The following is a 140,812-nucleotide window of genomic DNA, read 5'->3' as shown; positions in this document are numbered from 1 at the left end:
CCTCAACCCAGGTTCGAACACCCAACCTCCGGATTTATAGCCCAACGCTTTACCATTGAACCACAAAGTCGGTGTCGCAATACGAGAAAGGGGGCCCTCTAATTTACTTTTCCTCTGTTTTGTATGTGAGATTGCTTGTGTGATAGGGTTTAGCTTGAATACGTACCTACTGCTTATACATTCTCACCTGCACTTTTCCTGTTAGATTAATGCGGTAGCCGATGCTGGTTTAGAGCATGGATTTATAATTGTACTAGTTGTTTTATGTTTTTTCTTATAATTTTGTTTATAATTTATCTTTCTTTTAATGTATAATGATTCAGGGGAAGTTACGTGTGTGTTTTTTTGTTTTGTTTTTTGAAAATTCACTTTTCTTTTTTCTCTCAATTTTCTTCTTTTGTTATTAATGCACAATGCTTTATATGTTCAATATATACTTAAGTTGACCTGTAAATGGATGCGTTCTGTTGGTCAATAAACTATTATTATTATTAACTATTATTATTATTAATTTGATTTATCTTGTTTTCCATTTGTCCAGCACAACGCCAAGGTATTTCACTTCGGTCGTCGCCGGCGTAGAGTACCAGGGTGGTTTCCTTGGCGTACTCGGGCAGTCGCTGTGCTCTTACGTGACCTGCAGCCCCCCGTAGCGGACCGTCCTTATTCGAATACTTCGCAAGGTATTTGAATACTTTGAAAAGTATTCGAATACTTCGCATAGTATTTGAATACTTAACCTTCCTTTTCTTTACCAAAAATCGACTACTCCAAAATTTCTCTGGAAAACACTTTTTCTTATTAATTTTGGTGCGTAGAATCCAGATGATTCGTACTTTTTCGATTAGACTTCTCAATCAAAAGTTATGGACTAGAAACCAATTTCGAAAGAAAATTTAAAAGGGCTGTAACTTTCGATCTAGTAGCCCAATCTTGGAACTGTTTGAAATTATGGATTCTACAGCCCACATTCTATAAGAACATTTTTTCCGGGTCGATCTGGGACAATTTTTTTTTCAGGCCTCAAAAAAAGGCAGTGTATAACCTTCCTTTTTTACCAAAAATTGACTACACCAAAATTTCTCGAGAAAACACTTTTTATTATTAACTTTGGTGCGTAGAATCCAAAACAATTCGTACGTTTTCGATTAGACCTCTCAATAAAAAGTTATGGACAAAAAACAAATTTCGAAAAAAAATTCAAAGGGCTGTAACTTTTGATCTAGTAGCCCAATCTTCAAACTGTTTGAAATTATGGATTCTGCGGGCCAAATTCTATAAGAAAATGTTTTTTCCCGGTCGATCTCAGACAATTTTTTTTCCGGCCTCAAAAAAAGGCAGTACTTTTAAGTTATTCAAATATTCGAGAACAATTTAGAAATGTTTAGGGAAAGTTTCCATTGTCACAAAATCAAATATAAAAATCCGATACATCTGAATACCGAACTCGATAGTCTACGTAACTTAAAAACAATAGGGACCTTTCTTATATCCTTAAGACCATGTGTACCAATTTTCAAAGCGATCGCACGTTTCTAAACAAGTTATCATGCACACGGACAAACGGATGGTCAAAAATGGATCTGTTCCAAAATCGCTAGGATTAATTTCAGAAAGGCGTACGCATCATGTGCACGACGTACGATCGCTTTGAAAACTGGTGGATATAACTGGTATAAGAAAGGCCCTGGTAGGTACCTCCTATATAATAATATAATAATAATACGCTTTTACTCCCCTTAAATTTGTATATAACAATAGAAAAAAAAAAAGCTAACCCCATACAAAGTATAACTTGATTTTTTAAGTGGTTTTACGCCTTTTTATCTAGTATACTATTTTAAATTTTTAATGTATTTGAGTGACAAGTATTTGAATACTTTTTACAGTATTCGAATACTTTTCAAAGTATTCGAATACTTTTTATAGTATTCGAATACCTTTGATAGTATTAGAATACTTTTGAAAGTATTCCAATACCTTTGAAAGTATTCGAATACATTCTAAAGTATTTGAAAACTTATTTTTTTAAGTATTTGAATACTTTTCAATATATCTGTATCTAGTATTCGCTTGTGCTGGACGTAAAAGTATTTAGTATTCAAATACCTTTGATTTGTGTAAAGTATTTACTATTTAGTATTCAAATACTTTTTGAAAGTATTCTGCCCAGTTCTGAACTGGGTTTACAACTGGGTCACCGGGGCGCTGAGTCAGTAGACAGGGTAACAACTTAATTCGCGTGGGGTGAAATACAATTCGGGCGCAAATAGCCCCCCCCCCCCTGCTAAATTGAATTGAAACCGGGGGGGGGGGGGTGGCTAAAGTGTCAAGATGGGGGACTGCGTGCCATTTTCAATTTTTGTTTAAATGAAGAAGGGGTTCATATGATACCTCATTTTGACGGACTTTTTTCTAAAATTTAAAAAAAAAACTAATAGGGAGATACTTTTAAGAGCGCATTTGGTACTTCTCATACTAAAACTAAAATTTGAAACTTTCAACATGTCGGTTGTGAGCGAAAATTTTTTTAACGTATGTAGGATGTTTTGCCTAACCTCCTGGCGCATGTGGTGTTACAGTATATTATCTGATATTACTAAAATAATATAACACAATACTATGATATTAGCGTATATTACATTATTTATTTTAACATTGTATTACACTAAATTGGCACCAGGCGACTCCCTCTATAGCCACACTTATAAAAAAAACGTGACTCTTGGGCACAAAATACACAGATCTCTTCAGTAGGCATTTACTTTGAAGTTCAATGGCACCTTTGAGCTAGAATGTGTAATGAGTATTTGCGCGATATCTTGCAGACCGTTTTGTAAGGTGACCAAAAGCGGCGTGTTCCCTGCTTCATTTTGAATGTCAAGACTGGCTCCACTTTTCAGGAGCGTAGTTACAATGCCAACGTCCTTTTTCGCAACTGCCTCGTGGAGAGGACTATTTCCTCTATTCGTTTGAGCATCCACATTCGCACCATGCTCCAATAACAGTTTCACCATTTCCACGTTGGATTTGTAAATTGCCATGTGCAGAGGTGCAATGCCGGCATTATTCTTTGCGTTAATATCGGCTCCAGCGATGAGCAACAGACGGGTCAGATTTAGGTCGTTTAAGCGCACTGTAAGATGAAGGGGGGTATCTCCGTTAACATCTCCGATGGTTAAGTGATTTCGTTTGTCTAAAAATGAAAGTTAAAAACACTAAGAAATTGAAAATATTGCCTACCAACAGCTGCCGCAGTGCCTGTTGTGCATAAAATCGCCAAAACTACAGCTAAAACTGTCCGCATTTTTGTATTCTAAAACTGTATTAAAGTGTGACACTGTTTTGATACTTGCATTGATTGCTCATTGGTTTTTCCAGTTCAAGGGTCGAGCCATGCTACGCTTAATCGTTACTAACCATGTAAACAGTTGTGGTTACTGTAATTTTTTTCTATAAATAATTGACATGTGTAAACAATTACTGTACTACCAGTGTAAGAGAAAAACATAATTTCCTATTGTCACAGTGCGAGTGGGGTGGGTCGGTAATTCCACATTGCTCGTCTGGAATTGTTAATACTTGGAACGCAATGTTTTGTATGTATTATAGTATTGTTTATTCATAAGTAAACAAACGTATTACAAAGATTTCATTGCATGTATAGTACCTATGTGAATTCTAATCATTCGAACAAAGCAACAAGATAACCCATCATCGCGTACAAACAATCAGCAAGATCTTAAGAACACAACATTTTGTTTGCGCTTACACGTTTGTTTGTTGTTTCGATGAAATTGATGCGTAAATGGACATTTTGATCAATTTTGGGCAACATTTCGAAAGCAATCCATCTTGATGTATGCAATGGGAGTCCGTTGCCGAGTCGTGTTTGTTTTTTCCTACAAATTTTTATCCGAGTGGGGGCGGGAAAAAATAACCCTCAGGGTTAGTGCATCCCATCCAAACGTCAATCGGCTGTATCTTTCCAACTAATCCTATTAAGCAGTCTCGCGGTGTAGGAAAGAAAATGATTGCATATTTTTTCGGTGAAAGTAGCTCGATTACTACAATTTCTCTAGAAGACAAAAAAATAGTTGATCCTCATTGGTACACGACAATTTGTTTTTGGTTTTCGAAAGAGTAGCGCATTGTTAGGTCAGACAACTTCCAAATTGGACAAATGGACATTTATTGAGTAATTTCGTTGGGAAAATGGTAATACGTACTGCGCCAATGGGCGAGGACAAAACTTTGTGGTTCTCCTAATCTTTCTTTCTGGGAAAACGACGAGTGTCAAAGCTTCAAATGCTCAGGATGAGTAGTGGGTACTTACAAAGGAAACGTGGGAGATCGACGTGCCCATTGTTCTAAGTTTTGTTTCCTTTATTGGATCAACTTAATAATGATTGAATTACAATATACAGGGTGTTACATATACGTATGTAAAAAAATTGGGTGGTAGAGGGGATTAAAGCAAGCACTTTTTCTAAATATAAGGTGTTTCTTTTGGGAGCCAATCCCAGAAAAGTGGTGAAATTTGCATTTCTTCTTTAATGTTTTTCTCAGCAACGATGAGTTAGAAAGACTACAAACACAAGTCTTTGAATAGGTTTTCGAGTGTGCCCTTTACGATTTTGGGAATTTTTTTTCAAAATTCTTACCACGAGAGGGCGCGCCCCTAAAGGGGGGCGAGAAAAAAATTTTTGATTTCGACGAAATTTGGTATCTGGGGGTGTTTGAACATGAAAATCAAGAATTCGAAATTAGTTTTTGAAAATTAGAAAAAAAAATTCACTGCAATTCTTGGCCGGACAAAAAATAATGGAGAGAATTCCAAGAAATTTGTTGTGTGAATACTTGATGAATTAAGGAACAAAATCGTCGAACAGTTTTTTAAAATCACTTTTCAAACAAATGGTTATACTCATTCGGGCCTTCGGGTCATAAAGTGTTTCCCGCCTACTAGTTTTGTAACTCTTATGGTTGTTAAGAAAAAAGTTAAAAAAATTGCAAATTTTACCATATTTCTGGGAGTGGCTCCCAAACGAAACACGTTTCACCCTGGGTTTATTCGGAAAAAGTGCTTGTTTTGATCCCCTCTACCACCCAATTTTGTTTACATACTTATATGTAACACTCTGTATACTTATGTACAGATTTACAATTTTTAGCGTCGGTTTACTGAACGGTATTGCTGGCGGACGGCGTACCTTCTGGGATCGTTTGTAGCCATCGTTGTTAAATTAATGCGCCGGTAAGGAACTGCCACGTCAGCTATCGGAATCTGCAACGAGGAAAGACTGACGACTTGCGCGCGTCTCCTTATAAAGCCCCCGCGTTCTCGTTTTCACGACGGATGGCGAGCCCGCGCGATACCGCGTGACGTCACAGCCTCTACGACCAATGGCGAGCGCGCGATGTTACGTGATGCCACATACCCCCTGCTGGCGATGGAGTCGCTCTCACATGATATTGAAACAGGCTCTGCGTTGCACCTTTCTGCCAGGCCGGGTAACCCAGTGTGCCTCTGTGGCTGTCGTTGGTTTGTCTTTGGCGGGTGGAGTTAGTGGCTGGACTGTCTATAACAATAGTCAGAGTTGGCGCTGCTTTTATATCACAACCGCCTCATAAACGGCCGACTAGCACATGGTTAATAAAACAAATGCATAAGAATCTCCCCTACCAATGAAGACTTATTTAAGCTTCAAACTAAAACTGTACAGTAAAAATGTACATTAAAACTGATCATTTAAGCTACACAATGAAACAGTAATCGGAAAACTAAAGCTATAGCTGAAATTGAACACTGACGGTGTTCACTGAAGGTGAACACTGAACTTGTATACTAAATTCAGCGCTTTAAAATTTGACTACTACTTGTAACAAATTTATGTTCACAGTGTAAAATAAATACATTTTAACAGTGTAACTTTCTCGTTTATTCAATTTTATATCACTATAAATCCTTGATAGGTACGAAAGCGAAAAGACGGCTGCGGTGAAACGAATTACGTAGAATTTGTTGCTAATTTATGGCAAACTGCAAATATAATCTTGTCAAAGGTAGTACCGTATAATTACTTACCTACCAAGAGTTGTTTTTTGAAATTTGAGTTCGATTAGACGGTTTTTTGAAAAGGGATTTGTTGCCAAGTCGTAAGTTTTTTTCTGAGCGTTCGTTCTATTCATGCATATATTTTAGCCTTTTATTTTTGGGTTTATATGGTTTATGTTGAAAATTTGGTTTTGGATCAAGTTTTAAATATAAAGCGAAGCTGCTGTGCAGAAGAAATACTTACCACGTTTGGGGTTCGACGTTTTTTTGGGTTGTTGTCAAAAGGCGCCGAGGCAAGCGTTCATTTGTTGGGAGTAACCTTCCGTGAAAAACCTCTGTGGATAATCCTACCGCCATTCAATCTGGAAAATTCGAAGTTCAATTTATAACAATACACAAATCAGTTGGTATGTAGTTTTGGATTTGATTTTGATTTATTTTCATACAAATTTGTTATCTTTGTTTAAACCGTGGACAAGCACAACTTTGGGTAAAAAGTTGGTAGCTAAAATAAATTTGTTCTTTTGTTGTTTAACAGTTGATGTTGGTATATTTATTAATTTAACGTAACTAGAGAGTAGCTACTTGTCCATTGGTAATTGATGTGTTCAAACCAATTACTTACCTTCTAAATCTGCAGCGCTACCTGATGTAAGAATATGGCCAGATTGACATAAAAGCTGTGTTGTAAGTTTCATTTATATGAATTTAATTATTATCTCTGTTCACTACGTGCCAACGAAAACTTTTTTTAAATTTTGAATAAAGATCTTTGTGTTTGGGTAAATGCATGAGTTTGATTCTTTTGGTGGAATGTTTAAGTGGTCTTTTAATTACAGATAAATTATATGTACTTACCTACGACCATTGCGCCGACCTGATTAGCTGGCATATTTTACCTATTTTTTGTAAACGTTGTTTTCACGTTATATACTGCATCTATACTGTTAGTCCAGTCAAATTATCATAATACCTTGCATCAGATGTGTCATTTCTATTTTTCTTTTTAAATTGTTAGGCTGAGTATGGATGTCAAAAATCCAAGTTTTCGACATCCAAAGACCTGTGCGAGCAACGCAGCACTCGAAAATACACCATTTTTCTATTAGTTTTAGGTTTTTTTAGTTTTAGTTCTGAAGGAGAGATTTTAAAGCAATACTTTTTTAAACTAGACAAAATTTGTGACAATTCAAGCCCTTATCCGGTTCTGTAAGTCTAATAGTTTTGGAGATACATCGTTTCAAAAATTCGTAAATTCTTCAGTTTTAATCAAATTTTCCTTTTTCTCGCATGAACATTTTTATAATTTTGTTCGTTTGGGGGGGCTTTGTGGTAAGGAGTATCCATAAATCCCCACAGAAAGAGCTACAATGTTGATATCCTCTGGATCCCCAGCATCTCCCATGATAAGAAAGTTGTCATCTTCTTCTTCTTCAGCAAGATCCACTACCTGTTACATGTATTGCGAAATCTGTGAATTTTTTCCTTTTGCCTAACCTTGCTCGACCATTCAAAAGGGACACCGAATATAGAAGATCTGTGACAGTAGCAGAAGGCTTACTCACAACACTATCGTTTGAATGAATAACGCATCATATATAAACAGGGATATTTTTCCACTAAAAGACAAAAATCAATATTTAATTTGCTTTTATTATCCGCAATTTTTAGCACTTCTTCAACAACAAGTTTATTACGATGCACGACTTACGACATTTCATCGTGCATATTTTGTAAGTTTACTTTCTGCGAAGAAAAAACGCAAATTTTGATAAAACTTGTGAAACTAATAAATTTACCAATAGTTGAAGCGCCGTATCTCGGAAACTATTAGACCTGCGGAGATCGTTATGGGCTTAAATTGTCAGAAATTTCGTCTAGTTCAAAAAAGTATACGACAATAATTGCATTAAAATCGGTTCTTCAAGAGTAAAACTTACAAAAACCGAAAAATGGTAAGGAAACTGATATATTTTCAAGTGCTGTGTCGCTGGCACAGGTCTTTCAATGTCGAAAACTTGGATTTTTCACATCCATATTGATCCTAACAATTTAAAAGAAAAATTAGAGATGACATATCTGATAATAATAATAATAATAATAATAATAATCTTTATTGTCCAAACAGGTGTACAAAACCCTAGAATAGGACAAAATTATAAGTGAGAGAGTAAAAAATTAATGCAGTAACTAACTCGTAAAAAAAAAAAATAATAACTAAGTAATATAATTAAGAATGATAGGTAATGGAGTGTGAAAAATATCTACATGACTTGAAATATCATTATAGTGATAACACATTGTATAAATCGGTGAGCTTTGTCTGATATTAGTTCTACATCTTGGCAATTGAAATGTGATTTTATTCCTAGATGAGGGACGTGGTATATAAAATTTTATCGAGTTATGTAGCAAATTGCAGTCAGTTAGGTTGTGCACAAGCTTATATAGATAAGTAACAGCCATTCGCCTTCTCCTAACTACTAGCGGGACAAGATCAAAGTTTTCTAGCATAATTGCCTGATGCACGGAATGCCCATTTTTTTGTCTAATTTGACTGTACTATGTACGCTGAAGCTGAATATTGAAAATGTGCACTGAAATTAAATAGGAACACTAAAACTGTACAACAAAACTGAACATTAAAAATGTACACTAAAACTGAACACTGAAAACTGAACACTAACGCTATACCCTTAGATTGATCAATAAAAACGTAAACTGAACACTAAACCTGATGTACCTACGTACACTGATCTTGAACACCATAAGTGTGGAAAGAAACTCAATACTAAAAAATGTACACTGAACGCTGATACTGAATACTGAAACTAAAAACTGAATTTGAAGTTTAGAACTGTGGACTGTGCAAAGATTGAACTGAATCGTCCCAAGCGTTTGCGTGTTCACAGACTGACAGACCGATAGGCAGGCAGGCAGACAGACATCATCGATTCCCCCAACACTCTTAACAAAAGATCCCATTCCCTGTCCTTTTCCCCCAGAAGCACAGCATTCGAACTGATTGGTGTCACTGTGAAGTGCGACTTCGGCTGGGATAATAGAGGAAACAGATTCAAATTTGACAGCCACAGTGGCAGAGGGAGCTTGATTGGCGAGAAGACTAACAAAGTATTAGAATTTGATATAATGAGTTCCTACTGATGGCGTCAATGTGCTATGAAGAAAGCATCTGGACATCAATCGTGATGGCAATTCGAAGTCAATTCAGCCACGGTCTGCATTTTCGAGAACCCCAGCTTGGTTGAAGCAGGAGTGAGAGTGGAGCGGGTCACTGGTGACGAAGATGCATGTACTAGGGCAGCTCTGAACCGAGAAAGTCCCCATCCCATCAAGAAGATAACTGATTTGAATCATAATTTGGAAAGTGTCAACAAGCTTTATAATCTAAAGAAGAAAAATGGTTACAAGTTTTTGACTTCAGAAACAATAGAACAGATGGTACGAGATGCTTCAATTAATGCCATTAAGCAGAACAAACGGGATATCGACAATGTGATTGTGTGATTATTGTTGCAAAGCGAAAGCACATCCAACTACAAGTAAGTACATGAATCTACCAGGCACGCAGCATCTGTCCGATCAAACGTTTCGTGCTGATATGGATGGGCGTTGAGGCAGACCAGCTTGCTCCATGTGGCTCCTCGCATCACAATGAGCATTTCAACTACATATTGTGCAACGCAAGAGCACCAAAGAGCAGACATTATGGTGGAACCAGAGCATTGAAAAACAGGGTGGTTGCCGCGGTCTGCTCCAAAAATCTCGGTGTTGACTACTGTGAACGTCCTTTGAGATTGCCTAACTGTCTCCATCAGTAAGAAATTACCGCTCAATCCTGGAGCAGCGGCGGGCCAAGAAGGCTGAGTGGCACAACAAACCTAACGCGAAGAGGAGGCGGCTGCAGCTGAAATGTGAAAACAGGTGCAAGGAAGTTGCACAGGAGAAGAATGGTGGGCTCACTTATGTCAGTGGTATGGGGACAGCAATGGAGCGTGCTGTGGCAGCAAATGTAGCTAAAACTATATCTTGGTGGCTCCCAGAACTAACTGAACTTCCACCTGGAGGCCGCTTTGTCACAGTTAATCTGGAAACAACTGGTCTCTCTGCCGCTGATGACATCGTTCAACGCGTGGTGAAGAATAATTCTCTACATACACGATTCCAACCAAGAATCTTTCTGCTGCAACTGGACTAAATATTATCCGAGGGAAATTGGTCCAGATAAGCATATCGACAGTGCTCTTGAAACCTTGTCGCCTCTTCTAGCTGTTCAGCAATTTCTGGAGTTCCGGAGGCACTGTGGCAGCCACTTCACCCAGGAGGGTTGTTGAGGAATTCTGCGACCTGGTTCATGGCATGGTGGACATTTTGCTGTTCATTGACAAGGCAATGTCCGCAAAAAAGACCAGATTCCTGCCTAATTCCTCTTTGGGAATGAACGGCAGTTCTACATCAAGAATGCCCACAATGCTGTATCCGACTGCTTGTTGATTATCATTTCAAAATTGACGAGTCTTCTCTTACTGTCTCCATCCTGACTATATCTAAAAACCATTATGCGGGTCACTCCGTAATTGGGCGCAAGCCTGTTGAGGCCCCAGGACAAGAGAGGGATAATAAATAAGTAAATATCTAATTTTATGAAGAGACAAGTTTTTAACAGAAAGAAGTCACTGAACCCGAGTTGGGTGGGCTTTCAAAAGAAATGATTGGGAAGATGGCTGGAGCAGCAGTGACAGAACAGGAACCGAGAACGATTTACAAAAAGCGCATTTCCACCTGCATTCATTTCCCATTTGTAAAATGCAACTGTAAAAATCCGGCCACAAATATGAAAGATAACGTTGCACATGTGCAATCCATTTTTGACGTGCTACCTCAATTTCTGTTTATAAGAAGAATTTCATTTCAATAAAAATAAAATAAAATAAGAAAGTTGGAACTGCGCATGTCAAAAGTCGAGTGTGCACACTTTAAGTGTCAACCAGGGTTACTTGCATCATGCTCTTTTGCTTCCTTTTTGATAGTTGGTGTCTATACACATTGGCGTTAACATTGTGGAAACATTTTACGAAAATTGGCGTTACAAAAAACTGCAACCGATCTGACTCGTTTTGACGTAGATAACTCAATATATCTCGAAAGTTAATCCAATGAAAAGTACTTTGCCTTATATCATTCGCCCCTCTAAATGACGGGAATATAATATTCTATCGCGATGTTTGTGCCAAGCTGGGGCGTTTCTGCATAAGAGCCCATAAATAAATAAATAAATAAATAAATAAATAAATAAATAAATAAATAAATAAATAAATAAATAAATAAATAAATAAATAAATAAATAAATAAATAAATATATAAATAAATAAATAAATAAATAAATAAATAAATAAATAAATAAATAAATAAATAAATAAATAAATAAATAAATAAATAAATAAATAAATAAATAATAAATAAATAAATAAATAAATAAATAAATAAATAAATAAATAAATAAATAAATAAATAAATAAATAAATAAATAAATAAATAAATAAATAAATCATCTAAGTTTGGTTAGAAAACGACGGAAAATCCAAGGTGTTTATTCATTCAACTGTAGACGCCCAGGAACGAATGCCCTATCAACTACTCCCGACTTACCCCTTCCCCATATTGTTTCATTAATTAATGTTTACCTTTTTCAATATGGTGCCTAAATTAAGTGAACCATTTTTTCACAAGAGCAAGGTCGCAGAACCTTCCAGTAATCCTTAGTTCTATAGTATTCGAAAAGAATGATGGCTTGTGTAGGTTCGGCGTGGTGAGGTGAAGGCTGGATTCAGAAAGACGTCTACCCTCTACCCTTTACTTCCGCTATTCTTGATCACAAAACAGTTCCTTAGAAGTATCATTGAATTTTTTTGTTCGTTATGTACAGTACATTGACAAATACCGCCCTCTTGTAATTTTTCTGCTACTTTTCAAAGTTTAATAGATAGAATCTTAGGTCTACTTTAGTCTACCTTTAACAAACACATGAAGGTTTCAGAAAGATGTTTTGCCGATCTTACTGAAATATGTTGGTAATGGTGATGGTCTTTTTTTTCCAGGAGGAAATGACTGTTAATAAAAGACGATTTATTAGAAATCCATTTTCATAGTTACAGTAATGTTAAGACAGAAAATGAATCGCCATCTTTTGAGGATAATATAAGTTAGATAACTAAAAAAAATTTCATTCGCTCGCAATCTCACCACCGGAATTAATAAGAAGTTTGGCAATTTCTGTACTACCATACTTGGCGGCGACGTGCAATGGTATCTCACCGTTCATATTTTTCGCTTTCACATCTGCCCCATTCTCAAGCAGAAGTTTTACAATGTCATCCCGTAAGGACTGCACGGCCAGATGCAGGGCAGAATCGCCGTTCTTTCGCGTTTTGTTCACGTTGGCTCCGTTCTTCAGAAGCAGTTTGACCATCTCGACGTTACTGTTAAGCGAGCAAAGCAACGGCGTGCTGTCCTCCTTGTTAGCCACATCTACGGTTGCGCCGTTGTCGATCAGAATCTTTGCTGCGTTTGTTTTTCCGTACAAGGCAGCCAAGTGAAGAGGGGTATTGCCGTCGTCGTTCTTCATGTTGACGTTTGCGCCAAATTCGATGCAGAGTCGCGTAATGTTCTCGTTGCCACCTTTCGCGGCGTAATGAAGAGGCGTGGAACCGTACCTGTTATGGCGGTCTATCCGCACTCCGTTGTCCACCAGGAGTTTGGCGATAGCTCCGTTACCATGGGCTAGAGCGGAAAAAAGCGGCGTATCGCCGTTGATGTTTTCGACGTCGAGAGATGCTTTATGCTTTACGAGCAAGTCGACCAGCTCGGAATTGTTTGAGGCGACCGCACCAGATAAGGGAGTTTCCCCCAACTTGTTCTTCACGTTTATTGGAGCGCCACGATCAATTAGGATCTTAGCGATGTCAGCGCGACCGTTATACGCTGCAACGTGAAGAGGAGTATGCCCACTGCCGTCTTTTGCTGAAATGTTTGCACCGGCAGCAAGGAGCATCTCGATCAGAAGGGGCGATCCACTTCGCGCTGCTAGGTGAAGCGGAGTGTCGCCAAAACTGTCGATTGTATTGATGTAATTTTCGGTTGTACTCAAACCACCTTCTATAAATAAAAAATGCCCATTACATCACACTACACTAATGAAAAGTGAATTTGCACTAACCTTCGCATCTTGCAACTTGAGGACTTAGTGCAATTAGAGCAAGTACCAGCAAAACCATTGCGATCTTCTTTTCCATGATTTACTCGAGAAAGTGTGTCACTGAACACATCACGGAAGTACAATTCGATACCTACTGTAAGCAAAAATGCTTAATTTAGCAGGTTACTCACGACGACCTTAGTTTTTTATTCAAAGTTCATCATCTTTAATTGATCGTGAGGAAATTCCACGTTATGATGGTAATTATATTATTTACATTCTTTGCTGCGAATAGTGCTTGAGAAAAAAGTTGTCCCGTAATTGTGTAATTCAAAGCGTTTATTGTACGGTACCAGTTCCGGCTTGCAGTCATACGCTAACCTACGATTCTATTGGTAGTCTCCACTAGCTTTTTCCTATGCACAAGGATTTGCTGAACATCTTAGATGCATCTATTCTAGTTGTTTCCTACAAAACTGTCTCATTTGTACTTGTTCGACGTAGCAATTACCTCAGTGGCGTCTCGAAGGTGAAAAAGACTTTAAAGTTATGTTGTAGGTACGTAGGTCCCTTTTGGAGTGTGTTTAAAATGAGCCAGAATTTGATATTAGAGCATTTCCAAAATTGTAGAAAACCGAATTTTTGTGGCTATTTTGTCCGCCTGTCTGTCCGTCCGACTGACTATCTCTACGTATCGACATCTTTTCGTCGCTATTTCAAAAATTTTGGTTATGAAAAAAAAACAAATTGCAGGCGTTTCCGACTTAATCTTTTCTACACACATTCACATTTGCTTGTTGCCTGTAAATAACATCACTTGAAGTTCTGGTACTGCTTGTGAGTTAAGGTGTCCAAAATTTTGATCAATATTCCAATTTTGTAGATTGGTATTTATTGTGAGTGCCTGCCATCCTGAATTTTATCACTCTAGATTCTAGAGACCTTATAGTTCCGCTATGTTAGTTTGATCTGGCCGTTTGTCCCTCCGAGGAAGTAACTCTTGAATTTGAATAATTTAAATCTGACGTTAATTCAATGCAACATTTGATTAGTTAAAGAATGACCAATTCAAGTAGCTTTAAAAGCACCTCCAATCCATTCCCATTTGTGAAGAGTAACATTGCGAAGTCTATAAAGTACATGAAAAACGTTGTTAATTCCCGGACCTCCTCCGGTTCAGAAGGTACCTGAAGGTCTTGGATACGGAAACCTTAGACTAAAGTTGTATTTTTGGATGACATGCATAAATGGCAGTACTCGGCACCGATTGGCCACGCAACTGCGAACGAGTATTAAAGTCGAAATGTCCTGTGGTCTGTCAGCCGTAGTAAACATTCCAAAACCGACCTAAACCTAGAATTCACTAGCACCTTACGTAATTAGCAAACTTAACGTATAGTTTAATCATAATTATGCACAATGCATAATTCGATAATGTTAAAAGTAATTAAGCCGGTCTTCGGACCACGCTCCCAACGCCGGCATTTGCGCTCCCATTTCCAAGTAATTAGACCAATAAGTTTTGTGACGCAAAGAAAAGCGATATTAAATTACGTATGCTTTATATTCTATTTAATAAATATCTATTATTATTCAAATTATTCAATATAAATGAAAAGATATTACCTTATTTCTAAGATTACATTTTACATTCCACGTCTTTTTTTACTAACAAAGTTGCTTGTTTAAGTTACACATTTGTCACAACGGGTAGTAGGTAGCTACTGAACGCTTTCTTTACCAGTTAAATATCCATTTAGTTCATTCATTACTTCCTGGGATTGTAATAGATCGGGCCCAAGCACCCTTTTTTGTTTATACAAATTACGAACATTTATAGCATCAAAACTGCGTCAAATATATATCGTCCGTTTATGAGATTCATCCTAAAGGCTCGAAAATTTATTTTCAATTATAGTTCAGTGTTTTGCACCCTGTAGTCGACCTTAGCAGACTATTCGAATTTAACAGCCGTTTTGTGGTCTATACCCCGTACTGCTCACCCGGACGTGGTGTCCTAGAGCGCATCCGGGGCCTTCGGCGCGCCCTTACCCTCTCGAAGAGCGACACCGCGACACCTTCGGCACCTACCTAGTTACGCCACTGTGTAACGACATCCGGTTTTGGTTATCGACGCCCTTCATTGCGATCTCCTTCCACTCCGAAACATTCACCCTATCAACCACTCCAGATGCAGCCGCAACAGGTTGGAGAGTAGAAGAAGCCAGGGGGTTAACCATACACTGACCTGTCGGTGGTTCGCACATCGACGGAACTGTCAGGGTGGTTTTTGCGGGAGCAACTCTGGCGCGGTTTCTTTACATCTCGACAATTGCTCCAACGAGTTGAGAAACTTCCTCTGATCTCGTAAACCACCACCAACATCTTCAAACTCTCCAAGTCGCTCATAGGCACAAGTGTAATGTAAATCAAAAAGCCACAAGAGTTCCTACAAATTTAGGTATTGTTCCCCTAGTGTTCTCCTAGAACTCATCGGAAAAAGAACCCCGCTGAAGAAAATTCCGAATCACTGTTCAAAGAGGCTAAATATAGGGGAAAAATCTGGAGCGAGAGAGGTAACATTGGAAAACGCTAAACACATTTTACATCACATCTACAATATACAAAGAGTGACAAGTTCAAGTAGATTTAAAAGCACCTCCCCACCACCCAAGCGTTACATTCGGAAGTCTCCTGCATAAAGTACATGAAAAACATTGTTATTTACCCGGACCTCCTCCAGTCCAGAAGGCACATGAAGGTCTTGGATACGGTAACCTTAGGCTAAAGTTGTATTTCGAGATGAATGCAGTTAAGTATCTTTATCACTTCGGCATCTACCTCTGCAGAGGCGAAACCGTTAATTATAAAAAGGCGGATTCGTAGACAAAGAATTGAAGTTGCTAAATCAATCTAAATGAAACAATCAAATGAAAATTAATTGGTCAATCTCAAACAAATCAAAATAGGAACAACATTTACATTGATGCCAAATAAAACCAAATTCAAGAATCACTTACAACTAGTCACAAACAGCTGAATGCAACATCATTTACAACTAAGTATTTTACCTTCTTGAAATGGCTAATGGCACAAATTTACTGGATGAAAAACGCAAAGTGATGCTAAAATAGAAATTGCACCTGCATGAACGGAATAAAAGTTAATTCAAGACACCATTTTCTTCCTATACAAATACAGTCATACAGACTAACATTGTTTTAAAACTGCTGATATAATAGTACATTATATATCAAGGTAGAGAAGTCCACTATTATTGCCTGAGCACCAAGATTACATCTCGAGGCGCTTGCGCCGAGGGGTGTAAGGTGCGAAGGCAATAATAGACTTCTCTACCGTGGCAACAAATGCCGAGAAAGCCTACTTTACAAGTGGAAAAAAGGTTAATAATCATGTCATCAGACGCTAGTAGTGAAAAAAAATTATTACACTAAAAAGACCGTATTCTATCTAAATCTCCAGCGTGTCTCGATATACGCCAACGGTACTGGTTCTTTGAAATTTTGAAAGCAGACATTTGATGAACAGTTTTCAATTGCAACATATTTTTGTATTTCAAACAATGTCTTATTCGTAAAAAATCAAAGGAACAAAAAGCCACTTACTCAGAAAATTTATAAATGCTGATGCTGCAAATTATTGCGTTTCGTCATTGTTTTCATGGCTAGGTAGATTACATAAGAATGCCCCCTCGTACCTACCCCCAATATGAGCAACTACCCTCTGATTACAAGTATTAGGGGTACTAAAGGTACTTCGTTTTGTTGTATGAGAAATAATTAGGACTCATATGCTGCAACCCCAAACGCCATACAATAAAAGAAAGTAACAATAGTCGCTCGTCCTAAAAGTAGGTACAAGCACAGATATACGTATATCTGTGGTACAAGGTATTGATTTCTCCGTTTCATTGCTCTATCAATATTTTTCGTTTCTTTTCCTTTGGAAGAACTGGCACGACGCCACTGCCGTACTGCGTAAACGTCTAGTTTTTTAAACAAATTACGTAATTTAAAATATTTTAATAATACATTACCTCATACTTTTACGACAATGACATCATTTGCAAATTTTTAATTTGTACTTTGAAACAAAAACATAACTTACAGATTTCGACGTTTACTATAATGATCATCGCTCAATTCGTGTTGTTCTGAAATTGTGAACAATAGTGTAAAATTAATCGAAAATGTTAACCACAGATTGATCTAAAATAATGAAGATACGGTTACATGAGAAACGAGTGTATAATGCCATGAAAGAGTACAATTTTTGAAGATTCTTAATGTAGAAATGTGGATATTGGTCAAAGACACATTCACGATTTTAATGCCATATTGCGCATTGTGACACCGAAATAGAAAAACAATATTGTGAGTCAAGAGAGCGGGCCGAGCTCGCCTTTGGCTGCCGAGCGTTACGCGTGACGACCACAGGATATGGAGCGGCATCTGTGGCGTTACGCATGAGATGATTTTCCTTCCGTCGACAACGTACAGTGCATACCGGGCGAAAAGAAGTAGTCCCTTCAAAAATCGTAGTAATTGGACAGTCTGAACTGAAGTCGTTGCGTTTTGGTGAGTAACGTGTGACCAAGACACTGCTGAGAACCAGAAATAGCAACCTTTAAGGAAATCCCATGTTCCACCAACTACTTACCCTTTTGAGTCGTAAATAGGACATGGCATCCGGAACTAAAATCACATCAGCACCATGAGCGAACTAAACGTACGAGACATAGCAACCGATGATGTAACGGGTGGCCGCTTTGCAGTTTTAAAGATCAGTATTTTGTTTAGCATAGGGAAAATACACATATACCGCTTTACAGTAAACGTGAACGAAAGTAAAACTCAAGCTTTGACATTATTTTCTCTACTATATAATATCTTCAACATCTTTTCGAATCGTTTTTCTTGCTTTTTTTCTTGTTTCTCTCTCTTGCTGATTTTGCGTGTACCCGTTTTTATGTTTTCTGGTATATGGTTGATATCATGTGTGATGTTTGTGTTTTGCATGTTTTTGTTGCCTTCCTCTTGTTCTTTTGAGTCGAGTATGAGTCGATCACATTTTGTCGTGTTTCTCTTCTTTTAAGCTTCGCCTGACCTTTTTCATTTTTTCTGCCTTGTTCGTATTTTCCAACGTACTCTTCGTTTTCTTCTACCTGTTCTATAATAGCGTTGAAATTTCTTATAATTATATCATGATGACTCCTCCCTCGTTCCTTGCTTTCGTCTCATATATCACCCCTATCTCTTCGGCTCGGTATGTGGTTGTTCGCATATAAACCTGGATTATTTTTAGTGTTTGTTTTTCGGCCGTTTTGATAGTAATATAAGCGACTCTTAATTTAGTTGACTGAATATACTAAGAAAAACAAAAGTGCTCAAATTCCGTTTTTCTTTACACATCTTGGATGTAAAATACTGGTTGGCTTAATAAAAAGAAATAAAAAAAGGCATTGCCTATCAGTAGGGTAGGTTGGGGAGAGCTGCTACACCACCACCCCAAGGTCACCACACGTTCAAGGTCGAGGTCATGGTTACTTCAAGGTTGAGGTCATGGTTACTTCAAGGTCGAGGTCATGGTTACTTCAAGATTACCACCCATTTAAGGTTGAGGTGATTACCACTCCTCAAGTACCAGGATACATAAAACAAGTAATTTTTAACATACATATTTATTTTTTAAGAAACAGAGCTCATACTTTAAAAAATACAGATATATTAATGTCAAAATGAATATTAAAGAAACACTTTGAAGCTTTTCAATATCCACATCTTCTCCACACATCTTGAAACAATGATTACCACTGCTTGGGCGCTAGCAGCTTTATGTATCCCCTCCACTGTAATCCATCATACTTCAAGGTTAAATCCACCGCACAGTCAAGGTTAAATCAATGATTAAATCCACCACACAGTCAAGGTCTCCACACAACCAACGTTACGTGGGGGATTTGGTACTATATAATACACACAATGTAATGCATGGTAGTAGTCACCGATCATGGATAATATCAACTTTTTAAAGCAAACCGTTGATAAATTGAAGAACAATAATACAGTGCCTTTCACGGTTAGTGATGTTAATTTAGTCAATCAATCGCGTTATGAACTTAACAATAGTAAAAGTAAATGGGTGTGTGTTGGACTATCAGTGTACCGTCAATTCACACCAATGGTAAGAATCAGTGGATCCAAGACTGCAGGTGTTTCCTTTGATAAAAGTGAATGGAAATTATTCACAGACAATCAAAACCTTATTACGAATTACTTCTGCTCAACAGAAGGAAAATTGTTACCAATTAAGGTGGGATTCAAAACCATAACGTCTGAAGTGATAAACAATACCAAAGTCATAAAAATCGTTGACAACGGGGAATGTGACATTTATATGGCATTTGGTTCACTTCAACGGTTGTGGTTACTGGCGAATTTAATAACGTACCGTCTGGAAATGTTAACCACATTAGAGTTTGATAATTTTTACAATAAGATTATAAATGCCTCCGCTGAAATGACTGGAGATTACATCGATATAATGAGTATCATTACACCGTTACAGGAATTGCATGACCAGAACACTGCCGTCTTAATGGAAGTGGTACTGTTTGTCAAGGACAAACTCATGTGGGATGCTGAAATTATCAAGTCGTTAAACTAAGTGGGGGAATTGTATATATATTTTGTGCATGTTTCTGTATGAAACACTAGTTATCATGTGGTTTGCCTATAGTCAGCAGAGTTGGCCTGTTGCTTATGATGGATATTCGGCGGTGCAGAGATTACATAGGGAAATGAGGGACTTGTGTTTTGACGCTGAACACGAGCAAGTGTATGGTTTGGGAAGATGGTACAGTGATGAATATTTACATAACCTAGCGGACAAGTACACCAGTGGAGAGAGCTTGTGCCATGAGTATTTATTAATACACAAGGAAGAAGAAGGAAATGGTTTCACCATCGAAGATCAACCAAGAAACTGCTTTTCGTGCCTTCGACACCTTGTTGAGGATTTAAAATCCAAATCACTTGACAGCTTTGTGAATAACATCGAAAAATATTTACCAAGAGAAGATGTCAACGGGGGAGTGAAATTTAATGACTCTATAAACACAGTGCGGTATATGATCGTGTGGAAGTTCGCGCACCACGCAGCTCGGATGGGATTATGGGAACAACATGCAAGAGATACTGAACGTTTTAAAAGGCGAATTATTGAGTTAGACAAAGTTATATCCATTATATTAAGTAAGTAACATAGGGAAGCTATATACATTATGACCTCGAACAAGAATGGCCTCTGTAATTTCTTCTTACAATGTGCTGATATGTGATCATTAAATGTTAACACATGCCCTCTCATTGTAGATGGATCCGTATAGGTTTTTCCACCAATGTGGACTGTAGCGTCAGATGGGAACCATCTGCACGTTGCAACGATAGCTTTTTTCATTGGGAACAAGTAAATATGGTCTTTTTCCCCATGAATAGTAATTCTACGTGTGAAACTGTGTTGATAACCCATAATTATTAAAGGTAGTTCAAGCGCCATGGTCTTACGGATAAATAAATATACCTTCTCATTGTATTATACCAGAATTACGCAACTCTTCAGTTATGTAAATTATTTCATTATGATTTGCCGTGTACCCGGCAGACTTAGATCCTAATAACACCCTTAACCAATTCACTAACTTGTTTGGATCATTCCAAGGAACAAATTCTATTTTTTTATTGTTGAGCTGTAGAGTTGATAAAGTACCTCCTCGTTTCGTAGAAATGGTTAGAGCGCGCTGTCTGAGTGTTGGACCTAGATGTGATGACGAGAATTCGCTTGATGAACTTGATCCTTGCAACAGTGGTTTAATAATTTGAACATACTTTGGTTGACCGCTTGCTTGGATTTGAACTTTGGCATCATAATGTCGACGTGCTGCACTAGTGCGTATTATAATATCACGATAAGCTTTAGAATCTGCAGATTTAAATCCAATGGGATTTCTTTTAAAGAGTAGTTCGAATAATCCTGGAGTTCCCTTGTATGTGAAGCGTTCTCCCTTAGAAGACACAATCACAATATCTTCCTTAGCAAAATCTAATTCCGAATTACCCACGAAAAATTTGTTTAATGTTGGTTCATAGCGGACGCCATACTTATGGTCATACTCGTTATTCGTGTCCCTAAATATTCCCTCTACATATATCTTTGGAAAACCGTGGTATTGATCGAGAAATTCTTCAAATGCAGGATTCGTTCCTACGTGGGACAATTCCTCGCGCAAGTCGTCAAGTGTCGGTACATCAATATCGTCTTCTGGAGTGGGATCGCAATATTCGCTATCTTCTAAAATGCTAGGTTCATGCAAAACACTGGGTTCATTGATAGAAAAAAGGTTTCTTGACACCTTTTGGGGAGTGGAAGTTCTCGGAGTTTGTTGGGAAAATATTGGTGATTGACGTTTGACACTTGGTAGTTCTGTTTTGACGGTATCTAACTTAGTAACTGTCAATAGTTGTTTTAGCGGTTGGGTAATGGCACAGATCTACCTTAGACCATATAGTACATGGACTGCTAATTGTAACTAAAATATAGTCAAGGACATCGCCTGGGTATGTGAGTTTCAGGGTAAACGAGTCTGTCCGAAGTTGTCCGATTAGGCACGATTTGAGGCTGTCAACCTATAAATTAAGAAACGTCAATTAATTAATCGCCTAGATATGGCAAAAAAAAGCAAACCTGTTCTTATTTGTGGACGTATAGAACATAATTAAGAATGTTTAAAGCTTCCCGTACTTCGCGGTTAACATAAAAGCTACTCTTTACGCGATCCGAGTGGTGTTCATACGACTTTAGTTTACCCTGAGATTCACATACCCACGACTACAGTGCCCTCTATCCGTGACCACCCATTTTGTATTGAAAGCATAGGGCTAATAGCAGTCCATGTACTATATGGTCTAAGAGATCTACACATACACAGATTGCTAACCTTATGCATTTTTTTGGGAAACAAATTGAGGTATACTTAAAAGCGCCCTCTATTGTGGAGCAGTACAAACATGTACCGTTTAAAACTGTAATATGACGCTTATGGATTTATGCATTAGATGTCGCTGTAAAAAATGTAAAGCGGTAAAGTGTGCATAATTCGAATTCGTTATTCGTTATTAATTATGGCTCAGCGTACCTCCTATCATACCATATCACTGTAATAATACGAATATTAAGGAATTCGAATTGTGCAAACTTTAGCGCTTTAATTTTGTTTCAGCGACATCTAACGCATAAATCCATAAGCGTCATATTACAGTTTTAAACGATACATGTTTGTACTTCTCCACAATAGAGGGCGCTTTTAAGTATACCTAAATTTGTTTCCAAAAAAATGCATAAGGTTAGCAATCTGTGTATGTGTAGATCTGTGGTAATGGGTTTAAACGGGGCCTACGATACTTACAGGCCGGAGCGCTCGAAAAAGTCACGTGACGTTAGGAGTCATGAAATACATTACGGCTTATGGAAAATTCGTGCGCGGCTCCACTATTTATTTTTTTACTCCGGGTCCGTTCAACATAGAGCCACGAAATTTCAATGAGAGCTTCTCAATAGTACACACAATCAAATTATGGTGTTCGTTAATTTTTAATAACACTAAAAATAATTAATTTTTAGGTTTAAAGTATTGAAGATAAAACGATGTTAGTAAATCCGCGTTTTTCTATCTTTACATCATCATATTATTTCTTTTCCTAGGAACTATATCATTATAATCCTTTCGGTGTCTTAAACTAGAATGATATGCGCCTCCAATTATGTGTATATAATGCCTTATCTGGTATTAGTATAGTTTTAACGGGCCCTACAAAATCGCGCATTTATTATCCGCGGAGAGAAAAATTCACCATGCGAGAAACTTTTTTGTTATTGCTATAATGTAACACATATATCGAATGAATTGTGGCCAAAGGACACAAAAATGTTCTTCAGAAAGAATTTTTAAGAAATGGTCTCTTGTTTCCATTTTTTCAGCAGCTGAAGTAAATAGCGCGATTTCAAGAATAAGTGAACGCGCAAAAGAATTGTGTTTCAAATAATTGGTAGTAATCGATTTTCAAATTGTGTTTGTAAGATTCAAATTTACATTAAACTTATAAAATTAAAGATATTATCAGTCAAAAGTATGGAGTATATCTTATATCTTCGTTAATATGAATTTTGCAGTACATAAAGTATTTTAGTTATACCTACTCGTGTGAAAGTAAAATGGGAAATTTGTCTTGTCCGCCTATGAGGCCTGGTAAGTATCGTAGGCTTTCATCTTCATTCTATGAATAAATAAAAATAACCCTTTGAATAAGGAAGTTTTTAAAAATTACTTTTTCTATCCAACTTAAAGCAGTTTTAGTACAAAGTACATGATGATATGTCAGAGACACCTACTAGAATTAATTAATATTTGATTAGAGATGAGATGGCATTGATAAATAAAGTTTTTGACGTGACAGAAACGATTATTTTAATAAAGGTCTGTATAAATTAGAATAGAAGAATTTTAAGAGTTTTAGACTTTTATTCTACAACCGAACCGTGTAATTAACGTACGACGGATAGTTTTGCGTTAATCATTGAACATTTGGCGACCGTGACAGGACAGGCTTTTTCCCCTGGAATAATTGTTTTCGATTGTTGTCTGCGGTAAAAAACGTGTACAGTTGGTTCAGGTGTACATTGACAATCATGGATCAATCCAAAAGGCATCGTAGAGTACTTCGTACCACCTTCACTAAATCGGCGAAAGAATTAGAAGACTTTCTATCGGCGCCGGAAGGAAAGGCACGTTTAATCTCTGTATCGCTGGGTATTTTGAAACAGAAATATGATGATTTAAGAAGAATTGACAGCGATATATACCAGTCCCTATTGGAAAGTGATGGAAGTGAAGCAGAATTGTTGGCAGAGATGGATGGTAGTGAAGTTTACATTAGGAAATTCACTGACTTGAACGCACAAGCCGAGGATTTGTTACAGAAGCCGCGAGGCGAACTAGATGAAGAGGTAAACTCCGTAGCCTCGGAAAGTAATGTAGGAGGCAGATCAGGTAGGCGCAAATTTAAGTTACCTACTCTAGAGCTTAAGAAGTTTGACGGGAGTATTAGAAATTGGTTGCCCTTCTGGTCCCACAACGATCCGGATATACATTTAAATGACAAAGTGGAATATCTGGTGCAAAGTACTTTGGTGGGTAGCAGGGCAAGGCAATTAGTTGATAGTTTTCCTGCCACTGGGGACAACTATGCTAAAATAGTGGACTGTTTAATTTCGAGATTCGGGCGGGACGATTTGCACATAGAAGTATACGTACGGGAGTTGCTAAAATTAGTGATCAATAATACTTCTTCGGACAATAAAGTAGATCTTTCTTTGTTGTACGATAATCTAGAAGCTCAATTACGCGCGTTACAAACTCTTGGTATAAAGTCCGATAAATATGCTGCAATGTTGTTTCCGTTAGTAGAGTCGTATTTACCGTCAGAACTATTAAGAGTTTGGCAGCGTATACCCGATGTAGGTGCTTCTGTACATGCGGATGGCGTTTCCACTAGGTATAGAAAACCGACTTAAAAATCTTATGGAGTTTTTGAAAAAGGAAGTTGATAATGAACAGCATATTTCTTTAGCGGTGGAAGGTTTTGATTTAAGTGGTGTGACTAAGAGAGATGTTAAACGACCTAGTCAAAAATCTCGCACAACAGTAGAAAATTTTCCTACCGCGATGGATCTGATAAATTCAGAAATAACATCCAAATGTCTTTTTTGCCAAAATTCACACGACAGTACCAACTGCTTTAAGGCTCAAAAGTTAAGCTACGAGCAAAGAAGAGAGATTTTGGTTCAAAAAGGGGCCTGCTTTCGTTGCTTAAAATTGGGTCATCAAGCTAGGAAATGCCGAGGACATTTGAGTTGTATAATCTGTTGTAAATCTCATGTACCTTTAATGTGTCCGGCGCTGTCAATTAATAAGACAAAACCGGAAAATTTAGAGCGAAAGCAGATTAAAGATGAAACGTCAACTAAAGTAGATCAAACGCTTGGGAACAATTTAAATACGGGTACCCAGGTTTTTTTGCAGACGCTGCTTGTAAAAATGACTCATTTGGGTAAAACGAGATACGGGCGTGCATTGATAGATACTGGTTCGTAGAAATCATATATTTTGAAAGCGACAGCTAAACTTTTGGGATATCAGTCAAAAAGAAAAATTAGACTCATTCATGGTCTGTTCGGTGGAAGTGAGTTAACACAAAATCATGATTGCTATGATGTTAAATTAAATCACGATAGTTACTTATAGTTGTACTTTCGAGGCTCTAGACCAGAATGTTATTTGCAATAGTGTATCTTCTATATTTGATGGTCCTTGGATGGAAGAGCTGCGTAAATTAAATATTAAAATATCAGACGCGTGTGATTCTAATCCCATAGAATTGTTGATAGGATCTGATATCGCGGGTAAACTTTACACCGGGAAAAGACATATTTTGAACTGTGGCCTGGTAGCAGTAGAGACCCTACTAGGGTGGACTTTAATGGGAAAAGTACCAATCGAAAAGCCTAACACTTTCTCTATGACCTTCTCTCTCTCTCTTTGTCAATAATGCATCTATTACTAACCTCTGGGAGCTCGATGTACTAGGGATCAATGATCCAATAGAAAGGAAAACTAGCGATGAAACAGCATTAGCGGCAAAAGAACTTTTTCTGGAGACTATTTCTGTTGACACAGATGGACGTTATGAAGTCAGGTTGCCATGGTTAGAGGGACATCCAGCGCTGCCTAGCAATTATTACATGGCGAAGAGGAGATTGGATAACACAATGAAGAAAATCATTAAGGATGGTTATTTCGAGGCGTATGATCAAGTATTTAAAGACTGGCTAACTGACAACATTATTGAAGAGGTGTTAGAGGATCAAGTGAACAAGTCGGCCCATTATCTACGGCCAGTGATTAAACCTAACAGCACAACGACAAAGATACGACCGGTTTTCGATGCGTCCGCCAGAGAAAAGGATAACCCTTCATTAAACCAATGTCTAGAAAAGGGGGTTAATTTAATTGAACTAATTCCGGCTATTTTGTTAAGGTTTAGACAGCAAAGACTTGGTGTAATTTCCGACATCAGTAAAGCTTTTCTACAGATCAGTATACATTCGGAGGACAGAGATTTTCTTAGATTCTTATGGTGTGATAAGGAGAACAACCTCAAAGTGTTTCGTCATCGACGGGTGGTGTTTGGAATTACTAGTAGTCCTTTCTTGTTGGGAGCTTCGTTAGAATATCATCAAAATTTGTGAAGGAATATGACTCGAAATACGCTTTTGCCAAAGAAACTGCTAAGAAATTATCAAACAGCTTTTACGTAGATAACTGCGTTACTAGTGTTTCTAATGAGAGAGAATTGGAAACCTTTATCAAAGAAGCCATTATTATAATGGCGGAGGGCAAATTCGATCTCAGAGGGTGGGAGTATACTCACCAAGTCCAGGAGGATGTCTCTAACGCTTACGCGGTGGTTCTGGGTGTAGAGTGGGACAAGTTTAATGATACTTTATCTATAAACCACGGTGACGAAGACATCAAATCGCTCTTAAGCAAACCGGTAACTAGAAGATTGATGCTGTCACAAGCACAACGGGTGTTTGATCCTATAGGTTATAGTTGTCCAGTTACATTGCTCCCGAAGTTGTGGTTACAGAAAACATGGGAAAAACAAATGAGGTGGGACGATAAAGTTGACGATGAACTGGAAACTCGTTTTCGTATCTGGGTACAAGAACTTTCTTATTTATACGCCATAAAGATTCCTAGGTGGATATACGCTGGTACTGAGGAGGCAGAACATTGGACGCTTCATACATTTTGCGATGCCAGCAAGGAAGCTTTCTCTGCTGTAGTATTTTTGAGAGGAATTCGGATGTGTGTTTGTATGTACATCTCTTAGCGGCTAAGTCAAGGGTAGCTCCATTAAAAAATTTGTCGATACCTCGTCTGGAGTTGATGGCCGCAGTAATTGGTGTTAGATTATATACTACTGTCAAGGAAAGCTTACACATGGAGATGGAACCTTTTTTCTGGAGTGACTCGACAACCGTATTGTCATGGGTGAGGAGACCCGAAGAGTGGTCTACATTTGTCTGGAACCGCGTGTCAGAAATACGAAAATTGTCTTGCAGTGAAAACTGGCACCACGTCCCTGGTAAATTGAATCCTGCTGACCTTCCTTCACGAGGTTGTTCAGCCAAACAGTTACTTGAGTCAAAATGGTGGGAGGGACCACAATGGCTTTATCAAGATGTATCTATTGATCCTCAATCAGACCTAGATTACAATGAACAGGAGATCAATCAAGAGAGGAAGAAAAAATTGGTTACGACACTGATTAATGACGAGCAACCAAAGATGTCATCAAGTGATTGGCATTTCGATTATATTTCTCATTATCAAAAAACCCTCCGTATGTGTGCATGGATATTACGATGCATTTACAATTTAAGAAATAAAGATCGACTCAAAGGTAACTTGAGTTCTGAGGAAATTGAACGAGCCGAAATATTTGTCCTCCGAGTTGTGCAAAAGGAGTCTTTTTCCAATAATAACGATAAGAGACTATGTGGCATGGACATTTATAAAGACAAAAACGATCTAATTCGGTTGAAATCACGAATTAGTAATCGAAGCGATTGTAAAAATTTTCTATTTCCCATAGTTTTGCCAGCAAGGCATTTTTTGGTTAATCAGCTTATATTCCAAGAGCATTTAAGATCATGTCATAATGGAGGACAGGGACTTATGAGTCAGTTACGTCAAAGGTATTGGATTCTAGGAGGACGACGAACTATAAAATCAGCAATTTCACGTTGTGTAGTGTGCAGGAGACAAAATGCCAAACCTTTTGTTGTGAGGACACCTCCTTTGCCAGTTGATCGTGTTCGGGATGCTAACGCGTTTGAAGTAACGGGTGTGGACTTAGCGGGGCCTTTATATCTGAAAACTGGAGAAAAGGTTTGGGTATGCCTCTTCACGTGTGCCGTATATCGTGCTGTACATCTTGAAATTTGTACTGCATTATCGGTGGTTAGTTTCATGCAGGCTTTAAGACGGTTTATTGCCCGACGGGGTCGTCCGAAGACTATATATAGTGACAATGGGACTAATTTTGTAGGCACTGAAAATGCTTTTTCGCGAGTAAACTTTGAAGAAATCGCCAAGAGCAGTGGTATTGAACGTATTCAATGGCGATTCAACCCACCTACGGCAGCGTGGTGGGGAGGTTTTTGGGAAAGACTTGTGGGAGTTTTAAAGCAGTTATTACGCAAAGTGTTGGGACGTTCTTCACTGGACTATGAAAGTTTAATGACAGTAATGTGTGATTGTGAAGCCGTGATCAATTCAAGGCCACTTATTTGTTCTGATGATGCAAAAGACTTAGTACCTTTAACGCCCATGATGTTCCTTAGAGATCAAGTAGAGAGTGGAGTTTCAGACTGTGATGCGGTTGATCAAAAGACTCTATCTAGGAAAGTTGTGTATCGGCAAAAATTGGTTGCTGATCTTCGACGAAGATTCCGCAATGAGTACTTAGGGCAGTTAAAATTATGGTTCAAGGGGCGATGTAACCGACAAGTTAGAGTGGGGGATATCGTGTTGGTTGGTAATGATAAAGACAAGCGAGTTAACTGGCCGCTTGGTCGAGTGGTAACCCTTCTTCCAGGAAAGGATGGCAATAAGCGACTTGTGAGAGTTATTACCGAAAGGGGACAACTTCTGAGACCTGTACAACGTTTGTACCCTCTGGAGTGCGCCGTCGATTTTACTCTAAATGAGGATAGAACGAATAACGACTCAGATATTTCTTCTCGAAGTCAGTGTGAAAATATTGAAGTGCCTGTTTTTGAAAGTGTAATTGAGGACGATGACGCGAAAACGGGAGTGTCAAAAAGCAGAGTACCCGAAACGTATAAAAGTGATATACGTTACGTTACGCGGAGTGGACGGAAGATTAAAACACCTTCAAAATATTCAGAGTTTTATAGGATTTAAATTAACTCCTTTTCATATGTTAACTTTTATTTTCTGATTGTTTGTTCACGGTATCTCTGATTTCTTATGAGCCACATTTTTGTTAAAAGTTTGCCTCAGGTGGGAGGATGTCAGAGACACCTACTAGAATTAATTAATATTTGATTAGAGATGAGATGGCATTGATAAATAAAGTTTTTGACGTGACAGAAACGATTATTTTAATAAAGGTCTGTATAAATTACAATAGAAGAATTTTAAGAGTTTTAGACTTTGATTCTACAACCGAACCGTGTAATTAACGTACGACGGATAGTTTTGCGTTAATCATTGAACATAGGGACTTGGTGTACACATACACGTTTTCAAACCGCAAACCATTCGGATGTTCTAATAACGCTATCATAACATTAGTTTTTCCACATCCTGAAGGACCTACTATTAATCCTCTTCTACATCCCCCCTGCAACAGGTCACTATGTTTTGGATATTGCGTTTCTGTAGAATATGAATCGTAGTTTTTTATAGGTAATTGTATAAGTTGAGGCATAAAGCGGATTGTAGTCATTGTGATACTGAGAGGTTGTTGTCTTGCTCACCACGTATATATACGAGGCTATATAATTGGGAGAAGTGTGTGTGCGATTCGCATATTAAATAAACTCCTTGCAGGAGCAACACCTATCCATGAAGGTTTATTCTCAGAAAATTCATAAAGCTAACCGAAAGGGTAAAGGAGTCCTTAATACTCTTATAAATAAATTACCTGTCGAGTTACATTTGCCCGGATATCGATATTGTGGTCCAGGAACACGGTTACAGAAGCGCCTGGCACGTGGTGACACAGGAGTCAACCCTTTAGACGAAGCTTGTAAGGAACATGATATTGCATACTCAAAGTCTACAGAGTTAAGTGACCGTCATAAGGCGGACAAGGTACTACAACAGAAAGCGTGGACTAGATTTCGCTCCAAAGACGCCAGTTTTGGTGAAAAGGCAGCCGCTCTTACTGTCGCAGGTGCAATGAAGGGAAAGAGAACATTCGGAATGGGTGCAAAGGAAAAGAGAAAACGGAACGCTCCTATTACTTTCAATAACGCTATCAAATTAGCCAGAAAACGTATAGGTGGTAAAATACATTCCAATTTACAAACAACCGTCCGAAGGGCTCTCGGTGCATTGAAGAAAAAGAAAATACGTTACGTTACGTTACGTTAAATTACTGTTGTCGTTATTGCTACTGCTTTCTCTAGGTGGATCAATTTTACAACGTTTGGTCCTTGTCACCCCAGAACAAGATGGTTTTTCTACATTGGTACTGCTTTCACTAGGTGAATCAATTTTACAACGTTTGGTCTTTCTCACCCCAGAACAAGATGGTTTTTCTTCATCGTGTGGATGCAAATTACGAAGGAGACAATGGTGACGTTTATGACGTAATAATGCATCAGTTCGTGAAAAAATTTTATCGCATGCTGTGCAGGTAATCATTTCGCCACTGTAATATGATGTACTATGCAACCTTTTATATAAGCACCTGCTTTTATACAAGTTCAATGTATATAAGGTTGTATAACACGGAAAGAAGAAGATGAACAAAAGAGCTATGTTTCTGTCAATGCTTTTCGTTGTCAAAATAAATAATAGTATATTATATACCGCGGGACTGAAGTAGTACTTTTAATCCCGAAGGTAAAGTTTATGGCCCGACCGAAGGGAGGGCCATAATTTACCTGAGGGATTAAGACCACTACTTCAGTCGCAAGGTATATACGATATTTTTCGTACTTCCGAAACTGAAACACTTAATATGTATGGAGTTAGAGAACGCGTTCTTTCAAAAAATCGCTGATTAACCAGTTACCATAGGAACGTTGCGTTGGTACGACACTGTGGCTATGGTAGCAAAAATAATTTGGAAACTGTCATTACTAGTGTCATAATTTTGGTGGTGGGTGACAAAGGTGTATTTGATATTGATAAAAAGCAGCCAAAGTAGGTACCACCGAAATCCAAAAAACTATATGAGCAGCAGTACGATGCGTTTAAGAAGTAGTGCCGCATACGAAATGTGGACCAACCTACTGAAATTGCCTTGTTAGTAATTTCATCCTTCCGGGATTTTCGTCAAAATTTAATCCCGGCGGGACAAAAAGTGACACTTCAGTACTTGTCATAATGGAGTGAAGTTGTCACTTTAGTCTCGGAAGTACGAAAAATAAAATTTAGATGTCAAACGGTTTTCGCATTGTTCAACGACGGGACGGGAACCCAACATAGAATCGTCGTCAGGAAAAAAAGGAAAGAGGGATAGGTGTAAATGAGGAAAGTGGAACGAATCTAATATTTATTCAAACGAAACAGTAAATTTAAATGGTTCATGTTTACGTTATTTTTTAAAGCAAATTTAAAATTTTGATTATAATTTGTATTTCTGAATAACTTATGTGCTAGTGCACTGTTCATTTTTCCGATTCGTGATACCCTAGAATTCAGATGCCAATAGGCATCTGAACGTGGGTGTTTTCCTAAACGGGCATTATTGGCATAAATATAGTCACATCCGAGCTGATATAAACGACGTATGGCGTTTTCTATATTTGGAGTAGCCATGGGGAGTAGTGGTGCAATATATTTCACGGCATCATCCTCGGAATAAGGTGGGGAAGGAAAATCCATTACAGAAGAGGATTGCATTGTAGCATTCAATGAAGGAGTGGTCGACCACTCTTCATTGAATGCGACAATACAATTCTCATCAAGAATAAATGATTGCACTTCCTCAGAGGTAATAGATACGGACGGTATTGTTGTTTTAGATGATGCATGCTGTGTACATGCATCATTTGCGACAACTATACAGTCCGCCTCAGACACTACTAAAGGCTCTGCTACATCACTTACCTCAGGGGGAGGAAAATCCATTACAGAAGAGGATTGCATTGTAGCATTCAATGAAGGAGTGATCGACCACTCTTAATTGAATGCAACAATACAATTCTCATCAAGAATAAATGATGGCACTTCCTCAGAGGTAATAGATACGGACGGTATTGTTATTTTAGATAACGATTGTGTGTGATAATGATTGTGTGCTTCAGATGATAGATGTTGTGTACATTTATCATCTGAGACAACAATACAGTCCGCATCAGACACTACTAAAGGCTCCGCAACATCACTTACCTCAACTATATTCTCTGTAGGTGTAATGCTACCAAAAATTTCTGTTAAATTAATGGGTTTTTCAGAAATTTTTGATGGTGATAGAGTCCTCTCAACTAACCATTCTAAGGTCTCCGGGAAGTCCTTAAAATCATCAGCAGAAGAACCATCCCGGGATAGAGGTAAAGGAACTGCTATTGGGTTACAACCTTCTTCAGCTACTTGTGTGCTCTGCCCCACGGACTCTCGTGCCAATAATGCACGTAAAATGGATGGACGTGCTGACCGAGCAGCGCGAACCACCACATTTTGAAGGATATTAATTTTTGTACAAATCGGGGCACTAGCAACCAATATTGCACCACTACTTTGCACTGTAACACAATCGGTAGAATCACCGCACATAGCGAAATTTGAAGCAACGTAAGACATAATTACCGGTATAAAGGTAAGAAATGGAATTGAAGTTTAAATGCAGGTGTTGGTATATATAGGAGTTTGTGTGCATGCATTAAACCGCATTCCGTAGAAGTGCAATGTCCACACGAAAGTTCATGTCCGCATGCATTAAACTGCATTCCGTACAAGTGTAATGTCCGCACGAAAGTTCAAAGTTAAATTTAGTGGGGTATTTGGATATATATAACGAAAGATAATGCTATGGTACATCGTAGTAGTTCGCGCCCGATTCTTACAGTGTGAAACTCGTTTACGACCAAGTTTGAGTACAATGGGTGATTTAATAAGTGCATGGGGGTTAAGTTTGAGTGAAAACGATTTAGATACATTAAGTGATCGACATAATATTGACTTTGAAGAGTTATTAGTGGCCTCCCACTTCTTCGATGCTATGCGAATGTCCTTTATGAATAATTGGACATTTAAGCTGCAAAGATTCACGGACTTTATGCAAGGTATTATACGGAAACGTGCGATGGAGCGTGTTACCCATTGCGATACGCTGTATAACCTGTGCATGAAGAAAATGTTACCCAGGCATTTGGAATGGGGCAACTTACCGGTCATTGTCCAAGCCGAGTTGAAGTGGAAACATGCTAAACTAGCGGACATTGATCTGGTTAAGTTTGAAGAGGAGGCCAAAGAGACTATAATAGAAATAATCGAAGAAATAGATAGCGATTTAGTTTTAAGTAAAACCCTTATAAGTAGTTTAGTAGATAGTTTAAATATAGTTAGGCATAATATTGATTTATTTAATAGCGATTATTTTAAGGATGTTAGCTTTAGATTATTTAGAATTACATAATACAACGTATTGGAATAGGGTTAGTTTATCAGAATCTTGTAGAGAATATTATAGTAGATATAGAGATGTAGTTAATAATTGGCTTTGTATGTATAACAAACAATTTTAACAAATGCTTGTTTTACATAATTTCCATTTAAGTTTCAATCCCCCTTTTTCATTGCACTGTCACGAAATAAGTATATCTATATTTTTTAAAGTATGAGCTCTGTATCTTAAAAAATAAATATATATGTTAAAAAGTACTTGTGTTTTATGTATCCTGGTGATGGGCGACTCGTTTAACTGTACTTGAGGAGTGGTAATCACATCGACCTTGAATCTGTGGTAATCTTGAAGTAACCATGACCTCGACCTTGAACGTGTGGTGACCTTTGGGGTGGTGGTGTAGCAGCTCTCCCCAACCTACCCTACTCCTATCTCGTGATCACGTCTCCATGCCAAATTTGATAATTATTTAAAATTCATGTTTCCTACATAATGAATTACTGGTACCTCCTGTTCATGCAAACTGTTCTCATAGGTTCATTTCTTTAGGAATATTAAAATTACTTCAAACAAAAGTAGGTATTATACAAATTCCTAAAAATAATCGATCGCTACTTAAACAAATTAAAAAATTAAAAATAACGTACGGTAATTGACGTGGATGAGATTCTTTTCAGGTTAATGGGCTTATCTCTCCCTGGAAAATACCGCTCCCTTTAGAAATATGGAAACAGATCGCTCCGTTATCAAACATGCCTCTACGTATTGCGAATCTGAGCAAACCGGCTTCACTTTCGTGAAAGTAATACTCGAGGTCGTGATTATGCAAAGGAATAAAATGCTAATGTTCCACTGTGTCGATAGCAATTTTCACCGATTAATTGTCAGTTTATTTACTCGCGGTTTGACTTTAAAAACGCTCCTACTGGCAAATTGTATCACTCGTAAATGAACGGCCTTGTTACACGTTAGGCTAAAACTATCGTCCCAACACAAAATTAAGCTTCACCGCACTTAAAACGGTTCGCGATGGTTTGCGAAAACCAACTTAGAACGAATCTTCAACGGTATAAAAATTCACGCACAGACAGTGTACGTAATCGTCTTCGAATCTAATTTTTAACGCACCCAAATAGTACGTTTCGACTCGTGAACTCACTCTCGCTATTTGAATCTCGACCGGTAGAAATACCGAAACGGGCATTCCTTTCTGCGAGGACCTATACAAGCGTAACCTTTTAAACGAATAGTAAACCTGCATTTTTGTCACGGCTTTAAACATGACGGAACGAAACTTTTAGGTCCCAAGAGGTCGTGGCAATCGCGCTCGGTCTCCGCAATACGTTTCTTGTTATCGCCAGGCACACTTACGATCACGTTCGCTATGAAGCGGTACATGTGAACATTCGTCAAATAATCAAATAATTAATTACTAATGTTACAAACAACCTTAGATGAAATGCAATTGGATTAATTTTAGATAAATAAATAAATAAAAAATAACGTATTCCTTTTAATACGGCAAAGATTGAGATTACAGTCGCCATACCATCTACATTATACACTACAAAGCTTTTCAACGCATATTATTACTACAGCGTTAAGGGTCTTCATACTCCCCATATACCGTAGTATGTGTTGTTGTTACATGAACATCCACATCTTGATTTGAATTAGTAAACGTTATAAGTTTCTCCGCCGTGTCCGTATCATCATTGAACAGGGCCAAATGTAAAGGTAGGTTACCCTGCCCGTTGACCGCCTTCGAATCGGCGCCATGGTCGAGCAACAGTTTTACCAAATGACTTTTTTTGCGAAGTATGGCCTCGTGAAGTGGCGTGTTTCCGTTACTGTTAACGAAGTTGACGTACGCGCCGTAATTTAGAAGGTGCTCCACCGCCTCCGCGTTCCCGCTCCAAATCGCCAAAAATAGTGGTGTGTTGCCGTCTAGGTTCTTGGAATCGACCGACGCGTAATTTTCAATTAGAAAAATGGTTACGTTGACATTATCAAACCAACATGCGATATGGAGCGGAGTATTGCCGTTCTTATCTTGCACGTTAAGATCAAAGCTTTTGTTCAAAATGAGCTCGAAGATGTTGCCGTAACCGTTCTTGGCCAATAAGTGCATTGCAGTGTCTCCATTGCTGTTTGCTACGCTTAGATCGGCGCTGTGGTCCAGCAATAGTTTCGTCATGGGCGCGTTGTTGCAAGAAATTGCTATGTGCAACGCGGTGTCCCCGTCCTTGTTTATCGTATCGATGGAGGCGCCACTGTCGATCAAGAACCTCATTACTTCCATGTTTTGGAGTTCCGGGGTTGCAGCTATCAGAAATGGATCGTTTCCGTCGTCGTTTTTAATGCTTACATCAGCACCATGTTCTAACAGCAGTTTTGTGGTGTTAACGCTATCGTAAAGCACTGCCAGGTGCAGCGGCGTATTTCCATCGGCGTTTGTTGCGGATATATTGGCTCCAAGTGATAACAGTAGTTGGGTTATGCGTTCATTTCCGTTTTGGGAAGAAATGTGTAGCGGAGTTTCACCGTGTTCGTTTTTCGTATCTAAGTAGGGTACATTACCTGAAATGAACATTACATTAAATGTAAAGATTCCAATTTTAATTTTAGCTAATACAAGCTTTTTACTGAGTAATGGGAATATGAAATAGAAGAGGAATCGCGAATAATTATTTAGCGTTATTCTTGCCATAGGCTATATTTACAAATTACAATCCCGAAATGTTGGATCAAGCAAATCCGCTATGTAACCTGGAAATTAATTTTATTTTACCCACGGCGAGCTCAGTAATAAGAATGTTTTTATACCCCTTACCTTTTATCTCCTCTTTAAATCTGAAAATCAAAACGTACTCTGGTTTAATTGAACTCGACTAAATACTAAATACGCATGTACAATGAATTGATTGTTTATATTAAGAGAAATAATGTCGATTCAATTCCATTTTCTTTTACAGGTTCCTGGTATGAATATATCGGTATCGTTCATCAAAATAACCAAAATTCTTTGTTTGGATACGATTATTATAAAAAAAATACAATTCAAATCTGATTCATGCAAATTATTTCCGTAGGTCGGTTCCTTTAGGAATATTATGATTACGATAAACAAAATTGCTATGCAAAGGATTCCTTACACGGTACAGCTGAACTTTTGGCGCTGGTAAGATCAGTGTCTTGTTGAATAGTACAAAGTTGTCCGTATGAATTGCGAATACAAGCAAAACTGTTTCAGGTTTTCGAAAATATGGATCGTGATCTAGTTCATGCTGAGGAATAAGAAACCAATTTCCTACTAGTTTGAATTTTGCCCATTTTTAAATGGGTTTTGCAGATTAAACGCACAAATTTTTACCGCATGCCCCTGATTACAGACTCTCTTTATAGTTCAGTGCATCTCTGAATGAAATCACTAAACTTGAAGATAGGAGTTCTTTATTTATAATGCGCTTATTTATTTAACACAGCCTGCGTTTTATTCCAAATGCGCGCCGTTATCCCTCTCATTTTCAGACATACTTTCGTTACATGTTAAGTATGAGTGGTTGTGGAACTAATGGGGGGAGTGGGGCACGAGAGAATTGCTGGTAACTAAGCTGGAAATTTACGTGGAAGCATTAGAGAAGAATAGTTCATAGCCCTCTGTGCCAGGGGTAAGCTACCTCAGCCAAACAAAATTCTACCACGGACAATCTGTCAGAGCGAAAAACGATCCCTAACGAGAGAAAATGAGACAGCTACATGGCGACCTGCAGGTTGAAAGAGAACACACATATACTCAGGTATGAACAAAAGGTGTGGCTCTTCTAACGGTTTGGGAGTGTTGTAACGATTCAAAATCTCAGTAGTCGTGTACGAATGTTTTTGAAGTGCAGCTGAGTTTTCATCTGTGCATTGATTTTGCTGAGTAAATGAGGTATTTATAGTGTTCTGTCAACAATCAGGAAGGATGGGATTGTTCTCATAAAAATGATATGAATAAAAAATACTACCCAAAGCAATTTTATGACTCATATTTTGGCCAGAGCTTATCCTGTTTAAAATGCTAGGGTAGTTTATCCCGACCTCAGAAGGCAGTAGGTATAGAGGATTTACTGTGTGAATTTTGAAATGACAATCTAAAATTGGTCACTGGCTTTTCGTCTAAAAGGATTTTTATACGTGGAAAAATTCGCATTGTATACTTAGCGGTCTGTTTTTATCATGTGATTGTGCATAGCTACGTGGATATCACGCAATTATTTTTAACGCGGTGTAAAGTAATTTAGACAGCACCGGGTGCGTAGCAATAGTAAAATACCAAATTAACTCGGCAATAAACCAACAATAATTAGATCGTAAAACAGTGCGCATTGCAAATAAGTTCTGTATTAAGTACAACAATATTTACAACTGAATTTCACCATAAATCGAAAACTTTCCATTTATTAATGGTCACCCAAAATTGCAACGTGTTGTGTTTCCTTTGTTTGCCATGAACCCAGTCTGCATGCGTCCTTAGCTAATATCTTGAAATTCGAGCCGGCCAGGCACATAGTATAAACGTGGAAGAATTCAAAGACGATAAGGTTCTGTGAGAACTATCGATAAAGAATTTGAGTCGCGTATTATTGATGAACGATTGATGATTTATATGTGTTTATTTAGAATTGACTGTTACAGGGTCTACTAAAATTAATTAATTATCTCGCCAGCAGGGCTAATTTTTTTAGTTGAGGTCGCTACTTTTGAAGCCGTAACGAGTACTGTAACGGGTGGTCGCTTTATCTGTTTTAAAAAATTAATTTTTAATTTTATTAAACATAGGAGAATTTACACATGTACCGCTTCGTAGCGAACGTGAACAAAAGAACTGTCTAGAGATATTTCGTTTTTATAAGAACGGAGCTAATAATAGGTATAATTATGGCATGCCAATAAGTTAAATCATATATGAGGACTACAGACGTATTCTGAGAACGCCCTTTCTCTGTAAATACATAGCATGTTCTAAGAATATTGAGAAGAAACGGATACCATTGTTTCAAGTTTATGTTCATAACATCCCAAATAGTATATGTACCTTATATACAAAGATTATTGAGAATAAACTCGGAATATTCTGTAAGTTTATTGTGAGAATATCCCAAGTGGTATAGGTATACGCGTATCATGTTCTAAAAATGTTCAGAAAAATAGAGAAAAATATTCTCTGAAGTTTATTCTCAGAGATATTCCCATTCGCATATCCCTAGTTAGTATACATATCTTACAAGGCACGTATATACCCTAGGCACGTTTAATGCATGTTCAAATATAGATACCTTTTTAGCGCATTTCCACAAAAATAAAAAAAAATGCCCTATTGTGGCCACTTTGTCCGTCCGTCCGTCCGTCCGCTCGTTTTGCGACGCTACTAGTTCTTTATCTTAAGAGCTATTGTTCTACTTTTTTCGCTATTTGGTTCGTTATGGTGTCGAGTCTTGTACCAAGGAAGGAATTTTTTCTGTACCGCTTACAAAAAAAGTTATTGTAAAAAAAACAAAAAACCGTTTTTTACATGTTCCATAATTTTACACTTTTGCCGTTTATTAACGATCCTAGAGATCGTTTATAATTTTGCATTGCTATCTGTCGCCTGCCGGTTGGTCTCTCCGTCTGTTCCTTTGTCTGTCTGTCCATCTATCTGTCCGTGTGAACGATAACTTTGTTTAGAAATGTTCGATCACTTTTACATCTCCGTTAGTTATGAACTGAATTGCATGAAATTCAATATGGGCATAGCCTTAGCCATATAATACGCAATGCCAAAAGTTGAGTCGAATCGATTCAAAATTCACAGTGTCCTTTTCGCATCTCGACCATTTATAAACCGAATTGCAAACTTTTTTTTATAAAAGTATTTGAATGAAATTTGATACATAGGCACTTGGAATAAAGGAAAATCAAACGCCAATTTCAAAATTTGGTTTTGCGCATGCACAGCGCCAACTTTTTTATTTATGGAAGAATTTAAACGAAATTAGATACATAGGCACTTGGAATAAAGGAAAATCAAATACCAGTTTCAAAATTTGGTTTTGCGCATGCGCAGTGCCAAGTTTTTTATTTATGGAAGAATTTAAATGAAATTTGATACATAGGCGCTTGGAACAAAGGAAAATCTAACATTAGTTTCAAAATTTAGGTTTGCGCATGCGCAGTTCCAACTTTCTTATTTAGAAAAGCATTGAAATGAAATTCTTCTCATAAACTGAAATTGAAGCAGCACGTCAACAATGGATTGCACATGTGCAACGCTATCTTTCATATTTGTGGCCGGATTTTTACGATTTTAACAGAAGTTGCATCTTACAACTGGGAAATGAATGCAAGTGGAAATGCGCTTTATGTAAATCATTTACGATTACTTTTTAACTTGTTGAATATTTCTGCACCTTTTTTATGAATTTTTTGCGTTTAAAGTCGCAAAACGGGAAAAATTGGAACGCAGAGTACGGTCAATACGGGGATTCTTTTACAAGCACGAAAACGTGTGCGACTGTTCCCTAAAATCATGACACAGCTCGCGCAACTCTTCGGTAAAAGCCCTTATAGGTATTAGTTAGATAAACATATTTAGCGCTAGTAGGTAGACAGAGTAGGTGCGGTACGGGGCGGGGAATAAGTGTTATCGCGTATTTTAGGCCTGAGTTATTTTAGTTAAATCTCGGAAACAGCGCTTTAAAATATTGGCTCTTTAAGCCGAATCAAATTTGGATTTTTAATGTGTCCGGTCTCAGATCTAACACACTTTTTGTAATGTGGCATATACAGATTTAACATTGGAAATGATAACGGTATAACGTCATACTATGTAAAACACAAATAACACTTATTCAGTGGGTCAGTTGCTATGTGTAAATAAATATAGCAAACGAGCTCCTGAGTATGGCTATAACATACCCAAAACCAAAAGTTGAACCTGGTGTTATATTTCATTTTATTCTAAGTGCCTATGCATCAAATTGCATTTAAATGTTTTCATAAATAAGGAAGTTGGCATTGCGCATGCGTAAAACAATATTTTGAAAACGTCGTTAGTTTCATTTAAATACCTTCGTAAATAAAAAAAGTTTGCAATTCGGTTCATAAATGGCCGAGGTACGACAAAGTAAGCACTGCAAATGTTGAATCGATTAGACTCAACTTTTGGGATTGCGTATTATATGGCTAAAGCTACCTAGATGACCATATTGAATTTTCATGCAATTCGGTTCGTAACTAACGGAGATGTCAAAAGGGCTTTCCTTATTTTTTGGCCTACATTGTCAATTCGCGAACTCCGATCTACAAATTTGATAAAGAATCCACCTGCAAAATTTCATCGTAATCGGTCCATCCGTTCTCTTGGACGGACAGCCACAGCAACTACACTACTCATTTACTTTCACGAACTGTAGCTGTCGCATTTCAAATGTGCTCCTCCCCACCCTAGCCTTTTAACATTCGAGCGTTTCATATAAACTTGGAAACTAGGCTCCGCATGGGTGTTTTCAACACTAAAATTCAGGCACTTTAGCATGATATTTCTGTTTTCCTCCCGCTATTAAAGCTGACCCTAGGATGTAAGATTACTCTAGAATACACAAATACAAGAAACGTCTCAGTCCCTTAGGGACTCTAACGGATTCAAAAATCAAGGTAGGTAATAACAGATCAAATAAGGAATTTTTATTTAAAAAGAAGAAGCACTGATTTTGGGACCTTAGTTTACTATAGGGTTGTTTTGTGTTTACCTCCTATCCCCCCAATAGCTCCCCCCCCCTACGAATAATTACCCCAAATCAGCGTTTTTAATTCTCTGTCAAAACATTACTGCAGCCTTTAGATAAGATAGATATAAACAAACATACAAATAAATACGAACTTTGATTGAGTCTAAGAGATTGTTACGTTGTTACATTACGTTTGTAAACTGGAGAAGCACGCCATGTTGGTTTTGATAATACTTAGTCTTCTTGCATCAAGGTTTCCATCGGGAGAAGGATATGAAGGTTAGTTGCGTCTAAACTCATCATCTACTACTTTTCCTGGTTGCTTTTGTTAGATGTTGTTTCAGATAATGGCTTTATTATAAGTAGTTGCTATACTACAACGAACAATTATATCAACTTAAGAGATAATTCTGGCAACACACCACTTCACCTGGCAGTGCGTAGGGGGGCATTCCAATTGGTAGAATCGCTTTTAAGGATAGGCGCCGATGTTAATTGTACAGATTACCAAGGTAATACTCCACTGCATTTGGCAGTGGGGCGTGTTAGTGCTGACAAGAAGATAATTGTTCAAATGCTTCTGGCACATGAGGCAAGTGTGGAAGTTCCAAACAAATATGGCGAGACCCCCCTGATTATAGCAATAAAAAACAGTAACACTGATGTGGTGGAAGGGTTGATCAACGGTGCGAACGTAAATTGTAAAGATGCCTCGGGTTCTATGCCGCTTCATTACGTCGTTGAACAAGGTAATGAGGATCTGACGAGACTGTGTATCAAATTTGGGGCGAACGTTAACATGCCAAACAGAGATGGCAACACCCCTCTTCATTTATCTGTGTTAAAAAAAAGAATTAATATGGCGAGAATACTGATTGAACACGGCGCAATCGTAAATGAGATAAACTCATCTGGATACACGCCATTGCTTGGGGCATTCCACATTCGACAATTAGGTCGGCTATATTCCGATCCAGAGATGATTCAACTTCTCTTACAAAACGGAGCCGACCCAAATGTAGGAGACTTTGATTATCCGATTCACGTGGCGGTAAAGCGTTCAATGGAAGGTACTGTAAAACTACTGCTAAAATATGGAGCTGATGTGAAAGTTCAAAATCGCGAGGGCAAGTTGCCAATACATATTGCTATCGGTAACTTGAAAATTGCGCAACCTCCTTACTCCAGAGATACACTCAGAAGAATCTTCTACTAAATATCCGAACTAGCAGGTAGAAAGTGTTTAGCTGTATTCAAATAATAACTGGACGTGAACCGACTTATTCTAAAACTCCAATAAATAGGATGTTGCACAATAAATTGTTATATAATAAATAAGTACGCGCGTTCACTATTTAACCAATCCTAGCCTTGTCCAAACCAAAAAAGGTACATCAACGATACTGCAGCAAATTATCAATTGCACATAACACACTGAATTAATGTTGCTGAAGGAGTCGATCCATTAATTAACCCTACAAATTTTAATACTGAAACTGCAATAAGTTTTTGGAATAAAAGGGAATTGAACCTACCTTCTTGAAACAAAATTTTGACTTTCAGTAAACTCCAGAAAAAATTACGGGTATCCCGCAATAAAACAATTTACGGTGACTGAAAATTCCTCATTTTTGTTCCTTCTCTGAAATGTGACTTCAAAATTGGTTTGGTGTACTTGAATTGCTATTGACGAAAAATTAAATAAAAAATGCGATTCCAAATTGCATATCTCTTTGACAGGTTTTCTATTTATGATTTTCTCAATAATATGAGCAACATTATATTGATTTTAGTAGTCTCGGTCTTTATGAATTACCCCTCACTGAATATTGAATATTAATAAGAAAATTCAGCACGGCATAGTTGACCTAAAAGAATTAGAAGAAAGAACCCACTAAATTGGTTTTCTTTTATTGAAATCCAAGCAAAGAAGATGTGATTTTATTTTGACTACCAAATCCAATTTCAGTAGGTTTTTTTTAGCTTGAGCTGGGTGGCCATTGCGATCACCGTTTTTTGGACGTCAAAATTTCATCAACTGTCGACATTTTAAGCAACTTTTAAAGAATAATTTTTTTCCGTCTGTATGTATGTACGTACGTACGTCCGAGAAAGTTGGCACTGCGCATGCGCAAAACCAAATTTTGAAACTGGCATTAAATTTGCTTTTATTCCAAGTAGTTATGTATCAAATTTCATTTAAATCCCTCCATAAATAAGAAAGTTGGCACTGCGCATGCGCAAAACCAAATTTTCAAATTGGCGTTAAATTTGCTTTTATTTTAAGTGGCTATGTATAAAATTTCATTTAAATACTTTTATAATTAAAAAAGTTTGCAATTCGGTTTATAAATGGTCGAGATGCGAAAAGGGCACTGTGAATGTTGAATCGATTCGACTAAACTTTTGGCATTGCGTATTATATGGCTAAAGCTATGCCCATATTGAATTTCATGCAATTCAGTTCATAACTAACGGAGATGTCAAAGCGAACGGACATTTCTAAACAAAGTTATCGTTCACACGGACAGATAGAGGGACCGACAGACAAAGGAACAGACGGACAGACCAACAGGCAGACGACAGACAGCAATGCAAAATTATAAACGATCTGTAGGATCGTTAATAAACGGCAAAAGTGTAAAATTATGGAACATGTAAAAATCGGTTTTTTGTTTTTCTTACAATAACTTTTTGTAAGCGGTACAGAAAAAATTCCTTCCTTGGTGCAAGACTCGACACCATAACGAACCAAATAGCGAAAAAAGTAGAACAATAGCTCTTAAGATAAAAAACTAGTAGCGTCTCAAAACGAGCGGACGGACGGACGGACAAAGTGGCCACAATAGCGCATTTTTTTTTATTTTGAAATGCGCTAAAAACGAGTAAATTTCTCTAAAAATTAAATAGTTATTTGTTTGTAGTTCAAACAACAGATATTATTATACTTTGTTTGAATAACACTCATAAATAATATAAAAAATGTTATTAATTAACTCAATCTGAGCAAATGATGACACTTTTCTGTAAAAAGTAAAATATAATTTTGGTTGGGGTATTTATTTATTTTTTTTTTTGCTTTATTTTTGAGTGGGCGGAGTTTCAGCCAAGGGTGCTCTACCAACCCAACCCACTCTATACATTTATAAATATCCATATCCAAACCCGGATTCGAACCAGGGACCCTTAGCACCACAGTTCAACTTTAACTGAACTGCCCCACACGGAGCGGCGGTATTAAATGATTTTAATTGGTTGGCGGCAGAACTGAGTCGAGCGTTCTCAAAAATCGCTAGGATCGAGCTGTTTTGCAAAGTGAAACCGCTTGCGAGTTTCAAGCACTCCTAAATGTGCTCGAGCGGTTTATCGCGAGCGCTCGGGAAAAGTGCTCGTGAACGGAGAAAACGCTCAAGAGCCGAAAAAGCTCATGGGCAGAACAAAGCGCTCAAGCGGTGAGCACTTTAAGAAAACGCTCAATTATCGAGCACCAAGCAGCCAACCGTTGTGAAAACCCTTGGAGCGTTTTTTTCAAGCCAAACTCTCGCGAGCAATACTCAGCTCTGGTTAGCGGGCGGAGTGGAGGGGGAAGGAGGCTGCGATTTCGAGGGGCCCGTAGGCGCAAAATATGTAGATCCGGCCCTGTGTATAACCTGTAAAATTTCTGTGGAATGCAATTCCCAAAATGCTTCCGAAGAGGAAGAGGAAAGAGAATAGAAAGAGATAAAAAAGACAAAAAAAGTACTTGGAGAAATTTTCAAAAAAAATGTCCACTTTAGAAAAATTTTGCAAGTACATTTTTGCCCGTTTTTTAAAGCTCTTTCCAGTCATGTATAGTAAAGATATGGTTTTCATTAAAAAATTTCGAGTTTTTGACCAGAAACCGATAACTTTGAAAGCTTATTCGTATTATTTTCGAATCACATTTCAAAATCAGACGAATAACATTTGCTAGCGTGAGCTTTTAGCCTTTTTATTCGTAAAGAACATTTTGCTAAGTTGTCAGATAACAGTGATATGGCTAATTTACGCAACCTCTGAAAGGTCAAAAATGTCAAATAACTTCGAAACCATGTCAGTTAGACATAGCATCATATTAACAAAGTCATACTGATTTGTTAGATTAGAAAAGATAGTGTCATTTGAAATAAGAAATATTTTTAAATAATTCCTTTTGATCGATTATTCAAAAAAGGTAATGGATCCCGAATCGAAATTCCAAACCGTTCCTGAGATGGTACACTTAAAACACCACCCTATATAACAAGACTCCTTTTTACTCGAAATGACAAGGAACACATCCATCCTACGCTGATGGTTGTGACTAAAAATGAGATGCTTAATTTTACCCCACCAACGAAGGCCCCCTTCGGAAACATGCCGAGCGAACTGCGTACTAAACGGGTCAGTTATTGGACCGGACGACCACCGCTGACCAAGAAGAAGAGGATATGTGAATAATATTACTTCTCACTTCAATTAAAATTTAATTATGTCGTGTAAACAAATAATCATATGAATTTGCTAAATTAAAGCTCATGAAAAAACTGACACCCCGTTTATTCGGCGCTGTGATTGAACACAATCATGGCGGTATTTCGACAACATTTAAATCAGATGGAATACCTTGTGATTTTGTATTAGTATCGGAGGTGTGATCGGAAGAAAACAAAAAAATTGTAGGTGCATCCACTTGTGAAACAGCTGCCTGATGTAGGAGCTTTTCGATTGTAATGAGATAGTTACTACAAGATTCACCCCCCTCACGCCACGCCAACAGAATCAAGAGTCGAAAAAACGATGTAAATTATGACGGGACACCCTGTATATGACTATTTCAATTTTTTAAAGCAAATCGGGGGGATTATTTACGAATAAGCACAGAGCTGGTTTATTTCATTTGAGTTTGTATTAATCTAGTGTTATTTTTTCTTTCAGATCTGCTTGTAACTGCGTATTGTTCTTATAAGTCTGTTTAGTTAATTTATAAAATGTGAAATTGCGTGTTACAATGTAAGAAGCATCTGGTCAATTTGCGTACATTATAAAAGGTTTTATCTCGTCTATTGCGATATGGATTTTTGATATCAGGCGAACGTTAATTATTCAACAGAAATGCGCACCTGGCGGAGATAAAATAATGCACGCGCCTCGAGAGAAAGGAATGGTGACCTGTTTCTTCGAAGTTGGCGTTATCAGGGCTGATTGTAATTGGTGCATTTTTTTCTAAATATTGAAAGACGTTTTTTGTTCGGTGGAGGTGACGGTTCGTTTAAATACTGTAAACAAAAAAAATATGGCTGGTAGCTAGCTGGTTTGCGACGGTTGGTGGACGTCTCTTTACGTTATCTATTCGGGCTATCCACCCAATTTGATTGATTGTAGACAAAGTTCGTCATTTTCATAATATTTCTGTGAGAAGTTTCTTATCAAAGCGAAAAGTTAAGTACCGTTCGCATAGCCACCGATAATTTTTGTCATCGTATTCAACACTTCGTATATTATCAAGTTCGTGCTAAAGAAAAATGAAGTTCTGAAGCTGTCTGCGTTTGTGCTGAGTTAAGTGTGTTTGAATATCGCAATCACTCACGGCCAAATTTTAGGATTACTAAAAAAGAAAAAACTGGAAGATTTTCTTATATTTTAATTATCGACTGTCTGCGTACGGAGTACTATGCAAAAACTAACAAACGGGCACGAGATTTTATGAGACCTTTAAGACAACTTTCAGAATGCCAAAATAAAGATTTACACAAGGTTATAGCTTATTATCACTCATTCCGAGGTTGAGCCCACAATTTTAAGATTTAACCATTGAATAAGCGCTCTTACTCAATGGTTTAACCATCCAATGAGGATAGGTTTGGTACAGAGGTGTGCTGGAAATATCCGAAGTGTTTCTTGAATGATTTGCATTATATTTAGAGATATGTAGGTTTCAATGTAAGATACGAAGAGTCAAAGGATTGAAGGGATCCTAGGGTCTAAGGTAGTCAGCAAACCTAGAAGTTCTTAAAGTTTTAACAGATCCAACGCATTACAAAGATTAAAGGGATCTAGGAGATGTATGGCTTCAGCAATGACTGTATAGGATACTAATGCACGTAAAGGATCTGAAGTATCTGATGGCTTCTGCTGTGTTCTGAGGGTACTCCCGCGTTCTGAGGAATCAAAAAGATCTGAAGGAAGCGAATAATCTGATACAGTCTATAGGATCAAGGTGATCTCAAGGATTCGATATATTTGAGGGATTCTAGTAGGTTTGAAAATTCTGGAGGGTCTGAGGGAGCAGAATTATTTGATCAGACTAAGGGATCTGCGATATTTGAGGAATCTGAAGGATCCGCGGAAGTGAGGATCTGAACGATCTAAAAGAAGTCAGAGATCTGACGCATCTGATGGGTTCTGAAAGATCCGAGGAATCAGAAGGATCTAATGTACTACCTATCTGACGGATATGTCAGATTTATGCGATCTTAGGAATTTGAAGCGCATCTGTGGGATCGGTATCTATGTAGGATCTAAAAATTTCGTTTAACTGTTTGCTGAAGAACATTCATAAAATTGTTTGTTTGTTAAATCCACAATAACTTAAAGTAAATTACCCAAAGACACAGCCAAAAAGCGACCACAGGTAGGCGTTTAAAAATTCCATTATCAGAAATGAGAAGTTTAATTTCTCAAATTTCCTTTGATGATGATTAAAAAAAACTAGAAACAACCACAAACGACTGCTCAAAAAATGAACAGCTTCCTTGAAAGTTGTTGCACATACGGAACGTTTCTCTTGGACATTGCCACCAATGTAATGAACTATGATATCACTATCTCGAGAATATCAGCCCATCAACGATAAAAATTTTGTTAATCGCCCCACCAGTTTTAGAGCGTTTGACCTTTTATCTCTATTATCTGCTATTTTTGATAAGCAGGCCATGGGAATACGTTACGTTGATCAAACGGTTTAAGAAAACATTGGACCAAATGCAAATACGAATGACAAAAATCGAAGGTGCTAATCGTAACATGTTAAAAAAATTTGATCTTACCACTCGTTGGATAGGCGAATTGGCAACAGTGGGTTAACCAAAAAATGATCGCTTGTAAAAATCTGCTCTTTGAAATGTTCATATTGCACTACAAGTAATCGTCGAATCAGTTTCTTGCTTTTTTCGAACAATAAAAAATTATGTACTGGAAATATCTTTGAGTGAGTAGGTCATGACTTCCTGTGGAGATTGAACATACATCACGAGCGTCTGTAGATAAAAATAGATACAAAATAGCACAATATGAACTTTGATTCATTTATACGGTGGCGCCTAATGGTTTTTATAACTCCCAGTACGAATTGTACACCTGAGAATGATAGCAGACCTTTTAGGAGTAATTTTTCAAGACTTATATAAACGAAATAGTCCACTGGGCGAAATGGTACACCTACAGACCGATTGGGAAATCGCACTGCATATGGCTACTCTTCAGCGGTAGTCCAGTACGGTCCTCCAAAATTTCAAAATTGTTTTTTGTGGCGATTTCGGTCGGCGCTTCGGCCCGTGAACTGTGGTTGAGTGTGGCATGGGCAGGTTGTTTCTCATTTCCAAGAGATTGAGGCCAATTGCTTGTTTTTATTTGTTTAGTTAATTTTGAAAATATTAGAAGTTATGTTGTAAAAGCTAACAGACTGCCACTTCAGAAAATAATTAATTCTACTCTACGAGTGAATGAACAATTCATATACGCTTGCAGTACGTAGACCGACCTTTCATCTTACCGTTAAATTTATCGGATAGTTAATTTCCATGGAAATAAATCCTACCAACCTCTTTTAACTATATACTTCAATAAAACTTCAGGTAAAACAATTACTTTATTAAGGACAATAAACAAGGCGATAAACTAATAAATTACAAGTGGAAGTGGCTCATTTGCAACACCATGTGCAAATAACGGCAAAACAGCGGGACAGTTACCAACAGCCACATCGGAGGGCAAGTATCCGGCATTGTTTCTGAAGTTCAAAGAGCATCCCATGGTAATTAAATACTTCACCAAATCAGCGCTACAATGAAAAACGGCCAAGTGGAGTGCTGTATTTCCATCACTATTGGCGATATCTTTATCGGCCCCCCTTTCAATTAAAAGGGAAACTATTGGTAGATAACCTTTCCAAGAGGCTACAGTGAGGGGAGTATCTTGTTTATCGTTCTTAAGGTTCATGTCAACCTTTTTACTAATCAGAAGCCTTGACAATGCTATGTTGTTTTTGGAAACGGCTAAATGCAGCGGAGTATCGCCGTTCCGGTTTTTCACGTTCTTATTAGCGCCGCCATCAATCAAAAGAGACACTATCTCAATGTACTCATTCCAAGTGGCCACAATAAGAGGAACGTCCCTGTTGGTGTTTGCAATCTCGGTGTCTACCTTTTTCTCGAGGAGGAGCTTAACCATTTCGATGTCATTTTTGCTAACGGCCAGATTAAGAGGAGTGTTGTTGTCTCTGTTTCCCACGTTTTTATTTGCACCGCCTTCAATCAGCAAACGCGCCATCTCCTTGAAACCCAACCAAACAGCCGCAATGAGTGGAGTATCCTGAATTCCATTCCTAACATCCATGTCGACTTTTTTCGATATCAGCAGCTTCACCAATGCGGCGTTGTTTTTATGGACAGCCAAACTGAGTGGTGTGTTTCCGTCCTTGTTTTTCACATTCTTGTTAGCGCCGCCATCAATCAAGAGAGACACTATCTCGATGTACTCATTCCACGTGGCCACAATAAGAGGAACGTCCCTGTTGGTGTTTGCAATCTCGGTGTCCACCTTTTTCTCGAGGAGGAGCTTAACGATTTCGATGTCATTTTTACTAACGGCCAGATTAAGAGGAGTGTTGTTGTCTCTGTTTCCCAGGTTTTTATTTGCACCGCCTTCAATCAGCAAACGCGCCATCTCTTGGAAACCCAACCAAACAGCCGCAATGAGTGGAGTATCCTGAATTCCATTCCTAACATCCATGTCGACTTTTTTCGATATCAGCAGCTTCACCAATGCGGCATTGTTTTTATGGACAGCCAAACTGAGTGGTGTGTTTCCGTCCTTGTTTTTCACATTCTTGTTAGCGCCGTCATCAATCAAAAGAGACACTATCTCGATGTACTCATTCCACGTGGCCACAATAAGAGGAACGTCCCTGTTGGTGTTTGCAATCTCGGTGTCCACCTTTTTCTCGAGGAGGAGCTTAACGATTTCGATGTCATTTTTACTAACGGCCAGATTAAGAGGAGTGTTGTTGTCTCTGTTTCCCACGTTTTTATTTGCACCGCCTTCAATCAGCAAACGCGCCATCTCTTGGAAACCCAACCAAACAGCCGCAATGAGTGGAGTATCCTGAATTCCATTCCTAACATCCATGTCGACTTTTTTCGATATCAGCAGCTTCACCAATGCGGCGTTGTTTTTATGGACAGCCAAACTAAGTGGTGTGTTTCCGTCCTTGTTTTTCACATTCTTGTTAGCGCCACCATCAATCAAAAGAGACACTATCTCGATGTACTCATTCCATGTGGCCACAATAAGAGGTACATCCTGGATTTTGTTTGCAATCTCAGTGTCTACCTTTTTCTCGAGGAGGAGCTTAACCATTTCGATGTCATTTTTACTAACTGCCAGATTAAGAGGGGTGTTGTTGTCCCTGTTCCCGATGTTTTTATTTGCCCCGCCTTCAATCAGCAAACGCGCCATCTCTTGGAAACCCAACCAAACAGCCGCAATGAGTGGAGTATCCTGAATGCCATTCCTAACATCCATGTCGACTTGTTTCGATATCAGCAGTTTGACCAAGGCGGTGTTGTTTTTATGGACAGCCAAACTGAGTGGTGTGTTTCCGTCCTTGTTTTTCACATTCTTGTTAGCACCAGCATCAATCAAAAGAGACACTATCTCGATGTACTCATTCCACGTGGCTACAATAAGAGGAACGTCCCTGTTGGTGCTTGCAATCTCGGTGTCCACCTTTTTCTCGAGGAGGAGCTTACCCATTTCGATGTCATTTTTACTAACGGCCAGATTAAGAGGGGTGTTGTTGTCTCTGTTCCCGACGTTTTTATTTGCTCCGCCTTCAATCAGCAAACGCGCCATCTCCTTGAAACCCAACCAAACAGCCGAAATGAGTGGAGTATCCTGAATTCCATTCCTAACATCCATGTCGACTTGTTTCGATATCAGCAGTTTGACCAAGGCGGTGTTGTTTTTATGGACAGCCAAACTGAGTGGTGTGTTTCCGTCCTTGTTTTTCACATTCTTGTTAGCGCCGCCATCAATCAAAAGAGACACTATCTCGATGTACTCATTCCACGTGGCCACAATAAGAGGTACGTCCCTGTTGGTGTTTGCAATCTCGGTGTCTACCTTTTTCTCGAGGAGGAGCTTAACCATTTCGATGTCATTTTTACTAACGGCCAGATTAAGAGGAGTGTTGCTGTCTCTGTTCCCTACGTTTTTATTTGCCCCGCCTTCGATCAGCAAACGCGCCATCTCCTTGAAACCCAACCAAACAGCCGCAATGAGTGGAGTATCCTGAATGCCATTCCTAACATCCATGTCAACCTTTTTACCAATCAGAAGCGCTGACAATGCAATGTTGTTTTTGGAAACGGCCAAATGCAGCGGAGTATCGGCGTTTCGGTTTTTCACGTTCTTATTAGCGCCGCCATCAATCAAAAGAGACACTATCTCGATGTACTCATTCCACGTGGCCACAATGAGAGGAACATCCTGGTTTTTGTTTGCAATCTCAGTGTCTACTTTTTGCTCGAGGAGGAGCTTAACCATTTTGATGTCATTTTTACTAACGGCCAGATTAAGAGGAGTATTGTTGTCTCTGTTCCCGGCGCTTTTATTTGCTCCGCCTTCAATCAGCAATCGCGTCACCTCCTTGAAACCCAACCAAACGGCCGAAATGAGCGGAGTATCTTGAATGCCGTTCTTTATTTCCATGTCGACTTTATTGGCAATCAGGAGTTCGACCATTTCCGTGTCATTCCTTTGAACCGCCAAATGAAGCGGAGTATTTCCATTGCGGTCCTGTACGTTTTTATCAGCACCGCCTTCTATCAGAAGAGAAACCACTTCTAACAATCCATTAGACGACGCTTTAATAAGTGGGACTTCTTTATCTTTATTTGAAATGGTACAATCAGCCTTTTTTTCGAGAAGTAACTTGACGAGTTTGGCATCATTTTTAATTACCGCTAGAAGAAGTGGGGTATTACCATCGCGATTTTTCACATTAACGTTGGCCCCGCTGACTATCAACTGTGTGGTCACTTCTATATGGCCAAGCCACACCGCTAGGATAAGGGCAGAGTCTCCAATTCCGTTTTTAGTTTCCAAATCAGCGCCATTTTCGATTAGCATTTTTATCATTTTTGTGTCACCGTTGTGTACCACCAGATGAAGCAGGCTGTCGCCATTTTGCTTAGTTACACTTTTGTTGGCACCGGCCCCGATGAGCAATTGGGCGATTACTTGATATCCCTTTGCAACTGCAATCAGTAGGGGCACATCTTCGTCGTGGTTTTTCGCTTCCAAGTCTACTTTTTCATCAAGTAGCATTTTCACTGCTTCGATGTAATTTTTGGCTACTGCAAGGTGCAGTATGTTATTGCCATCTGAATCTGTTCCATTTATGCCCTTTGCAGAATCCATGATCAGCCGCGCAATTTCTATACAATTAGTTCTTAGGGCAAGCAATAAGGGAGTCTCACCTTGACTGTTTTCCATCATCAAATTGGCATTGCTATCCAATAGAAGTTTCACAATGGCCGCATTGTTTCTACGTATGGCTACATGAAGAGGTGTTTCATTTTTGAGATTGCTAACATTTATATCGGCTCCTTCCGTTATCAGAAGCTGGGTTATACTTAACTCTTCGTTCAAAACTGAAATGTGAATGGGTGCGTTTCCATCTGCACCTTTCACTAGAAGATCCGCTTTTTTGGATATTAAAAAGTTAACTATTTTCCAGTTTCTCTTTCGTATGGCCGTAAAAATGGGGGTTTCGTAACGGGTGCTTTCACTATTTACGTTAGCACCATTGTCTAAAAGCAACTGTAACATTTCCTCGTTGTTGTCGAAGGTCGCGCTATGAATTGGAAGAAGTCCTTCGTTGTTTGGAATGTTCAAGTCCGCCTTTTTTGAGAGGAGTAGCTTTACCACGATATAATTATTTCTGATCACGGAGGCGTGCAGTAACGTGTTCGAATCTTTATCTTTCGCATTTATATCAGTACCACAATCGAGGAGCAATGCACTTACTCCTAGATAACTACGTTCAAGTGCAATGTCTATGGGAAGCTGATTGAGCCCGTTTCGAATGTTAAGGCGAGCTCCCATGTGTATCAATATTTTGACCATTTCGTAATCATTTTTCATCACTGCCAAGTGCAAGGGGGTATTCAAATCTTTGTTTTGTAAATTTAAACTGGCGTTATGTTCGCTGAGAAGCACGGTGATGTTTAGGAAACCAAAAAGAACGGCGGTGTGGATTGGGGCATTTCCCGCCTTGTTTTTGATATCCATGCCCGATCGTTTTGCTACTAACACCTGGGCTACGTTCTCGTTATTGCCAATTACGGCTAAGTGTAATGGCGTGTTCATATTTTCATCGCCTACACTTAGTAATGCGTCATTTTCGACCAAAATTTTGACCGCTTCCACGCAGTCAATTCTTACAGCGATATGCAATGGCAGATCGTGTGCGCTATTTTGAATGTTAACCATTGCACCATTGACTATCAACCACCGTACCATATTTGCATCGCACTGATTGACAGCGCCATGCAAGAGTGTCGAGCCATTTTCGTTCTGAGCATTGATATAATTGATATTTAAATCACCACCTATGTATACATGTTATAATTTACGCAATTTATTGTAATACATACCATTGATACCAGAAACGACATTATCGTTAAATGACACAATCAATATCACCAAAACAAAGTACACTCTTGATAAATTCATTTTGAACCAGTTTGATACTAGATACAGAAAACAGAACAAGTTTGGATGCATACCAATTTATATCAAACCTACCGATATAACGGGATTTCCACATATCTTGCTAATTTGTTTCGTGAATAACGGAAAATATTACTTCCCCAATGTACGTATAGCAGAGCGTTAAACCTGAATTCGTGATTCTGTATTTATTTACGTACGTTTCATGTCAATCGTGATAGAATAAGCTAAAAAGGCCAGTGTTCAAATGCTATACCTGCGTCAATGATAAGGTTGAATAGGAAATTACTGTGTTTTTTTTTTGTATGGGTACATTTATTAGTAAGATCATGGAATATCAGGGCGCTTATGGTATTTCGAGAAATGTTTGTACAGGCCCAAAGATTACTTATCTTTGAGATTATCTGTTTGCTATTCTTAGAGACCGTGTTATCGTGTTTCCAAAAAAAATACGTTCAGTTCGTCCCTCTGTCCATCCCTACGATTATATGGCTACTATTTTTTTATAGAGCTATTTTAGCGTAGAGTTTATGCTTTCCCCCAATCGTCCGGACGCTCGCTCGCTCGATGACTTCAGGTTCATCGATTTAAAAGAGACCGAATGGACCGATTACGATGAAATTTTGCAGGTGGATTATTTAACTAACTGGCTAACTGGGTTTTATCCGAGCCGAAAGGGTACGGCTACAGTTTCGCTACTCGAATATCTGCCTTAGAGGGAACACTGCTTACTGGGCGTTAGTTTCCCCATCTTTTGGCCTCGTTTCCTTCCACTCCGACCTCATTGTTCGTCCCCTTCTTATTGATGTCCTCTCGCTGCGCTGCTTTCTGTTCACTCTTCCTCCAATACTCGTCTGCTTTCCTTCTTCGTTTGATATTTGTCTCTGCTCCCTTCTTCCCATCTTCCCATGAGGATCTCCGAGGCGTTTACCGTTCGGCCTATGTTCGATGTGATCCTTCTCTTTATATGTCCCAGTATCTCATCTCCCTCTCATCTTCAGTCCCCTGGTGATCGTCTTTCCCTCTAGTATTTCCCTAATCTGCTTTCTTCTGAGGTTGCTATTTTCCATTAGTATCCTTAGTACCTTCTGCTCCGCCCTCCTCAATATTGGTCACTCTCTTCTCTCGTATAATTAGGAAACTTTGTTCAATGGTATTGTTTTTTAAATCTTCCGTAATGCATTTTTTTAGATTCTCTCTCATATAGAAATATGCATATGCAGATTTCTGTTAAAAATGCAATTGGCAGCTTCAAAATTTCTTGTGGCCGGGCTCCCAGAATACGCCCGGGCTCCGGTGCATTTGCTCCGGCTAGCTATCCCTTATCAGTGGCCCTGCATCTTGAAACAAAGTGAATCTAATGCCGAATCAAAAAATTAAATTTGCCCATGTGCAATTCGATTTTTTTACATCATGGTTATGAACCGAATTGCATGGAATTTTGTGTGGGCACCTCGAATAAAAGCAAAACGAACTTTGAAACAAAAAATTCCTTTTGCGTATGTGCAATCCATTTCTTAACGCATTTTTTTAAGAATTAAAAAAATGGGCTATTTTTTGCGTTTTGTCCGTCCGTCCGGGCTCACTTCTGCCGTATTGAACTACTCCTAGGAGTTCTAGGGGAATGGTCCTAGATCACAAATGGCGATTGGGACGCCTGGAAGAAATATATCCATTGATGATCTTAAAACTTTAAGGGCGAATATCTCGAAAACGATTTTTCGGAGGAAAGTACTCTCAAAGGCAAAATGAATCAACTGGACGAGACAAATCTATTGGTGAAGTGGAAGCAAATACCTTGACAACAAAATGTCGGAAGAGGGTACTCACAAAAGGCAAGTGGAACATCAGGACGAGAAACATCTATTGATGATGTCAAAGCTGTCAGTGAAAATATCTTCAGAATTAAGTGTCGGAGGATTTCGAATGTATGCCAGGCGGCCTTTAAATGTATATGTGTAATATGTGTAACGAGCCTCTCCCCCGTTAATCATCTACCAAGAGAGTAAACATCGATAGCATGCTACTACCTTGTAACCCAACCATTTATTTTTTTATTATTTATTTATTTATTATTTATTTTTTGTTTGTTTGTCAAGATATTTAAATGAAATTTGCCCAATCCAATTTTTTTAGTTGTTGAGATATTTGAGTAACATTTTGTATGTAGACCCTTCGAATAAACGTGGTTCTAGCATATTCAAATAATGTCTTTATACAAGAATCCTTTAAAAAAATGCCTCTAAAGCCAAAGACGTGCCGTGTTCCCCTAGAACTCGTCGAACAAAGGAACCGAGCCGAAGAAACTTCCGAATTCACAGAGGATAAGTATAGGTGAAAAATCTAGAGTAATACACAATATACAACAAGTAAAAAAGTAATCGTAAACGATTTACATAAAGCGCATTTCCACTTGCATTCATTTCCCATTTGTAAGATGCAACTTCTGTTAAAATCGTAAAAACCCGGCCACAAATATGAAAGATAGCGTTGCACATGGGCAATCCATTTTTGACGTGCTACTTCAATTTCAGTTTATGAGAAAAATTTCATTTCAATGCTTTTCTAAATAAGAAAGTTGGAACTGCGCATGCGCAAACCTAAATTTTAAAACTAATGTTAGATTTTCCTTTGTTCCAAGCGCCTATGTATCACATTTCATTTAAATTCTTCCATAAATAAAAAAGTTGGCACTGCGCATGCGCAAAGCCAAATTTTGAAACTGGCATTTGATTTTCCTTTATCCCAAGTGCCTATGTATCAAATTTCGTTTAAATTCTTCCATAAATAAAAAAGTTGGCACTGCGCATTCGCAAAACCAAATTTTGAAATTGGCGTTTGATTTTCCTTTATTCCAAGTGCCTATGTATCAAATTTCATTCAAATACTTTTATAAGTAAAAAAGTTTGCATTTCGGTTTATAAATGGTCGAGATGCGAAAAGGGCACTGTGAATTTTGAATCGATTCGATTCAACTTTTGGCATTGCGTATTATATGGCTAAGGCTATGCCCATATTGAATTTCATGCAATTCAGTTCATAACTAACGGAGATGTAAAAGCGATCGGACGTTTCTAAACAAAATTATCGTTCACACGGACAGATAGAGGGACAGACAGGCAAAGGAACAGACGGACAGACCAATAGACAGACGACAGACAACAATACAAAATTATAAATGATCTCTAGGATGGTTAATAAACGGCAAAAGTGTAAAATTATGGAACATGTAAAAAACGGTTTGTTGGTTTTGTTACAATAACTTTTTTAGCAATAAACGCAGAAAAAATTCCTTCCTTGGTGCAAGCCTCGACACCATAACGAACCAAATAGCGAAAAAAGTAGAACAATAGCTCTTAAGATAAAGAACTAGTAGCGTCGCAAAACGAGCGAACGGACGGGCGGACGGACGGACAGCCGGACGGACGGACGGACGGACAAAGTGGCCACAATAGCGCATTTTTTTTTATTTTTGTGGAAATGCGCTAAAAATGAACAATATTTGTTATGATGAAAAGTAGCCAGCATAAATCGATTTAAAAGCAACTCCACTCCTTTCCCATTTGTGAAAAATACTATTCCGAAGTCTCTTACATAAAGTACATGAAATACAGTGTTAAATAGCTGGACCTCCTCCAGTCCAGAAGGTACCTGAAGGTCCTGGATACGGTAACCTTAGACTGAAGTTGTATTTCAAGATTAATACCGCTAAGTAATTTTAACACTCCAGAATTTACCTCTGCACGGATGAAACAGATATTCAAAACAGCAGAAAGAATTGAAGTTACTAACCAAATTAAATGAGTTTAAACATCGAAGGAACATTTAACAACTGGCCAATCTTAAACAAATCAAAAATAAGAATATCATTTAAAGTGAAACAAGCATAAATAACAAACAGATTCAAGGGTTACCTACCCCTAGTTACAAGTAGCTGAAGGCAATACAATTCACAATAAAACGAAGAATTACAATTAAAATTAAGTACATTACTTTTTGTGATGGCATAAATAATACACGAAACATGATAATTAAAGTGTGAACAAAATCAACCGGACTCGGAACGCAGAAAGTAAAATGGAGCTAAATTTTACAATGGACCTGTATGAACTTCAAAATGCAAAATCAGCAAAGCTAAATCAAGACACTATTTCCTACATATACAGACTAACATTATGTTTTAAAATTGCTGATATAAGAATTGTGTGCGGTGGTGCGGTGTCTTGATATACGCCAACGGTATTTGAAATCAGAATGGGTGAAAATCCAAAGTGTGGGGTCTCCAAGAGGAAAGCAAAAAAAAACTCTGAACGGTGAAGAACTATAATAAATTGGCTAAAATGGATCAATTTCTGAAGCCTCCACAAGCAATTTCTATATAGCTAACCTTAACCATTATAACGTGAGGTTAGTTCGGCGCTGTAAAACTCAAACCCCGCCGCATAAACGGCCAGCTAGCTCAGATTCTTAATTAAAAGAAGGGCTCGAGATGAGAATCTTCCACAGCGGTTTGTTCGTTTGGGCATATAACATAAGTTTTTGATCTTCGGTAGTCACTAGAAATGATTGGTTGAGCGCCACCCAATTTTGCACAAATTCTGACCTCTCCTGTATAGAAATTGGGAAAACACAAGAGAGCCAAATAATAAATTCACTACGAGCAATTCTGATTTATTAATCCTGGCAAAGCGGTGCAGGATCGGCAAATAAAATGTATCTTCAATACGACAATAACAAATACTTTAACTGACAAAAATAATCCCCAAATAAATTCATGAACACTTTCTTACTGATTACGTTACCAGCCCCCTACAACAATGATCGAGCAAAAATGTAGTTAAGATTTCAATGGATTCAAAGATTGAATTAAGTTAACCCGAATAACAACTAATATAGGCAACACTGGGTACAAGTAAATTAAAAATCTTACCTTGAATAACACATACGCTGTCTTCTCCGAAAAAGAGCTCTCCTTCGAAGTTCCAGTTCTGTAACACAAAAACAAACCCCAAGCTACAACGCTCGGAACGATTATATGAGCCAGAAGGGCAAAAAAAATAGCTTACTCGTAGCCGGCTCGTTTACCCATACGTTAAATACAGGTGCGTTGCTCTTGAAGAGAGCCACGACCTCAAACACTAGATGCGAACAAAATACAAAGCTCCAATCATAAATCGTTGGAAGGTTACACTAGATTAACGGTATTGAAGCAAATAAAAAAGGTTGTGTAAAAGATCGTATCTTCCGAAAATTCCACAATCAGCTGGTCGCTCCCGGTATCGTTTAGGTGTTAGCGCTTATCTACTCGGTGGTACGCCGGATAACTGCCGGCAATCAACAGGTGTTCGTACTCCGGAATATTCGCAAGATGCAAATTCATTTACATACAAGGATTCGTCTGTACAAGGATTGACCTACTACATGGATTGACCGGTACAAGAATTCATCTACTACCTGGACCCCCTAAAAGTAATGAAGATGTAACACTCCCTTAACGAGATTTTTAATAACATACCTGAAATCGTCAGGAGGGTAATGAAAAATACTTAAATCAATGAAATAGGGAAATTATCCAACCTCAAATTGTGAGTCTGAAAGAATTTTAGATAACATAACGTAAAAGAAAATCAACGCCATTTCACTTACATGTAGGTAGGGCGATGAACTTCAACCAGATATATAGCCTCGCAATGGAGAAAACGGCTTCTGAGTTACTCTACTCGACAACGCCAATAAAAACGGTAAAATTGCCAGAGATTTTACGTGAATGATGGCAAATATTACCCACTGGTTTAAGAAGAATTCACAATGCCACGCTCTACAACAAGTACAACCTCGTTGGCTTTAAAACGGAAATGAAGTGAAAAATTAACGCGATTCTGCGCAAGGAAAGAAACACGCGTACAAGTGACGCCATCTCACCTATATCCTGCCTAACCTAGCAAGCGGTAATTTTGAAATTTGAATATGAATAAACTAAACTGTTACACCATCCAGTATGTTTAAAAGGTCAGTGTCGAGTAACGTCAGAGGATCGATATGAGGATGCTATCTTTGTTAAAGAATTCGAATCTTCTGGGGTGCATTTCTAGTGAACTTTCATTTATATTTGTGAGATGTCAAATTGGGAGAAGATTTGAAATATTGAATAATATACAGGGTGTTTCATTAAAAAAATGCAATTTTGGTGTACCGCGCCTTTACGAGTCACCCTGTATAATTAAAATTCTTACTACGAAGAACCCCAAAACTTTTGGATAAAACATATTTCGATATCTTGTATATTTTCTCCGATAATCGACCGTTTCCAGACTTATCAGCGGCCCTGTATTATAAGAACTTTTATGGAAAAAATCACACAAAACTGATTTTCTTATATAAGTAGCATAAATATTGTTTAAACAATATAAATAATTTCGCCCTTTTAAAATAGTTATTTATGTATTAAGGGTATAATAGTGATGTTTATATTCTCGAGGGCGACGAGTTAAAAAGCTCGAGGGCCTATGGCCCGAGAGCTTTTTAGTCGCCCGAGAGTATAAACATCAGTATATGCCCGTGGTAGGTACATACACAATTTTATGTTTTACAAATAGTTTTCTTCGTCAAAATTCGTTTACAAAATAATTCATTATGTTTGATCGAGTATGCTTGGTTCGAATTTGTTAATGTGATTGAAACCATCCAAACGTCAAACGTAATTTTAAATAATTCAATTCATCGTGAATGAGCAAGAAGTTCCAGAAACTATACGAAATAAGGCCAATCTTGTGATTTAGTAGGTAATGACAATTAATAATTGACGTTTCTAATTTTCAATGACCCGCAAATATTTGTTCCTTTTGTCATTAAGTATAAATGAGTTACTATGGTGATACTTAATGCCCTAGGGCATAAAGTGGTACTTTATGCCCGCGTATCACAGATATAAAATGTGCTATGATAGGTTAGTAAGACATAAAGTAATTTATAAAACAAATATTTCAAAAACCAAGTATTGAGGTTCAATAAAGCAAACTATCGTCAATGATATTTATTATGTTTAACCAAAGAGTATATTACGTTATACGAGTATACTCTTTGGTTTAACTAAATATGTACGTACAGTAAAGATGGTTACATTATAAGCTTATACATATACAATATACATGTCTAACACGTCATTCAGAAAAGCAAATCCTAATGATAGTACTTAATTACATGATTTTGCAATTACTTTATTGCTTTCATTAACGAGAGTGTTGTAATTTAACCTCGAATTGAGCTATTCTTAAAAGTGTGTACTTATAATAATATTAACCATAATTAATAAACAATAATTTTTGTTGTAGATCGGTTTTTGAATCAAATACTTCACCTATATCCGTACTCACGGTGGTAATTTTGATATAAAATTTCTTCACGTTTTACTTTCCAAAACAGCGTCTGGCGAGGGAGGGAGGTTGGAGCTTCAACAGTGTCCACACATTTTGCAATTCAAAAATGCAGAAGGATCTTCAAGGAGCAAATACTCCACAGGCGATTTTTCTCGAGGACGATAATCCGAAATCGGGTTTTCTTGGAGCCAAATCTTATGCGCGAAGAAGTTATGAATGGCTCCGAGTGCCTTTGATTCGTGAAACTAAACGAATCCGCTTCATTTATAATAATAATGAATAATAATAATAATGTATTTATTGTCTAACAGCAAAACACGCCAATTCTAAGACAATGTAGAACAATTACAATGAATGTACATAGATACAATAATAAACGCTAAATGCGAAAAAAAAAACAAAAATAAAAAAAAACAGATAGCAAACATTATTGAAAGTAGCAATAATTATCCAGACTAATAAATAAAAACCGTAAATAATATTATCTATAATTAAAGATGGCCGATCTAAGAAAATAAAATTTTCGGCCATTAATAGTAGCCCGATTCACATTAACGGTCATGTCACGGGCAGATCACGGTCGGGTCAATTATTCCTTATGAACATGTTCTTACCGTAACCTGACCAATAATGTGAATGAGGCCTTAAGGAATTCACGCCGAAATAACTGAGCGCACCGTGACCATATCGTAATCTGACCGTGACGTGACCGATAATGTGAATCGGGCTAGTTACACTTACAGGCGTTGAACACCTTGCGCTTCTAAAATAAAATTTAATTTCTACGACAGTGGTAAACATTTTACTGTACCATCTTTTGCAATGAAATAATTAATACCACGGCTAGCTCAGTAATAAATAAACCTTTAGGTAATAAATAATGGATTGTAACTTATGGTTTTAACAGCCGTCAATAACTTCAACATACAAAAATGTTTTTTTTAAATAAGAATAATATTGTTAATAACAATCTGTGCAATTCATTTATTTGTTAAAAAAAAGTAGTGATCTAAAAGACTATATTATGAGGAAGTGGTTCATTGTCTACATCTCCGAATAATGGAAGGACAGCGGGACAGTTACTTACAGCAACGTCATAAGGCACTAGTCCGGCGTTATTTTTGATGTCAAGCGAACATTTTGCCATAATTAGATGTTTTACCATATCGGAATTGCATCGTAAGACTGCCAAATGCAGTGGGCTATTTCCATCTCTGTTTTTCACGTTCCTATTAGCGCCAGCTTCTATTAAAAGGGAAACTATACGCAAGTGTTCATGCCAGGTTGCAAGAATAAGTGGAACATCCTTGATGTTATTCATAGCCTCAATATCTACCTTCATCTCAAGGAGCAGCTTAACCATTTCGATATCATTTTTACCAACTGCAACATGCAGAGGGGTGTCATTCCCTCTGTTGCCTACGTTCCTGTTTGCTCCACCCTCTATAAGTAAGCGAGTAACATCTTTGAAACCGAGCCACACTGCCCAAATTATTGGAGTATCTTGGATGTTATTTCGAATTTCCAAATCCACTTGTTTCGCTATAAGCAGCTTGATCATTTCTGAATTATTTGTATTGACAGCCAAATGAAGCGGTGTGTTCCCATCTTTGTTCTTCACATTTTTATTAGCACCAGCTTCTATCAACAGAGAAGCAATGTCCAAGTGCCCACGTGAGGTTGCAACAATAAGCGGAACATCTTTATTGTTGTTGGTGATCTCAATGTCTACTTTTTTCTCGAGAAGTAGCTTAACCATTTCGATGTCATTTTTATCAACCGCCAAATGCAGAGGGGTATTATTCCCTCTGTTTCCCACGTTTCTATTTGCTCCACCTTCTATAAGTAAGCGAGTAACTTCTTTGAAACCGAGCCAGACTGCCCAAATTATTGGAGTATCTTGGATGTTATTTCGAATTTCTAGATCAACTTCTTTGGCTATAAGCAGTTTGACCATTTCTGAATTATTTTTATTGACGGCCAAATGAAGCGGTGTGTTCCCATCTCTGTTTTTGACGTTCCTGTTGGCGCCCGCTTCTATCAAAAGAGCAACTATATCCAAGTGTCCACGCCATGTTGCAAGAATAAGTGGAACATCCTTGATGTTATTCATAGCCTCAATGTCTACCTTCTTCTCAAGGAGCAGTTTAACCATTTGGTTATCATTTTTACCAACTGCCACATGCAGAGGGGTGTCATTCCCTCTGTTGCCTACGTTTCTGTTTGCTCCACCCTCTATAAGTAAGCGAGTAACTTCTTGGAAACCGAGCCACACTGCCCAAATTATTGGAGTATCTTGGATGTTATTTTTAATTTCCATATCCACTTCCTTCGCTATAAGCAGTTTGACCATTTCTGAATTGTTTTTGTTGACAGCCAAATGAAGCGGTGTGTTCCCATCTCTGTTTTTGACGTTCCTGTTGGCGCCCGCTTCTATCAAAAGAGCAACTATATCCAAGTGTCCACGCCATGTTGCAAGAATAAGTGGAACATCCTTGATGTTATTCATAGCCTCAATATCTACCTTCATCTCAAGGAGTCGCTTAACCATTTCGATGTCATTTTTATCAACCGCCAAATGCAGAGGAGTATTATTCCCTCTGTTTCCCACGTTTCTATTTGCTCCACCCTCTATAAGTAAACGAGTAACTTCTTGGAAACCGAGCCACACTGCCCAAATTATTGGAGTATCTTGGATGTTATTTCGAATTTCCAAATCCACTTGTTTCGCTATAAGCAGTTTGACCATTTCTGAATTATTTGTATTAACAGCCAAATGAAGCGGTGTGTTCCCATCTTTGTTCTTCACGTTTCTATTAGCACCAGCTTCTATTAAAAGAGAAACCATGCCCAAGTGTCCACGCGAGGTTGCAACAATAAGCGGAACATCTTTATTGTTGTTGGTGATCTCAATGTCTACTTTCTTCTCAAGGAGTAGCTTAACCATTTCGATGTCATTTTTATCAACCGCCAAATGCAGAGGGGTATTATTCCCTCTGTTTCCCACGTTCTTATTTGCTCCACCATCGATAAGTAAGCGAGCAACTGCTTGGAAACCGAGCCAGACTGCCCAAATTATTGGAGTATCTTGGATGTTATTTCGAATTTCCAAATCCACTTGTTTCGCTATAAGCAGTTGGACCATTTCTGAATTATTTTTGTTGACAGCCAAATGAAGCGGTGTGTTTCCATCCCGGTTCCTCACATTCCTGTTAGCGCCAGCGTCTATCAAAATGGAAACAATATCTGTGTAGCCATGCCAGGTTGCAACAATAAGTGGAACATCTTTGTTGCTATTGGAAATCTCAGTATCTACTTTCTTTTCTAGAAGAAACTGAACTATATCGCTGTCATTCTTCATCACCCCCAAATGCAGTGGTGTATTAAGATTTTTGTCCTGTAAATTGAGATTTGCGTTATTTTTACTGAGAATCACAGCTATGTTCAGGAAACCATGAAGAACGACTGTATGTATTGGAGCATTCCCCATTTTGTTTTTGAGATCTATGCCCGATTTCTTTGCTACTAACATCTTGACTATGTGTTCGTTATTGTCAATTACTGCCAAGTGCAACGGCGTGTTTATGTTTTCATCACCTATACTGAGTATAGCTTCATGTTCTAGCAAAATATTTATAACGTCTACGCAGCGAATTTTTAAACAATATCTGTGTAGCCATGCCAGGTTGCAACAATAAGTGGAACATCTTTGTTGCTATTGAAAATCTCAGTATCTACTTTCTTTTCTAGAAGAAACTGAACTATTTCGCTGTCATTCTTCATCACCCCCAAATGCAGTGGTGTATTAAGATTTTTGTCCTGTAAATTGAGACTTGCGTTATTTTTACCGAGAATCACAGCTATGTTCAGGAAACCATGAAGAACGGCTGTATGTATTGGAGCATTCCCCATTTTGTTTTTGAGATCTATGCCCGATTTCTTTGCTACTAACATCTTGACTATGTGTTTGTTATTGTCAATTACTGCCAAGTGCAACGGCGTGTTTATGTTTTCATCACCTATACTGAGTATAGCTTCATGTTCTAGCAAAATATTTATAACGTCTACGCAGCGAATTTTTACAGCTACATGTAGGGGAAGATCCAGTGCTTGATTTTGGACATTTACCATTGCTCCATTTTCGATTAACCACTGAACCAAATTCTCATCACACAAATTAACAGCTCTATGCAGAAGGGTTGAGCCATTTGCATTCTGAGCGTTAATATAATCGATATTTATATCTCCACCTACGACAGAAAATTTGCCTGGGATTTTAAATTAAACAACGTAATACGCACCAATGGCTGCAGAGACACTTTGACCTATGTTATCGGAAAACAACACAGTAAACATTACTAGGAATGTGAAATACATTCTTGGGTTTATTTTGTGAGAGCTGCACATATGCAAATGAGAACAAGTTTAACTAGATGCTTCTCTTATATCTTCATTTTACAACGGGGTTTCCCCCTTTTTTCCTATCGCAATTTGCGTTTGCAGTAAAAAAAAACAAATATAAGGTCAGTGTTAGCATTACTTTATTTAATGTTGATCGAATCTAGCCTAATGCTGATTAAATTTGCACTAAACCTGTAACTCCTCCCAGAGAGAGCAGTAAATCAACAATATTTTGGAATCGCTTCTTAGATGCTATATCAAGAGCGGTTAAATTATCAGCATTCTTCGCGTTAAGATCGGCTCCACCGTTTACGAGATCGATAATCAAATCGCCACGAGAACGTAACGTTGCCACATGTAGGGCTCGATCTCCAAATTTATTTTCAATGTTCACGTCGGCCCCTTTAGACAGAAGAGCTTCAACTGCGAAAGTATCGTTCTGGGAAATTGCAGTATGGAGTGGCGTATTTCCGTAGTTATTTTGAGCGTTGACGTCTGCACCAAAATTTAGTAAATCAGCGAAGATGAGATCCTGTCTTTCAAAAATTGCAAGATGTAGTGGAGTATCACCATCCTTATTGGCGAGATTGACTGGAGCTCCGTGCTGTAACAGCGATTTTGCAACGTCGCCGTTTCCTTGTAGAATGGCGACATCTAGCGGAGTTGCTCCGTCGCTGTTTCGCAGACTCGTGCTTGCGCCTCTCTCGAGAAGAGCTTTAACTGTTTTATCAGAACCACCAGCCCACGCGGCGTAATGCAATGCGGTATTGTGTTCATCGCTCGCAAAGTCTACTACAGCTCCACGCTCCAACAGAGCTTTTACTACGTTCGCGTCCGCCCTTAGGGCGGCTAGATCCAATGGAGAGAAGCCAGTCATGTCCCTGAGACTTGAATTTGCACCGTTATCCAAAAGCACCTTGACCTCATCAACTGCTCCATTCCACGCTGCGTGATGAAGCGCGGTGTATTTACGTTTGTTTGCAAAGTTTACGCACGCCCCATGCTCTAATAGAACTTTTGTAACGTTTAAATGGCCTCTTAAACTTGCAATAATTAACGGACTGTCCCCTACATTGTTTTTGTTGTTTACATTTGCACCCTTATTGAGTAAAATTTCCACTATTTTCGTAGTTCCTTGCCATGCGGCGATGTGCAACGCTGTATTGTTTTTCGCATCCCTACTGTCAACCGGAGAACCACGCGACAAAAGCATCTTGACAACGTCCAGATGGCCCTTGAAGACTGCTAATTGAAGAGGGATATAACCCCCGTAGTCTCTGATGCTTGCATTTGCACCCTTATCGAGCAAAGTTTCGACTATTTCCGTTGCACCTTGCCATGAGGCGATGTGCAACGGTGTATTGTTGTCCTTATCTCTACTGTCAACTGAAGATCCACGCATCAAGAACACCTTGACAACATCCACTTGGTTTTTGAAGATGGCTTCATCAAGAGGTATGCGACCCGCGTCGTCTTCGATGCTTGCATTCGCACCCTTATCGAGCAACATGTTGACTATTTCCGTTGCACCTTGCCATGCGGCGAAGTGCAAAGCTGTATGGTTGTGCATATCCCTATTGTCAATTGCAGATCCACGCGCCAAAAACGTTTTGACAACTTGCACATGGCCCTTGGTGGCGGCAATATCAAGAGGGATGTGGCCGGCGTTGTTTCTGATATTTGCATTAGCACCTTTGTCGAGCAAAATGTCGACTATTTCCGTTGCTGCGTTCCATGCGGCGATATGCAACGCTGTATTGTTGTCTTTATCCCTATTGCCAACCATAGATCCGCGGGCTAACAGCGTCTTGACAACATCCAAATGGCCCTTGGAGACGGCCATATCAAGAGGGGTGTAACCCGCGTTATCTCTGATGCTTGCATTCGCACCCTTATCGAGCAAAGTTTCGACTATTTCCGTTGCACCTTGCCATGCGGCGAAGTGCAAAGCTGTATGGTTGTGCATATCCCTATTGTCAACTGAAGATCCATGCGCCAAGAACGCCTTGACAACATCTATATTGCCTTTAGAGACGGCCATATTAAGAGGGGTGTGACCATCGATGTTTCTGATGTTTGCATTCGCACCCTTATCGAGCAAAATGTTGACTATTTCGGTTGTTCCGTACCATGCGGCGAAGTGCAACGCTGTATTGTTGTCCACATCCCTACTGTCTACCGAAGATCCATGCGCTAAAAGCGTCTTGACAACGTCCACATGGCGCTTTGAAGCGGCTACATCTAGAGGGGCGTAACCCGCATTGTTTCTGATGTTTGCATTCGCGCCCTTATCTAGCAAAATGTCTACGATTTCCGTTGCACCATGTTTTGCGGCGATGTACAACAATGTATTGTTGTCCTTATCTCTACTGTCTACCGAAGATCCACGCACCAAGAGCGCCTTGACAACATCTGCATTGCCCTTTGTGACGGCTATGTCAAGAGCAGTAAGTCCTGCTTCGTTTCTAATATCGGCATTTGCACCGTTATCCAGTAAAACTCTGACTATTTCGGTTGCCCCACCCTCTGCTGCTTGGTGTAGTGCCGTATTTCCTCGCCCATCTACAGCTACACTCTCCTGATTAACACCTACGCCATTTTGTAGCAATGTCTTTAAGACTTCAACGTTGCGACTTTCACTAGCTATCCCAAGCAGTGTCTTATTTTCAAAATCTCTACCTACAACCGAAAATTCTCATGGAATTTTAAATTATACCACGCAATACGCACCAATTGCTGCAGAGATACTTCGATCTACATTACCGGAAAACAACACAATAAACATTACTAGCAGAGCTAAATCCATTCTTGGGTTTATTTTGTAAGACCTACACACATGCAAATGAGAACTATAGATACGTACTCGTTTATATCTTCATTTTGCAATTGGGTTTCCCCTTTTTTTTACTATCGGACTTTACGTATTGCGTAGAAAAAAACAATGATAAGGTCGGTGATAGCATTACTTTATTATTGTTAATTTTTCAGTAAATTTCCACTAAATGTATAACTCCTCTTTGAGAAAGCAGTATATCAACAATATCTTGAAATCGGTTCTTAGATGCTATATCAAGAGCGGTTAAATTATCAGCATTCTTCGCGTTAAGATCGGCTCCGCCGTTTACGAGATCAATAATTAAATCGCCACGATTAAGTAACGTCGCCACATGTAGCGCCCGATCTCCAAACTTATTTTCAATGTTTACATCGGCCCCTTTAGACAGAAGAGTTTTAACTGCGGCAGTATCGTTCTGGGAAATTGCAATATGGAGTGGCGTATAGCCTTCCTTATTTTGAGCGTTGACGTCTGCACCGAAATTTAGTAAATCAGCGAAGATGTGATCCTGCCCTTCTAAAATTGCAAGATGTAGTGGAGTGTTACCTTCTTTATTTGCGAGATTGACTGCAGATCCGTGATCTAATAGCGATTTTGCAACGCCGCCGTGACCGCGTAGGATGGCAATATCTAGCGGGGTTGCTCCGCCACCGTTTCGTAGAACCATATTCGCGCCTCCCTCGAGAAGAACTTTAAGTGTTTCATCAGACGCACCATTCCACGCCGCGTGATGTAGCGCTGTGCTTTGTTGGTCGTTCGCAAGGTTCACTGTAGCTCCATGTTCCAACAAAGCCTTCACAACGTGTGGGTGCCCCCTTACCACGGCCATATCCAATGGAGATTCACCAGCGATGTTTCTAAGGCTTGAATTTTCGCCGTGATCCAGAAGCACTTTGACTGCTTCCACTGCTCCATGCCACGCGGCATGGTGCAAAGCGGTGTTATTTTGCTCATTCGCGAGATTGACTGGTGCTCCGTGTTCCAACAGCGATTTTACAACGTCAACGTGCCCCCGTAGAACCGCAATGTCGAGCGGGGTTGCTCCTCCATTGTTTCGCAGACTCGCATTCGCGCCCCTTTCGAGTAGAGCTTTAATTATTTCATCAGGAGCACCATGCCACGCTGCGTGATGAAGCGCGGTGTTTTTCTGTTCGTTTGGACAGTTTGAACATGCCCCATGCTGCAATAGAGTCTTTGTAAGGTTTACATGACCTCTAGAAATGGCAATATCCAAAGCACTGTCCCCTACTTGGTTTCTCTGGTTTACATTTGCCCCCTCACCGAGCAAAATGCCAACTATCTTCGTTGCCCCCTGCCATGCGGCAAAGTGGAGGGGTGTATTGTTGTCCTTATCCAAACTGTCAACAGAAGATCTCCGTATCAAGAGCGCCTTGACAACATCCAGATGGTCCTTGGAGACCGCTCTATCAAGAGGAGTGTGACCCGCTTTGTTTCTCATGCTTGCATTCGCACCCTTATCGAGTAAAATTCCAACTATTTCAGTTGCTTCGTGCCATGAAGCGGTGTACAACGGTGTATTGTTGTCCTTATCCAAACTGTTAACCGAAGATCCCCGTGTCAAGAGCGCTTTGACAACATCCAGATGCCCCTTGGAGACGGCTATATCAAGAGGGGTGTAACACTGCCCAAATTATTGGAGTATCTTGGATGTTATTCCGAATTTCCAGATCCACTTCTTTGGCTATAAGCAGTTTGACCATTTCTGAATTATTTGTATTGACGGCCAAATGAAGCGGTGTGTTCCCATCTTTGTTCTTCACGTTCCTATTAGCACCAGTCTCTATTAAAAGATAAACAATGTCCAAGTGTCCACGTGAGGTTGCGACAATAAGCGGGAGCATCTTTATTGTTGTTGGTGATCTCAATGTCTACATTTTTCTGAAGGAGTAGTTTAACCATTTCGATGTCATTTTTATCAACCGCCAAATGCAGAGGGGTATTATTCCCTCTGTTTCCCACGTTTCTATTTGCTCCACCCTCTATAAGTAAGCGAGTAACTTCTTTGAAACCGAGCCACACTGCCCAAATTATTGGAGTATCTTGGATGTTATTTTTAATTTCCATATCCACTTCCTTTGCTATAAGCAGTTTGACCATTTCTGAATTGTTTTTGTTGACAGCCAAATGAAGAGGTGTGTTCCCATCTCTGTTTTTGACGTTCCTGTTGGCGCCAGCTTCTATAAAAAGAGCAACTATATCCAAGTGTCCACGCCATGTTGCAAGAATAAGTGGAACATCCTTGATGTTATTCATAGCCTCAATATCTACCTTCATCTCAAGGAGCAGCTTAACCATTTCGATATCATTTTTACCAACCGCCAAGTGCAGAGGGGTATTATTCCCTCTGTTTCCCACGTTCTTATTTGCTCCACCATCGATCAATAAGCGAGTCACTTCTTTGAAACCGAGCCAAACTGCCCAAATTATTGGAGTATCTTGGATGTTATTTCGAATTTCCAAATCCACTTGTTTCGCTATAAGCAGTTGGACCATTTCTGAATTATTTTTGTTGACTGCCAAATGAAGCGGTGTGTTTCCATCCCGGTTCCTCACATTCCTGTTAGCGCCAGCGTCTATCAAAATGGAAACAATATCTGTGTAGCCATGCCAGGTTGCAACAATAAGTGGAACATCTTTGTTGCTATTGAAAATCTCAGTATCTACTTTCTTTTCTAGAAGAAACTGAACTATTTCGCTGTCATTCTTCATCACCCCCAAATGCAGTGGTGTATTAAGATTTTTGTCCTGTAAATTGAGACTTGCGTTATTTTTACCGAGAATCACAGCTATGTTCAGGAAACCATGAAGAACGGCTGTATGTATTGGAGCATTCCCCATTTTGTTTTTGAGATCTATGCCCGATTTCTTTGCTACTAACATCTTGACTATGTGTTTGTTATTGTCAATTACTGCCAAGTGCAACGGCGTGTTTATGTTTTCATCACCTATACTAAGTATAGCTTCATGTTCTAGCAAAATATTTATAACGTCTACGCAGCGAATTTTTACATTTACCATTGCTCCATTTTCGATTAACCACTGAACCAAATTCTCATCACACAAATTAACAGCTCTATGCAGAAGGGTTGAGCCATTTGCATTCTGAGCGTTAATATAAGCGATATTTATATTATTATTGCCTTTATTTTATAGTGAGCGGAGTGTTAGCTAATTAGCTATTCTCCCCACTCAACCCACTATACAATCACAAACAGCCATGCCTTACCTGGGATTCGAACCCAGGACCCTTGTAGCCAGAGCTAGAGCTACTAACGTAAACTCATCTGAGCTACGCAGGTTGGCTCTCCACCTACAACAGAAAATTTGCCTGGGATTTTAAATTAAACAACGTAATACGCACCAATGGCTGCAGAGACACTTTGACCTATGTTATCGGAAAACAACACAGTAAACATTACTAGGAATGTGAAATACATTCTTGGGTTTATTTTGTGAGAGCTGCACATATGCAAATGAGAACAAGTTTAACTAGATGCTTCTCTTATATCTTCATTTTACAACGGGGTTTCCCCCTTTTTTCCTATCGCAATTTGCGTTTGCAGTAAAAAAAAACAAATATAAGGTCAGTGTTAGCATTACTTTATTTAATGTTGATCGAATCTAGCCTAATGCTGATTAAATTTGCACTAAACCTGTAACTCCTCCCAGAGAGAGCAGTAAATCAACAATATTTTGGAATCGCTTCTTAGATGCTATATCAAGAGCGGTTAAATTATCAGCATTCTTCGCGTTAAGATCGGCTCCACCGTTTACGAGATCGATAATCAAATCGCCACGAGAACGTAACGTTGCCACATGTAGGGCTCGATCTCCAAATTTATTTTCAATGTTCACGTCGGCCCCTTTAGACAGAAGAGCTTCAACTGCGAAAGTATCGTTCTGGGAAATTGCAGTATGGAGTGGCGTATTTCCGTAGTTATTTTGAGCGTTGACGTCTGCACCAAAATTTAGTAAATCAGCGAAGATGAGATCCTGTCTTTCAAAAATTGCAAGATGTAGTGGAGTATCACCATCCTTATTGGCGAGATTGACTGGAGCTCCGTGCTGTAACAGCGATTTTGCAACGTCGCCGTTTCCTCCTAGAATGGCGACATCTAGCGGAGTTGCTCCGTCGCTGTTTCGCAGACTCGTGCTTGCGCCTCTCTCGAGAAGAGCTTTAACTATTTTATCAGAACCCCCAACCCACGCGGCGTAATGCAATGCGGTATTGTGTTGATCGCTCGCAAGGTCTACTACAGCTCCACGTTCCAACAGAGCCTTTACTACGTTCGCGTCCGCCCTTAGGGCGGCTATATCCAATGGAGAGAAGCCAGTCATGTCCCTGAGACTTGAATTTGCACCGTTATCCAAAAGCACCTTGACCTCATCAACTGCTCCATTCCACGCTGCGTGATGAAGCGCGGTGTATTCACGTTTGTCTGCAAAGTTTACGCACGCCCCATGCTCTAATAGAATTTTTGTAACGTTTAAATGACCTCTTAAAACTGCAATAATTAACGGACTGTCTCCTACATTGTTTCTGTTGTTTACATTTGCACCCTTATTGAGTAAAATTTCGACTATTTCTGTAGTTCCTTGCCATGCGGCGATATGCAACGCTGTAATGTTGCGTTTATCCCTACTGTCAACCGAATATCCACTCGTCGCCAAAAACGTCTTGACAACAGCCACATCGCCCTTAGAGACGGCCATATCAAAAGGCGTGCGATCTGCGTTGTTTCTGGTACTTGCATTCGCACCCTTGTCGAGCAAGATTTCGACCATTTCCTTTGCTCCGTACAATGCGGCGATGTGCAACGCTGTATTGTTTTCCGCATCCCTACTGTCAACCGGAGATCCACGCGATAAAAGCATCTTGACGACGTCCACATGGCCCTTGAAGACGGCTACATGAAGAGGGATATAACCCCCGTTGTTTCTGATACTTGCATTCGCACCTTTATCGAGCAAAACTCCAACTATTTCAGTTGCTCCGTTCCATGAAGCGGCGTGCAACAGTGTATTGTTGTCCTTATCGAAACTATTAACTAAGGATCCACGTATTAAGAGCGCCTTGAAAACGTCCAGATGATCCATGGAGACGGCTATATCAAGAGGGGTGTAACCCGCGTTATCTCTGATGCTTGCATTTGCACCCTTATCGAGCAAAGTTTCGACTATTTCCGTTGCACCTTGCCATGAGGCGATGTGCAACGGTGTATTGTTGTCCTTATCCCTACTGTCAACTGAAGATCCACGCATCAAGAACACCTTGACAACATCCACATGGTCTTTGAAGATGGCTTCATCAAGAGGTATGCGACCCGCGTTGTCTTCGATGCTTGCATTCGCACCCTTATCAAGCAACATGTTGACTATTTCCGTTGCACCTTGCCATGCGGCGAAGTGCAAAGCTGTATGGTTGTGCATATCCCTATTGTCAATTGCAGATCCACGCGCCAAAAACGTTTTGACAACTTGCACATGGCCCTTGGTGGCGGCAATATCAAGAGGGATGTGGCCGGCGTTGTTTCTGATATTTGCATTAGCACCTTTGTCGAGCAAAATGTCGACTATTTCCGTTGCTGCGTTCCATGCGGCGATATGCAACGCTGTATTGTTGTCTTTATCCCTATTGCCAACCATAGATCCGCGGGCTAACAGCGTCTTGACAACATCCAAATGGCCCTTGTAGACGGCCATATCAAGAGGGGTGTAACCCGCGTTATCTCTGATGCTTGCATTCGCACCCTTATCGAGCAAAGTTTCGACTATTTCCGTTGCACCTTGCCATGCGGCGAAGTGCAAAGCTGTATGGTTGTGCATATCCCTATTGTCAACTGAAGATCCATGCGCCAAGAACGCCTTGACAACATCTATATTGCCTTTAGAGACGGCCATATTAAGAGGGGTGTGACCATCGATGTTTCTGATGTTTGCATTCGCACCCTTATCGAGCAAAATGTTGACTATTTCGGTTGTTCCGTACCATGCGGCGAAGTGCAACGCTGTATTGTTGTCCACATCCCTACTGTCTACCGAAGATCCATGCGCTAAAAGCGTCTTGACAACGTCCACATGGCGCTTTGAAGCGGCTACATCTAGAGGGGCGTAACCCGCATTGTTTCTGATGTTTGCATTCGCGCCCTTATCTAGCAAAATGTCTACGATTTCCGTTGCACCATGTTTTGCGGCGATGTACAACAATGTATTGTTGTCCTTATCTCTACTGTCTACCGAAGATCCACGCACCAAGAGCGCCTTGACAACATCTGCATTGCCCTTTGTGACGGCTATGTCAAGAGCAGTAAGTCCTGCTTCGTTTCTAATATCGGCATTTGCACCGTTATCCAGTAAAACTCTGACTATTTCGGTTGCCCCACCCTCTGCTGCTTGGTGTAGTGCCGTATTTCCTCGCCCATCTACAGCTACACTCTCCTGATTAACACCTACGCCATTTTGTAGCAATGTCTTTAAGACTTCAACGTTGCGACTTTCACTAGCTATCCCAAGCAGTGTCTTATTTTCAAAATCTCTACCTACAACCGAAAATTCTCATGGAATTTTAAATTATACCACGCAATACGCACCAATTGCTGCAGAGATACTTCGATCTACATTACCGGAAAACAACACAATAAACATTACTAGCAGAGCTAAATCCATTCTTGGGTTTATTTTGTAAGACCTACACACATGCAAATGAGAACTATAGATACGTACTCGTTTATATCTTCATTTTGCAATTGGGTTTCCCCTTTTTTTTACTATCGGACTTTACGTATTGCGTAGAAAAAAACAATGATAAGGTCAGTGATAGCATTACTTTATTAATGTTAATTTTTCAGTAAATTTCCACTAAATCTATAACTCCTCTTTGAGAAAGTAGTATATCAACAATATCTTGAAATCGGTTCTTAGATGCTATATCAAGAGCGGTTAAATTATCAGCATTCTTCGCGTTAATATCGGCTCCACCGTTTACGAGATCAATAATTAAATCGCCACGATTAAGTAACGTCGCCACATGTAGAGCCCGATCTCCAAACTTATTTTCAATGTTTACATCGGCCCCATTAGACAGAAGAGCTTTAATTGCGAAAGTATCGTTCTGGGAAATTGCAGTATGGAGTGGCGTATTTCCGTCCTTATTTTGAGCGTTGACGTCTGCACCGAAATTTAGTAAATCAGCGAAGATGTGATCCTGCCCTTCTAAAATTGCAAGATGTAGTGGAGTGTTACCTTCTTTATTTGCGAGATTGACTGCAGATCCGTGATCTAATAGCGATTTTGCAACGCCGCCATGACCGCGTAGGATGGCAATATCTAGCGGGGTTGCTCCGCCACCGTTTCGTAGAACCATATTCGCGCCTCCCTCGAGAAGAACTTTAAGTGTTTCATCAGACGCACCATTCCACGCCGCGTGATGTAGCGCTGTGCTTTGTTGGTCGTTCGCAAGGTTCACTGTAGCTCCATGTTCCAACAAAGCCTTCACAACGTGTGGGTGCCCCCTTACCACGGTCATATCCAATGGAGATTCTCCAGCGATGTTTCTAAGGCTTGAATTTGCGCCGTGATCCAAAAGCACTTTGACTACCTCAACTGCCCCATGCCACGCGGCGTGGTGCAAAGCGGTGTTATTTTGCTCATTCGCGAGATTGACTGGTGCTCCGTGTCCCAACAGCGATTTTACAACGTCGACGTGCCCTCGTAAAACAGCAATATCCAGCGGGGTTGCTCCCCCACTGTTTCGCAGACTCGCATTCGCGCCCCCTTCGAGCAGAGCTTTAATTATTTCATCAGGAGCACCATTCCACGCTGCGTGATGTAGCGCTGTGTTGTTTTGGTCGTTTGCAAGGTTCACTACAGCTCCACTTTCCAACAAAGCCTTCACAGCGTGTGGGTGACCCCTTACCACTGCCATATCCAATGGAGATTCTCCAGCGATGTTTCTAAGGCTTGAATTTGCGCCGTGATCCAAAATGCACTTTGACTGCCTCCACTGCTCCATTCCACGCGGCGTGGTGCAAAGCGGTGTTATTTTGCTCATTCGCGAGATTGTTTCTCAGTTTGCATTCGCACCCTTATCGAGTAAAATTCAACTATTTCAGTTGCTCCGTGCCATGACGCGGTGTGCAACGGTGTATTGTTGTCCTTATCCAAACTGTTAACCGAAGATCCCCGTGTCAAGAGCGCTTTGACAACATCCAGATGCCCCTTGGAGACGGCTATATCAAGAGGGGTGTAACACTGCCCAAATTATTGGAGTATCTTGGATGTTATTCCGAATTTCCAGATCCACTTCTTTGGCTATAAGCAGTTTGACCATTTCTGAATTATTTGTATTGACGGCCAAATGAAGCGGTGTGTTCCCATCTTTGTTCTTCACGTTCCTATTAGCACCAGTCTCTATTAAAAGATAAACAATGTCCAAGTGTCCACGTGAGGTTGCGACAATAAGCGGGAGCATCTTTATTGTTGTTGGTGATCTCAATGTCTACATTTTTCTGAAGGAGTAGTTTAACCATTTCGATGTCATTTTTATCAACCGCCAAATGCAACGTTGTCAGCATGCCACACTGCCCTCTTGGATGATGCAGCTTTTCGACAGCAAGAGGGGCAACTATATCCGTGTCCACGCCCGCTTGATGTTATTTGTTTCTCAGCAGTTTGCATTCGCGCCCTTATCGAGTAAAGCTTCAACTATTTCAGTTGCTCCGTGCCATGACGCGGTGTGCAACGGTGTATTGTTGTCCTTATCCGTACTGTCAATCGAAGATCGACGCGACAAAAGCGCATTGGCAACGTCCACGTTGCCCTTTGTGACGGCTATGTCCAGAGCAGTACGTCCTGCTTTGTTTCGAAGACCGGCGTTGGCACCGTTATCAAGCAAAACGTTGACCATTGCAGTTGCCCCACGCTCCGCTGCTTGGTGTAATGCGGTATTTCCTCGCCCATCTATACTTTCCTGGTTAGCACCTACACCATTTTGTAACAATGTCCTTAAGATTTCAACGTTGCCACTTTCACTAGCTATCTCAAGCAGTGTTTTATTTTCAGAATCTCTCACATTTTGATCAGCTCCTTGTTCCAGTAATGCGATCACAGCCTTCTCCTCCCCATTTCTGATGGCATAGTGAAGGGGAGTACTATGATTTTTATTTGCGGCGTTGACATTTGCGCGGTACTTGCTCAAGACTTTGACAATATTCGGAAATCCATTTGCAGCGGCGTGGTGTAGCGCTGATTCGCCGTTAATGTTTCTCGCTTCAGTGTCTGCGCCGCCTTCTAGTAACGCTGTTACGGCTTCAACTCTGCCGAACAGAGTTGCAACGTGAAGAGGCGTGTTTCTGTCTTTGTTTATAGCATTCAGATCTGCTTTATGCTCGCTTAACGATTTGATAACTTTCGTAAATCCTTCCCCGGCGGCCAGATGGAGAGCAGCGTCTAAGTTGACGTTTTTCGCGTCTTGGTCTGCACCGCATTCGAGCAGTACGGATAGTGCGCCTGCTTTACCGAACAACGCTGCCAGATGGAGGGGAGTGTTTTGATCTTTGTTTACGGGATTCATATCTGCCTTATAATGACACAGGGTCTGTATAACCTTCGGAAAACCTTGTGCGGCGGCGAGGTGCAGCGGTGTGTCACCGTTAACGTTTCTTGCGTTTTTGTTTGCCCCGCACTCGAGTAATGAGTTTAACGCGTCCACTTTATCGAATAAAGCTGCTACGTGAAGAGGTGTGTTTTTCTCTTTGTTCGCAGCATTCAACTCTGCCTTGAAGTCGCACAAACCTTTGACCACTTTCGGAAATCCTTCAGCGGCGGCGAGGTGTAGAGCTGTGTCACCGTTGACGTTTTTTGCATTCTTTGCCGCATTGCATTCCAAAAGTGATTTTAGGACTTCTGGTTTATCAAACAAGGCTGCGACGTGAAGAGGTGTGTTTTTATCCTTGTTCGTGGCATTTACATTCGCTTTGTAATCGCATAAGGATTTTACAACTCTTGGAAATCCTTCAGCCGCGGCGAGGTGTAGAGCAGTGTCACCGTTAACGTTTAGTCCAGTTGTCTCTGCACCGCACTCAAGCAGTGCGGTTAAGGCTTCTGGTTTATCGTACAACGATGCGACATGAAGAGGTGTGTTTTTATCCTTATTCAGTGCATTTACATCCGCCTTGCCATTGCATAAATATCTAACAACCTTGGGAAAACCATGTGCTGCGGCGAGGTGTAACGCTGTGTCACCATTACCGTTCCTCACTTCCTTGGCAGCGCCGCATTCGAGTAGTGCGCCCAAAGCTTCGGGTTTATCAAATAAAGTTGCGACGTGAAGCGGCGTATTACCATCCTTGTTTACTGCGTTAACATTAAACTGGAAAGTGCATAGAACTTTCACAAGTTTTGGGAACCCATTCGCCGCGGCGACGTGCAATGGCGTATCGCCATCCCCGTTGCTTGCATCTTTCCTTGCGCCACACTCAAGCAGCACTTTCATCGTTTTATCATCCCCATTATCTGCTGCGATGGAAACGGCAGTGTCCAACGCGTTTCTGTCAACTTTTCGGGCACACAGCGTCTTTATTACGTCAACCATCCCCGCGGATGTCGCCAACTGCAGTGCTGTCTCCCCGTTGGCATTCTTTGCGCCCGTATTTGCGCCACAATCAAGTAGGGCGTTGATAGCTTCTTCGCTGCCCGAATTAACGGCCACAAGAAGAGGGGTTTCTTTAACGTTGTTCTGCGCGTTAATATCAGCTTTTCCGCACAACAGCTTAATAACATTTGCAAATCCGTTCAATGCAGCACGATGAAGCGGCGTGTCCTTGACGTTATTTCGGACATCCAGAAGACCGCCGCATTTTACGATTGCTTGCGCGGTATTAAAATCGCCGTTTTGCGCTGCCAAGTGCAACGGGGTGTTCTTGTTTTTATCGTACGCGTTCACGTCCGCACGTTGAGCGCACAGAAGCGCAACCGCGTCGTGCATTCCCAGCGAGGCAGCAATGTGCATCGCGGTCTCTCCGTTTCCGTTTTTCGCGTCTCTATTCACCTTGCATTTGCTGAACGCTTTTATTACGCTCGCCTCTCCGTTTTTCACCGCGATGTGTAAAGGCGTATTGCGCTCTCTATCCACCTCATCAACACTCAGGTTGTCTTCACACAGAACCGTAACAACTCCAGCTAAACCTTCAGCCGCGGCAAGATGGAGTGGGGTCTGCGATTTGCTGTTTTTCGCGTTTTTGCTAGCGCGACAATTCAGCAACACTTTGACGGCGTCCACGTCGTCATTTCCAACGGCAAGATGTAGAGGGGTATTTTTTTCTTTATTCGCGATGTTCACATCGACCTTATTGGTGCAGTACACCTTGATTAGGTTCGACCTTCCCCTTGACGCCGCATAGTGCACGGGTGTGTCGCCAGTCTTAGTTTTCGCGGTAGCGCTCGCACCGGCTTCGAGAAGCGCACTCACAACATCCGATCGATCATTGATTGTCGCGAGATGAAGTGCGGTTTCGTGGTTTCGATTTACCGTATCCATGTTAGTTTTGTATTTGTGTAGCAATTTAATGAAGTGGACGAAACCACGCGACGCCGCAGAATACAATGGAGTGTTACCCTCAACATCCTTAGTTTCGGTACTGGCCCCCGCCTCAAGCAATGCGGACACGACGTCTCGGGCGTTTTCTTTAATAGCAAGGTGGAGAGGTGTCTCCTTTCGTTTGTTTAACGAGTTAATATTGGCACCAATTGAACGAAATAGTCGAATGACGTCTGGGAGATTCCTCAAAACGGCCACGTGTAATGGTGTTTCCGCGTTGCGGTTTTGAGCATCGACACTGGCACCTCCGTTAATGAGAGCGGAAATCACATTTGGCCTGTTCTGCGTGATCGCCAAGTGCAAAGGCGTGTTGCCATCTTTTCCTGGGCAGTTCGGATTGGTCCCTTTGGATAGTAGCAGGTTAATAATCTCGATAAATTCGCGAGCAACCGCGATGTGTAGAGCCGTATCCTCTTGGTTGTTTTTGGCACACTTGTCTACGTTCGCATCTAGGAGTACCGCCACTGTCGCTCTGATCCCGTGCCATGTAGCTGTATGCAGAGCTGTGTTGCCAACATTAGTTCTGGATTCAAGCTGGGCCCCTTTAGATATTACCAGTCGCAGAATGTCCACATACCCTCTTGATGCTGCAACGTGTAATGCACTGTCTCCGTTTTTGTTTTTAGCGTTAACATTTGCTCCACGATTGAGTAGTGAGGAGACTGCACCGTAGTGGCCGTGCCAAGTGGCACCAATTATCGCTGTATTTTTGTCTTTGTTCTCAATTTCCGCATTCGCTCCAGCAGCCAAAAGGGCATTCACCACAGAATCGTGACCTCTTGACGCTGCAAAATAAAGTGGAGTGTCCTTGTTGACATTTTGAACGTTAACGTTGGCTCCGTGTCTTATTAGAATATTTATAATGTTTAGATCACCATTCCACGCTGCTAAATGCAACGGAGCATTTAAAAGTTTATTTACGACGTTGACATCAGCACCACGTTGTAGTAGAGACGCCACCTTAGCACCCTGAGCTTGATTTGCTGATATGTGAAGTGGAGCATCGCCTCTGGCATTTGTTGTTCTCCGGTAACGGTGGTGTGGTCCTGCAACAGGGTGTATTTTGGTGAATTGCGAAATTAGACATCAGTGTCAAAAGATAGAACACGTCTATCATACAAGATTGCAGTATTAAGCAAGTATCCTGGCTTAGATAAATGATTTAACTGATAACATAGTGCCAAGTATCTTGTTTACTATTTGAAATTGGTAATTCGGTTACGCAAATGTAACTGAATCAGTCAGTGCCTTGGAGGCAGTGTGTATTTGGTTTCCTCGAAGAACGTAAATCTCCTTTGTTTGAACACAAAGACACATAATCAGCCCTGTGATGTATCATTAACGTTAAACTTAACGTGCAGGTGCAGGAAACGTTATTTGACCCATACGGGTCTATACTGTATATTGTCGTTAACAAACGATATAGTAATGGTAACCTTTGATCTTGAACGACAGCTATATTCAGTATCACTGTTATATGTTATATGCCATACAGAATAGAAAAAGTCGTTGCCGAACGATAACCGCTGTGTAACGACATCGTTACGTGTTAGAGAATAGGCTCCTAAATAACGTAAAATAACGTTCTTTGGCAGATAACTTTAACGTTAAGTTTGACGTTTCTGATACATCGCCGGGTGGAATATATCTATTTATTAAGGAACGACAAAAAGCGGGTGCATGATTTTGGACTTTCTGTCACTCCGTCCGGCTGAGGACCCCACTAACGGTATCGAATTTTCCAATTCAGTTTTTAGCACTAGGTAGACAATGGCCAAGAAACTAATTGATTAATTGGCCAATATTCGTCAACCAGAAGTGACTTTGTCGCTCGTTGTCTACAATTCCTCCGTTGTGTTTTTGACATTTATTGACAGTTGACATCACATAACTATACGAACCGATTAACGGACATGCTAGAAAGAGAAAACCCGCAGTCAAGTACCGCCAAAACAATTATTCAACAATCCCTTATTTTTCAGAATATTAACTTCTAGGCCCTAGAGAAATTCACGCTTTTAAATTTTCCTCCAGAGAGCTCAATCTGAAAAAACACTTGCTCTTAGTATGTACACAATTGCAGAGTGGTTTTGTATTTCTTTAATAATTTTTGCCCTAAAGGAAAATTCGCCTCTACAGGAAAAGGAAAACACACTCATCAGGAACTTGCTTGATTCAAGAAACATTCTTAATTTCCTCCTTCTATTTATGCGAAACTTTTCTCCCCAAAGGAAAATTTACCTGTACCGGAAACATCGTTCATGAGAAACTTACTTGATTCACGAAGAATTCACGTTCAGGGTAGCTCAATCTCAAAAGCAATTGAGCATAAAATAATGTTCACTGAAGTCTTTGGGTTTCCATCGCATACAAAATTGAATCGGTTTTCTCCGTGAAATGGATATTTCGCTAGAATTGGATGTGGGTGCAATTTGTATAGCCGTCGATCAATGCTTCCCTATTAATCCACACCAATAATGTTGAATTGAAAAGGCTTTGTTTTTTCATAGATATTGCATTGACAAAAAAACGTCCAATCACCTTGAACTCTTCCAACGTACTTTTTCACACAACGAAAAAGTGTCTATAAATCGAAAACTCTCCCGGAATGACCCCTCTCCCCCCTTAATTTCTTACTGATTAATTTAAGGTCTACAAAACGTCTTCTTATTAACGCAGACGGCCATCTTTAATCTGTAATTCGTTGACTTAGTTCCTCCCTACTAATTTAATAAAAGCTAAGGTAATAACTCAAATGTCACATGCTTTTCAGGTTGCCTCATTTTGCATTTTCCGCTCTACCGAGTGACCGCATCCCCTATATAGGATAACTAAAAATGATCCAAATTCCCGACATCCAGAATCCATTAATAAAACAGAAATTATACGACACAGGACGGACAATCTTTAAATCCATCACGGATTTAGTCTTTAAATTCCACTACCAAATCATTAACTGGAAAATGGGTCCTCTAAATTCGAGACCCTGTAAAATTTCAATGATCTAAACATCTTTGACTTCAAATTTCAATGCAAGTTTAGACCTACTCAATTCCAGAGTTCCTTCTGTTTCTGCGACAAGATTCGCCCCAAAGAAAATTCACCTATGCCGGAATAATCGCCCACCGGGGATTTGCATGATTCAAGGAAAATTAGCGTTTAGGAGAGCTTAATCCCAAAGAATTTGTTTTTAAGCAAACTCACGCTTCATATGTACTCAATTCCAGAGGTTCCTTCCATTTTTGCGATAGCATCCGTCTCAATAGAAATTTCAACTCCACCGTAAAACTCGAATCAAGAAATATTCACGATCAGGATCTGAAACAATTGCCCTTAAATAAACTCACCCTTTGTATGTACCCAGTTCCAGAGTTTCCTGCTAAAGGGAAAAAAAATCGAATGGCTTAGGCCAATGAACTTTAAAGACATGAAAAACGTAATAAATAATGTGGACCGATGCGTATCAAACCGTTAAACAAGGCGCGATACTTGGTAGAATGTATTGATCACTATTCTAAATGGAAGTTTTGTTTCAAAATAAACAAAATCGTAACTTGTGATTTAAGCATTTACCTTTTCAGCAATCGTTTCGCCTCAACCCCCCATTTTTACCGCCTGTCCTTGAGGTCAAAAGAGGGTTTATTGACCGACGAGCGCCGTGGCATATCAATATAATTACACAACAAGAACTACCGATAATTTAATCGACCAGAAGAAGTAGGAGAAAAGGAGAATTTGTAACAATCCGTTACAATATCCACAATATCAAATGCGTCTATTCAATCCGAAGTCGAATGGACAAAAGCTTGTACAAGAGCTGCGCAAACCTTATAAGCGTTTCGTTGTAGTAAGATAGGCGGAACGTAATTACAATAGATGCTAAGAGAGGGGGTATAAATACCAGTACATTCGTGCTCGTAAAGAGAGTGTCCACGGGCAGCTCAGGCGGGGAACTGCGTTAGTTTATTTCGCACCTCCAAATATAGACCGGGAGGCAGCGTACATAGTGTAACTAAACCATAAGCGACAAAAAATTCGACAATACATGCTGAAAGTACGCTGAAAACTAACAATAAAATCACTCGCCTGCCAGTCGTAAGTGGCAGCATTAACTTGGGGCGGCGCTGAATAGGTGACTTCTTTAGGTGATCAACTAAATTACCAAACTATAAGGGTCACGGAAAAGATTAGTATCAAGAAATCCCATTTTTTCCATAGTTTTCAAATATGGTATGGCAGACGATTTCGAGTGCAGCGTTGGTAGCGAAAGACGCCCTTCAATGTAGGGAAAAACACCCCTGAACTAAACCACGAGAACCGTATAAAAATTATACATAAAAAATTCTCTCTTTTTGTCACTACTTTAAAATACATCCTGGCAGATGATATTAAGTGTAGCTTTAATAGTGGCAGACGTCTTAAAAGTTAAAAAATTTAGGTATAGTAAATCCCAGCGAGTGCGAGCGTGTGAGAGATAAGCGCGCGAGAGCATAACGAACAGAGATAGCGATACTGACTACTGAGATCTTTCAAACCATTTGATTCTAAACTTCTCATTTAATTCACATAGATCCATCCACTTCAATCAGACGGATTGTAGAAAGTCAGACATTTTTCGGTGGCATTCGCCCAAATAGCGCTGAACTAAACCATGAGGACCATACACAAGTCATACATCCGGTAAATGCGTGGGAACCCGGTAACGCGTTACCCTGCGCGTTACACACATCAACACCCAAATTCACGAACATCTCTCGAAGATTTATGAATTTCTGCGTGTTATTGGAAAAGAGACCTACTTCCATCTATACCTTGATGGTAGCGTCAATTTTACATTTCCCAAAGCAATAACAGCAATATTCATATCGGAAGCGCTAATAATGACTTCGCTACTTGTTGGTAGTTTACCAAGATGGTAAATTATTCGAGAATCTGCAGTTTTTACCACATCATCTTCTCTTGTCACAAATTTATAGCACTTATCTTCATATGTGGCAAACACAACTTTCCTTCCAAGTAAAGCACAACAGGTCTTTTTTTGCCTATGAACGGTATGAGTAATCTATAAGAGAGGCTTTGAGCTATCATTGTGAAGTGGTTTTATGAAATTTGCACGCTGCTTCTGAGTGGAACCAGAAATTGAGTAGGATTGTAATCTTTCCTTATTTTGATCCCAACGATCATGTTCTGCGTCCTTCATGGAAGGGGTAACTATCTGTCAAAAGTAAGATGTACTTCTCTCGCTGACACAGCACAAATCTTGACGAGGGTGTGTTCAGAAAATCGCTCAAAGGTTTACCGGAGATCTTTTACAAGATGAAAAAAAAATAATCCATCGATTAAAACAACATCTACAACTGGCGATGGACTAGGAGCACTTGGAGAATCATACTTCCGAAAAAGTTTCAGCAAAACAAACTTGTCTATTTTAATCATCGATCCCTCAATGTTGCATAGAGACAACGGCACTGGAGTCAGAAGATAGTTTAGAACGAGCTGAAGGTCTACCTTCTTTTCTCTTCAGGTTTTCTGTTTCTCAGTGTGAAAAGAATTCAAGAAATATCGACAATCTTATCGCGAAATAAACAATTTATTATTTTCCCTAATTTAATTCGTTTGGTAACTCCAAGCGGTGCATAAATCTATAGCTATCTCTGTTCGTTATGCTCTAGCGCGCTTATCTCAAACATGCTCGCACTCGCTGGAATTTACCTAAATTTTTTAACTTCTAAAACGTCTGCCACTATTAAAGCTACACTTAACATCGTCTGCCAGGATATACAGGGTGCTATAGTACCTAAGCTCTATAGCTGCTCTCGCGGAGCTCTCGATCTCTATCCCGTCTGCACACGCTCGCACCGCTAGATGGGATTTACTGTTACACTAACGTTATTTTTTAACTTCTAAGACGTACAGGCTTCCACTATTTAAAGTCCTATCACTCCCCTAGGCATATACGCTCTGCCAGGATCATATTTTAAAGTAGTGACAAAAAGAGGAATTTTTTTATGTATAATTTTTACACGGTCCTCATGGTTTATTTCAGGGGTGTTTTTCCCTACATTGAAGGGCGTCTTTCGCTACCAACGCTGCACTTGAAATCGTCTGCTATAGCATATTTGAAAACTATGGAAAAAATGGGATTTCTTGATACTAATCTCTTCCGTGACCCTTATAGTTTGGTAATTTAGTTGATCACCTAAGGAAGTCACCTTTTCAGCGCCGCCCCAAGTCAATGCTGCCACTTACGACTGGCAGACGAGTGATTTTATTGTTAGTTTTCAACGTACTTTCAGCCTGTATTGTCGAACATTTTGTCGCTTATGGTTTAGTTACTATGTACGCTGCGCCCCGGTCTAATAGTGCGTTATCGAGCGCATCGTCTTCCTGGCGATATTTAGAAAATTACATCGAGAATCCAGTATCAGGAGAAAATTGTAAAATTATCAGTTTTTCTTTTAGCACCTAGCAGTGATTCATTTGTTAGTTAGTATTGACATATGATTATCAATAAAGTTTGAATTTTTCCTACCAATGCGAAGTATGATTTTGCGAGTGAATGTGGTTTAACCATTTACCTTATCATTTCGCCTCAACCCCATTTAATAGAATGTGTTCTTTTTTTTTTTTTTTGAGTTGGATCCATCGTTCCTCGAAATGGGGGTTGAAATATATTATGTTATCAAAAATCTCTAAACCTTCCCCATATAGTTTTATTCGTTGAAGTTTTTTAAAAATAACAGCGACTATAGTTTCGGCGTACTGCCATCATCAGGCGACTAGAAGTGTATCACAATATAGCAAATTTGAAAACATTAAGAGCTAGTACTTACTGTGAAAGTTAACAGGAAAACGGTAAATTACAAACGTTGAAGACGAATAAGACGAACATGTAACAAGGCTTGATAATTATTCGTCTTGAAACTTAGGACAACCTTTCCGTTTTAACCATACCCTTCAGGTTTTTTCACTTGGCTTCGGCCAGTTAATAATTAAACAACCCTCCGGTTGGTTGTCTTAACAAGGCTTGATAATAATTCGTCTTGAAACTTAGGACAACCTTTCCGTTTTAACCACCCTTCAGGTTTTTTCACTTGGCTTCGGCCAGTTAATAATTAAAACAACCCTCCGGTTGGTTGTCTTAACAAGGCTTGATAATAATTCGTCTTGAAACTTAGGACAACCTTTCCGTTTTAACCACCCTTCAGGTTTTTTCACTTGGCTTCGGCCAGTTAATAATTAAAACAACCCTCCGGTTGGTTGTCTTAACAAGGCTTGATAATAATTCGTCTTGAAACTTAGGACAACCTTTCCGTTTTAACCACCCTTCAGGTTTTTTCACTTGGCTTCGGCCAGTTAATAATTAAAAAAACAACATGTTCGTCTTATTCGTCTTCAACGTTTGTAATTTACCGTTTTCCTGTTAACTTTCACAGTAAGTACTAGCTCTTAATGTTTTCAAATTTGCTATATTGTGATACACTTCTAGTCGCCTGATGATGGCAGTACGCCGAAACTATAGTCGCTGTTATTTTTTAAAAAACTTCAACGAATAAAACTATATGGGGAAGGTTTAGAGATTTTTGATAACATAATAGAATGTGTTCTCTTACAGTAAAGGCGATAATAAAATAATAACCGTTAACCTTTATTGGGTTTATTATTTATCCTTTACCCCTTACACTAGAGGCCGGAAGAAGATTGTTAACCGACGAGCAGCCGCGGCACTTCAATATGACTACATCTTAAAAATCATCCCCGAGTTTATCAACCAAAACAAGAGGGAGAAAAGGAAAGTTTGTAATAATTCGTTACATATGCTACAATATGCTTGGATATTTTGAGTTTTCGATTTTCTGAGTTTATTAATTTCTGTACTTATTTTAAATTCCCTTGGGTTGCCTTCAATCTGATTTTTTTTGTGTTTCTGTCTTCCACAAGAAAACAACTTTGGATTTTTGTACACTCGCTGAAATGTTTCTAATTCTAATGTTTTCTCTTTATCTCCTTCGAATTTTTCGGTACGTTTTTCGAATTACGTCATTAGTTTTATTTTGGAATTTACAGGACAGGAGCATGTATAGTTAATTAAAACGAAAAATGATTGGACAAGTTAAATACGTTTGTAAAGGTTGAATGTGAAGAGTATAAAAAGAATGTTGCACGTTTTTAAAATAAGTGCAGAATGCATCAGCCTGTGATGCCGACAACTTCATTCACTTATTATAAAGCTGGCTACAGACTGTGGGTGTATTTGCGATTCGCGATGCGTGATTCTTTCAGTTCGTTGTAGGTCGCAGTAATTCGCAAACAGAGCATACAGACTAGGCGTGATGCCTGGTTTATCCACGTTCGTCGTAGTGCACGAACATTTGTGCGTACCAGCAAATCCAACACATTGTATTTCAGTAAGCGTTTGCTAATTAATGTTCATACACGCATCGCGCAGTTTACGAATTGATTTCGCGAATTCATGCATAGTCCGTAGCCGGCTTAATATGACCTTCTCCGAAGTTTTTTGCACAATTAGTGGTTCATTAACATTGATTCTTCGTCGTTGAGGAATTATGAATTATCTGAGAACACTTGCTTCACGGGATTCAATTTAATTTCAAACACTCACCAATTTTGTAACTGGGTATCCCTTCGCCATTTATGTTAGTGCAAAGTGCGACCAAAATGAATAACAGCACAAGACACATCTTTTAACAACAAACGACTTATCTCATGCTTATCGTGGCACTTTTATCGCTTTTATTGGAATGCTAAAAAGGTTCACGGATAATGAATGAAATCGGGTCAGCTACAGTGTTTTATACAAACTTGACATTGCTCTTTTAATCTGCGCGTTTCTAAGAAAAGTAGTCCCCTTTTATGCGGGGGAATTTTTGCATCTTTGGGTTAACAATGGGGTTTCCCCATATTCTTGGTGGAATACAAGCAAATAACTTTGTAATTAGATATAGCCATTATTCAAAAGGGTGTCAAAAACACATTATTGACGGCCCTATAAGAAATCCGGAAAAAATAACGTGTCCCAGATTTAAACGACTATATGAAACAAATTTAGACGCGTGTAGGTAAGGGTAGGTAGGTACACTACTTTAACTGGATGGACGGGGACAGAGCCACGGGCGAATGGCTTAGTGGCATTGATAACAAATAATTCGGCCAAAATATTAGTTGCCCAAATCTGATGCACATTAGTTGACCGTCTAAAGTTTCTGTACACGAAATTATGATTCCCTTCTTCGCCAACAATTTGTGTTTTCCCCAACGACCAATACGCGAATCAAGTTCTCAGAATAGCATTCCCCCTCTTAGCTCGATCGCAATGTTTTGAACGCCTGCAATGGCTGATTATCTCTCAAAATAGCGATTCGTTAGTGTCTTTTTTACTACCAATCCCAGATGGCTTTTAAGGCTCCTCTGTAGTCAATCCGCCATATTGGAGATAATAGCTAAACGTTCTTATGAAATGCTGCTTTTGCAGTTGCAGTCTAACAAATTCTCGATAATGAGTATTAGCGTGGTCAAAGTACACATAGCTTCACAAAAAATAAAAACCTCTTGAAATTTCAAATTTGAGTATTCAAAAGGGTCGTGCTTAATATGAAAAATTCTTTACGAAGATAGGTATGCAATTTTCCGAAAAATCGTCGAGTGAAAAATTTTGTTTTCGTTTTTCCACTGTAATTTATTGTTTAAATATAAAATATACGGAAAAAAGTTTCAATTAAAGTTTGTAGCTGATGCATTTATCGCCAAAATTTGTCTGTAAAGTTTTTCTGTAAATTGACAAGTGTACGAGATATAATTGATTTCAGCGGAAGTTGATTCGTGGGTGGGCGCGAACGTCCCGTGAGCCGAATTGATTAAAGACTTGTTTTAAAAGTTAATAATTTGAAGATTGTGATGCACTGAAAAAACTGACAAAGTTAATATATTTCAATGAAACTTTATCTGTAAATACTTTGAAGTATATACTTTCAAAACTTAATACAATTCTTCTGTAAATAACAAATTTTTTAAATAATAGACAATTATTTATATCAGACGTCTTTTAGAAAATCTAACAACTATTTTCAGTGCTAATTTAGAAAAACACAACGTAGATATTGACGAAGATGAAGATAATGATGACTTCGACGATCAAACAACTATAAATGTTGATAATCAAGACACTCAAGGTTCACATTTTGAGGATAAGTTCAGTGAAGATGAAAATGATATTGAGTTATATTTGAGCTTGGAAGACGAATGATACTGATTGATTTCTATATGATAAATAAATGAAAACTCTACGTTTCTACCTGTCATTGTTTATTTACTATCTTAAAATTAAAAACTTGAAAATTTATGATGTTTAAAAATACTCTCAGGAAAATTTGGTATATTTCAAAAACTAATGAAGATATCAGAAAACTTTTCAGACAAATTTTGTAAGTAAATGCATTGTCTATAATTTTTGATTTAAACATTTTTCTGTATTTTCATTATTTAAACAATTAGAGTGAAAAAACAAATAACAAAATTTTCGACCAAAGTTCTTCCGGAAAATTGCTTACCTAAATTGGTAAAGATTTTCTCATATTAAGCACAATCCTTTTAACTACCTAAATTTGAATTTCCAAAAGGTTTTTACTTTTTGCTGCATTTTACGAATATTTTGTGTACTTTGACCAGGCTATATTCTTTGCAATGATGAAAAGAACGGCGGTACTTAAAAAAGTTGAAATATCAGTATTAGTTTTTTAGGAAGATTGATGAATAGAAAAATCGTTTTTCGTAAATAACAGCCATTGTAATGGGAGTAGAAAAACGTACAGAACGAATTTGGAAATCCGACAGTATTTCCTACGGCGGTACTTAAAGATATTATTTCGACCTGTTATGATAATGCATATATTTTTAAAAATATGTATCGCGATCTTCAGAAAAAAATCAAAACGATAACGTAAGGATAGGCATTTCAAATTGCACTATAACTCCTGAGGCGACAACTCATTACTTGAAAGGAAAAACAAAAGAAACTACCTGGCATTATCCTTGCACATTGTTACGCCGTCCCTAATGATATGGCTTAGATAAATTACGATATAATTAGCTAATGTTCATGAATGCTGTTGATTTGTGAATCATAATGTCACATAACTCCCAAGACGAAAAGTGCACTAAATGCCTATTTATTGTAGGTACATTGGAAATAATTGTTGACTTCTAAAACCTTTTTCATTCTATTAGGATGCTTCAAGAAATTTTTTTATGAAGGTATCAAATAGTAGCCAATTTTTAGCTAAACCCCTAGGCGGAATACGACTGTACCAGTAATTAGAACGATTTTTGCCGCAAATTTGTTCTTGTGTAAAAATGTGGCACCGTTTTGATTTTTTTGGACGAACGCATGGCCACCACATAAGCGGGAAGCACAATATGGCAATTCGTAAACACTACTACTGAGTAGAGAGTTCAGAGGCCACTTATTTTTTCAATATGATTAGATGTAAGGTAATCACACTGTATATATTGCAACCTAATTTAAGTAATATTAAGTACTATTATATTGGGTAAGAATGCTGACAGAATGATTGCGTCCTAGGAAAGTATGTGTGTAAAGTGGGTTAGAGAATTTAGAATTAAGGTAGACGTAAGAAGATGTTTAACCTGTGACCAGGCAGCATGTAATAACACTGTAGTTAATTAAATATATGGAAAGTCGAGGTACGAACATTACAGCATAGGTTTTATCAGGGCAATGTACGGCCACAAGACAGCCTACGGGAATGGTCCCCAAACCCTGCCAATTGGGTCGCCCGTTAATAACAAATCATTTTAGTAAACACTAAACACCTTAACAGACAGTGTGGTACACTCTTGGGTGCCCACCAGTCTGAACTTTCGCCCCTTTGAGCTAACCTGCTTTTTGTTATTCATTAGAATATGTAGGTAGTTAATATCATGTTTAGCTCAATAAATGCCTATTATTATAATTATTATTAATAATTACTAAGCTCGTTCATGGTTTTGCATTTTTTTTTCTGTCCGTCCGCCCGTCTGTGTACACGATAATCCGCGAACTGTTTCGAATGTTCCAATTCTGTATATCATGACATTGTCTGTGGTACAATGGTCATGGGACTAACTGTTTAAATTATGGTCATTTGGACTTGCTGTCCCTCCGTCTGTGTTTATCGCTTGTTGGCTATATTGGTTTCAAGCAGTAATGAATATATAAATAACATAACTAAGGTAAACGTCCCATTAAACCTTTGCAATTTTTTATTTTGCATTAAAATGGCGTATTACGTGTTTGGAATGTTTCAACTTATATCGAAGGTGGATTATATGAATAATCTTATCCGTAATCCAGGGATTCGTTCAATCAGGTGTACCTGTAATAATATCGATTTTTGCATTCAGCGGATGTGAAGTACTTAGCTCTTAATCCATGCTACAATGCCATCCTTAGATCATATAAACATGATCTAAGATGCCATCAATGTCACCCGAATGTTATTCAAATTACCAACATTTAGTGTAAATTAGAACCTATAGGATTTTTGCAAACTGACCGGGTTGTTTTCTTGGAAATGAAGCTTTCCAAACATTTTAGACTTGCGTAGGTACACGCAACACGCAAAAATTAATGTTGAAGTCACCTTAGTGACCTTTTATTAAGTTGAAGGGTACCTAATATACAGAGTGGCCCAACGAGAAGTATACAGAGGGCTTTTAGGGTATTAAATTTAGAAATTTCGAAAAATCCTCGAACACGTCAATTTTGTATTCGAGGGGGACAACTTTTGGAATACAAATCACGAACCCAAGTTTCACCCCTCTACGTAGGGAGGGAGCTTAACCCCTAAAATTTTAAATGGAATCCTATGGCAAATGGCACATTATTTGAAAGCCAATTTAATCGAGATTACTAATCTGCTTTGCTTTTTAAATTCTATTGATTCGTTTCGGAGATATTCGCATTTAAAATGGTTTTTTCCCCTGATTTAAGTCCTTTAGATTACTTCTTGTGGGGATATTTAAAGAATAAAGTTTATGCTACTCCGCCCGGAACATTACAAGGGTTGCGAGCAAGTATAACCATAGTGTAAGAATAGAATACACTATGGTATGACTCAACAATTTTGAGCGATTACCCCTGAAATCTTGCAACATGTACGGCAGCGTTTTGAAGCAAATCTTTATTATTGCATGGAAGCAGGCGGAAGGCAATTCGAGCATGTATTAACGAGCTCCTAGCGAGTTTATAATTTTGTTGTGTCTGTCCGTCCGTTAGCACGATAACTCATAAACGAATGGACCGATTACGATGAAATTTTGCAGGTGGATTCTTTATCAAATTTGTAGATCGGAGTTCGTGAATTGGCAATGTAGCCCAAAAAATAAAGTAGGCCCTTTTGACATCTCAGTTAGTTATGAATCGAATTGCATCAAATTCAATATGCGCATAGCTTTAGCCATATAAAACACAATTCCAAAAGTTGAACCTAATCGATCAGCATTCACAGTGCCCTTTACGCATCTCGACCATTTACAGACCGAATTGCAAACTTCCTTATTTATGAAGGTATTTAAATGAAATTTGATACATAGCCACTTGGAATAAAAGCAAATTTAACGCCAGTTTCAAAATTTGGTTTTGCGCATGCGCAGTGCCAACTTTCTTATTTATGGAGGCAATTAAATAAAATTTGATACATAGGCACTTGGAATAAAACCAAATTTTACGCCAGTTTCAAAATTTCGTTTTGCGCATGCGCAGTGCCAACTTTCTGATTTATAGGGGTATTTAAATAAAATTTGGTACATAACCACTTGGAATAAAAGAAAATTTAACATCAGTTTCAAAATTTGGTCTTGCGAATGCGCAGCTTATTTGTGGAGGCATTCAAATAAAATTTCATACATATACACTTTAAATAAAAGCAAAACTAACATCAAGTTTAAAATTTGGTTTTGCACATGCTATAGCCATACCCAGGAGCTCGTTTGCTATATTTGTTTAATTTATTGAAATAAATGTTGTGTGTTTAAAGTTATTTGTTATTTTTTGCACAATTTAAACTTTTTTTAATACAAGGTGACTTAGATCGCATTTGTTTTGGTTTTTTTAGAAAAAAACATTTCAAATGCAAATATCTCCGGAACGAATCAATAGAATTTAAAAAGCAAAGCAGATTAATAATCACGATTAAATTGGCTTTCAAATAACGTGCCATTTGCCATAGGATTCCATTTAAAATTTTAGGGGTTAAGCTCCCTACGTAGAGGGGTGAAAACTTGGGTTCGTGATTTGTATTCCAAACGTTGTCCCCCTCGAATACAAAATTGACGTGTTCGAGGATTTTTCGAAATTTCTAAATTTAATACCCTTAAAAATTGGAAAGAACACGAGACATACACCTCTTTTTATATATGACAGATTTTATTTAATTATTATTGAACATAAAAACCATAGTAACTATATTTCACATCCCACTACTAATTGCTATTAATATACAACAGTAACCTCACTCTTGATTGTCATTTGAACTACCTCCATATTGCGATAGTATCTGCTTCTAGCTTCTAAGATTTTATCTCCTGACCCGTCAATGGACAATACTTGACAATAATCCAATTTGACATATTTTTAATGGTCATCTTATTTGTGCCAAATTGTATTTTTGCCTACGACCCTTTTAAATGTTGTACTGTTTCCGGAGAATAAGGGGATGAAACTCAGATCTGTAGTAACAATGCGTGCAAGTTTCGAAAACGGCATCTTGAGTTTCTTTTTTAAAAAAGAGGGTTTGCAGATCAGGTTCGGTACACGAGTCAATTCAAGTCTGACCCAGGTAATGCTTCAAGATGATGACCCATATTCAAGGGTAGGAATTATTCTGTGAAGCATACCATATTTGAGCCACAGATTTCCAATAAAGTAGCATGTTGCGTAGCAACTGCAGCAGATTCCATTCGTCATTCATCGCTGCTATTTCTTTTTCTGGTCTTGTAGAGTAAAAGAGGAAATTTCAATACTATTCTTTTAGAAATAAAGAGTTTAACCAACCACAATATTTCTTTCTACAAGCTTATACTTACAAAAAGGATACAAGACTGAAGCTTAATATTTATTGACAGTTTTTTACACACATCTACTAACTCGATAATTTACAAATACATTGCGGTAATCAGTGTTGGGTTGGTGTTGAGTAGTATCTAGATCCAATGGATCTTAGATCTGGATCTAGATCCTTTTTAAGTGCTGATCTTTTATCTGGGTCTAGTAGTGATTCCCTAAGCAGATTTAGAATCAGATTGGCCGGTATGTCGCAAATTGGGAGATTTGTAATGTCATTTTTGCGACAAGAAATTCAGTTCTGCAACTGGCGACATTTTGGGCTGTAAGTAAACGTCAAATCCAAGACTTTCTTGGTATTTATGCAAATTCATTTATGCACCTAGAAACCCTAATACCTCCCTTTTCCTGAAATTTCTCAATTCGTGTATTTTGCGGCGGTTACAGGTAGAGGATTAGTCTGCCAGCATTAGAAGAAAAAAGGGATAACATGCTTTGACCTCAAAGCACGAAAACCGAAGTGCAATATAATTTACACATGTTATGTGAAGGATGTAATAAGGCGGTTATTATAATTTTCAAAGAAGGACTATTTTATTTTTTTGGTGTTTTGCGAATTTTGCATATAGATAAAAGTAAAACCTGAGAAGGGGGTACACAGAATGAGATACCTAAGCATTTTCCGAATGAATCAAAACACAAATCCATCCATGTAAATCATGAAGGATCTATAAACGATCTAGATCATTTTGGGAGGATCTTGGATCTTGATCTAGATCCTTTCTTAAGTTTGGATCTTTGATCTGGATCTAGATCACAATTTTTAAATGTATCTGGATCTGCATCTAGATCTACAATTAAAGGATCTTACCCAACACTGGCGGTAATGCGAGCTTGGTGCATTGATAAGTGTTTTGGAATGGAACGAAGAATCGTCAGATAAAAAAAATTGCGAAAGCTGATCTCAGTATTAGCAAGACAGAACACTTCATCAAATTGTTTGACATAATCCCTATACTTATCATTCTTTCCAAATTAGTGATCCCCAGCACTCGAGATTGAAGGGATTAAGGTGCAATGGAGGTGTATATAAAGCTACCAATTTGCCATTGAAGTCAAGTTGACAAGATGCTACGGTTGTTACTTGTTGTATTTTGCGCTACCTCCATCCTCGCAGACACCCCCAAAGGCCCGGGTAAGTAGAATTTACTTTTATTTGCGAAGATTTACGTGATTTTCCGAAGTCAACTGTGACTATGATTTTGACAAATCAAGAATGGATTTGGACGCAGAATTGCAAATGTTCTGCACGCAACACTAATTTGGTGATTACTGATTATGTTAGTTGCTCAATTGTTCAATGATGGAAGTGATTTGTACTGAAAGTCTGCTCGCTTTTTGTCTGCGTTTCATCTGAACAGTTACAAATCCACTCTTGGATAAGCTACTGTTTCATTCTAATACCTTTCCGTCCTTTTGTTCGAAAATCTAATCCACTTCAATTATCATGAAGGGCAAATTGATAATTAGAAATTAATCTATTCGTCCTTACTAATAGTAAAACTTTAATTACAGCCACAGATCCAGGTAAAACTCAAGGTCCAGCTCCAAACCCAGCTCCAAAAGGAAACCTCCCCGAATATCCAGAGTACTGTAATGAAAGCTTGGCGATAATCAATTCAGTCAACAAGAGAGGAGACACCGCTCTTCACATTGCCGCCAAAGCTGGTTTCGTCAACTTAACCGAACACCTGATCGAATACGGTGCGAACATTAGCGCAAGAGATAAAGATGGCAATTACCCAATCCACATCGCCACACTATACAACAACACCGAGACCGTAGACGTACTTATCAGGGCCAACGCGTCTGTAGAAGTTCACAACAAAGAAGGAAATTCACCGCTCATAATGGCGGTTGGAAATAACAACTTAAACATAACCTCAAATCTTATCGACCATGGAGCAAATGTCAACCACGCTAAAAAAGATGGCGTCACTCCGCTATATACCGCCGTCGCCCAAGGAAATCTGCAACTCACGCAGACCCTTCTCGATAAAAACGCAAAGATTAACTCAACCACTATGGAAGGAAACACACCTTTGCATGTCGCCACGACCGTTAAGGATCCGAAGATGGTTCAATTAATATTTACTAGGAATCCGAATGTCAAAGCAGTAAACAAAAAGAAGTACACCGCGCTTCACATGGCTGTGATCCACGGAAATAAGGACGCCGTCTCCGTATTGGTTGAAAAGGGCTCCGACCTTGCCGCGCTGAATGAGGATGGCAACACTGCTCTGCAGGTGGCAATAATTGAAGGCTTCCCTGATATTGCAGAGATGTTACTTAACGCAACTACGACCTGTACGTAGAACATTTTTAGTAAAAAAAAAAGATGGCAACTGTAATGTACCTTCCATTTCAGATGCCATCTGGCTAAGGCGCACAAAGCAAAATCCCATCTTCAATTAATTACATTTAAACGTTTGATAATGTTAAATTGTCATACACCAGTTGCTATGGTAATAAATAATATTCTTGCATTGAACGATTCTTTTATTTATCATCATCTAAGTATCGCTTGCGAGAGGCAATACGTTCGGTACCTATATGGCGGTAAGGTCGCGATCATATTATGCGGAGTAACGACGTTGCATTTCGGTGAACGCTTGGTTGTAAAATCCAAATGGTTGTAACTCGTTATTGACTGCTCCAACGCAAAAGTCGGAAGCGTTGGCATACAGGGTCCTGCGACAGTGCGTTGGTCTTTTCTAGCTCATAGCTGGTAAAAAATATCAAAAAACCTTTTGAGCAAATGTCAACCATAAATGGTCGCGCATCTACAGGAATTATTTTTGAGTGTACAGGGTGTCACATTTTTTCGGTGTCAATAGACAACTCATTTTTTTAATAGAACACCCTGTATATTTTTTGTTTTTTTCGATGTTCATGTCTGCATGAAGTAGTGCCGGGCTGACTCTATAGACCTTCCTACGTCTGTGAAGTTAGCCGGACCTAAATAGAAATACGAACTTTTGAGTATGTTAATCGTTTGTCTACGTTTGTTTCGCTATTCTCGATGTTTGTTTGCTATTTGGTGTACGGTTTTTCAATATGCCGTTTGAGTCTGGCCAGCTTCGCGGTAACCAAACCCCCGATAGAAAATAGTTATTTATATAACAAGAGCGCGAAGTTCAATTTCGCGCATTGAGACTGAAGGTATTTTGACGAGGCGACGCCGAGTCAAAATATCATTCAAATGCGCGAAATAACTTCGCGCTAGCGAACGTATATATACAATATTTTTTTTACAACTGAACCGATTATTAATTAAATTTGCTTTTAAGTTCAACTTTGTCATGTGCGCGAAATACTTTTTTTCATTGTTGACGGTTTCGCGCACATTGTCAATAGCAACCTCACTTATTAATTAACCGTTTAAAAATCTAGTACTTCGTGTTTCGAAATTCGTCAGAAAATGACAGGTTTTTTTGACAGTTGTAGAAAAAGGATAATATGTTAGTGTTAAACGTTTGTTTATCTTTGTTTATGTTTGTTTCGCTATTTTGCACGTTTGTTTACCATTTGGTGTACACAGTAAGCATTGTTTATGACACGTTCTTTACCGAACCCGGCGCCAATAACGTAAGTATCCTCATATCCTGGCGCTGGATAGTTTCAGTTTTCCAAGGTCATATATGTAACGGGTGTTTTTTTAAGCATGATAGAACTTTCCATCGCGATGGCTGTGAAATCAGGTGTCAGTTTGCTCATTATTAGTGACATTTAAATTTAGTATAGTGTGACAAATCATCATGAAGAGACTCATTCTTGAACAACGCTATCAAATTATTCACATTTACTTTGAAAATCAGTCATTGATTCGCAAAACGTATAGACGCCTTCGTGAATTTTACGGCACACATAATCGTCCATCTGAACTATAGCCATTCGTCGGACTGTGGAAAGATTCGTACCACCTTTTCTCTAAAGGATACAGTAACACCAATATGTCGATGAAATGTGCGCACTGAAGAGAATATTGCCGCTGTAAATGAAAGTGTGCAAGAAAATCCAAAACTGTCTATTCGTCGTCGGTCTCAGCAGGTAGGGCTTTGTCCATCCACTACATGGAAAATTTTGCACAAAGATCTTGGGCTACAGCCATATAAGATACAGTTGGTGTAGAAATTAAAGCCACAAGACTATCGATTGCGGCGTTCTTTCGCGGATTGGACTTTAGAGCAGTTGCTAGTTGATTTCAAGAAATGGACATGTCAAGTGGCCACTCAGGTTCTGCGATTTGACGCGATATTTCCTATGGGGCTACGTAAAGTCATTGGTTTTTGCTGATAAACCAGCAACCCTCTGCACGCCTTGGAAGCCAACATTGTTCGTGTGATTAATAACATAATGGCACCAATGTTCGTAAAAGTGACCCGAAATTGGACTGACAGAATTCGCTTCGTCAGAGACAGCCGCGGTGACCATATGCCTCAAATAATTTTTAATATTAACGTCATATTTTAATCTTTCCAATAATAGTATCGGGCGATCAAAAATGAGTGACTTTCGAGTCGCCTTTGGAAGTTCGAGTTAAGTTATTAAGTACGATTTCCCATGTAAACAAAAATTCCAAAGGTGACTCGACGGTCACTCATTTTTGATCGCTATGTATATTAAGTATGGAGAACGGTAAGGGATTTTTACCGTTCGAAGACAATTGTTTGGAGGAGGAGCGAAGCGACGACTCCAATTATTGTCTGAGAACGGTAACCCTTAACGTTCGACGTGCTTATAACATTTTTTGCGCGATCGAAATTAAAATTATTCAACCAATATAAATATGCACTAAGAAATTAACGAGCAGAATAAATCGAAATGATCGAAGTGGTATGGTGTACATCACTAGGTAACCAGTTTATTTGTCAAAATTGAAATTAATAATTTCATAAAAATGTGCATGTGTCTGATGTAGTTTACTAGCTTTGCACTTCCTTTATGACTTTATGAGCGTCTTGCTATAGGAAACAACAGCACAAATTGTACGTTTAATGTACCTAACAATAATTAAAGATTAAATGTAATGTAAGACTGTTGATTTTTTAAAAGGCGTCGGTAAGTATTTTTGCTGTTCTGTTTTTAGATCGGTAAGTAATTTTGGCGTCGTCGTAATCATAGCAACTGGTAAATTCTACGTACTGTCATGGAAACACCCATGGTAAATAGTCAGAAATGACCGATCGCGCAAAAAAATAGATTTTTTTATCAAAAGCTGTTTTTTGTATTATTTATTCAAGTTTAAAATTCTATCGGGCTTAAAAAAACACCCTTTACCTACGATAAGCACCTCGTACTTAAAGCATTGCTCTTTCTCATTGTACCCGTGTAGGTATTGGTATATCTTCAAAACTATGCGATTTTCCAAAAAGTATGTTGAGAGCAAAATTGAAGAGGCAGAAATTTCCTATAAGAAATGTTCTTAGCATATTTTTGCTAAAGTAAGCCGTTTAGGCTCAAGAGCTGATTGAATGACAACATATTCTGTTCATTTCCATAAACTGCCCCTATCTCCATATACCTATGCGTTTAAATTTATCGTTTATAGTAAAACGGGCTATTCAATTGATTTCTCGTTACATTTATAATTTACTGAGTAACCGGCACATTCCTAGCATAAGTGCAGATGCCGATGTGCACACGTGCAATAAAGCGCCACCAGAGGGCGCTGGCTATTTACCCGTCATCTCTCTACAAGGCGTCTCGAAGCAGATCGTTTGTCGTGTCGCTTAACAGTTGTACTGATTCGGTAATAAGCGTGTTTGGTAATAGATTCGAAAAAGTGTTACGTTTCGCAACGTATTTAGCGTTTACGTGTTGATTTTACTTGACAATAGTGCAAGTGCAATAAATTGATTGTGTTATTTCTTTTATTATGACTTCGATTGAAAAGTGTTTTGTTTGTGACGAAAGTCTTACGGAGGACAAAACTGTGAAGGTGAAAGAACGGGATTTGAATACTTTTAGACGATTAAGTTTGAAGAGAAAAGACAGGAAAATAACCTATTTAAGAAACCGTGATTCAGTAACCGTTCACGAAACGTGTCGTAAAAAGTATGGCAATGAAAAATACTCCGCAGAGTAATAATTTTAGTACTTAAGTGGATTAGGCCTACAGGGGAAACCACGTTAAAAAAACGCGCCGTGTACTTTACCTCTTGGGTGGTGTGGAAAAAAGTATAGCATTTTAAATCGAAATTAATTGATCATAAATTACTAACATGGATTAATTAATGAATTAATCGATTCATTGAATAAAAGATATGCCATTATTTCGTGACAAATATTTACTAGGAACATATTTTATAGGAAACTTCTTCCCCTTTAATTTTGCGTACTACATTCTTCTAAAAACGCATAGTTTCGGAGATATTTGCAAAAAACCGTTTTTGGGCGCCATATTAGCAAGATGACGGCACCGGCGGCATGTCTCGGATTGTGCATTTTGTGAATTTTAGTTCTAGGTCCCAAAACCTATAAACCTACAAAGTTTCAAAACTTCCGGACTTATTTCCAGGTAAAAATCTCCAATGACTGGTCTAACTGAATATCAAAAAATAGCACACCACATGGTAAACAAACGTCCAATATAGCGAAACAAACGTAAATAAACGTTTAACACTAACATATAACAATTTTTCTATCGTGGGTTTTGCTACCGTGAAGCTAGCCCGACCCAATCGGGATATTGAAAAATCGTATACCAAATCGTAAACAAACGTCGAAAATAGCGGTCGGCACAAATGAACTCCTACGTTGTGTAATCGGTTCTTGTACGTGTTGGGACAGAAGAGATAATCTGGTAGGGAATGAAATAAAAGCCAAAAGTTTTGTGCGTGCGAAGGAAATAAGAAAATGAACTTTATTACGCACGGGGCTTGGTTCCGCGGAGCAAACCCAAACCGAAAAGTCAGGAAAACACGAACCAGGAAGCAAAAAAAACCTGGCCTAACACAAAAATACACGAAATAAATCAACTACAGCAACAAAATACAAGAGAAAATAGATAAATAAAAACATCTCAAATTGTACGATAAAAATGAGGTAACTGAATCAAATGCAGAAAAACAAAACACACGTGCCGTCATAAATGAAAGTAGAAAACATGATAAATTAATTTAGCACAAAAACACATTAAAATACATATACGATCAATTGAGAGGAAACAACACGTGAAATGATAAATTGCGTGTACATAAGAACATGTAACAGTTTTAAAACAATGCCAACATGTTGTCTATATTTCACTTTTATTCACTCTGTGTATAACTTTTTGCGCCGCGCTGAATGCAACCCATCTAGTAACTTTATGCATTTGCGTTGGTGTTATTTTCATATCTATCTATGTTCGTATTGGTGATAATTCATTTCCGTTTTCGATAAGCGTTTTGGAGATTTCCTTATATGGTATTGTAAAGGCCGTTCTGTGATTTAATTGGTTGGAGATAAATTTCTTCGTTGCACTAGCCGGAAATTCGGAAGGAAAGTGGGGTCGGGTACGTTACGCTAACAAGCTCCCCAGGTATGATCATGAAATTGATAGAAATGGATAGAGGACACTTTAATAACACGTTTAGAATAAAAAAATTTGCGGAAGAGGGCCTAAATTTTCCACAATCTTAATTAAAAGTTCACCTCATTTTCTGGAAATCTGGTGTTATTTTACGTATATTTTGTAATTCTTAAGTTGGCGAAACTGAAAAATTTTATGTGACAACTCTTTTTCCACTAATAAACACAGGTGACAGTAAATTTGTGTAGGGGGTTATGTTAACTTCTTCGTCTACTAAAATGAAATGTGCTGGATTTAACGTGTATATTAATAGAATGTAATAAAAGTAGTACAACAGGTATAATATACAATACAATTTTAGGTTTTGTTCGACTTAAACACCAAATAAGCGACACTTCCATGTGACTGACATTTTAATAACACCACTTTTTGAAACTTATACAATCTAAACTTGAATGCATCAGGGAAGAAGGATGTCGTAGAGAAGGTTGCATGTGGCAAAAATCGATTTCTTGGTATCGCTCACCGAGAGGGGAAACCCGGGCACTTCCTGCATGTTTCATATGAATCGCTGCTTAGCATCCACCGCCTAATACGTTCGAGAGGGGAAGGAACATCTCTCGCATTTCCCATGGATCGCAGCTAAGTTAGCGATCGCCGCTTAACTTGGAACGCCTTTTTCGTATCCATCGCCGCTTAACTTGGAACGCCTTTTTCGTATCGATCGCCGCTTAGCATCCACCGCCTAATACGGTCGAGAGGGGAAGGAACATCTCTCGAATTTTCCATGGATCGCAGCTATGTTAGCGATCGCCGCTTAACTTGGAACGCCTTTTTCGTATCGATCGCCGCTTAACTTGGAACGCCTTTTTCGTATCGATCGCCGCTTAGCATCCACCGCCTAATACGTTCGAGAGGGGAAGGAACATCTCTCGCATTTCCCATGGATCGCAGCTACGTTAGCGATCGCCGCTTAACTTGGAACGCCTTTTTCGTATCCATCGCCGCTTAACTTGGAACGCCTTTTTCGTATCGATCGCCGCTTAGCATCCACCGCCTAATACGGTCGAGAGGGGAAGGAACATCTCTCGAATTTTCCATGGATCGCAGCTATGTTAGCGATCGCCGCTTAACTTGGAACGCCTTTTTCGTATCGATCGCCGCTTAACTTGGAACGCCTTTTTCGTATCGATCGCCGCTTAGCATCCACCGCCTAATACGGTCGAGAGGGGAAGGAACATCTCTCGCATTTCCCATGGATCGCAGCTACGTTAGCGATCGCCGCTTAACTTGGAACGCCTTTTTCGTATCCATCGCCGCTTAGCATCCATCGCCTAATACGGTCGAGAGGGGAAGGAACAAAACATGTAGGGAACTGCTTACTACTATTATGATATAATTAAAAACACATGTAGAATACTTGTACATCATTATTTAATGTTTATTATATCGTGAAAAAATAACATAACCTCTTAAGAAATTAAAGTTGGCACCGAGGAATTTTAAGAACACTATAACCAACTTAAAATCAACAATGTAATTTGAATAATATAACCTCACTTACGACGAAATGAAGTGAACTTTGAATGAAGATTGTGGAAAATGTAAGGCTTCTTCCGCAAATTTTTTAACTGATAACGTGTAATTAAGGTGTCCTCTATCCATTTCTATCAATTTCATGATCATACCTGGGGAGCTTGTTAGCGCAACGTAACCGTGGGGTCTTCTCGCTAGAACTTGCAAGAGGAACGTGTGTGTTTTACCATCTTCATGTTCCGTTGGTGAATTAACCATTTGCGAAAGCATTTTTACTTGCCAACGAACTTAAATGTTGTGTCGTTAATGAATCTAAATCGACAGCAACTTTCCGAAATGGAATTTTAATCTTGAAGCCGAAACACTCATCGATACCGATCCGATCCACGATATAACGCCTTTTACATTACTTGCTGTTTGACGAAGTTTTTTTTGTTTACTCTCTACTTAGAGGTTCGTTCGTCTATATTTAGGTGAGAACCAGTCGTAATTAGGTTATATTTTTAGAGTCATTGTATTGGATAGGAGTCCTTGTACTAGATAAAATCCTTGTACCGATCTACGTACCGAATGGTGTTATTGAGGATGGATTGAACTTGGGAAGCTAGGCGACAGAATATTGCAGAGCAGTGCCGTAAAGTCTAGCATTGCAACGTTACGATCTTGCGGGCTAAGCCGAACTCTTCTAATAACCGACACCTCTTTATTGCACTACGTAGAAGACTTACACCAGGACCCAGAGGAGCCATTCAGACGTAAATATTTGATCCTGTGGTGATGTAAATGTTATAAATTTATCTGTTTGTATTGAATTGGACCCACATTGTGGTAATTGGCATATGCACTAAAGCCAATAGTAATACTGTTAATTAGTCAGCTTGGAATATTGAGATACGATAATTGATAATCACTTAAGTATTACTCCCATGTACGAAGTAATAACCAGTATGTAACGTACGAGCTCGTAACGACTTGAACCACTTCATTGCCCCCAAGCTACCGATTAAGGGATTGAAATCACTTTATCTAATTCATCACTTGTGCCACGGTAACAATATTTGTGTTCTGACCCCAGAGATTCTGGTGGGTTTTATTCCGTATTTCATGGGGGAAATTTTTTTTTGTAAATGTTTTATGTTTGAATTACTTTAGAGTATTTATTTTTTATTAAAGCCTCATAGTTGGACCTAAGTTTTTGGGATTCCCATTGGGGAACCGAAGTTTTGGTTGTGCTTTTATGAAGGTGCAGAGCACCCCAATAAATAATTATTTTTGTGGGATTATAGTTACATATTTTTCAAGCTAAGCTACCTTTCCTAGTTCGGGTAGTGATAAGCGAAATTGGACGAATTAGGTGGCGCCCAAAAGACTCTACCAGAACCTCTAACCGTAAGTAGAGAAGATTGAGTTGAAATCGAGGATAGCTACGGAGCCATTACCAATTGTATTGAATTCTTTTACCTACGTCCCTGTATATTTGTCTTGCTCTCTCCGCTGTTTACCCTTTTGTCAACAGAGCTAGCTGGCCGGTCAGCGGCGTGTGTTCTAATTTAAAAAGCACATGGTATTTTTTGTAGCGCCTTGCCTTTTGCAGCTCGCGCGTTATAAACACATCAAAATGTATAGGGGCTCTACTCCAGCCTCAGTTCCCATAAATGAATTTAACACGAAACGTACGTGTGAGAATGCCAATATCATGTATTCATGAAGAAGTCGATTATAGCTTAAGTAACACATATTTTAAATAGAAGAGATGTTAACTAGAGGGCCGCTTGATTTCTCGTTTTGCTAAGATGCCAAGAACTGAAATCCGCACGAGAGGAATAGGCAACAGATGCATCGAAGTATCGGACTGTATTAGGAACCTACTCCACGGTGACAGTTGCACAACTCATACACAGAAACATAACATTAGAGGACCGACCCCCCCCCCCCCTTCGTATAGTTTACGCACCGTTAAGCCACGCTCTTTTTCCCTTGGCTTAGTTATGAAAACCTCCTAGTCTTCGACATCTGCGCTATCGAAAACGTAGCATGATTCGTTATATACAGAGCAGGTTGTACTTTTGTTTCAGATCTAGGTGTGTGTTGCCTAACCATAAGGGTGAACGTATATGGGGGCACATTTCCCCATTTCCCCACCACACATGGAACCCACTTACCCCAAACAGCAACATTTTCGGAGTAACAAAAATTCCTTACAAGAAATATTTTCCCACAAGAAAGGTTTATGACGGGATTAGAAAAACATCGCTGCATCACAAAAATTGTAAATAGCTTAATCTTCACTTAACTTGAAAATTCACGTTGCATGAAGAAGATGGCGCTCACTGCTATGAGTTTCAATCATTAAATTAGAAAAAAATCAAAGACTTTGTTGTGGGACCAACTTACCCTACCTTATGCGTTATGCCTTACACTACAAAACAGGTATTTTGAGCCCAAAATCTAGGAACGTACAAACTACAAGTAATATGCAAGTAATTGAACACGAGCGACATCAATGATATAAAGTCAATGTTATAAACCTACTAACATACTTATATACATGATGCTCCAATAGTAAGTACGCTTGGAGTGCGGAAGCCAATTAAATGATTTTGACAGGGGTCAAATGTTCTCTTGAGAGGCATTTGCCCCTTACTGTTGGGGCTGGAAAATCAATTTTTCGAGCTGAACAACCTTTAGGAAGGTAGTCTTTTGGTTCAACCTGTCAGGTGATTCGAGAACCGTGTTTATTGTCTGTAGAACATAGGTACATTTTGCAGTTATATAAGTTGAAAACCGCCAGCATCGAAAATATTATATGATTCAGGTTGTATTGCTAATTCTGGACAATGGAGAGAGTTATTTATATCTGTTTCGGTGATAAGATAGGTGGGTAGATACTTGAAACGCTGCGTTTCGTAGAAGTCTAAATGTGCCATAGTATCGGTATCAGTAGGTAATAGTATACAAAGGCATGCTTCGAGGCAGCTTAGATTTTGGGTAAATTCGACTTGGTAACAATCATCAGGTTCGGATTTTGAGGACGTCCTTCTAGAAAATAGCGTTTCTTCGATTATTTTTATTTTATATTTGTTCAAAAACCATGTTTGCATAATATAAAATAGCATCAATCAATGTACGAGTAGTTACATCAATTCAATCACAATGGCGTAGTTTCGTAATCAACAAGTGATAGCAGTGGATTTTCTTATCCGTTCCCCTATCTAAGGTAACGGATGCAAACTTCGGTAGATGGGAGATAAACCTTATCTTTTGGAAGATTACAAAATACAATAACGTTTTTTTGAGACTTGGATTTCCTGTTTCTGTTTTACCAATTTTCAATGTTGAACTTCGTTGGGTAATAATAAAACAGAAAAACGATTTCGGAAGCGGGCACCTTGCTTAGAGGTTCAGAAAAAGGGAAAAGGAAAAGTCTTAGAAAATTAAGGAGTTTGGGCAAAACGCAGTACAAGCCCCCTTCATCTCTTTCGCTTCTTTTGAATTGTTTCCCTTTTCCCTTCTTTCTATTTTTTATCCTTTCTCTCCTGTCTTTTCATCTGTAAGGCCTCTCGTTTCTTGATCCTCGCACCATAGCACTATCCTCCGTGTGGTTGCCTCATAACGTGTTCGTATCAGTCTATCAGTTTTCGTCCGTACTTCACCGGATCTTGATCCTCTCGTCTCAGTCGTCTCGTTTTCCGGCGCTTTACGTTCTCATTTCTTTCTCCTCATCTCAGCTTATTTTTCTTTGGTCTTCATCGCTGGGCTTTTTTCTCTTCTATGTGCGATCGTTTCTTTGCCATCGCCCCAGCGCCCTCTCATTTTTGTTCTTTCGCTCCTGCTTATATGTTTTTCTCTTCCTTTCTTCCATCAGTTCTCGAGTTTTTCGTCTCTTAGTCTTCTCCCTCTTATCTTTTCACTGTAACTCTCATGTCTTTATTATTTCTTCACCAGGTGCCCTTTTTCTTCGGCTCTAGTCGTCGCCCCTGCGTCCTCTTCTCTTCGCCGTCATTTATTCGAGAGCCCCCATCTACACGTCTCTTCTCTTCATTCCCGTGTCTTTGGTTTCATTACTGTTCTTTTTCTTTTCCTTGGTCTAGTTGCGCTCATACCTTCGCTAATGTCCTCGGCAATGCGTATTTTCCCTTTTATTTTTGCTTCGTCCAATTCCCCGCCGGCCATTTCAAACCCGCGTCTCCCAGTACGCGTTTCGGTGGCCGATCGGTACCGAGTACTGCCACTTATGCGTGCGCTCGTAATAGACCGCTTACACGCGAGTGTGTGGTGTGTCGCTTTAAGGGAAGAAAGGGGGTTCGTAACAATACAAACGTTCGTTTAGTATTTATTCAGGAACGCCTGAACCACGATTCTGTGCTAGAAACCACTAACTAATGTTATAAGACCGTTCGATGCGCCCTTATCAAGTTTGGTAGCAAGTTGACCCCACTCCGTTTAGATTATTTTATTCAGTACGAGTTGGTTCTTACGTATGCTAACCTTGAGTAATACTTTTGAGTTTTGAGTTGCATATTTCATTTTCAAAGACAGAAAGGCCAGTATCTCAGAAATATTGACTATACAGGGCCCGCAACAGTACGTCGGTCTTTGCTACCTCATACCTGGTAAGAAATATAAAAAATCCTTTTGTGAAAATGTCAATTATAGATGGTTGCACATATATAGGTATTATTTTTCAATGTGCACTATACAGTCTGTCCCATTTTTGCGGTGTAAATGACTATCTAATTTTTTTTATTGAACAACCCTGTATATGTTAACTTGTTTCGATGTCATTTGTTAACCTTTTTTTTGAAACATTCGCTTTTTGATTTTTAGTCAATGTTGTCATCCTAATATAATTTTTTTTCGAATAATTCTACATAGGCAAACCTCACTTTGAGGATCGTAGTTACCTTCTTCTTTGAAGTTAAGAGATAAATAAATGAAAATGAAAATTTTGGATTTAGTAATGCAGGGTGTTCACAATAAAATTGTAAAATTTCCGAATTTCAAGGTGCCATATTGGTTAGGTTTTAACTTGTAAAGAAAGCGCTCGGTCAAAGATATCCGTTAACAGATGAACGCGTAGAAATGTGCAACTTAAGCGCGGAAATTACTTAGTAAAAGAAAGGTGCAATTTAGTCGTTTAATGCGTGGAGCGTTACTAAAAATGTACACTATCAGAATACAAGGTAAACTCTGTTCAATTAGCTAATTGAATTAGAGAGTCAGTGGATCGGGGTTTCCGAAACCTGCAGGTCCAGCAGTGAGGTGCCAGGTTTAGTTGGAAAAGAATGTACCTGTAGTCCGAAAGTGACTATTCATCACACACTCAAATTCGTGATCATGTGAGTTATTGAAAAGGAGTCCAACGTCAGATCAATGACCTCTTGTCTCCGCGCTGTGACGCTGCTCCCTGATTTAATACAGTGAAATCAGTTGTTTGTAAGTACTTCAGAAAGTGGTCTCACCTCAAGCTCGTGCCCGTGCTGCCCATTATTTCGACAGTACCCTGTCAACTCAGCCAGCTCCTTGGTTGGTGGAACCGCTTCCGAGTCGTACGGGAGACAGGCTGAGCAGACCACCATGTGCCTGCTCCGTCCTCTGCCATCTTTCAGCTGAAGTCTTGGAACTACTTGATCCAGAACAGAAAACAGAAATCAGCCATTAGATAAAACTCGACTTGACTCCCCTTAGCTGTCGCAGTCGGAACACTCGCTTTCGTCACAAGTGAAGTGCGAAATACGGACAGTTAAGCAGGAATACCAGCAGTAAATATAATATAATATAATATAAAATATAATTGTTGCGTCCCCAAACTAGAATAAAATATCCTTTCGTTTTTCCTTTAATGAAAATACCCTGTACATAACCGTTTTGCCTTGCCTGTATATATTCCTATTTGTTACGTGTGCGCGCATGAGCCGCAGAAGCGCAATATGTGTACTCGTCGCGCAGAATTCGTCCGATTCTTCGCTTAGAAGCCATCGACTCAACTACGTTGAGAAGTCGCCGTTAATCAATGGCCGATTAGCCTTCGTCGTTCGCATATAGATCTCGATCGATCCCCAACGGGTCAAGATGTCGCCGTGCAGTTCGCAACATCGTTATTAACAAGCAGAACGTCAAAGCACCGCACATCAATAAGAAGATTTCGTTGTAACAAAATCGACAAATTCGACAACTTCGTAGAATAGAGCAATCTTCGCCATTGCAACATCGCCTTCGTTGTTAATGGACTTCGAAACAACACGTAAGTTCCTTTGTTTACATTATCCCTTCGTAACTTTACCATATTCTAGTAGCCGTCGTGCCTACGTCAACCATATTCAATAGAAATTCATTTACTTTGTATTTTTTATAATAAACACGTTTATTTATGTGTCTATATTCTTTCATTCCCAGCATAAACAAGGCCTTGGAAGTAATTCATAATTACAGTCCACTTACAATCAAATTCTTTGTTATCGAAACCCCCTTGTACGGTACAATAATATAATATAATATAATATAATATAATATAATATAATATAATATAATATAATATAATATAATATAATATAATATAATATAATATAACATAATATAATATAAGTGTGCACTTAGTAAAGTGTAAGTCTAACTTAACTAATATCTATGAACTCCACCCTAAAACACGCCTGAGCGTGCGTAAAAAGGCGATGAAAACACGCCCAGCTTTTAAAGGTTGCAAAGTAAAGTCACTATATTTATATATTTATATATTATTTTGTAATTTGGAATTGAAATAAAATATACCCTCGGATCACTTTTTGCAAATGAAAAAGGTGTCTTTGACTCGTATCCTTTGTGGGAAGCTTTCACAAACGCACGTGGTTTAGAGTAGCTATGCTGCAAAATCTGCTCCACTTTCTAATCGCAATATTGATTGAAGTTTTGAATGAATGCACCAAAGGGTAGAAGATTTAAATAACTACCTTTGACATGTATGACAGCATGAACGATGCAATTAAGACCTTGTTTGAAAGATGCTTCCTATTAATCCATGCCAACAGTTTTTCATATATTCTTTATAGTAGGCTTTTGTATTTGGATTTTACAGGGTCTTCTGCTGCAGAAATAAGCCACTGAATAGACGGTGTATTGTCTTCTTCAACCGAAGTCATTTTATTTACAAAGACGGTGATTTTTATTATACGCGAACATAAAGTGACATTTCCATGGCAATTATGGAATGACAAATAATCACCCACTTAATTAGAAATGTATTCGAGTATAACGTGAACATGATTTCATTTTATTTCCCTTATTTTTAAATTATATTGTAGGCATAATAAAAAATACTATAAGAAACGCGTGTATAATTGGTCTTTAAAGCACTTGCAACGTTTAAAGGCACTCCGCTGCGCGTCTTGCCCTTAAACTCGTTGCGCGTGCTTTAAAGACTTGATTATACACTTGTTTCTTAATATACTACTATCGGTAGTTGACATCAAACTGTAGGTACGAAATTATCAACGACGCTATACCCCCACGCTGGAAAAAGAAACCATAGCCAACTACTACACTACTGCGATACTTTCCTCTAAATTGTAAGAGTGGTAGGTAAGATCTCATACTTTCTATTCTATCATCACATGGCATCGCATCAACACATCTTTGTATTAGTTTCCCATCCTCACTCGTGCCACTGGCTAAAACCTGTTTGCCAACAAAGCTTTTGAAATTTACGTATTTCGCAAGGCTGTGTAGCACTTCACTACATTTTGCAATGCGTCCCAGCACTTCAGGTTATTTGTTTAATAATATAATCTCAGCAGTTATCGATGTTTTCCATTTAACGGTACAATTCAATACTTCAGATAGACAAGATTACGGTGCACAGTGGGTATAAAAACCTACTCACTTGTGATCATCGCAAAACTCACAAGATGCTGCGCATGTTAGTTTTTGTAAGTTGCGTATACATTTTTGCAAGTGTGAATATTTTGGTTAAAGCAGCGAATGTAGCCCGTAAGTACCTAGATTTTATTCCGTCAGTTTCTCTGAATCAAATTTGCACATTGAAGAACTCTAGGTTTGTTGCAATGTATTTGCATCCCAATTTTAATCAAATTTTTAATATCTCCTTCTTTAAGCTATGGAATCCACTTCATGTAATTTTATTAAGTGCACATAAAAAATCTAAGTCAAGTTTTGAGAAGTTAGATTACAATAGATAGAGTATTTGATACTAAAGATACGTGTCCTCTACAAAGGCTATTAAGTTTGGTTGTACTTATGCATAACATGGGGGGAACCAATTTCCGGAAAATTTGCTCATTTTTAGATAGTCCCCAATTATACTAAAATGCTTGATTATTGCAGCAGCACCCCAAGCAATCTGCGAGGATACAGTCTCGCTAATCAATACCCCCAACGAAAATGGAGAAACTTCTCTTCACATTGCCGCCAGATATGGCTACGTCAACTTAACAGAACAAATGGTCGAAAGCGGGGCGAACGTATCTATACAAAATAAAGACGGCGACGCAGCTATCCATATCGCCATGAAGCATAATAATACAAATACCGTAATTGCACTTATGAAGAACAAAGAGTCCTTAACTGCAGTGAATAAAGAGGGGCAAACGGCGCTCTTCTTTGCCGTAATCAATAATAATTTCTATATGGTCACCATACTTGTCGAAAATGGAGCGGATGTGCAGTTTAAAAGAAAAGATGGCGCGACTGTTCTTCATCTTGCCGTCCTTCAAGAAAATTTGGAAATAGTAAAATACCTTCTCAGCAATGGCGCAGACGTTAGCACTCTGCCCGACAAAGGAAGATCCCTCCTCGAGATCGCTCTAAATTCCAAAAATCAAAAACTGATAGAGTTGCTAATTAGGAGAGGAGCCGATCCAAACCGTCCGGACTCGAAGGGAAACACCCTGCTCCATACGGCCATTATACAAAGGAACGCATCCGTCATCCAATTGTTGATCAAGAATGGTGCCGATGTTAAGATCAAGGACAAAGAGGGCAATAACGCCTTGCAATTGGCAATTAAGGAAGGATTGCCAGATATTGCTAATCTTATCATTAGCATTAGTGACGAAAAATGTAAATAAATAAAGTATCCACTTTAACCAAATAAAGACATGGGTATGAATGAGGTAGAAGTTATAAAATTGTACGAATTAAAAACGGACTCATTGAATTTTATTTTCCTTTTGAGTATACTTTTACAATATAATAATCACAGAGCCGAATCCTACTTTTAACCCAGGAAGGTTTTTCCCTGGCAATTTTTTCAATCTAATCACTTGAAATTTTAACAGTGGGTAGGAAATAGCCTAAGGATCAAAATCTATCGTTCACCCTGGGGGTGGTAATTTTTTCTGTAATTTTAACACAGGAATCAATAGAACATTTGATTCTAAGCAAAAAGTGGTCTATAGATTTTTTTGTAAAGTTAATACTTCTCCAGTTATTCGCGACCGAAAGTATGAGTTTTTCATAGAAAAGAATAAAAGATCAATGTGTTTAATTGGTTATTCGCGAAAAACTCGAAAAGTATGAATTTATATAAAAACGGTGCAGAACAAAATCTTAGCTTTTAAAAAAACAGGGAAAATGGTTTTTAAATAATTATTGCTGTATGACCAAAATACGATCCGAATGTAGCTTTTGTTCGTCAAACGCTATAAATTAGTTTCACAGTTAAACCAAAGAGTAACTATAACTCTTTGGTTAAACAACGGCAAAACTATGCATTTTTCGAGAAAAACTAGTAGAATATTCTCTAAAGTATTTAAAAAAACCTTTCTTATTTTTTTTATAAACGAACTAGCATAAAAATTAATTGAGTTACGATGAAAATAAGGTAGATCCGTACTTTCTCCAGCGAAAAAATTAGCGCAAGCAACCCCCTAATTACCACCCTAACTAAAATTAGTTCTTCCCCTTTCCCAGTTTTCCTAATTACGTATTATCATTGAGTAAATCCTTCACTCAACGGTATTATTGTGGTGGTAACCCAAAAATATACAAAATGAATTTGCTTATTTTTTATGTCACACTTCCTGTCTGTACTGTGAACCTAGAGAGTTCAATGGAATAATATTGCACAGTTGCATACAGGAAGATGGCATGATGGATTATTGCTTATGGTTATGATTAGTTAGTTAGTAGCTACAAGTGGAAGACTATGGTCGAACCTGTTTGTATCATCATAATGTAGCTTTATTATTATATTTAAATAAAGTACTTAAATAAAATCCAAGGTAAATCACTAGAAGTGTGACTAATTTTCAAGTAGGTATACGTTTTTCAACTAATGGTGTGGTGCAGAATGGTTAATAATATTATTCTGGGTCCATATTTTTATGAAGGCACTTTAACTTCTCAACAAAAGATTTTTTTACAAAATCAAGTAAGGAATTTGTTGATGATGTTGATATACCATTATTAGATCGATGCGGAATGATATTTCAACAAGATGATGCACCATCCCACAATTCGCTAACAAACTATTTAAATCAAAAATTTCCAAATGCCTGGATTGGAAAAAGAGATGTAACACAAAGTTTATACTACACTTGCAAAATTAAATCATAGAATAAGACAAGCTGTGAACGAGTCAAGTAATAATTATTAATTAATAATAATTAATAATTATTAATAATAATTAATAATACTCTATATCAAAATTTGTTAAAAACGCTCAATTTTTGTATACGAAAAAACAGTGAAAATTTGTAGTGTTACCAGTATCACAATAATTTGAAGTACATTTGAAAAATAAAATGTTTCGTAACTTTTTTTGTTTTCATAGCCAGCTTTAATTCCGCGAAAAACTATATTAATATTATTATTTATTTATTTTTTTTTATTAACCCTAGCCTTTCGGCTTCGGAGACTCTTACGTATGTACAATAGCATATATATGATACTAAGTAGTACAACATCAGAAATAGCTATATAATGTTTATTTTTATTCCTCTCTCTCCTGTATTAATATTTTCTTTAATATCTCGAATTTTATTAAGTTTAGAAGGTATAACTTATGAAACTTTTTTAAAGCAAAAATTATTTCCTACTAAACAGTACAAATATATACAAGGCGTACCATTTAAAAAAAAGTTAAAAATATGTATATCTTCGAAAATTAATATATTTTTTTTCTGTTTTACCTTAATTTATGTAGCTTACTAGAAACACTAAAAATTTTATTTGAAAGATTTTTTGTATTGCTAATAACTTATCGCGTTCCCTAGTTCCGTTTATACCCTGTATATTTCGTATACTACACATTATAAATTTACATACACAGTTGTAAACATCCATCCCAATCATCTATACGCTATGTCATGTATATACAGGGCGATTCAAAAAGAATATCACCACTTTGAAAATCTGAATTTTAATTAAAGAACCAAAATAGAACCATATGGGTTATTTCAAAATGAAGAGTATTAAGGTAAGTTTTTTCCACTAGAAAATAGGTTCCCAGATGTTGAATATGGCCCCACTCGAAAGATATCGATACAATTATACGTGAGCGGAACTTTTCCCTTTGCACAAAAATGCATACACTACTTTTCTATGTTTAATGTTTATCAACATTTGATATACCATCTATCAGGAGGTTGAACACCATACTGTGCTCGAAATGCACACTGAAAAACTGTTATCAATAATAAATTATTACGTATTACTGGTATAGGTCTAAGGCGGTGTTTCTCAAACTTCTTTATCTGGTGGCACTCTAAAATTGTTTAAAAAAATTTGCGGCACCCCTAAGTATTATTCTTTTTTGCTTTTTTTACAGTTAGTAAAGATATGAAGGATCAGAAATCTTTAAAAAATAATTTTTGTAAGTAAGTGTATTTCTAAACACAGAAACATTTAAAACAAAAGTTACTATTTCAAATAGGGTTTGCATTTTAGATAGATTTCGTCTACCTATTGTAATGGTACCAGTATATTTATAAGTTTGTATCTTTATAGGTTTGTATTATCATGTCCAAGAAACACTATAACTTATGAACCGATGTCGAACAAACTTTAAGGGTTGGTGTAACTCATAAATATCTCGGTCAAGTTCGGGAAACAGCCAATTCCGTTATTTTGTTCCAATATATTTTACCACTTTCCCGGTGCCACCACAGCGCCATACCCCAATAACTGCCCAGATGTAACCCCTTTCATTGCCACGGAGAATGACTGGGCGGTTGCCAGTCAGATGGTGGATGTTGCGAGGATGACCTGAGCGGTGAAATCGTTCTCAGCTGTATGCCAATCACCGGGATTGGACGGCATAATACTAGCCCTCTTGCGATGGGATTTGTATCTTTTGTCATCTAACAAGTGAGAATATATACGGGCTATATCGCTTTCAGACACATACCTAAACAATGGAGGGAGATATTAAATGGCACCAGCTGCCCAGGAATTCTGCACCTCCAAGCGTCGCATGACCGCCGCCAGGTTGTCAGGTTCCCCCAGGACCCAGATGGCAGCCTTGCGGAACCTAGCAAGAGAGTCTATCTGCACAGAATTGTGGGAGGTTGCCAACCACCTTCTTCAACCACTTAAGGGAATGGTGTTCTGACGTGCTAGTGTAGCCTTTTAGGGCGAACAGATGCTGATCAAGAACCTTGACCAGGTGATTTTGTACCATATCCGGCCAAAGAAGCACTTGTAACTGTTCTATCTTTTCAGTGGCGGATTCAGCAGAGGGACACTCCGATAGGCTTGGTGAATAGGCAAAAAGCACTATTTTAAATGTAATAGCAAAGAGTAACCATTTATTTATTTATTATCCCTCTCTTATTCTGGGCCCTCAACAGGCTTGTGCCCAATTACAGAGTGACCCGCATAATGATTTTAGAGGTGCCTCTGCAGAAGGTCTTAAGTTGTTCTATACTACTCCGGTATTTACCTTACGAATTAGGAAAACTGCAGGAAAACCTAATTCGGAGTAGCCGGCAGAATGCTCGAAACTGGTCTAAGGTAATTTCCATGTCTGCCGGGGATGAAAGATTCACCTCAACCCAGGTTCGAACACCCGACCGCCGGATTTATAACACAACGCTCTACCATTGAGCCATAATGCCGGTAATTTCCACCCTGTATATACAACTTACGACGATACATACATTTTTGAGAGTTGGCAACCATGCAATTTCTAGGTGGGGAAAAGCTGCCTGCGCCACCTAGAAAGCACGAACGGGGGTTGTTTGGCATCTTGTTTTTAATGGCGATCGTGAACGCGTCGCTTCATAAATATTTGTTGTTATTTTGTGTTATTTAATGCAGGGATTAATTTTTGCATTTCTTTATATCGTATTTGTGTTTTGTATGCCACCTTCTATATTTTTTGTGTTTGAATTTTTGTTTTTGAAATTTACTTGGTTTAACCGTAATGCAGAATCGGATGTGTGATACCGTTATGCTATTGGGTGTAATTGTTTACGTTTTTTGTGTAATGCTTGCTTAATTTATGTTTATTGATGTTGATTACTTGGTCTTGTCCCTGAAGTAACATTCATGTAAATTTTGATAATTTTATTTTAATATGCGGAAATTACCGATTCGTTTGATGTATGTGCTGACTTGTTGTTTGTTACTAACAATTTTCTCCGTGCGGGAATGAAGCAGTCACGGAGGTGGAAAAAAACTGTAGTCAAAATTGTAGTACGACACCTAATTCCGTGATTGTCTTCGACATCCAAATGTAGGGTCGAAATCCCGAAACCAGGGGCGAGCTACTCATCTTGCAGGAGCGGGATTACGCTAATCAAAGCTCTTCAGTTTAGAATATATGTGCGATAAATGAGTGGCGATTCAATAATTTCCACATATCTCATATGAGTCAAATCCTGTACTCTTAACCCTTTCTCAGAATTTAGGTACCTGCTACTACCTGACCCATTGTTCCCAAAAATTTGCTTTTAACCTTGAGTGTAACCAACATTGTATATATGAATTTATTTTGTTAACTACTGCTTAAACTTTTACAAAATATTTTGTTAATTAACTTTTGGACTCTATTAATCAAACTGCGAGGTTTTTCTTACGTCGTACTCTTTTTACCCTTAGCAGTTACTTTTGCGAGAGTACGACACCTTTTGGCTTTCCTTGCTTTGTTTATATTAATGTACATCAACTAAATTTCCGGGCTTTCACAATCATACTAAACAAACTTTTCACAATTTCAGTGTTTTATTTAACGTTCCTTCCCTACTGTGCTTCAGGTCAAAGCGTTGTCTACAACTAACGTAAAGGGGTCCTGCCTTAGATATTTGATCACGTGCCACTTTTCAAATTTAAACCGGATTTTGTTTAGTTTTGGAGGGAATAATCATTCGGGTGGCCATTTTTAAACGTTGCCGGGTTGACTTTATTTCTGTGTTCTTGTAGTGTGAAGTTAGCGTAGAACCTGGGGGTTAAGTACCCGATCCGCCACTACATCTTCTGATAATTTGAGATAAAGGAACTGTGAAAACTTGTGTACTGCACAGTTCCTTGCAATTTTTGCGGTTGCTCGTTCGAATACTCCAGATAGGAAAGATTAAGTAAGATTACAGGTATAAATAAGTATTTTTGATTTTGATTCGCAATCGATTCACAATATGTTACGACTGTTGCTCATTGTAAGCTACGCCGCCTGTTTTTTTGCAAAATCGAATTATTTGGTGGATGCCATCAGTAATGGTAAGCAAATCTTATTTATTTTAATTACCTATTGGGGAACTTTTACTAATGACACCTCGAAAAACCACGAACCACGTCGTTAACTGTTATATCTGTTTTGTAATCTTTAATCTCCACCGAGTAAAACAAGTGAAGCGCCAGTTGAAAGTGCTAGCTCGGCCTCCAAAGTCTTTGGTGTAAAATGCCTTCGCAGTGTCCGGAGTAATCCCCACCAAATTCAAATCGATCCCGAATTGTTTTAAGCTTCCAGTTGATAGGGGTTATTTACTATCTTTTCGCGATGGGAACATTGGTTTTTATCAGTTTATATTTATAAACTGTAAATTACCGAGATAATGATACTGGCATACATACCTACCCGATAATGCATAGCCGATGCCAAAATGGCAACCCTACTCCGTCATAACCGAGAATAAAGTGGCTTCTTTCTAATCTTTAGAGATTAAAGTAAAGTGAAAGAAATCATGAAGGGAAGGCTTGACCAATGACCAATATATCGTAATGATGTTCAACACCCAGGAGCGCAACATGTTTCAATTTAAAGAATTTTGTCTTTTTTTCTTCACATACGAAGAGTATGTTTGGGATTGGTACAAAAACAAATTTAATAATAATTATTTTCACAGATCAACAAATTTCAATTTTATTTCTTATAAATTAATTAAGGTTAAGTGGGAGAACAGGAGATTGCTATATTAGTAATTCATCTGAACTATTCAACCTCCATTACCAGCACATTGTAGCAATTATTTTAGTCATCTATTGTATGAAATATTTACGTTATATTATTAATTGCTGGAGAGCTTGTTGCCATCTTCGGCTCAGGAAAAAAAATCGACAGTTTGGTCACTAAGTACTGTGAGTCTTTCGGGTAAGTCTCTGATTAATTTCTCCTAGTCTCAGACCTCCTGAAGGTTAGTTAGCTGGGCAAAGTTGCAGTTAATATTTGAGAACGAGATGCATCAAAGGGTATAGTCGTGAATTTCAAAAAATTATTGTTCATGATAGTGCTTCTTTTTTAATGATTACCAAAGGAGTCGTTTATAATGCATTTCCTGTCGTTATCTAACCATAATCTACGCACCACGTGCACGTACAATATGTGGCAGCCGCACTATCAGCTATACTTTTTTAAATTTACCCAGCCATTCTTTGCCAAAAAAAAACGGTAAACAGTGTGGTTGAAGTTCCCCTGATGATTATGTCCCGAGCGATTTCGTGCCGCAGAATGGAGTGGAGCGAGTTGAAGATACAATTTTGCGGTTTTTTTATTTTTGGCTATATCTCGAAAATGGTGGGTCGTACGTTCAATTCCTCTTCACGAGGATCGTCTACGTCCTCTTCGCCTTTTGCTAGGATTGGTGGAGAATTAAAGCGAGGCACAGGCAATGGTGCAAAACATGCCAGTCTTCTTGCACCCACAGGCCACAGTTAGCCACGCAGTTGAGAGTAGAACAACGGCAAAAAAAGGCTTGTAAGATTTCCAAGTTCAGCAGTGGGGTTGGGAAATAGGTGACAATGAACATCTTCACCCAGTAGGGAACGCACAATTTTCGAGATGCGGCCGCAGAACCGCAGAACTGTACCCTCAATCACCAAAATCACTCGGAACTTTACTACACAATCATCAGAAGACGTTCTACTACACATTCCCGAAACAATTGAAACTACATGAATTATTTTCTCTATATTTCCTAGAATGACTGATGGATTATTAATAGTTCAGCGAGAAACCTGAGTGGGTACCTGAAACCTATGGTAGACTACTTTCTTTGGTTAACGGACGTAGATGATGGTCCTGATTTCCTTGCCACTGAGTGAGTGAATGCATATTACGCACATGTTGCACTATGTACCGCTATTCTAACCCAGCTGCACCGACGTGACCCGACCTCTGTCTCCCTCCTTTTGTATGCGAACCTTGGTATATCACGATTTGGAAATTAGGACGGGATGATCAATGTCACCTGCTAGTTTCTTGATTTACGGAAAAGCAAACGGACTACAGTGTGTTTTTTTTTATTTAATAGAACCAAATTCAAGTTTCAACTGACATCAGGTGCGAAAACCCCCTTTTTTGGGAATTAGTAAACAAGCTAAACTACAGTATAAGTTTGGTAACCACTCCAAACCGATACAAATTTCATTGTGTTATGCTCCTGGGGTGCAAAAGTGTAAATCATACAGGCTACGTCTTTAATTCAATTAATCAAGCATAAATGAAAACCAATTGCCTTGCCGCACGGCGTTTGACGACATTTGATCTTCAATAACCAATGGGCCTCGTAATTTTAAAAAATCAAACCTGCTTTAATCCCGAATGTTTTACTGGGCTCGTTGTGGAAAATTAAGCATATTTGTGAAAGAAAACCGAATGGGAGTTCAGGGCATATGATGATGCTGAATGTACAATTAATTATAAATGGATTTACATGGGCAAAGTTGACCACAGAAGAACCATCAATGGCCATTTTCCAATTTCACCACAATGTTAGTTTCCATTTACCATGAATTTTGTTTTGCCTTTATTTTTGAGTGGCGGAGTTTCAGCCAAGGCTGCTCTACCAACCCAACCACTATACATTTACAAATATTCCTGCCCGAAGCAAGAACCCTTAGTACTCCAGCCGCATTTCAACTCAACTGCACCACACGATATTAGCAGTCACGCCCCGGTCTCTTTCTAATTTTATTAGTAAAGTATTTGCCTGTTGCTACCTGTTGCTTTTAATATTGTTGGTACAATCGGATGTTCCTGTTTCACTGTCTACAATTTTCCAAAATATGCCTGGTATGTATGAATATGCAAAACAATACTCAGGATGCCCATTATGTATGGAGTATAATATGTATCTTGGTAAACAACGACTGTATACAGGATGTTTTATGTGTCTATGTTGTTCAATATTTATTTTCCATAATAAGGCAGCATTCACTTGTTTTTATTTCAGAAAACAAATGAGTAACGGGAAATAATTGAATTTTTTGAGATAGCAATGTACCCTTCCATTCATAATAAATAATACATAATGGCAAACATTTTAAACAAAGTCGTGTATGTTACCCCACTTATAAACTCAAGAACGATTGGACCGATTTTCATAATCTTTGATTTATTATATTTGTCTCCGACCCGAGTAACAGAATAACTATTAAATTATCGAAAAAAAACGACAGATATATATAGACAAGTTAAAAAGTTGGCATGCGCAAAACAACATTTTGAAAATGTCGTTAATTTTACTTATATTCGTAGTGTTTACATATAAAGTTTCATTGAAATATCTTAATAAAGAAAAAAGTTCGCATTGCACATACGTTAAACCAAATTTTTGACACTGCGCATGCGCAAAACCAAAAAAATATGGGTATGCACGGAATCCTTGGACCAAACCCTTTCAAATGAGTCCTATATCGCCGAAATCTCTCAGTGGTTTAGAAGGAGTACTGTAGCGGAACACCCTTAAAGGGTGCAGGGCTGGTTTCGGTTCGTCGGCGATGGGAGGGAAAATAAAACCCACGTATGCTGGTTGTAGTTTATGTCGAGAAACGCTTAACGAATAAACACACTAATGCCTTAACTAATACCTTAACGACCTTACATTAAAATTTGTACCTAAAAATAATTAGGCGAAACTACAGTAATTATAAAATGGTTCGTGCAGCGAAATCAACACTTAGAAATACAATGGCCCCATAATCGATAGGTGAACGAAAGTAAAGGGTTATCTTACACATAGATTTCGAGTTTGAACGTTTAGTTTGGCGCAACGACCTCTCTAGGTTAAGTTACGTACAATTGGTAATGTTGAAAAGAATTCTTTAAATTTGCCGCGTTCCACTATAGTACGTGTGACGGACAGAGGGACGGAGGGACGGACGGACGGACGTCAAAGTGCAGCTAATAGCGACTTTTCTGCTGGGGAGTATGAAACCAACGCCCTTCTTTTTTGTCCCTCATGAAAATAGAAAGGTGGACGGTGGGAGGAATTAATTTAATTAATTTCTACCAACCACAGTCTTTCTTCTCGACCCCTTCTCGTTATCGGATATAATTCATTATATCTCAAGAGTGGATTGTCGGGGGACAGAACTCACAAAAAGAGATTAGGACGCCTGGAAGAATTGTAGAACGAAGGGATACAAGCTTTGTAGGGGGGTCGATGGTTCCCGTCTTTCCGTGAACAAGATAACTGCCAAACGCTTGGGCCGATTCGGTTCAAACTTTGCACAGTTGAACTATATGCGACATGTAATAAGCCTATGGGCCAAATCCAAGTAGGGGGGGGGGGCTCCCATGTATTCTTTCTTGAGATGCTGTGGGGGGGGGGGACCACACATTGTATCCTTCATGGTATTCTAATGAAAGTTCTCACCGAAATGAACTGGTTTGTACAAACAAACTATAACTTTCCTGCGCGACTCCTCTTCGAGATCAGTAGGTGGCCGGAGGGAGGAGTGGGGAGATAGAAATTAATGGTACTGTGATGAAAGGTCTTAACGAAAAGAATTAATTTTTACCAACCATATTTCTCCTCCTCGATTCCTTATCATGATCGGATATAAATTCCTTCTATCTCAAGAACCTATTGTTGAAGGATTGTTCTCACAAATGGCGATTGGGACGCCTGATCAGAGCGCTCCCAACAATTCGCCCCCAACATTTTGCCCCTCACATTTCGCCCCCAGTATTTCGCCCCCGGGTATGATTCGCCCCCATCAGTTTTGCCCCCGCACAGTTGGCCCCCGGGAAATTTCGCCCCCACGCATTTAGCCTCCGAATGTTTCGCCCCTACTTGTTACTTGCTCATAATAAATTTAAAAATCGTAATTTTAATCGAACTTTTTTAGCTTCCTGGCTCGAGTTAGGTGGCTATTGCGATCGCCATTTTTTGGACATGTAAAAATTTTACCAAATGTAGACGTTTTAAATCATTTTAAGCAACTTTTAAAGAATAAATTTTTTTCCGTGTGTTGTATCTAAGTATGTACGTACGTTGGCGATTTTCGACAGATTTTGTTCAAATTTTGGATATGTAGCGTATATTAGGCATACGGAAACGAAAAATTACGAGCCGGATTTTCGAAAAAAAATTTTGGAGCGCCACAAGGGCATTGAACATAGAAAATAGAAACCTAAAATTTTTATTAAGTTATTCGAAAGATCTATTTTTCTGTGTAAACCCTATAAAAATTGTGCTAGGTTTTATTACAAAAAAAAACTGAGAAAAAAATGTCAAATTTCAAAAATTCGTTTTCGGCAAAATTAGACATGTGGTGACGTCACGGAATGCCTATAGATACCCCTAAATCGGGCAGAAAACGACCCTTCTATAAAAAGAGTCAACAGAAACATAATGTAAGTTCCTGGAATAAGTATTGCTGACTAGCAATAATGCGAAATAAATATAATTTAGCACGAACCGCGATTTTTGGAGTTAGGAAGCTGTTCTGTCAAGAATTTTGCACATTTATTTTTATTTTTTAAGCATGATGTAGGTACCTAAGTAAATCAAAAGAAACACCAATGTTAGGATGTTAGGTAGGATTGAATAAGTTTGTGAATGATACAATGAATAACGTTAATAATGTATAATTAAGAACATAATACAATAAGATTGAATATGGACCTGTGCAAGACATCCACGGATGGTGATTAAAATTCAAAATTGTACGCTATACCCCTGAGGTAATCTATCAAATTTCGATTGCCTAAGTCCTCCACAATACGCAGTACCCTTGCTGAAATAACCGCATATTTCTTGTTTCGCGCAGTGGGGGCATTTCCGGCCAAGACTTGCACCATTTCAAAGTTGTGGAGACCTTGCTGTCGTTTCAGGCAGTTAATGAAGCGGTAGATGTTAGGAAAAAGTGAACCACAGGTCTCTTGAAAGCTGCGGTGCCAACCCTCGACGTCATTGTTGGTGCGATGTTGACCATTCAGTGTCCGTTGATAAACGTTCCAAAATTGAATTGGAAACAAGGGGGCCTGGCGTCCTCTTCGGTTAATTCGACCAATGTAAGTGTCCTCGAAATAGTTGGCAATGGGTAGTGCTTCCTGAGGAAAGTCCGGATCGTCCAAGAGATCTTCAAATGATTGTGTAACCCTGTCAGGGGGAAGAAAAGCAAGAGAGGGTATCATTCGAATCCAACGGGAAAATTCGTGGTCATTCTGATAGCGCGCTTTTAGTCCTTCATTTTGAACTTTTCGCCAAACAGACTGTGATAGGTGGAAGAAGCAGCCCGTCTTTTCGATGTTTGGAAATTCCTCATCAAACGCCTGAATCGCAGCCTGCTCGAAATCAGTCATTAATCTTCGTGGCTGAAGACCTGGCTGTAAAACCTTAATATGCTGTAGCATTCGTTGATATGTCGCTTTGGTCTTGTTTGGCAGCAAGGCGTACAGCGCCGGAATAACGAGGCCGCCGTGCACTACGTGAATTGTGTAGAGTTGCTGGAATAAAGCTGGCGCAGAAGAAAACGTGCCGTCGGCGAACCATTCCTCACTTCTAGATAATAAGTGGAGATTTTGTCTTGTTCCAAACATCAATATTCGGTTGGCTTCAATCCCTGAAAAAAGGCGGCATCAATAATTGAAGTACAGAATGTCAAAAAATATCTACTGCAAAGGATTTTCAGCGATATTGTACACGGAAGTTTAGTAATATCTAAAAGCTACATGGAGAAACCAATTTTGATACTTCCGGTTTCCGGAAGTTGCCGGAAACAGCCCTTTCCGGTGCCAACTTTGTAATTTTAAATGGAAAGGGGGATCAAGTGGAGTGTCCTTAGAAAGATCTTTTTAAAAGAAACAACTTTTGCTTAAAACGTTTTCGTATATTTTTTATCGTTTATGAACATTTGCAAGTTTAACGCGTCTGACCGACGTTCTCCGGTAGGTAATGTGCCCATGAACAAAAGAATTTCTTGTAGGTCATGCTTCATTTTAAGTCAGGAAGACATTTCGAAAATCTTTAAAGGTATATTGTTCATAAGCGATAAAAAATACACGAAAACGTTTCAAGCAAAAGTTGTTTATTTTAAAAACACCTTTTTAGCGACACCCCAATTGACCTCCCTTACCATATAAAATTACAAAGTTGACTATGGCTATTTCCGTTAACTTCCGGAAACCGAAAATTTCAAAATTAGTTTCTCCATATACCTTTTAGTTATTAATATTCCTTCCGTGTACTATATCGAAGAAAAACGGCTGGCACAGGTGGGCTAACACACCCTGTATATATAGGTTAATTCAGAACTGTTTGATGCTTTGTTCTCGAGATATTTGTGCAAAAAGAAAACTAAAACCGCGTAAGGATACAGAATAACCCACGAGTTTTTTCCATCCCTTATTTTTTTGAGGTACACTATATCGGATATTTCAGGAAACAGAGCCATATTAGGTATTTAGCCAAAACATATTTTTTTATAAAAATTGAAAGAGAACTTACCCGAGTCCCACAGAAGAAATTGATGCAAAGTGCCGTCAATATTGATCTCCCGAAACTCCTGTGGAATGTTTAGTTGGTCAATGGTTTGAGGTAGTCTTGGCATGTTACCAACTTTTCTCATCGCACGAATGGACCTCTTCAAGGAATCTTTCCTAGGTAATAGTGCAGCAACGTTGGCGTGGGCCTCTGAAACGACCTCAGCGAGTATTTGTTGTGCGTCTCCTGGGTCGTCCTTGCTCTGGTGCACACTTCATTGACTAGTCGGACTGCTTCGGGTCTTGCAGCCTGCGCTGCATGATTATGAAGATTCACCACTTTGATGACTTCACCATTCATTCCTTCAGTCCATACGCGTCCTTTGCATGTTGACCGCTTTTCGCAAACCCAAATTGCATTAATGTTGTCCCTCGTCTTTTTAGAAAATAAATAGAGATGGTTTTCGTAAACTAACTTCTGTTTCCCACGCTTAGAAATAACTGAATTCATATTTAAACGGAGGCACTAGCAGAACTTCACCGTTAACTAACTGATTTGAACTGGCAAAGCAGATTCTTTGCAATGCAGAATACCCATCTTCGTAGCCATCAATAATGAATATTACCTAGGTACCTGTTTACACAAACAAGATCTTTTAATCCTACAGGTCATTTTGCTATTGTAATCACCTCTAGGTGGGTAGGTACCTGTTTAATGGCAATGCTTTTCTTCTATTATTGTGACCCTTCAGCTTACTAAAAATAGTTCCAACTGGCCGTTTACCTCACATAGATAATTAATCAAGGTTTGGAAATATTATTTCAGGATGCAATTCCAACATGCGGATAACTCCTTAAAAGTATAAAATAATAAATATAATATATAAAGTGATAAATAAAAGTATGTTTACCATACTCTTCCACGAAATTTTAAACGGATAAAACGCTTAACTTTAAGTTTATAACGTATCATTTCTATTGGTTTTACATATCTCGGGGAATGATCATGGATTATGCTTTCTTACCTTCATACCCATAACCAACCTAATATGAACTTAGATATTGAGATTTGGGGGGCGAAACATCCGGGGGTGAAATGTGTGGAGGAGAAACTTCCGAGGGGCGAAAGTTGCAGGGGCGAAAGTACCGGGGGCGAAATGCACCTGGGGGCGAAATGTGAGGGGCGAAATGCGAGGGGCGAAATGTGAGGGGCGAAACGTTGGGGGCGAACCTTCCGGATCCCGAATAGGAGTGTAACCTATTTCTTCAGTAACCTTCGTGGTGACGTAATATTTGTGGGAATTAAATAGAAGCCTCACATATTTTGAGTGGTTTTCGTTTCTTAACTTTACAACCATGGTTCGCCAATAAACTTCTGTGGTTGGTCAAATTCTGCTCTTTCTTTGCCGAGTCATCACTTTGGAAATCTTTTTTATTTAAGACTGCCTTCGATTCTTCTTTTTGACAAAGAAGAGGACAGTGTTTTCTTTGGCATTTGTTGCATTTTTCATTCGGCCGACATCTTCGTGCAATATGACCAAACTTCGTGCACAAATGACAAAAAGCAGATTCTGACAACCGCTGCTTTCTTTCTTTTTCGTAACGGATGATACCTAAGCTCTCTAATGCGCGTAACTGCGATTGCTTTCTTTAAATTTTATAGCAAATGTTACATTGACATTTTAATAGAAGTGAATCAGTAGGGTACATTGCTCTTTAACGGTGAGGGTAGATAACGTTATCACTTTAACCGCAAGGATAGATAAAGTGAAACAGATAATTATTCTAATGACATCTGTCTTATTTCAAATGGGACGCGAAGCACGACATAAAATGGCGTTCAAAACATATGACAATGCTGTTCCTATGGAAATGACCGCGACGGCAGAACCTAAGCTTGCTATTTTTGGCGTCTAAATTAAATTCAGAATTTTCAGAAACGTTACAATGATTTATATGGCTTCTGCCATAAAATAAAGTTTTGTATTGTACAAGACGATAACGGCAAACTAATTTGAGGTACTATGCGGTCAAATATGAGAGCTACGTGAGCGGCGCGACGTCTCGGTCATGGTAAAATAAACCATCAGGCGTATCAGCCTTTTATAGTTATTATATTCGATGTCTAAAATATTTAATTGTAATATTTCGTCCTTTTGCAGTCCAGGAAAGCGAACCTTCATCCAATGCCGCTCCAGCCAACCATCTAGATTGGAGGAAGGCAATCTTACAACACTTAGACGGTAACGCAACCATTTCCCTCGCTATGTGGTGTATCAATACTAATGTATTTCTTTAGTTGCTGATAATAACGGAGGAGGCTCGCCACTCTTATCGGTGCTGGTGAATGACCAGAATGAGAAACTCAAATCGGTGGTCGAAACACTACAACCTAGCGATCCCAACAGAAAAGTGGAAGTTACATCGTTTCTGCTTAACAGAAATACGGGCTCCGAACCCAAAGTAAATGAGAAGTTGCGTGCCTTCAAGCTCGTCGATGACAAAGAGGTGTTAAAGATGTTCAACCGCACTAGCGCCAGTGCCGCTCTCGATGCGATCGACACCGACCAAGACGCCATTCGTACTGCTAATATTAAAGCAGGCAAACACAATGTCCGACTGTCACTCAAGAGGAAGTCTTTTATCTTCGGTCGAAGTCAGCAAGCCAACACCGCATTGGTATTGCTTCTGGCAACTGGTCGTTTAGACGCTGCTAGTGAATTACTTAAGCTTTACGCTGCCTCCTGTTCACACTAAAGAATGCATTACGAAAATGGAAATAATAACATTATGTAATTACAATATTGTAATGTAACAATAAATTTTGTACTTTCCAACCGCTGCGCGCTGTATGGTTGAAATATCTTATGTGTGTGGTGTGGTTTTGATTTTTGCTGAACCTTGCCTCAATGGTAGCAAAAAATAGTTTTCTTAAAACCTGGTGGAATAAAAGAAATACACATTCCTTGTTTATTCTTTAAACACAAACCTTAAAATTTACTCAAAATTAAAGAATTGCAAAAGTTAGGCATTCCACAACAACCCTCGGGGTGAGAACTGGCTGTTCATACGCAAAATGCCAGCCTACAGATGAGTTGAGCGATCAACCACAGCTATTCCCGTCCGTCTCAAAAAGGATTAGTAATATGATTCAACCAAAAAACCTAAATGCAATTCAATACTTCCCACTAAAGTAAATGGTCAAATATGTAAATTAAACTTTGTATGCGTAATCAAAATGTAACAACAATTGATCAAACATTTACACAAAAAATGATAAAGGTTTCAAATAATGAAGCGCCCTTGCAATAGACGTGATTGACGTTAGATGACAGCAGTTTCAAAAATAAATTAGACAATGCGTTCGTTACGGTTCAGCTTAAGATGGCCGGTAGAAGCGTTCGTGCTCTAGAGCAGTGTAGCACATTCTGGCGCCGTCACTTTGGCGCGGCGATCTTGTCACCAGGAAACTTTTACGCAAAGGCAGCTTGGAATTTTTCTTAATGCAACAATGAAATTCCCAAATGGTTAGATGCTCCAAAAGATAATACCTGGGTTTTGCGCTAAAGTGTTTACTAATACACCTTTTTCTGACCTTGCCTTGCACGGTTGCGACAGAGCATCTGAGATAATCCTACACGTGCTTTGTTTTTGTTAGGAAATATATTGGATACCTCAAGCTTAAGTATGATCTTTGCTGATTGTTTACAGTTTTCCAATCTCAATATCGTGCATCCTGTAGAACTCATTGTTTACAGTATCGGGATCATTCCAAAAAACAACTGTCAAGTGCTTTCGATTAGATTGCACTGATTTATTGCGACGCATTTGCCGTAAACAAGTAGATAACATTCTCAGGAGAAATGAAAATGTCCAACACGCGAAGGGAAATCAAAGTGGTTAGAATTGAGATACACTTGAGGGTTATACTGGGATAGTCGTATATAGTTCCAAAACATTTAAATAAATAAGATACGAACAATAAAATTTTAATCTTGAGTGGATTGCAAAAAATGGCAAAGTACATGAAAACAAGTTGATAAACAACAGATTTTCAAGAGCCTTCTAATGACTTTAGTCTTTAAAGCCGTACCAAAGGTTTCAAGAGTCAGCAAGAAACCTCAGAGATTTCTAGAGTCATCAGGAGTGTTTTGGAGTCCTTTACACGTTCATAAATGGACGAATATTCTTTAGAAGCCCTTTTTTTGAGTAAATATTTTGTTATGGAAACCGTCGTTTTCTGGGTTACTATTAAAAAAGTGTGGCATTCAAAAGGGATGGTCATAGTTCTGTATTTTCGCTATATATTGTTAAAAATTTATAATGTTGAACTATTGATGGAGGGATTGAACGTGCTTGATGAAGAAATTTTTACGTTATTTCTTGAGGAGGAAGCGCCCACCGAAACAGATTTGGTAGGAGCAGCGTGACAGGTACCAAAAGAGGTATTCCATCTTGAAATTGGAATACAATGGATACCTGAACGATAATTATGACGTCGTGGAAGACGACTCCTGCGCAGCGTCCAGCACTAGATAAGCGAAGTTTCAACTGTTTGCTATACAGTTTAAAGCTTTCGATGGCCCCAGAGATCAGGTTAAAAACGTAATGCAGTTCCTGAAAAACGAAGTGAAAAGTGAACAACGAATCACGCTGTCGTCAGAGGGTTTCTTGTTCAAAACTAACGGCGCAGAAATGATCATTTAAAGCTTTGCAGAACAACCTATGGGAAAACCACTGCCTCTCAAATTCAAAAAGATTTTCCTACGGAAAACGGTATAATAAGCATAAAATATGGTGCAATATCCAAAATGTACATACAGGGTGTTACATGACCGTATGTAAAAAAAATCGGGTGATAGAGGGAATCAAGACAAGAACTATTTCCAAATAAACCGAGGGTCCAACGTGTTTCGTTTGGGAGCCACCCCCAAAGAAGTGGTGAAATTTGGATTTCTTCTTTAATGTTTTTCTCAGCAACCATAAGAGTCTTCTCATCGATGGGTCACACACTGGCTGAGCAACACTTCAAAGACTTTCGAGGATGTATATGTATGTATTTTGTACGTATTTTGGAACTCCGTATCTATTAACACCCGGGCGACTTTGAATCCTTCCAGTCCGCTTATTATGATTTTCAAGGTCTGGAAAAACGCACGACTCCCTGTCCTATTTGTACAGGGGGATTCAGATGGAGTAGAGTGTGGTGACCCCTTTTCTTTCATAGTGTTATTAGCCCGAAGTTCGGAACAGGTTAATGTTACATGCGATTTGCCCCAAATTACACATTTTTTTCGGAGTCGACAGGGTCGTTATTGATGACCGGATTTTAAGTAACACAAACAGGCGTTCTTTGCAAATAAAATTCCTCACAGTTTTTGTAAGCTTAAATATGGACCCTTAAAACCACAGTGACTTTATAGAGACAGTGGCGACAACAGAGTATTATTTAGTTTTTGAACATGAAAATGATGAATCTGGAATTAGTTTTTGAAAATTCGAAAAAAAAGTTCCACTGCAATTCTTAGCCGGACAACGAAAATGGAGAGAATTCCACGAAATTTGTTGTGTGCATGTTACGCACACACATCGAAAAGCTCAATGAGCGAAAATAAGGCCCAGAACGCGTTATGGACGAAGCATAAAATGACCAAACACCGAAATTAAATATTTTTCCGTGTTATAGTCGTGAACTTATGCTCATAACGCGTTGTGGTCATTTTAGAAGCGAGCATAATGCGTTGGTTCATTATCTGTTTTAATTAAAAATTACGTGTTCTATTTATTTTAACGATATTATTTGCTTGCTGGTCACTTTATTTTCATGTTAAAGGATTGCTGTGTGCAATGGAATGCGGTCAACTACACTGCCCACAAAACACTTATCAAATAGGGCGAATAAAAATTGCGTAAAGACACGTACACGCTTTTCGACCGTCGCGAACCAGCCACGTTTTTTCATTGATTCCAGTATTTAACGAAACGCCACTTCTACTATTAAAAATCTCTTTCTCCAGGACTTTCAAATAAATCCGCCCATTACAATTAAGGCCTCAACACACGAGTCGGTTTTCACCGAGTCGCCCGACGACCGGCAACCTCCTGTTATTTAATAAGACAATGTATTATGGTCATTCTTCAAACGAAAAAAACGCGTTCTGGCCGCTTCTAAAATGACCACAACGACTATAACACGTAAAAATACTTCATTTCGGTGATTGGTCATTTAGCTTCGGCCATAACGCGTTGTGTGCCTTATTTTCGCTCATTGAGCGTTTTCGATATTTGTGCGTAACATACATACTTGATGAGTTAAGGAACAAAGTTGTCGAACAGTTTTTTAATAGGCGACATTTTCAATTAACTACATGCGAAATTAGATTACTCACTAGTAAGCGGGGGACACTTTGTAACCCGAAGGCCCAATCTTCAAATAAGTACAACTTGTGTTAGAAAAGTTATTTTTAAAAAAACCAATCGACAATTTTGTTCCTTAACTATGTTAACTATGTATGTACATAACAAATTTCGTGGATTTCTCTCCATTTTCGTTGTCCGGCCAAGAATTGCAGTGGAACTTTTTTTCGAATTTTCAAAAACTAATTTCAGATTCGTCATTTTCATGTTCAAAAACTCCCAGATACCAAATTTCGTCGAAATCACAATTTTTTCGCACCCCCAAACAGGGGTACGCTCTTTCATGGTAGGAATTTTGGAAAAAAAATTTCAAAATCGGATAGGGCATACCCGAAAACCTATTCAAAGACGTGCCACCCATATTTGTAAATCTTATGGTTGCTGAGAAAAAAATGAAAGACGAAATTCAAATTTCACCACTTCTTTGGAGGTGTCTCCCAAACGAAACATTAATCATTAAATTGTGTTTCACATTTCAGTGTCTTCTGTTACTTCTTGTCCCTTGTCGCGTGTTTCTCCTTCCGGGATAAAAAGTATTATTTTAGTCCCTCAAATGGAAGACAAAACACGTTGATTTACTCATTAGGTATTTAGGCCATTTAGGGCTTCTGAAAAAAGTTTTTCATCAATTACCAGTAGTAAGAGGTTAGGCACCGTTTTACATCTAAAACACTTTATAAGCGAATTACATGCCTTATAATATCGTAAATCCAAGTTATATGTCCGGCTACCTATATGCGTCTTTAAAAATCGAGTTTATATAAAACTGGAGACGGAAAACGTAAAATAAAGCAAACACAGAAACAAAGTGTAAACTAGTAACGTGAAGCCGTCACAATCACAGGTGACACTGTCAAAACAGTATAATTAATTATTATAGCACGGAGTGTACCGCGTCGTTTTGGAGGCTTTCTATTGGCCAGTTTGGAATTTAGCTCCAATATGGCGACCGGAACCAACGACCAATCAAAAACGAGATACCCTGTTGTCGCCACTGTCTCTATAAAGTCACTTGTAGTTTTAAGGGTCCATATTTAAGCTTACACAAACTGAGAGGAATTTTATTTGCAAAGAAGGCCTGTTTGTGTTGCTTAAAATCCGGTCATCAATAACGACACAAAGCAAACAAAACGGACGTGCCAAAAAATGTTTGTCGTCCCACTCATCTAAAGGAGCCTTGACACTAGGACCTACTACAGTGTCACATTCTGAACCAGATCCCTTTTTCTCTTTTGGACCCTTCCTGACTTTTAAATTTTTTCTCTAAATATTTCTTTAAATCCAGTGGCCTGTCTTAGATAGCAGAAGAAGGTGTTCATCGTACTTTTCATCTGAAAGTTTGTCCGTTTGCTCCAGTATTTTTGGTACTTCCATCACAATTTTAATAACCATAGAAAATAATATGAAAGATTAACATGCGTCAATAATTTTTCTTCGCCTTTACAGAGATGTTATAACTTATAAGGTATCTTAGTAGCAGATTGGAAAGCGGAATGGATCGTTTGGCACAAAAACAAAAATTAGAATCAATTCGGAAAAGTGTTTAGGTTAAATATAATAATTGATTCAGCAATATTAAGCGCCGTTTAGCTTAGAAAGCACAAACTGTGATTCAATGGAGATCCACGTCTATAAAAGTGAGGTAGTGGATTTCGAGAAGATAATATAACCTATAAGACGCAATCGACATTGAAACCAATCCGCGAACATTCCTGCTTAACAAAAAATGCCGGTCCGCTATTGTTTTTAAAGTGTCGCTGTCGCGAAAGTTGCGTTGGGTCCGTTTCGGCTTTCTGTACAACAGTATAAATAGCCAAGCACAAAGAGAAATGGAGGGCCATTTTAATGGCTGCAAGAAGAAGATCGGTTTAAAATAATTCTCAGCCGAGGGGTTACAATTATAATTAGGGTGTAACGTTCGAGTAAACAATACGTGACCGACATTGAAACGAAATCGCTTGATTCTCTAAACGGGTTAGAAAGTCCTTTGATGCCGCTCAGCTCGTAGTCAGGCTCATCGCTAATAAATCAAAGACAAGTTCGACCGTGGATCACCCAGAGCAGACAAAGCACAGTCAGTCGAATTCCAACTTTGAGAAAACCAGTCACACTCATTCGAGAAGTCACAGCGAAATGAAACTCAAGAGTCTGCATCACCAAAACATCCTTCCGGACGACGCGCGGAAAATCGCGGGCAAGCTGCTCGAGGGCATCGACAGCGCGATTCAGAAGCGCCACCAGTTGGCAACGGCGGCAGATGCCCGGGTCTATGACTACTTCGTGCAGTATACCTGAGATCAAGGGGTTGCATTCGCGCGAGAATCGATCCTGTCGTGCAGACCCTTCTGGCAACTGAAACAGACCTTGAATTTCCGACAGTCTGAGGTGAAGAACAATATCGAGAAAATCTTCCATTCGATGGTGATAGACTACTGGCCAAGTCCGTACAGCGAGAGACCAACAGAATGGCTTGTCGATTGGTACGAATTGAGAGTGTGAATGTTATGGGTATTTTTATCTATTGTCCTGTACCAGGCTCGTTTCTGATTTTCTTTTAATCTGTCGACGTATTGGTAGACTTCACGATTAACTTCAAACATAGACGTTACGGACTAGCCCAATACACCTTTTTCCTTCGATGATTTAGTTGTTGATTTTCTATGCTTCTTTGCACCAATTCGGTTTCTTTATTCATGACATAGCGAAGGAGTGGTTTGCCACCCGAAACGTTCCTCTCTCAAATCTCGCATGGTCCACATGTTCTACTTACATCCCGGATAATATTTTCTCGATTTCACATGTTGAATCAGCTTTTTTCGAAAACTGCAAATGACATTCGGATGGTGACCAAACTCTTTATTATTGATGAGAACCTGTGTTCAGGTCGAGGTTTTCTTCGTGTCGATTTGGAAAAATTTGCCCTGTAATGCCTCTTCCTAATTTTTGGCAGATGAACTATATCGTAATACAACAAACTTAAATGTGTATTTATTATTGCTATGTGACTACCACTTCCCTTTTTATAAAGTACAAACGAAATACATAAGATCAGTACAATTACGAATAACTGTCCAAGACTGAAAAGGGATCGACCTGTTGAGATTTTTTTTACCGTCTCCACTCACACACCAACAAACACAGTAATAGATCTGACACCTAGGTATTTCCAGGCTGTCCATTGGTAGTGTATTTAGTTTCCGTCATATATACAAGCATCAACGACGCATTGAAGACTTTATTTCAAACATGCTTCCTATTCATCCACACCAACAACATTTCATGTTCTTTATAATAGGCTTTTGCATTTGGATTTGGCAGGTACCAACTTTATCTGCTTCTGCAACAATCCACTGAATGACAGAAGCCATTTTATAATATGTATAGGCTGTATCGAAAGTTTATATGAACAAAGGTAAATCTCACGAGTACGACGAAATTAAAATATTACCTTTGAACTGTGGCAGGACCGTCTGAATTCAGAAGAGCGCTTTCTGCCAATAATCTGCAATCAGATAAATCACAGCAAGAAAACAAGAAAAGGTAGTAACAGCGCGGCATAAAAATGCGAAAAAAAATTTAAATTTGTCACGTCGAGCGACTCAAATACTAGAAATCAATATTTAATGGAAATCAAGATTTCAATTTACGTTATATTACGGTATACAAATCGTAACGTAACGTTAACTTCAGGAACTAATTTTTAAAGTAAAAAAAAAATGACTATACAAAAAAAGTTATCTGAAGGATTTGAAACGTAATCAAACGAACACGGGTTTCGATTTAGGTCACTACAGCAAATATTGACGATATCAATCTAACTTAAAATGGTGGGTCCCCATGTAAAATGCAATGTCATCCAGGTTCGATGTAGATATTTATTCCACGGATGCCGCGTAGTAGGTAGTAATAACGGGTGATCAAAAATGAGTTGCTGTCGAGTCGCTTTTGGAAGTTCAAGTTAAATACGATTTTCCATGTAAACAAACATTTCAAAGGCGACTCGACAGCAACTCATTTTTGATCGCATAGTATAGTAATGTTCAATGAAGAGATAAATATAGGCACCATCGCAACAGCACAATCTTCTCTGAACAAAAACAAGTACAGCTTGCAAGCAGGATTAAAAAAGAAGGGACACAATTAAATGCAGAAAGGTACATGGCGTGACCTCTAATGACAAAAAAAGGAACTAAGGTAAATGAAACACACTATATCTAGACCAAACAGATTTACAGAGGAAATATATAAATGGCATAACAGGTACTAAATGGAAAGCAAATTTTAAATGTTCAATGTAAAGAGACGTCACAAACTATCATCTGGGGACGAAATAAAAAATTTTCTTAAGTCACTTACTGTAAATACAAAAGATTTCTTTGTCTTGTATTCTTTGTTTGAAGCTTTCACACACGCACGGCTAAACCTGTCCTAATTTTTAATCACAGCCTTTGACATTGCCAACAACATTTCCTATTCTTTGTAAATAGTGTAACGAAGCACTAGGAGTTCATACCAACTTTAATGACAACACCGTACATTTGGGATTCTACCAGCTTTAATGAACACCCGGTATTTAGAGGCGTTGTGGTACGAAATGTGTTGTTCCGGAGCAATTTACTTCTTTTAGGAGTTAAGTTACTTGCCTGCTTTTGTTTTTGTAAGGTACGAAAGTTTTCTTGCCAGGAAGAGCTTCAGTTCCGTTAATTACTTATTGGCAGATTTAAGTTTCTCAATGCTATTTTAAAAACGACCATTAAAGCTGCAAGGTCTTGCAGTTTATTTCATTATCGCAGACATTTTAAGATTGACCCAACATTCCAAGTAACAATGGACATTACTACTGATTTGGAAATTTTAATCCGGAAAATTAAGTGAGTATAATTAACCGTAGTTAAATACTAAGGTGTGTTTGCGGTAAGTGTTTGCTAGTTTTCTGCCGGTAATTAGAAGGAGAGGTATTGTTTTGCCGTAATAAAGCTGCTTAGACCCTACGCCCGTGTCCGACCGCTGTTTGCCCGTATGGGCACTGGAGTTTCCTTTTCCTTTGAGAGAGTTTGTTCATGGTAACCACTCCTATCGCCGACCTTTGACCAGGAGCAAGGGTTACCGTTCCGTTCCGCCGGTTTCTGCAGCTTTCGCCGTATAAATCTACAGGGTGGCCATTGGAATATAGTATATATTATCTCGGTAAATATCGAATGTATACAAAATTTTTCTAAATGAAAGTTGTTTAACATTTTATTTTTCATAATAACGCAGCATCAGTTGTTTTTATTTAAAAAAACAAATGAGTAACGAAAAACAATTCAATTTTTTAATGGCAGTGCACCTTTTCATTTGGCTCATTTGATAGAGATTTTTTTTCTCTTTTCGATGATTTAACATGTTAGTACCTTAATTCAAGAAAATTTTTCAAAAAAAACTCACACCAACACACATCAATAACATTAATCCAGATATCCTACATCAAAATAAAACAAATGAACGTGTACGTTTCTTATTAAACCTTGAAGACAAAATGAAATTTGCAATAAAATGGTAAGAAACGTACACATTTATTTGTTTTATTTTGTTGTTGGATATCTAGATTAATGTTATTGTGATTATAATATTTTTTTTGAAAAATATTCGTATATATTAGGGTACTAACATGTTAGATCATCGAAAAGAGAAAAAATCTCTATCAAATGAGCCTAATGAAAAGGTGCACTACAATTTTAAAAAATTCAACTATTTTTGGTTACTCATTTGTTTTCTGAAATAAAAACAACTGAATGCTGCCTTATTATAGGAAATAAAATGTTGAACAAAGTTCATGTAGAAAAACTTTGTATACATTCGATATTTACTAAGATATATACTATATTCCACACATAAAATTTTATTTTTATTTCATTACATCTTATCTCATTAAACTATACCGTTTCATATTTGCGCGGACTTCCCCACAAAGTTCATCGTAATAGACTTTATTGGATTTTGTAGGTATTGACTTTTCTTCTGCTTATGCAACAAACCACTGAATGGATGGTGTGTTACGTTTTTCAACTGAAGTCATTTTATGTAGTATGAAGACAATGATTTTTATAAACAAACTTCAAGTGGAATGTCCATGGCAATCGTGGAGTTAAGAATAGCCCGCCCGCTTAATCATGTATTTGAGTAACTTCGATATGATTTTATCTATTATTTTTAAATTAAGTACGTATTATATTGTAGATCATTAAAGCACTTGCAACGTTTAAAGTCACCCCGCGTTGCAGGGGATGCCTAAGAATCACAACGTGTAGGTATAAGAATGCTTTGCCGACGAGTGGAAACTTTGGTCAGTTGTATTGTGCAGGGTTAAAAATCCACCCCTTACGTGGGCCTAAAGCATAAAATATATACATTGAGTTTTAGTAACTTTGTTTTCAAGGCAATGACGTAGGCAACTGCTTATGTAAGACTAAAAGAGCAATAGATGTCTAAATCAACCCTAACAATTCGGATGCACGCGATTTTTGTGCGTTACTGGTCAGCACTCGAAGTATTTCCCATTCGTAATCTCTGCTGTTATCGGCGTATCCCAAATCGGAACAAATGGGCACTTGAGATAGGAAAGATTAAATTATACTGAAAGTATAAATACCTACGATAATGTCCATAGTCGTGAAGATTTTTGAAGATGCTACGACTATTAGTTTTTGTAAGTTGCCTGTGTATTTTTGAAAGCGGGCATATCTTCGTCAAAGCAGGTGGTGCCGCCCGTAAGTACCTACATTTTATTATTGCTGTCTCAGTCTCATTTTATCAGATTTGCACAATCTTATTTCTTGCCATTTATTTGCATCTGATTCTGTAATTTCATTGGATCCCATCGGTTCACTTTTTTTTGGGTCAAATTAATAGCAACAAATAGTACAATTTGAATATTTCCCATTTTTGGGATCCACTTCATGTAATTTGACTTAATTGTTTGAGATAATTGTGAAAATAAACAACCTAAACTCAACTTTTGACAAGGTAGATTACCATAGATATACTTAATATAGATACCTACTCAAGTGGAACACAAAAGCGATACGTGTTCCACACGAGTTTGTTTGTACTCATTACCATTGGAGCAACCAATTTCCAGCAAGATTAAATATTTGGAAAATCTACACGAATGCTAATTTTAAGATAGCCGCTCTGTAGTCCCCAATTACACAAACATGCTTGATTTTATTTCAGCAGTACCAGCACCCCGTGCGATCTGCGAGAATACTGCCTCTCTGATCAATACCCCCAACGGAAATGGAGAAACGTCACTTCACCTTTCCG

General features: G+C 38.6%; 16 protein-coding genes and 1 long non-coding RNA gene across 22 annotated transcripts in view; 7 read left to right on the top strand and 10 right to left on the bottom strand.

The window, feature by feature from the left end:
- Window positions 1-2,618: 2,618 nt before the first annotated feature.
- Window positions 2,619-3,441, bottom strand: LOC116177835 (putative ankyrin repeat protein RF_0381). The gene is made up of 2 exons (XM_031496965.1): window positions 3,244-3,441; window positions 2,619-3,196 (listed from the first exon to the last, which is right to left on the bottom strand). Exons 1-2 carry the CDS (start codon window positions 3,305-3,307, stop codon window positions 2,751-2,753), a joined length of 510 nt encoding a protein of 169 aa, XP_031352825.1. The 5' UTR covers window positions 3,308-3,441; the 3' UTR covers window positions 2,619-2,750.
- A 2,129-nt stretch (window positions 3,442-5,570) lies between these two features.
- On the top strand, window positions 5,571-7,002 carry LOC116177836. Its single transcript, XR_004146762.1, has 3 exons — window positions 5,571-6,159; window positions 6,206-6,465; window positions 6,898-7,002. It is a non-coding gene; the product is annotated as an uncharacterized LOC116177836 (long non-coding RNA).
- Window positions 7,003-12,188: 5,186 nt separating this feature from the next.
- LOC116177830 (serine/threonine-protein phosphatase 6 regulatory ankyrin repeat subunit B-like) lies at window positions 12,189-13,447 on the bottom strand. Its single transcript, XM_031496956.1, has 2 exons — window positions 13,296-13,447; window positions 12,189-13,234 (listed from the first exon to the last, which is right to left on the bottom strand). The coding sequence occupies exons 1-2, from the start codon at window positions 13,369-13,371 to the stop codon at window positions 12,303-12,305; spliced, it is 1,008 nt and encodes a 335-aa protein (XP_031352816.1). The 5' UTR covers window positions 13,372-13,447; the 3' UTR covers window positions 12,189-12,302.
- Window positions 13,448-24,038: 10,591 nt separating this feature from the next.
- On the top strand, window positions 24,039-26,657 carry LOC116179472. The gene is made up of 2 exons (XM_031499266.1): window positions 24,039-24,399; window positions 26,086-26,657. The coding sequence occupies exons 1-2, from the start codon at window positions 24,039-24,041 to the stop codon at window positions 26,655-26,657; spliced, it is 933 nt and encodes a 310-aa protein (XP_031355126.1).
- An 8,638-nt stretch (window positions 26,658-35,295) lies between these two features.
- LOC116177829 (ankyrin repeat and protein kinase domain-containing protein 1-like) lies at window positions 35,296-48,779 on the bottom strand. Its single transcript, XM_031496955.1, has 2 exons — window positions 48,603-48,779; window positions 35,296-36,382 (listed from the first exon to the last, which is right to left on the bottom strand). Exons 1-2 carry the CDS (start codon window positions 48,682-48,684, stop codon window positions 35,403-35,405), a joined length of 1,062 nt encoding a protein of 353 aa, XP_031352815.1. The 5' UTR covers window positions 48,685-48,779; the 3' UTR covers window positions 35,296-35,402.
- LOC116177831 (putative ankyrin repeat protein RF_0381) lies at window positions 41,708-42,895 on the top strand. Of its 2 annotated transcripts, none has more exons than XM_031496958.1 (2): window positions 41,708-41,835; window positions 41,889-42,895. In XM_031496958.1, exons 1-2 carry the CDS (start codon window positions 41,772-41,774, stop codon window positions 42,770-42,772), a joined length of 948 nt encoding a protein of 315 aa, XP_031352818.1. In that variant the 5' UTR covers window positions 41,708-41,771; the 3' UTR covers window positions 42,773-42,895. The 2 variants fall into 2 exon arrangements, with proteins under 2 accessions (XP_031352818.1, XP_031352819.1); XM_031496959.1 differs by having other exon boundaries at window positions 41,719-41,835; window positions 41,901-42,895.
- A 638-nt stretch (window positions 48,780-49,417) lies between the features above and the next one.
- Window positions 49,418-54,701, bottom strand: LOC116177824 (serine/threonine-protein phosphatase 6 regulatory ankyrin repeat subunit A-like). The gene is made up of 3 exons (XM_031496947.1): window positions 54,646-54,701; window positions 54,495-54,590; window positions 49,418-54,449 (listed from the first exon to the last, which is right to left on the bottom strand). Exons 1-3 carry the CDS (start codon window positions 54,665-54,667, stop codon window positions 49,453-49,455), a joined length of 5,115 nt encoding a protein of 1,704 aa, XP_031352807.1. The 5' UTR covers window positions 54,668-54,701; the 3' UTR covers window positions 49,418-49,452.
- Window positions 54,702-62,915: 8,214 nt separating this feature from the next.
- On the bottom strand, window positions 62,916-66,485 carry LOC116177826 (serine/threonine-protein phosphatase 6 regulatory ankyrin repeat subunit B-like). Its single transcript, XM_031496950.1, has 3 exons — window positions 66,248-66,485; window positions 66,024-66,196; window positions 62,916-65,601 (listed from the first exon to the last, which is right to left on the bottom strand). Exons 1-3 carry the CDS (start codon window positions 66,351-66,353, stop codon window positions 62,956-62,958), a joined length of 2,925 nt encoding a protein of 974 aa, XP_031352810.1. The 5' UTR covers window positions 66,354-66,485; the 3' UTR covers window positions 62,916-62,955.
- On the bottom strand, window positions 66,466-69,281 carry LOC116177827 (ankyrin-3-like). The gene is made up of 2 exons (XM_031496951.1): window positions 69,078-69,281; window positions 66,466-69,026 (listed from the first exon to the last, which is right to left on the bottom strand). Exons 1-2 carry the CDS (start codon window positions 69,151-69,153, stop codon window positions 66,523-66,525), a joined length of 2,580 nt encoding a protein of 859 aa, XP_031352811.1. The 5' UTR covers window positions 69,154-69,281; the 3' UTR covers window positions 66,466-66,522.
- Window positions 69,282-69,292: 11 nt separating this feature from the next.
- On the bottom strand, window positions 69,293-70,904 carry LOC116179471 (ankyrin-3-like). The gene is made up of 2 exons (XM_031499265.1): window positions 70,878-70,904; window positions 69,293-70,825 (listed from the first exon to the last, which is right to left on the bottom strand). Exons 1-2 carry the CDS (start codon window positions 70,902-70,904, stop codon window positions 69,332-69,334), a joined length of 1,521 nt encoding a protein of 506 aa, XP_031355125.1. The 3' UTR covers window positions 69,293-69,331.
- On the bottom strand, window positions 70,823-72,365 carry LOC116177828 (ankyrin repeat and protein kinase domain-containing protein 1-like). 3 transcript variants are annotated; one of them, XM_031496953.1, is made up of 2 exons: window positions 72,220-72,365; window positions 70,823-72,173 (listed from the first exon to the last, which is right to left on the bottom strand). In XM_031496953.1, exon 2 carries the CDS (start codon window positions 72,082-72,084, stop codon window positions 70,972-70,974), a length of 1,113 nt encoding a protein of 370 aa, XP_031352813.1. In that variant the 5' UTR covers window positions 72,085-72,173; window positions 72,220-72,365; the 3' UTR covers window positions 70,823-70,971. The 3 variants fall into 3 exon arrangements, with proteins under 3 accessions (XP_031352813.1, XP_031352812.1, XP_031352814.1); XM_031496954.1 differs by having other exon boundaries at window positions 71,153-71,381; window positions 71,473-72,365; XM_031496952.1 differs by having other exon boundaries at window positions 70,823-72,365.
- A 418-nt stretch (window positions 72,366-72,783) lies between these two features.
- LOC116179470 (serine/threonine-protein phosphatase 6 regulatory ankyrin repeat subunit B-like) lies at window positions 72,784-77,262 on the bottom strand. Its single transcript, XM_031499264.1, has 4 exons — window positions 76,051-77,262; window positions 75,795-75,926; window positions 74,413-75,743; window positions 72,784-74,214 (listed from the first exon to the last, which is right to left on the bottom strand). The coding sequence occupies exons 1-4, from the start codon at window positions 77,252-77,254 to the stop codon at window positions 72,841-72,843; spliced, it is 4,041 nt and encodes a 1,346-aa protein (XP_031355124.1). The 5' UTR covers window positions 77,255-77,262; the 3' UTR covers window positions 72,784-72,840.
- A 603-nt stretch (window positions 77,263-77,865) lies between these two features.
- On the bottom strand, window positions 77,866-89,633 carry LOC116177825 (serine/threonine-protein phosphatase 6 regulatory ankyrin repeat subunit A-like). Its single transcript, XM_031496948.1, has 2 exons — window positions 89,424-89,633; window positions 77,866-81,846 (listed from the first exon to the last, which is right to left on the bottom strand). The coding sequence occupies exons 1-2, from the start codon at window positions 89,500-89,502 to the stop codon at window positions 77,867-77,869; spliced, it is 4,059 nt and encodes a 1,352-aa protein (XP_031352808.1). The 5' UTR covers window positions 89,503-89,633; the 3' UTR covers window position 77,866.
- On the top strand, window positions 89,026-98,403 carry LOC116177832 (ankyrin-2-like). Of its 2 annotated transcripts, XM_031496961.1 has the most exons (4): window positions 89,026-89,208; window positions 96,919-97,074; window positions 97,455-98,246; window positions 98,308-98,403. In XM_031496961.1, the coding sequence occupies exons 2-4, from the start codon at window positions 97,008-97,010 to the stop codon at window positions 98,352-98,354; spliced, it is 906 nt and encodes a 301-aa protein (XP_031352821.1). In that variant the 5' UTR covers window positions 89,026-89,208; window positions 96,919-97,007; the 3' UTR covers window positions 98,355-98,403. The 2 variants fall into 2 exon arrangements, with proteins under 2 accessions (XP_031352821.1, XP_031352820.1); XM_031496960.1 differs by lacking the exon at window positions 89,026-89,208 and having other exon boundaries at window positions 96,721-97,074.
- Window positions 98,404-112,832: 14,429 nt separating this feature from the next.
- On the top strand, window positions 112,833-114,146 carry LOC116177833 (putative ankyrin repeat protein RF_0381). 2 transcript variants are annotated; one of them, XM_031496963.1, is made up of 2 exons: window positions 112,833-112,974; window positions 113,332-114,146. In XM_031496963.1, exons 1-2 carry the CDS (start codon window positions 112,893-112,895, stop codon window positions 114,069-114,071), a joined length of 822 nt encoding a protein of 273 aa, XP_031352823.1. In that variant the 5' UTR covers window positions 112,833-112,892; the 3' UTR covers window positions 114,072-114,146. The 2 variants fall into 2 exon arrangements, with proteins under 2 accessions (XP_031352823.1, XP_031352822.1); XM_031496962.1 differs by having other exon boundaries at window positions 113,329-114,146.
- Window positions 114,147-119,530: 5,384 nt separating this feature from the next.
- LOC116177834 lies at window positions 119,531-129,927 on the top strand. The gene is made up of 3 exons (XM_031496964.1): window positions 119,531-119,661; window positions 129,253-129,333; window positions 129,390-129,927. Exons 1-3 carry the CDS (start codon window positions 119,580-119,582, stop codon window positions 129,845-129,847), a joined length of 621 nt encoding a protein of 206 aa, XP_031352824.1. The 5' UTR covers window positions 119,531-119,579; the 3' UTR covers window positions 129,848-129,927.
- Window positions 129,928-140,703: 10,776 nt separating this feature from the next.
- LOC116179469 (putative ankyrin repeat protein RF_0381) overlaps window positions 140,704-140,812 on the top strand; it is a 780-nt gene continuing 671 nt past the window's right edge. The window contains exon 1 of the mRNA XM_031499263.1: window positions 140,704-140,812. This exon is cut by the window's right edge and continues 671 nt beyond it. Within this exon, the coding sequence (XP_031355123.1) occupies window positions 140,704-140,812 (109 nt within the window).

This window comes from Photinus pyralis, unplaced genomic scaffold (assembly GCF_008802855.1).
Source record: "Photinus pyralis isolate 1611_PpyrPB1 unplaced genomic scaffold, Ppyr1.3 Ppyr1.4_LG8, whole genome shotgun sequence".
NCBI classification, from domain to species: Eukaryota; Metazoa; Arthropoda; class Insecta; order Coleoptera; family Lampyridae; genus Photinus; species Photinus pyralis.
This window is presented reverse-complemented; position numbering and strand designations above follow the sequence as displayed.

Excerpts from the sequence above, each read along its gene's own strand:
- LOC116177831 (XM_031496958.1), top strand. The coding sequence starts at position 41,772 with ATGTTGGTTTTGATAATACTTAGTCTTCTTGCATCAAGGTTTCCATCG. Across the intron at positions 41,836-41,888 it reads ATCGGGAGAAGGATATGAAG|ATGTTGTTTCAGATAATGGC; the intron begins GTTAGTTGCGTC and ends TGCTTTTGTTAG.
- LOC116177833 (XM_031496962.1), top strand. The coding sequence starts at position 112,893 with ATGCTGCGCATGTTAGTTTTTGTAAGTTGCGTATACATTTTTGCAAGT. Across the intron at positions 112,975-113,328 it reads TAAAGCAGCGAATGTAGCCC|CAGCACCCCAAGCAATCTGC; the intron begins GTAAGTACCTAG and ends TGATTATTGCAG.
- LOC116179472 (XM_031499266.1), top strand. The coding sequence starts at position 24,039 with ATGGATCAATCCAAAAGGCATCGTAGAGTACTTCGTACCACCTTCACT. Across the intron at positions 24,400-26,085 it reads TAATGTAGGAGGCAGATCAG|ATGGACGTTATGAAGTCAGG; the intron begins GTAGGCGCAAAT and ends CTGTTGACACAG.
- LOC116177827 (XM_031496951.1), bottom strand. The coding sequence starts at position 69,153 with ATGGATTTAGCTCTGCTAGTAATGTTTATTGTGTTGTTTTCCGGTAAT. Across the intron at positions 69,027-69,077 it reads AAGTATCTCTGCAGCAATTG|GTAGAGATTTTGAAAATAAG; the intron begins GTGCGTATTGCG and ends TTTCGGTTGTAG.
- LOC116177829 (XM_031496955.1), bottom strand. The coding sequence starts at position 48,684 with ATGAACATTTCAAAGAGCAGATTTTTACAAGCGATCATTTTTTGGTTA. Across the intron at positions 36,383-48,602 it reads ATTCGCCTATCCAACGAGTG|GTAATGTACCCTACTTAGAT; the intron begins GTAAGATCAAAT and ends TGTTCATTTCAG.
- LOC116179470 (XM_031499264.1), bottom strand. The coding sequence starts at position 77,254 with ATGAGCAAAATAACACCGCTTTGCACCACGCCGCGTGGAATGGAGCAG. Across the intron at positions 75,927-76,050 it reads AGATTTAGTGGAAATTTACT|TACGTATCTATAGTTCTCAT; the intron begins GAAAAATTAACA and ends GATATAAACGAG. Across the intron at positions 75,744-75,794 it reads AAGTATCTCTGCAGCAATTG|GTAGAGATTTTGAAAATAAG; the intron begins GTGCGTATTGCG and ends TTTCGGTTGTAG.
- LOC116177834 (XM_031496964.1), top strand. The coding sequence starts at position 119,580 with ATGTTACGACTGTTGCTCATTGTAAGCTACGCCGCCTGTTTTTTTGCA. Across the intron at positions 119,662-129,252 it reads GGTGGATGCCATCAGTAATG|TCCAGGAAAGCGAACCTTCA; the intron begins GTAAGCAAATCT and ends GTCCTTTTGCAG. Across the intron at positions 129,334-129,389 it reads AATCTTACAACACTTAGACG|TTGCTGATAATAACGGAGGA; the intron begins GTAACGCAACCA and ends GTATTTCTTTAG.
- LOC116177835 (XM_031496965.1), bottom strand. The coding sequence starts at position 3,307 with ATGCGGACAGTTTTAGCTGTAGTTTTGGCGATTTTATGCACAACAGGC. Across the intron at positions 3,197-3,243 it reads AGGCACTGCGGCAGCTGTTG|ACAAACGAAATCACTTAACC; the intron begins GTAGGCAATATT and ends TTTCATTTTTAG.
- LOC116177824 (XM_031496947.1), bottom strand. The coding sequence starts at position 54,667 with ATGTGGAAATCCCGTTATATCG. Across the intron at positions 54,591-54,645 it reads GTGGAAATCCCGTTATATCG|TATCAAACTGGTTCAAAATG; the intron begins GTAGGTTTGATA and ends TTCTGTATCTAG. Across the intron at positions 54,450-54,494 it reads TGTCGTTTCTGGTATCAATG|GTGGTGATTTAAATATCAAT; the intron begins GTATGTATTACA and ends ATGTATACATAG.
- LOC116179471 (XM_031499265.1), bottom strand. The coding sequence starts at position 70,904 with ATGGTCAAACTGCTTATAGCCAAAGAA. Across the intron at positions 70,826-70,877 it reads AACTGCTTATAGCCAAAGAA|TGTTACACCCCTCTTGATAT; the intron begins GTGGATCTGGAA and ends TAATTTGGGCAG.
- LOC116177828 (XM_031496952.1), bottom strand. The coding sequence starts at position 72,222 with ATGGTAAATGTAAAAATTCGCTGCGTAGACGTTATAAATATTTTGCTA.
- LOC116177832 (XM_031496961.1), top strand. The coding sequence starts at position 97,008 with ATGCTACGGTTGTTACTTGTTGTATTTTGCGCTACCTCCATCCTCGCA. Across the intron at positions 97,075-97,454 it reads AGACACCCCCAAAGGCCCGG|CCACAGATCCAGGTAAAACT; the intron begins GTAAGTAGAATT and ends CTTTAATTACAG. Across the intron at positions 98,247-98,307 it reads ACTTAACGCAACTACGACCT|ATGCCATCTGGCTAAGGCGC; the intron begins GTACGTAGAACA and ends CTTCCATTTCAG.
- LOC116177825 (XM_031496948.1), bottom strand. The coding sequence starts at position 89,502 with ATGTGTCTTGTGCTGTTATTCATTTTGGTCGCACTTTGCACTAACATA. Across the intron at positions 81,847-89,423 it reads GATACCCAGTTACAAAATTG|GACCACACCACCGTTACCGG; the intron begins GTGAGTGTTTGA and ends ACCCTGTTGCAG.
- LOC116177830 (XM_031496956.1), bottom strand. The coding sequence starts at position 13,371 with ATGGAAAAGAAGATCGCAATGGTTTTGCTGGTACTTGCTCTAATTGCA. Across the intron at positions 13,235-13,295 it reads TCAAGTTGCAAGATGCGAAG|AAGGTGGTTTGAGTACAACC; the intron begins GTTAGTGCAAAT and ends TTTTATTTATAG.
- LOC116177826 (XM_031496950.1), bottom strand. The coding sequence starts at position 66,353 with ATGTGCAGCTCTCACAAAATAAACCCAAGAATGTATTTCACATTCCTA. Across the intron at positions 66,197-66,247 it reads AAGTGTCTCTGCAGCCATTG|GTGGAGATATAAATATCGAT; the intron begins GTGCGTATTACG and ends TTTCTGTCGTAG. Across the intron at positions 65,602-66,023 it reads CCCTACATGTAGCTGTAAAA|ATTCGCTGCGTAGACGTTAT; the intron begins ATTCGCTGCGTA and ends TATTGTTTAAAA.